General features: G+C 37.3%; 5 protein-coding genes, 4 non-coding genes and 1 pseudogene across 12 annotated transcripts; 3 read left to right on the top strand and 7 right to left on the bottom strand.

Annotated features, from left to right (window-relative positions):
• The first annotated feature begins 74064 nt into the window (after nt 1-74064).
• On the top strand, nt 74065-74691 carry LOC121996269. The gene is made up of 2 exons (XM_042550178.1): nt 74065-74408; nt 74515-74691. The coding sequence occupies exons 1-2, from the start codon at nt 74089-74091 to the stop codon at nt 74600-74602; spliced, it is 408 nt and encodes a 135-aa protein (XP_042406112.1). The 5' UTR covers nt 74065-74088; the 3' UTR covers nt 74603-74691.
• Nucleotides 74692-74719: 28 nt separating this feature from the next.
• Nucleotides 74720-77784, bottom strand: LOC121996268. Its single transcript, XM_042550177.1, has 3 exons — nt 77640-77784; nt 75253-77111; nt 74720-75179 (listed from the first exon to the last, which is right to left on the bottom strand). Exons 2-3 carry the CDS (start codon nt 77054-77056, stop codon nt 74836-74838), a joined length of 2148 nt encoding a protein of 715 aa, XP_042406111.1. The 5' UTR covers nt 77057-77111; nt 77640-77784; the 3' UTR covers nt 74720-74835.
• A 1722-nt stretch (nt 77785-79506) lies between these two features.
• LOC121996267 lies at nt 79507-84319 on the bottom strand. Of its 2 annotated transcripts, XR_006116005.1 has the most exons (3): nt 84056-84319; nt 79883-82094; nt 79507-79780 (listed from the first exon to the last, which is right to left on the bottom strand). XR_006116005.1 is itself a non-coding variant. In XM_042550176.1 (2 exons), exons 1-2 carry the CDS (start codon nt 84060-84062, stop codon nt 79987-79989), a joined length of 2115 nt encoding a protein of 704 aa, XP_042406110.1. In that variant the 5' UTR covers nt 84063-84319; the 3' UTR covers nt 79507-79986. The 2 variants fall into 2 exon arrangements, 1 of the variants encoding a protein (XP_042406110.1); XM_042550176.1 differs by having other exon boundaries at nt 79507-82094.
• Nucleotides 84320-94049: 9730 nt separating this feature from the next.
• On the top strand, nt 94050-98955 carry LOC121996264 (CBL-interacting protein kinase 32-like). 3 transcript variants are annotated; one of them, XM_042550174.1, is made up of 14 exons: nt 94050-95130; nt 95327-95389; nt 95852-95923; nt 96166-96273; nt 96364-96444; nt 96512-96565; nt 96656-96781; nt 96860-96949; nt 97094-97216; nt 97339-97449; nt 97541-97654; nt 97873-97929; nt 98008-98082; nt 98602-98955. In XM_042550174.1, the coding sequence occupies exons 1-14, from the start codon at nt 94960-94962 to the stop codon at nt 98674-98676; spliced, it is 1320 nt and encodes a 439-aa protein (XP_042406108.1). In that variant the 5' UTR covers nt 94050-94959; the 3' UTR covers nt 98677-98955. The 3 variants fall into 3 exon arrangements, with proteins under 3 accessions (XP_042406108.1, XP_042406107.1, XP_042406105.1); XM_042550173.1 differs by having other exon boundaries at nt 97541-97678; XM_042550171.1 differs by lacking the exon at nt 98602-98955 and having other exon boundaries at nt 97541-97678; nt 98008-98164.
• Nucleotides 98956-99105: 150 nt separating this feature from the next.
• On the bottom strand, nt 99106-102260 carry LOC121996265 (calmodulin-3-like). The gene is made up of 2 exons (XM_042550175.1): nt 102023-102260; nt 99106-99764 (listed from the first exon to the last, which is right to left on the bottom strand). The coding sequence occupies exons 1-2, from the start codon at nt 102096-102098 to the stop codon at nt 99391-99393; spliced, it is 450 nt and encodes a 149-aa protein (XP_042406109.1). The 5' UTR covers nt 102099-102260; the 3' UTR covers nt 99106-99390.
• A 273-nt stretch (nt 102261-102533) lies between these two features.
• On the top strand, nt 102534-112558 carry LOC121996266 (annotated as a pseudogene).
• A 1925-nt stretch (nt 112559-114483) lies between these two features.
• On the bottom strand, nt 114484-114557 carry TRNAN-GUU. The gene has a single exon. It is a non-coding gene; the product is annotated as a tRNA-Asn (tRNA).
• Nucleotides 114558-135841: 21284 nt separating this feature from the next.
• TRNAN-GUU lies at nt 135842-135915 on the bottom strand. Its single transcript has one exon. It is a non-coding gene; the product is annotated as a tRNA-Asn (tRNA).
• Nucleotides 135916-137737: 1822 nt separating this feature from the next.
• On the bottom strand, nt 137738-137811 carry TRNAN-GUU. Its single transcript has one exon. It is a non-coding gene; the product is annotated as a tRNA-Asn (tRNA).
• A 3129-nt stretch (nt 137812-140940) lies between these two features.
• Nucleotides 140941-141014, bottom strand: TRNAN-GUU. The gene has a single exon. It is a non-coding gene; the product is annotated as a tRNA-Asn (tRNA).
• Nucleotides 141015-144179: the final 3165 nt, after the last annotated feature.

Here is a 144179-nt window from a genome sequence, read left to right as displayed (position 1 = left end):
GCTAAGACGCCAAGCACATCCTAGATTTAGAAATTAAAAATGCATAGTTAACTAAACCGATATTTTTGAAAATATAATATTAAAATTAATAATTCATCAAAAATATTGTCCTTAATAATATATCTAACCATTTTTCTTGACTTCAATGATATCAATTAATCATTAAATCTAGTTAGGAGTTGTCACCATAATGATTAATTTTGGTTTATAACCTTTAGTTCATTTTGATGCACTAATCTACATCTGAACCAGGGATCTATCCTAACATCTCATGCTCATCTATGTGACTCAATACACAAAGAATTCATCCTAGGTGTTTATGAGATGCAAAGGCTACCTAAATCTATAGGGGCATGAAATCTAAGGTAAAACTTAGGCTAGTTCTATTTTACACATAATTAAATAAGTAAATAAAATATCACAAATAATAACAATAAAAAGAATCTCCTATTCTACTAAGCACATTTTTAGTTATCTTCTAAGAGTGCTAAATTTGGCTTCAGATAAGGGCTTTGTGAATATGTCAGCTAAAATTTAACTTATACTTAATATAGTCAAGTACAATATCTCCTCTAGTTACATGCTCACTAACAAAATCATGTTTTATTCTTGAATAATGTATAAGTTTTTTTGTTAAATTTATTGAACCTATATTGTCAACTAATACCTTAATATGTTTGTTGTTGAACTCAAAACCCTTTAATGTGTGCATCAATCATCCATAAGAATTGTGCTACACATTCTCTATTGCTATATATTTTACCTCGGCTGTTATAGAACAACGCAATATTGCTTTCCACTGCACTAGCTGACTAGAGATTATCTAAAAATTAGCAACTGCCACTTGTGATGTTTATATCTAGTTTATAGACAGCATAATCTAAGTCAGAATATCCTATTAGGTCAAAGTTATTTATGCTAGGATATTAAATTGCTACATTTATTATTTCTTTAATATATCTTAATATTCATTTACAATTGTTAGGTGAGATTCTCTAACACAATATTGGTATCTTACACACATACCCACTACAAATAAGATATTAGATCTATTTATTGTTAAATATAGTAGATTACCTAAAACACTTTTATAATATTTTATGTCTGCTGATTTTCCTTTAGGGTGGTTATCTAATTTTATATCTGTTGTCATAGGTGGATTTATTTCTTTAGTATTTTACATACCAAATTTTTTGATTAATTAGCACATTTATTTTGATATACATAATTTTCTTTTGTTGTTGTTGTTGTTTTATTTGTAGTCCTAAAATGAAAGTTATCTCTCTTACTAAGCTTATTTCAAACTCGCTTTCCATTAGAGTTATAAATTCTTTTAGAAATTTTATGTAAGTTGGCCCAAATATTATGTCATTTACATATATTTGAGCGATAAATATATCACATTCAAGGGTTTTAACAAATAAAGTATAGTCAATTTGTCCTTTTGTAAAGCCTTTTGAAATTAAGCAAGTTGATAATCTATTATACCAAGTCCTAGGTACTAGTTTTAAACTATAAAAAACTCCTTTAAACCAATGGTTGTAGTAGGCTAAGTGTTCGAAGCTTGATGGTTAACCTACATAAACTTCTTCTTTTATGAAACCATTTTAAAATGTAGATTTGATATATATATTTAATATAACTTGAATCTTGTATATGTTACATAATTTAATAACATCCTAATAGATTCAAGTTTTGCTACCGGTGCATATGTTTCATCGTAGTCTAGACCTTCTACCTGATTAAAACCTTTAGCTACTAAACACACTTTATTTCTTACAATATCCCCTTTATCGTCTAATTTATTTCGAAATACCTATTTACTAACTATGATGATTTTATCTTTGGGTGGAGGTACTAGGTCTCAGATATGGTTTCTATCAAATTGGGATAGTTTTTCTTACATTACTATCACCCAATTAGGATCAGATAGTGCTTCATCTATGATTTTAGATTCTGTAGGTCCCTTGGTGGTCGACTAGAAGGGGTGAATAACCCTATAAAAATAACATGAACCTTCCTCGAACGTTATATCTTAATTAAACTAACACTTGCATAAAATAAAATAACAAACTAGAAAGAAGAGGCACAACGAGATTTACTTAGTTACAACCGGGAAGGTTGTTCATCCAAGGAAGTTGAAGCTCACTATCAAAGTCTCTTTCAGGCGAAGAAGTCTCTTACAGCAGTTACAACACTCAAAATGCAAAGCTAGACAAAGGAAATGGTTTACAAGTGTTATGTCTGAACCATTTGGACTAGGGTTGTATTTATAGTGCTAGTCAAGGTGCCTGGAAAGGTTCCAAGCGTCTTCAGGGGGATTAAAATTTATCCCCATCACAATGGATCATGTTTGATGTGATCTGGTTAAATTTCATGGTCCGGGCGTCCGGACCAAAGTTAACCTTATATTAACTTGTATGATCTGGGTTCTTGCTCCGGCTCCGATTGCTTGGGCCCGGGTCTTCTGCTTCAACTATGGCTCAGCTTGCTTGGGTGATTTCGGTCATCCGAAATAGGGCTCACCCGAACCCATTTTATGGCCTTCAAGCAGTCTTCCGCTCTGGCTTCTCGTTCCTTGGAAAACGACGCGAGACTCCTTCTCGTCCGCCAACATACTCTTCCACAGCAACTCATCCCTTAGATGCACCGTGTCTGTTGCATCTCTCTCATGTCATCCTTCTCGTTAGCTGCATCTTTCGCTCAACTTTCTGTACTCCTAAGTTCCTGCACACTTAGACACAGGGGTTAAAAACTAATAGAATCTAACCTAATTTGGTTGATCACATCAAAACTACCATGGGTACTAACAATCTCCCCCTTTTTGATGTGAACAACCCAAGCTAAGTTAGGATAAACAAACATAAAGAAATAATAACAAGGTAATAAATTTACAACTCAATAATGTGCAAAAAAAATTAAATTACTCTCCCCCTAGACTTAATCTTCGCTTCTTCTCCTTTGATCACATTAAATAGGGTACTTTTAAAATAACTTAGGAAAAGCTAAAATTAAAGTCTAAGAAAAATCAGAATTTTTTTTAAAAATTTACATTTGGATAACTAATTCATAGAAAATTTTTAAACAGTTAAAAATTCTAAACACTTGTTTAGTTATAGAAAAATAAATTCATAAAATAACTCCAACAAATATGATTTTTGTTAAATGAATTTTAACGATCAAAATTTTTCTAACAAAAATTTTGACAAATAATTTAAAGCATTTAGATAAAATAATTAAATATTTTACAATTAGTCAATTAAATATTTATTTCAGTAATTGACTTCCAGGTTTTGGCGAGGCACTAGGCCTTCTTAGATACTAGAACAACAGCCACTTTCTAGACAAAGTCTTTTAAAAAAATTAAATATTTAACTTTCTTTCTGAAAGCTAAAAAAAATAATTTTTATGAACCCAATATAGGTTCCTTCCTACTGGGTTAATTAAAAATTTTCGAAAAATATATTTTCTAGATAATTTTTTAATTTTCCCCTTGTAATATCTAAATTACCAATTTATCCTTTATAGTTCTTGAAAGTTGAAGTAGACAAATTTAAACATGCAAAAAATTTTAAGTTTTCTATTTGATCCTTTAAATTTACATTCTCAATTTTTAATTTTTTATTTTTAGTTTTAATCTTGTCGAGATCTTTTAATTGACAAGATATAGGTAAGGTTGATTTTAACTCTTTATTTTTTTTTCTAATTTACAGTAATTTTTTGATAAGTGCTTGATAAACTGAAATGACTTGTCAGGAGGAAGAGACCGTACCTAACTTATCTTGTCTATCCTGCAATATGAAGCTCCCCCTGAAGTGCTGCTTTTTTCTTATGTCACTCCCTCTTCATCGATGCTCTCGATGCTCATTTCAGATGAGCTTGCTTCGTCTTCATCTTCTTAGTGACTTGTCACTGGTGCAAGTCCGGCGATTGCTTCGATCTCTTATTCGGACGATGTTTTATCCCACGTTGCCTTTAAATTATGCTTGGTCTAGGTTGGCTTCTTATTCTATTCTTTGTCCTTGCCCTTGTCGTTCCTCTTCAACTTAGGGCAGTTGTCTTTCATGTGCCCTTCATTGCAGTGATAACATATATCTTTCTTTTTCTTTGTGTACCCTGCACTTGATTAAATCTTTTAGATTTAAATAATTTTTTAAATCTAGTTACCATGAATGCCATTTCATCGTCCTCAAGAGAAGATTCAAAATCTCGTTCGTCCATCTTTGCCTTTAAGGCAATATTGTGCTTTGACTCCTTCAGATCTGTACATCTTGTTTCATGGACTTCAAAAGTTGAAAATATTTCTTCTAAAGTACTTGATTCTAGATTCTTAGATATATAATAAGCATGTACTAATGATGCTCATTCAATAGTTCTAAGAAATACGTTAAGTGTGTACCTTAGCGAATCTCAATTGCTTACCTGTTCTCCAAGATTTGTGAGTCCGACGATATGTTCCTTGATTCTTGAGTGGAGGTGGGCGACGTCTTCGCCTTCTTCTAACCGGAGGTTGCTGATCTGGTTCTGGAGCAGGTCTCATCTCGCTAGTTTTGCGTCTAAGGTCCCTTCATGTAGTTCTAGGAATTTCTCCAAGAGCTCCTTGGCTAACTTATAGGATCCGATACATTAACTTCTTGAGGTGATAAAACGCTAAGCAGATGAAACTCTGCTTTGTTGTTTGCCACGAAGTCGGCTTACTCCTTCTTCATCCATTGATATTCTTCTTAATCTTTCAGGACTACAAAATCATATTTCATAATTATTATTAATTCAAAATATATTTTAAAAAATACCTCCATCTTTTTCTTCTAGCTCGTGAATTCTCCCTCAAACTTCGGTGGGTTGATACTCAATCCGGTCATCTTGTGTGTTTCGTTCGGTGGTTAGTCCTCCTGAAGTGAACCTCGCTCTGATACCAATTGTAGGTCCCTTGGCAGTCGGCTAGAGGGGGTGAATAGCCCTGTAAAAATAACATGAACCTTCCTCGAACGTTATAGCTTAATTAAACTAACACTTGCATAAAATAAATAAGTAACTAGAAAGAAGAGGCACAACGAGGTTTACTTGGTTATAATAAGGGAGGTTGTTAATCCAAGGAAGTTGAAGCTCACTATCAAAATCTCCTTCATGCGGGAAATCCTCTTACAGTAGTTACAACACTAAAAATGTAAAGCTAGACAAAGAAAATTATTTACAAGTGTTCTGTCTGAACCATTTGGACTAGGGTTGTATTTATAGCCTTAATTGGGGTGCCTAGAAGGGTTCGAGGCACCTCCAGGGAGATAAAACTTTATCCCCATCACAATGGATCACGTTTGACATGATTTAGATAAATTTCATGTTCGGGCACCCGGATCCGGGTCTTCTGCTCCAACTCCGACTCCACTTACTTGGGTGATTTCGACTATCCAGAATAGGGCTCACTCGAACCCATTTTCCGACCTTCGAGTAGTCTTCCACTTTGGCTTCTCGTTCATCATAAAATGCCGCACACCACCTTCTCATCCATCATAATACTCTTCTGCAACATCTCGTCCCTCGGACGTATCGAGCCCGTCGGCTCAATCCCGTGCCGTGCTTCTTGCTAACTGCGTCTTTCGCTTGACTTCCTGTGCTCATAAGTTCCTGCACTTAGACACAGGGGTTAAATACTAACAGGACTTAAGTTCCTATACCCTTATGTTCATGGCCCGTCACTAGAGGTTACTAGACCTTAGGTGAAGTTATCATAGAATGATGGGTTATAAGACAGTGGTTAGTCGACTCAACTAACATTGTCTTCATCAAATAGCTCAAAATCTTGATCACATGATCATTTATTCAAGGTCTTGAAGCCTATATTTCTGATCAGAGTGTTCAACCTTTTGTTGACAGTTGTCCTGGGATATTTACGGGCATGACTATGAGAGATGTGGATACTCTCTTGATGGGCAGACTCTCAGTCAAGAGGTTAAGTGACCCTTTGGACTATGAATCGTCATTCCTTTATTTTGGATATTTGAGTATTTGGAAGGATGACATTTGACATACTCTTTGGACATTTTTGGATAAGATTAGTAGAAATTTTATATTTGTATCTCATGAATTGACCATTTTGAGAGTTGTTGATTATCAATCAGGAAGTTAAGGGATATCCCTTGGACTTCAGTAGTCATACACCTTTGGTAGGATGGTGATATATTTTTACATCTTGATAATACCCCATGATGAGAGTGGGTCATTGGGAGGTTAGATTTGTAAGCATATGACTGGTTTGTCTCATTAAAAATATACGACAATAAACTTCCCCACTAAATCCTTGTAGTGTACAACATAGACATGCAATGTTGAGCCAAGATAAATAACTTGGAATTTGTAGGAAGTGATTGTCAAATGTTGGATGCTTTCCTTTTTCTCTATCATTGTGTGGGATGCTATCAAGTTTGATTGATGTTGAGGATGATTTGGGATTGGTCGATATTGTGAGATTAGATGTGGTGATATATGAGTTTTTTTATTATGGATATTTGACTTGATGGTCTATTATTTGATATTTATTGTTGATAGTGACATGGAGAGTAGCATGTCTATGATATTTGTGGATTTAGTGATTTATAGTTGGTGATCAGATCTTAAACCCGTTGTGAGTGATCTTATGGTGGAGTGTGTCTATTGTACGAATATTATGAGTCCTTGATATTTCCATTTAGGCTTACTTGTGCCCTAGATATTTTCATAGACTCGATGAATCTGGTATTCTAAGAGAATTTAGATTAGTCGTAATTGTCTTCGTTGACAATATTGTAATATATTCCCAATCTAAGGTGGATCACGAACACCATCTTCGCATAGTTCTGGAGATGTTTCAATGAGAACATGGTTCGATATATGCACTTTTGACCATCTTCTGTGAGTGCTAGGATACATTATCTCTAGTAGAGGTATATCAGTGGACTCATAGAAGATAGAGGTTATTACTAGTTAGGAGCAGCCGAAATCTGTACAGGAGACTCATAGCTTCCTCGATATGGCTGAATATTACCAGAGATTAGTTTCGGGTTTCTCAAGCATTGTTATGTCATTCACTGGACTATCTAGGAAATGAATGAAATATTCTTGGATAGAGATTTGTGAGACTAGTTTCAGGAGTTGAAATGAAAAGCTGATAACTGCACCCGTCTTAGTTTTACCTTCTAATTTAGACGGATTTGTACTCTACATGGAGGTATCATACCAGGGGTTAGGTGCAGTTCTAATGTAGCATGAGCGGAGCAGTCTTATGCTAGTAGACAAAATTCTTGTGTGATGAGAATGAGATTCATTATTTCGGTGGGAGATTATGTGTATTCATAAGTCACATCCTGTCTGGGAGGGGTTACTCAGGGAAGCACACTGATCTAGATTTGTGATACATCCGAGTGGTACCGAATGTATAGAGACTTGAAGTGTTCTTATTGGTGGAACAACATGAAGAAAGTCATCACGGATTTTGTAGTTTGATGTCTAGAATGTCAGCAAGTGGAGGTTGAACATCAGAGATTTGTAGGGATGTTTTAGTAGGTTCAGATATTAGAATGGAAATGAGAGCATGTTACGATGGAGTTTATTGTGAGGCTGCCCAGGACATGGAGAAGATATGATAGGATTTGGGTAATCATTAATTGGTTGACTATATTTGCTTTATTTCTATCGATTTGTAGGATGGATTCTTTGGATCGATTAGTGTGGTTATACTGTAGAGAGATTACTAGACCTCATAATATATCTCTGAGTATTATATCGGTTGGAGATCCATGATTTATATTACTGTTCTAGCAGATTTTATAGCAGACCATGAGTATAAAGCTGTGTTTTAGTATATATTTTCACCCTCAGACTAATAGATAGTCTGAGCGCACTATACAGATGTTAGGGGATCTACAGATAGTGTGTGTTATGGATTTTATGATAGTAGATGTTTCTCATAGTTGACTAGGTAGCAGTGTAGGAGTAGCGAAAGCAAGGTGAGCTCATAACCCACAGAGTCATCTCTTATGGTTAGAGATTTGGTCATGATACTTGGATGGAGTAGTATATAAGTATATTACTTGGTGGTTCCCCTTGGATGAGGATCCCTGAGTTGAGTAGTAAATTTAGAGACCAAATTTTTATTAGTGGAGGAGAATGTAAGATACGGTAAATTTAATGATAAGTGTTATTGGAGAAATAACCTTATGGAATTTTCTAGAATTTTTTTGGGATTTAAATGAAATCCATATAAGATGTTTAAAGAGATGAATCGATTGAGCATAGGAAAAGTCTTTTTGGAATAACCAATTAAGTGGGAGTTGATTGAAGAGTTAACAAAGAGTTTAATAAAATTTAACCTACATATTTAAATCAAAACCTAACTCCTCTTTTCATACTCACCCGATCCTTTCTCCTCTTCATTCTTCCTGATTTCGTCAACCCTCCCTCATGCGATCCGCCGCTCACCCTTATTCGCCGCCAACCGCCACGACCGACATCGGCCGTAGTGAGCTCTGATGGCGAGACGCCAGTGTCTGGTGTTGTTGGTTGCCGCCTGATGCCTCGATCCAACCAGCCATTGTTGCCCCCTTCTTCTCGATCCTTAACATCGCCCTTGATCGTCGCCACGAGCGGCCGCTGCCCTCTGCCCTAATCTAAATTCTTCCCCATTCCTCTCTTGATCCATTGTACCGCTTCCCTTCTTCATTGTCGCGCACACCACCTGTATTTATCCATATGAAGCAACCAGAGGGATTCATTGCGAAGGGCAAAGAGCATCTTGTATGTAAGCTCAATCGGTCTATTTATGGACTAAAGCAAGCTTCAAGATCTTGGAACATCCGGTTTAATGAAGTTATCCAGTCTTATGGATTCATTCAGTGTCCGAATGAGTCTTGTGTATACAAGAAGAGTGACGGAAACATGGTGGTATTTCTTGTACTATACGTAGATGTTATTTTGATCATTGGCAATAATGTTAAAGTGTTGTCAGACGTAAGGGTATGGTTGTCCAAGCAGTTTGATATAAAGGACTTGGGAGAATATTGACATATTCTTGGGATCAAAGGATCGCAAGAAAAGAATGTTGTCATTATCCCAAGCTTCATACATCGATACTATCCTAACTCGTTTTAACATACAAAACTCCAAGAAAGGTTTCTTACCTTTTTCGGCATGGAGTACCTTTATCTGAAAGAGATGTCTCCTAACACATCAAAGGAAATAGAGGACATGAAGGCAGTTCCTTATGCTTCGGCTGTAGGGAGCCTAATGTATGTGATGCTATGTATGAGACCGGATATCTGTTTTGCAGTGGGCATGGTTAGCAGATATCAAAGTAACCCAGGATAAGGACATTGGACTGCCGTAAAGAATATATTAAAGTATCTGAGAAGGACTAGAGATTATATGTTGGTTTACCAGGCAGATGATTTGCACCCTATGGGTTACACAGATTCTGACTTCCAATCAGATAGGGGCAAAAGTAAGTCTACCTCGGGGTATGCGTTTACTTTGGGAGGTGGAGCCATAACATGGAGGAGTGTTAAGCAGAAATGTGTTTCGGACTCCACCATGGAAGCTAAGTGGCAACCTCTGAGACAGCCAAAGAAGCTGTATGGTTCAGAAACTTCATGATGGATTTAGATGTGATACCTAGTTTGCCCAAAATTATTACAATATATCGTGATAATAATGGTGCAGTAGCAAACTCGTAGGAACCACGAGCCCCTAAGGCAAGTAAACATATTGAGCGCAAGTACCACCCGATACGAGACATCGTAAAACAAAGAGAAGTTGTTATCGCCAAGATTACATCAGATGATAACCTGGCAAATCCTTTCACTAAGGCCTTTCTAGAGAGAGCTTTTGATGGGCATGTTGAGGGGATGGGAATCAGATGTATGACAGCATATATGACAACATAATCTTTTAGTATAAGTGGAAGATTATTAGGATGTATACTAAAAGCCTAGCTTTTTGTATAAACATTTATATTTTGAATAAGAATCACATTGGTCAAATATCTGTATTTATGTTAAATGTAGTTGTCCATTTAATTTATATTATAGATAATATGGTGTGTGGTGTCACACAGAAGATCATGTTATCAGTTCCTTATAAATTATAAATAGTAGCTCACAACCAAAATGGATTGGGACAAACCATTGGAATGGTTGTAGTGTAATTTGGTATTAGTTTGTCTTGACTATAAAAATACACTAATACACTATGAGTGTATTGAGCAGGACCATTTGAGGTTGTTCTTTTATACTGACTGCATAAAAGAACAAGACCTCTGTTATTATGAAAGTGTGTGCTCTTAATCCCGATATAATAACAAGCACATATACTTAGTATTTATTTCTTTAATTTATCAATGGGTGAGATTTATTCAGTTGGAACAATAGGTCCAATAAGTTAGGAAATAATATTATTTATATGGTGTGTTGTTGATTATAGAAGGAAACTGTGTCCTAGTAATCTATGTTGATAATGTCCCCTTGAGAAGCTCAAAAGGATTGTCATGTAAACCCTGTAGGTGGACCTAGTCCGGCATGACAATGAAGTTGAGTGGTACTATTTTTGGAGCTAGTTGTTAATTAAGTGAGTGACAGTAACTCATTTGATTAATGGACATTCGATATTTTTAACACAGGGAGATTAATGTACTCATAATAAGAATGAGCCCATAATGTAATATGGGATTGGTGCTGTAGTTCAATAATAACTCTTTAGTGGTATGAGTTATTATTGATAAACTTGAGTTGAGTATTCGGGGCGAACACAGGAAGCTCAAGCTTATCGGGAGACCAAAATCAATTCCTCCTCTCGGTCCCTGTTGTAGCCTCTATAAAGCCTTGTATCCACCAAGTCCACTTCTTACCCAAATAATGGGTTGGACATATCCTTGCTTGGAGCAATGGGGCTGGCCAAGCATCAACTTGGAGCCCAAGAGGTGGCCGGCCAAAACCATGCTTGGTGTCCAAGCATGGGGCCGGCCACACCACTAGGATTAAAGGGAGATTTTATTTTGTTAAAATCTTTCCTTTTGTAGCCATTCATGAAGGAATTTAAAAGAGAAATTTTAATTTTAAAATTTCCTTTTATAGTCATCCTCGTGGTTTTAAAAGAGAGTTTTAAAATTTTAAAATCTTTCTTTTTATGGCTATCTACAAAAGATTAAAGAGATATCTTAATTTTGTTAAAATCTTTCCTTATTTGTAGTTATCTATAATATTTAAAAAAGATAGTTTAATTTTTGATAAAACTTTTCTTTTTGTAACCATGATTTAAAAAGAGAAGTTTTAATTAATCTTTCCTTTTTGTAGTTGTCTACATGTTTTAAAAGAGAGAGATTAATTTTAAAACTTTCCTTTATTGCCATGTACAATAGGAAATTTAGAAAAGAGAGATTTCAATTGCTGTTAAAATTTTCTTTTTAATGGGAGGCCACAAATAAGGAAGTTTTAATTATGTTTAAAACTTTCCTTTTTTGTCATGACCAAGGATTATAAAAGAGAATGAGAGGTTGCCTCATGAGACACACAACCTAAGTCTTGCCTCCTCTCCTCTCTTTCTTGTGGCCGACCCTCACCTTTCTTCTTCTTTCTTTGTTTTCTTTCACATAAGGGCCGGTGGCACCTTTCTCCTTGTCTCCTCTTTTGCTTCCTTAGGGTCGGCGGCATCAAGGATTGGAAAATCCTTGTGGCCGGTTGCTTGGAGAGGAAGAAGAAGAAGAGGAGTAGCACTTGGTGGCCGGTTACTTGGAGGAGAATAAGAAGAGAAGGAGTTTCCTATTTTGACATCCCTTGGTGGCTTGAGAGTCTTGGAGGAGAAGAAGTGGTTCGGGTGGATTTCATCTTGGTAGATCGTTGTCCACACAACGTCCAAGAGGAGGAGAGGAATACAACAAAAGATCAAGAGATCTTTAGCTACAAAGAAAGGTATAACTAATTAATGGTTTCCTCTTCGAATTAATTAGTTAGTTTTCTTTGTATGGATTCTGAAACACCAACACAAGAGGCTAGCGATTTTGTGTATCGATTATGTGCTATCGATTTTATATTTTGATTTTACATTTCGATCTTGTGTTTCTATTATGGTCTCTATAGTTAAACCTTGGATTATTGTAAGAAGTTAAACATCGAATTTCTTTGAAAGGCTTTGTCTAAGAAGTGGTGGATGATCTCATACCCAAAAAGGCCTAGTGCCTCACCATATTTAACCTGGAAGCCGATCTTTGAAATATATGTTTAATCATCTTCTGTAATATGGTTTAACATAGGAAGATCATGTTGGTGCGGTTAGCACTAACGGTCTAACCCAGGTTTTGATGAATGACAAAATAGGCTAAGTTAGTTTTGTTGTTAATCTAACACTCTGACCGAGTGTGTAGGAGAAGCCCAGATAGGTCGACGGGCTGACCGGATGTCTGACACGAAGCCCAGCTAGGTCAACGGGCCGACCGGATAGCTGGCACGAAATCCAAACGGGTCGACGGGCTGACCGGATGTTTGGCACGAAGTCCAGCTAGGTCGACGAGCTGACTGGATAGCTGGCACGAAGTCCAGACGGGTCGAAGGGCTGATTGGACGTCTTTCAGGTAAGTAAAAGTAAATCACTGGAGGGGAGTGACTGTGAGGACGCCTTCCCGGGAAGGGAACTTAGGTGTCGATCCAACTTATATCCATTTCGAAAATCTAAGTTGAGATCGTGACTAGATTCCGGTCTTGGAAAGACGAAATCTAAGTCATACTCATTTCTGTTAAATAATGAATTATGCTAATAATCTGTTTTACAGGGTATAATTGCCTCGGACTAACGTGTTTCTTGCATGAAGGAGTCTACTGGAAAACTTGGGTCCGGGTGCCCGGGAGGTACCCAGGCGCCCGAAGGCAAGGTTTTATCCCCTTCGCGTTAACGCCACATGGAGGCTCCTGGTTGGGTCAGCTACGTCACACCAGGGTGCCCTAAAGGTTCCAGGCGCCCCCAAACCTCCTATATAAGGAGGGTCAAGGCGAAGGTCCAACACAACTCAAAATTCGCTCTCCTGTGCTCCTACGACGCTACGAAGCTCTCCGACGACGTGCTTTTCTTTTCAGTTCTTACTTTCTGTCGGCATTCTCTTTTTAAATAATTCCTGTACTCAATTCTTGTAATCACTTTCTGAATTATTAGTGAATTGCATATCGAAAGCACCCTAGTGTGCGGGCCTTGGAGTAGGAGTCGTCAAAGGCTCTGAACCAAGTAAATCGACTGTGTTAGCTATGTTCTCACTTTTACTTTTTCACCGCTTAACTCGCTTCAAAATTTTTGTTATCGATATTCACCCCCCCCCCCCTCTATCAATTCTTCACGGTCCAACAGATCACATTGGTTAAACTTGGAGTAAAAATGTTAAGTATCGTTTCCAATCCAAGTTTAACTTCTGAAAAGCAACTTGAATTAATAATGTTAAACATCGTTTGCAACCAAATCTAACTTTAGTAGAGCACATGGGTAACTAGGTTAAGTTCTGTGCTTGTACAAATTTTTGTACAGGGGAAACAAAACGGTATCCAGGTGTAGCAACCAACAATCTTATGGTGGAGTGTGCCTATTGTACGAATATTATGAGTCCTTAATATTTCCATTTAGGCTTACCAGTGCCCTAGATATTTCCATAGACTCGATGAATCTGGTATTCTAAGGGAATTTGGATTAGTTGTAATTGTCTTCGTTGACAATATTGTAATATATTCCCAATCTAAGGTGGATCACGAACACCATCTTCGCATAGTTCTGGAGATGTTTCGATGAGAACATCGTTCGACATATGCGCTTTTTGACTATCTTCTGTGAGTTCTAGGATACATTGTCTCTAGCAGAGGTATATCAGTGGACTCACAGAAGATAGAGGTTGTTACTAGTTGGGAGTAGCCGAAATCTGTACAGGAGACTCATAGCTTCCTCGATATGGCTGAATATTATCGGAGATTAGTTTTGGGGTTCTCCAGCATTGTTATGTCGTTGACTGGACTATCTAGGAAATGAATGAAATATTCTTGGATAGAGATTTGTGATGCTAGCTTCAGGAGATGAAATGAAAAGCTGATAACTGCACCCATCTTAGTTTTACCTTCTAATTTAGACAGATTTGTACTCTACATAGAAGTATCATACCAGGGGTTAGGTGCAATTCTGAAGTAGTATGGACGGAGCAGTCTTATGCTAGTAGACAAAATTCTTGTGTGATGAGAATGAGATTCATTATTTCGGTGGGAGATTATGTGTATTCTTAAGTCACATCCGATCCGAGAGGAGTTACTCCAGGAAGGACACCAATCTAGATTTGCGATATATCCGAGTGGTACCGAATGTATAGAGACTTGAAGCGTTCTTATTGGTGGAATAACATGAAGAAAGTCATCACTAATTTTATAGTTTGATGTATGGTATGCCAGCAAGTGGAGGTTGAACATTAGAGATTAGTAGAGATGTTTCAGTAGGTTCAAATATTAGAATGGAAATGAGAGCATGTTACGATGGAGTTTATTATGAGGCTGCCCAGGACATGGAAAAAGATATGATAGGATTTGGGTAATCATTAATTGGTTGACTATATTTGCTTCATTTTTATCGATTTGTAGGATGGATTCTTTGGATCGATTAGTGTGGTTATACTGTAGAGAGATTACTAGACCTCATAATATATCTCTGAGTGTTGTATCGGATGGAGATCCATGATTCATATTACGGTTCTAGCAGATTTTATAGTAGACCATGAGTATAGAGCTGTGTTTTAGTATATATTTTCACCCTCAAACTAGTAGATAGTCTGAGCGCACTATACAGATGTTAGGGGATCTATAGATAGTGTATGTTATGGATTTTGGGGTAGTAGATATTTCTCACAGTTGGCTAGGTCGTAGTGTGGGAGTAGCGAAAGTAGGGTGAGCTCATAACCCACAGAGTCATCTCTTATGGTTAGATATTTATGCATGATACTTGGATGGTGTGGTATATGAGTATATTACTTGGTGGTTACGCTTGGATGAGGATCCCTAAGTTGAATAGTAAATTTAGAGACCAAATTTTTATTAGTGGGGGAGAATGTAAGATACGACAAATTTAATGATAAATGTTATTGGAGAAATGACCTTATGGAATTTTCTAGAAATTTTTAGAAAGTTTTTAGGATTTAACGGAATCCATATAAGATGTTTAAAGAGATGAATCGATTGAGCTTAGGAAAAGTCTTTTTGGAATAACCAATTAAGTGGGAGTTGATTGAAGAGATATCAAAGAGTTTAAAAAAGTTTAACCTACATATTTAAATCAAAACCTAGCTCCACTTTTCATACTCACCCGATCCTTTCTCCTCTTCATTCTTCCTGATTTCATCGACCCCCCCCCTTACGCGATCCGTCGCTCACCCTTATTTGCCGCCAACCACCACGGCAGACACTGGCCGTATTGAGCTCCGATAGTGAGACGTTGGTGTCTGGTGTTGTTAGTTGCCGCCTGATGCCTCGATCCAGCTAGCTATTGTTGCCCCCTTCTTCCCGATCCTTACCATCGCCCTTAATCGTCGCCACGAGCAGCCGCTGCCCTCTGCCCTAATCTGAATTCTTCCCCATTCCTCTCTTGATCCATTGTACTACCGCCCTTCTTCATTGTCGTGCACACCACTTATATTTCTTCGATGGGATATTTGGCGGGGTCAGCGACACCTGTGCCAATGACAGCCTCGACAAGAGCACATGCTCCTTGTGCTTGTCGCCTGGCTCTCCATTGTTGGTGCAACCTTAGGTCAAGGTTGACCTGGGTGACCCGACTTGAGTTGACCTAACTCGAGGTATATTTTGATGTTTGACAAGAATGGAGAAGTTATATTTTGATGTTTGATAAGAATAGGAACTTGAGGGATTGTGGGTGCAACCTTTGGTCAAGGTTGACCTGGTTAACCCGACTTGAGTTGACCTGATTCGGGAAAAGTCCAAGTATGGAGACTTGGCACGGAAAAGTCCAAGCAGGGAGCTTGGCACGGGAAAAGTCCAAATATGGAGACTTGGCACGGAAAAGTCCAAGCAGGGAGCTTGGCACGGGAAAAGTCCAAGCAGGGAGCTGGGCACGGGGAAAAGTCCAAGTATGGAAGCTTGGCATGGGAGGTCGGAGAGGGCTCGGTAGCTCGTTCTCTGGACTGGATAGAGTCGGAGAGGGCTCGGTAGCTCGTTCTCCGGACTAGGTCAGAGAGGGCTCGGTAGCTCGTTCTCTGGACTGGATAGAGTCGGAGAGGGCTCAGTAGCTCGTTCTCCGGACTAGGTCAGAGAGGGCTCGGTAGCTCGTTCTCTGGACTGGATGGAGTCGGAGAGGGCTCAGTAGCTCGTTCTCCAGACTAGGTCAGAGAGGGCTCGGTAGCTCGGTCTCTGGACCAGACGAAGTTGGAGAGGGCTCGATAGCTCGTTCTCTAGACTAGGTCAGAGAGGGCATGGTAGCTCATTCTCTGGACCGGACGTGAAAGTCGGAGAGGGTTCGGTAGCTCGTTCTCCGGACTAGGTCAGAGAGGGCTCGATAGCTCGTTCTCTGGACCGGACGTGGAAGTCGGAGAGGGCTCGGTAGCTCGTTCTCTGGACTAGGTCAGAGAGGGCTCGGTAGCTCGTTCTCTGGACCGGACGTGGTAGTCGGAGAGGGCTCGGTAGCTCGTTCTCTGGACTAGGTCAGAGAGGGCTCGGTAGCTCGTTCTCTAGATCAGGAAGGCTTTAGGGTTTAAGGCTGGGAAATTGGATCGGTCTGCTGACCGATCTAGTGATACTATGGGTATCTGGATCGGTCTGCTAACCGATCCAGTGATACACTGATTCTCACTGTGGGTCATCTTTGGAGAAGGAATAGGAGGGATCGGTCGGTGGACTGATCCACGTATGGCCTGATCGGTCCACAGACCGATCAGGGCTCTGCGACTACTCTCTGTTAGAGTTGGGATCGGTCCCCTGACCGATCAGATCCGCCCTGGACCGATCAGGGTGGAGCCTGATCGGTCCAGGTCTAGCCGTTGAGTCACAACGGCTAGATTTCTGTGTCTATTCCTTCTTCTTCGCAGGTTCATATAAATCAAGAGGTGGAGGGCCTCTACGAGGTGCCGACTTCGGCTGACTTCTTCTTGCTCCTGCGATCTGAGCTTTGCTGAGCTCTCCATTGTTGAAGCTTCGTGTGAGCTTCCCTCGGCTGGGACTCCAACTGATCAGTTGCTGCTGTGGTTGGCATCCGTGAAGTTGCTGCTTCATTAACAGTCGACGAGAAGGCAAGCAAACTAGTGTTTTTTCATTCATATTGTTCTTGGCTTCTTGCTGTATTTCTTGTACTCTGATCTTGCTGTTGCAAGAGATTGTGGCGAGGTTTCTCCACCCAGAAGGAGTTTTTATTAGCCGGTTTTCCGGGGTCTCATCCACCGACGGATTGATAGGATTCGTCCACCTTACGGACACGCCGAGGAGCAGGAGTATCATCTCCAAACCTTGTTATATCGTCGCGTTTGAGGTTTGATATTCTCCTATTTTGTTTCTATCTTTTATTTCCGCTGTGCTAACTCAAATTGTAGGAAGAAACGAGAATTTGGGGTCGGCTATTCACACCCCCCCTCTCTAGCCATCTGAAGGTCCCATCAAGTGGTATCAGAGCCAGGTCGCTCTTCGTCGGATTAACACCCGGGGGAGCACTAGCTAGAGAATGGATCAACTTGGAGAAGACGTCACGATTCCACCCTTCTACGATCGCGATGACTTCGCGTATTGGAAGGTAAGAATGAAGTATTTTCTTATGACTAACCTAGTAAATTAGAATTGTGTACAAGTAGGTTTTATTCCTCCGGTGGATAAAGAAGGAGAACCTCTCGAGAAGAAGAAGTGGACGAAGGAACAAATCCACCAATCCATAATCAACGACGAGGTAACGAAAATATTTGAATTTTCATTACCTAATAATATCTTGTGTAAGATAGGTAAATACAACAATGCCAAGGAGTTGTGGAATAACTTGGCTAAGTTCCATGAGGAGAGCTCCAATTCAAGTCATGAAGAGGAGTCAAGTGATCCAAGTAGCTCACATCATGGAGGTATGGAATTAGAAGTTGAGGGCTACTCAACATCTAAGGAAGAAGAGGAGGAGAGTTCTTCTTCAAGACTGGAGCAAGAAGAAGAAGCCTCTACCTCCGGAAGGGATGAAGGAGAGAGCTTATATCCATCCTCAACCCTAGGTAACTCAAGCAACTTAATTTCAAGTAAATTACATATAATATGCTTTGAGTGTAGGGAATATGGGCATTACAAAAGTAAATGTCCAAAGAGGATTAGGAAGACTCCACCGGCACCAAAAGTCAAGGAAGCCGGAGTCCCGATACGCAAGGGCAAGGAGCACGTGGTGTGCTTCCAATGCAAGCAAAGGGGACATTATAGGAGTCAATGTCCAAGGGGGAGGCAACCTCCCAAGGACAAGAGACCAAGCACATCTCAAGTGAGAGCTAAGGCAAACCCTAAGGTATCCTTTAAGGCACATTCTTGCAATTCTAATAAGACACATGCTAGTAGTTTTATTGCAATTGTCAATAATGATAAGCATGATAACCATAGAAACCGATACATGTGCTTAGGTGCCAAACATGTTAGCCTAGATAAGGACAATGCTAGAAATGCCAACCCTAGAGTTAACTCATCTAAGGTTAAGGAAAACCTAGATAGGAATCCCAAAACAACTAGACATATGCCTAGGAATACCTCAAAGAAAAATGGAAAATTAAAGCTTGAGGTATTAAAGAAGGAAAATCAAGTCTTGAGGTCAAGACTTGACACTTTAGAAAAGGCTCTTAAGAATTTGGAGAAGTCAACTCTAGGGTCTAAGGGTCAAAAATCAAAGCCCAAGGACATGAGAGGTTCGGGTCACAAACCTAAGTCTCAAGTGGTCAAGCCCGCTTATCATAATGTTCCTTTCGATTATGGAACAAGACCTAGGGCTAAGAAGACCATCACCAAGGTCACAAGGAGAGTCACCCCTAGAGTTAATCTTGATGAGTCCCAAATGACCAAGGCTTTAAAGCCTAGGAGGGTCATTAGGAGGGTTGCTAGGGAAGTCATCCCTAGTGAATATTTAGTGAACCCAATGAGCTCAAATAGGTATTGGGTTCCTAGGAGCGTGATTCCTTCACGCTAGATGGTTTAGGGTGTGTCAACCTTAATTGGATAGGTAGTTAACCTACTCATGGCAAAAGGTGGCATTTTAGGAATTTTCAAGGTGTAATCAAGCCTTGAAAATGAAATTAAAAATTATTCCTAAGGTGATTAGGATGTGCCAACCACATTTGAGGAGTTTTCTAGGGTCAATCTAATTGGCACATAGTGATCTAAAAATCTTTAGTATATGATTTTGGGTCTATTGCACTTAGGAATATAGAATTTATGGTAAAATGATCAAAATTATCAAAAATGGCAACTAAGGCTAGAATTAGGTATTTTCTATACCTTTATATGTTATTTGCCATACATTGTTTGTCATATGCCATGTCATGACATCATATTTATTTTATTATCATTTGAAATGTCATGATAATGCTTAGGTTAGTTATATGTCATGCCTTATTTAAGTTTCATACTTGATGACATGACATCATGACATTGGCACATGTTTCCACTCATGATATTATTTTATGTCATGTCATCATCTCTTGCATTTATGATCAATTAAATTGATTTAAGGATAAAAATCACAATTTGATATGGAGATCTAATTGTTGTTTAGAAAATGAATTAGAACTTATCTTAAGATGACCTAAACCCATATCTCACATCAAAATTGACTTGGATGTGTTTGATACACCTTAGATGTGTGTGAGATATTAGGATTATGAGTTAGGATCAAGGTGCATAGTTCTTGTACCTAGATGAGCCTAATTCGAATTTGAGGATCATAGGGAAAACTTGTGTACAAGTCATGTACATTTAGCCCTGAGATTGTGGTCCTAAATTGAATGGTTTAAGATCATTTCAAAATTGATTTGAAAAACCTTGATGAAGCTTTTCTAGTGATAGCATTCATCATTGAGCAAGTTGATACAAAGATGGATTAACCTTGAGCTATTTCAAAGTCTTTCGAACTTTGTATCAAGATTAAAAAATGGGAGTTATTTTCATAGAAAACTATTTTTCCATGATAATATATGGTATGAGGAATGCATCCTCAAAATTTTACAATTTTTGGAATTTTCTGTAATTTTTTAGGGGTTTCTAAATTTCGGGAGAAAAATCAGAAATCCTTATCAGAGAGTCGTGGACCGATCAGAGGAGATCCTGATCGGTCCAGGGAAGTCTGGATCGGTCACTGGACCGATCTAGGGCAGTGTGGATCGGTCTGGTGACCGATCCAGTGGAGTCCTGATCGGTCTGGTGACCGATCAGAGCGTGTCATAATGCTGATTTTTGACTGTTGTTCTGACTAGGGTTTTCTTAATTGGATATGGGATTTAAGTTAGCTAATTATTGCATGAGAGAATTAGCTAAACTGTACATCATATGATTTGCAGGATTTTGATTTGAGATGAGTATCTCGACGTGGGATTACTTAGTACGATCGATAGTTAAGGCGAATATTTCTCTCTTGTCCTCTTTAATTCTTTGAACTTAGTGCATGGTTGTTTTGATTGAAGGATTAGGTTGCTTTACCTTAAATCTATCTATATTGTTATCTTGCTTGATACTTGTTCTTGACCTTTAAGATGATCTATTTATTTGATATACAGTTTTAGCTTTTATATATCTATACTCTATTTTATATATACATATAGAGTATGTATAGTAGGGAATATCTTGTTGACTTAATTAACATGCTAATTAAACATTTGATGTTGACTGTACACATGATTGGTATGTGTTGTAGGGGTTACCTGGTTGATTATCCATTTGAATGTTGTGTGTGTACACATGTCCAGTGTGGTTATTGGAGGTTTCTTGTTAATTATACCTATGTGGTTGTGTGCATGTATCTGGTGTGATATTAGAGGTATTATATTGATTATACCTACGTTATTGGTTGTGTACGTGTATGGTGTGTACATGTCTGGTGATACTACTTACTGTATTTGATATTTAGTAGACACCTGTTGGATCTACCCTTACCTATAGATATAGATGTTTGATGGATCATGTACTGGGGGTATTTAGGTTGTTGGTGTTGTTGTATTGATGATGACTATGTCTGTATCATGATTATTGCATCATACCCATCATTTGCACTGCATGTTGATAATCAAATGTCTCCCTTGTGGTTGAGCAGATTTTTAGTCATTTATAGCTATCCATTTGGCCATTGTGGGAGAGTGGTAGCTAGGAGTGGAGCTAGTCTTGTTGTGCTCACTTGGCCCTTAGTGTTACACTTTGTCAGCCTCGACTACTCATGAGTAGTGGTATCTAGAGGGTATATTAGTTAGGGGCTAGAGATGTGAGCAGTCAAGGACCCTGATGCTATGTAGTTAGATAGCTACTTAGCGAACTGTCCACCTCAACTACTCTATAATAGTATATCTGGAGGGTAGTACAGTTGTCACAGACCCAAGCCTCTCGGTCATACATGGGTCGTGGTGTCTTGAGAGGTGTAGGGGTGACCATGGAGCATGTATGTGCATTTGCATATGATGTGTGGTGCATCTGTGGAGATATATCTACATATATATCTTGTAGTTACTAGCTACATGTGATAGTGCTCCTATACCCTTATGTTCATGCCTCATCACTAAAGGTTACTAGACCTTAGGTGGAACCATCATATTATGATGGGTTATAAGACAGTGGTTAGTCGACTCAACTAACATTGTCTTCATCAAGTAGCTCAAGATCTTGACCAAATGATCATTTATTTAAGGTCTTGAAGTCTATATTTCTGATCAGAGGGTTTGACCTTTTGTTGTCAGTTGCCCTGGGATATTTACAGGCATGACTATGAGAGATGTGGAGATACTCTCTTGATGGGCAGACTCTCAGTCAGGAGGTTAAGTGACCCTTTGGACTATAAATCATCATTCCTTTACTTTGGATATTTGAGTATTTGGAATGATGACATTTGATATACTCTTTGGACATTTTTGGATAAGATTAGTAGAGATTTTATACTCATATCTCATGAATTGACCGTATCCCTATCATTTGGAGAGTTGTTGATTATCGATCAGGAAGTCAAGGGATATCCCTTGGACTTCAGTAGTCATACACCTATGGTTGGATGGTGATATATTTTTACATCTTGATAGTGCCCCATGATGAGAGTGGGTCATTGGGAGGTTAGATTTGTAAGCATATGACTGGTTTGTCTCATTAAGAATATACGACAATAAACTTCCCCACTAAATATAATCCTTGTAGTGGTACAGCATAGACATGCAATGTTGAGCCAAGATAAATAACTTGGAATTTGTAGGGAGTGATTATTAAATGTTAGATGCTTTCCTTTTTCTCTATCATTGTGTGGGATGCTATCAAGTTTGATTGATGTTGAGGATGATTTGGGATTGGTCGATATTGTGAGATCAGATGTGGTGATATATGATTTTTCTGATTATGGATATTTGACTTGATGGTCTTGTTAGGATGTATACTATGAGCCTAACTTTTTGTATGAACATCTATTTTGAAATGAGAATCACTTTGGTCAAATCTTACATTTTATATTTATTTATATGTTAATGCAGTTGTCCATTTAATTTATATTATAGATAACATGGTGTGTGGTGCCACACAGAAGATCATATTATCAGTTCCTTATAAATTATAAATAGTAGCTCACGACTGAGATGGATAAGGACAAACCATTAGAATGATTGTAGTGTAATTTGGTATTAATCTGTCTTGACTATAAAATTACACTAGTACACTATGTGTGTATTGAGCAGGACCATTTGAGGTTGTTCGATTTATACTGACTGCATAAAAGAACAGAACCTTTGTTATTATGAATGTGCGTTCTCTTAATCCCGTTATAATAACAAGCACGTATACTTAGTATTTATTTTTTTGACTTATCAATGGGTGAGATTTATTCATTAAATCAATAGGCCCGGTGAGTTGGGAGATAGTACCATTTATATGGTATGTTGTTGATTATAAAAGGAAACTATGCCCTATTTATTTAGGTTGGTGATGCCCCCTTGAGGAGTTCATAAGAATTATCATGTAAACCTTACAGGTGGACTTAGTCTGACATGATAATAAGGTTGAGTGATACTACTCTTGGAGTCAGATGTTAATTAAGTGAGTTGTCAATAACTCATTTAATTAACGGGCATATGATATCTTAAACACAAGGAGATTAACGTACTCATGAAAAGAATGAGCCCATATTGTAATATGGGATTGGTGTGGTAGTTCAATCATAACTCTTTAGTGGTATGAGTTATTATTGATGAACTTGAGTTGGGTATTCGGGTCGAACACAGGAAGCTCAAGTCCATCAGGAGGTCAAAATCAATTCCTCCTCTCTGTCCCTATTGTAGCCTCTACATAGCCTCACATTCACTCGTTTGATTTTTCTTCCTACCCAAGAAAGGGGTCGGCCAAGCCTTGCTTGGTGCCCAAGCAAGGGGTCGGCCAAACCAAAAGAAAAAGAAAAGAAAAAAGAAAGAAAGAAAGAAAGAAAAAAGGGAGATTTTTTCTCAACAGAATTAGAGATTTTTATAAAAAAGAATTATGTTAATTCTTTCTTAGAAATTTTCTAAAAAGAATTATATTAATTCTTTCCTAAGAAATTTTTCTAAAAAGAATTATGTTAATTCTTTTTTTAGAGATTTTTTCTAAACAAAAATTATGTTAATATTTCTCCTCTTTTATCTGGTGCCAAAGGTTATAAAAAGGGAAGAGGCCATGCCACCATAACCTAATCTCTCTTGAGTTGTTTTCCTTTGCTTGTGGCCGGCACCTCATCTCTTTTTTTCTCTCTTTTCTTTTCCCCTAGGGTCGGCGCCCACCTCATCTCTTCCTCCTAGGGCTGGCGCCCCACCTTCTCATCTCTTCCTCCCTTTCCTCCCTCTAGGGCCAGCGCATATCTCCCTTGGTGGCTGGAGCTTGGAGGAGAAGAAGAAGAAGAGAAGAACCACCCTAGGTGGTAGGCGGTTTGGAGGAGAAGAAGAAGAAGGAGGCACCTTTTTTCTTTGTATCTTTTGGTGGTAGGCGGCTTGGAAACAAAAGAAGGTTTGGGTGGTTTGTCTTGGTAGATTGCCGCCCACACGACGTCCAAGAAGAGGAGAGGAATACAGTAGAAGATCAAGAGGTCTTTGTTTACGAAGAAAGGTACAACTAGTTATTTATTCCACGGCGCAACTAGTTATGTTTTCTTTGTATGGATCTTGAACACCAACACAAGAGGCAAACGATCTTGTGCTTCGACCAAGGTGTGTTTTGGTAAATCAAGGACTTGCTTGATTGATCAAACCCATGTTTGATCGAGCATGTAGTTTGCTAGGAAAAGTTCTGTGCCTGTACAAATTTTTGTACAGGAGTTTTACACAGAATGGAATTCCGAGCGCCAACAATTGGTATCAGAGCAAGGTTTCTGCCTCTGTGTGTTTGGTTTTCGGTTAAATTATGCACTAGTCATATATAATTTAGGTAGGATAATAGTAGGATATGTAAAATAGATTAACTCTATGGTTGCAGGCATCCTAGTTCCAACTATTATGGCTTATTGTGTTTATATGTGATTTGGACCCTTGGGTATGTCAAGGGCACTTTGTGTGTGCATGATTGTAATTATTAAATACAGCAGGAGCTATATTAGTTTATTTTACATTTTGATCTAGATTACATGTATATTCGTTTGTGGAATATAGGATCGATAAATGTAAATTTTTATTTTTGTTCGATCTAGATTACATGTACATTCCTTCGTGGAATATAGGATCGATAAATGTAAAATTTTATTTTGTTTCATCTCGTCTCCTTGTTATGCATGGTGCTACCTTGAGCACCGGAGACGCGGCGGGAGAGGAAGCAAGAAGGACACAACGACATAAATCCTAGGGCTGGCAACTAGGGTTGGCGGCGGCTAGGGTTAGCGGCATACGGAGGACATCTATGGATGAGGTCATAATAGTTGAAAATTATTTTTTTTCATATTTATTGTCCTTATATGCTGTGATGTGTATGCTTTTTTGTGCATGTGTGATATGTGTGCATGTTAAAATTCCTCGTTTAAATAACTAAGTGGGAGAGGGTTTATTTATTTAAATTCCACAGTCTCCATTACTGGTTTGTAAGTGATGCATTCAAACTCGCGCGTTGGCTTTAAGTGTCTTCCTCCACATAGAATGAGTTTATTTGCAGATCACTAGATCAATCTTCCTCTATGGATGATTATAGGAAATTATTTAGTTTTGTGTGATCTTCTCTATCTGAAGGGACACAATCCTAATTAATGGACTAAGTATCAAGTAATGGTATACACTTAGGTGCATTTAATAGTATCCTCCCCATCGGAGTTACTACTATTATTTTGTGTGACCGAAGACAACCCAACTATTAATTTTATTTGTCATAAAGTTAGGTTGACAAGATAATAAAATTAATGGGTAAAACCTCTTCTTACAAATGTTTGAATTAGTATACGTCCACACTATCGTGGCATACTAAATTCACGGTGTTTTGAGGTGTTGGTGAATTTAAATTATATTGTTTGAAGGATCAATATTATTTTAAATTCTAAAGTTTTAACTAAATATTTTATTCTGTGATTCTCAGGATTTCAAAATGGCTTTCAATCCTCTTGCTGTTATTTTAAAAGAAAATAAACTTACTGGTCCCAATTATATTGATTGGAAATAAAACTTGGACATTATCTTAACTGCTGAAGAATACAAGTTCGTACTTCTTGAGGTCTGTCCTTGCATGTCTGATAGCAATTCTAGTGAAGAGGAGATTGACAGGCATAGGAAAGGGGTCAAGGCAGATGAGATGGCGTGATGTTACATTTTAGCTTCTATGTCAAATGTGCTGCAACATCAACATCAAGCCTTACCCACTGCCTATGATATGATGCTCAATCTCAAGGAACTCTTCGGACACCAGAATCGGGCTGCCAGGCAGGAGTCCATGAGAAACTTAATGATGACTACCATGACTGAGGGGACACCCGTGAGGGATCATATCCTCAAGATGATGGCTCATTTGACGAACTGTCCTCACAGAAACGAGAACAATAAAGGTATATCTTATTCATTAGTCATCAAAACATGTTTAGCGGTGTTTTCTACCGATATCTGGTGCAGATACGGGAACCACTGATCATGTCTGCAATTCATTGCAAGGGTTCCAGGAAACTCGACGACTACATGAAGGAGAGATCACCATCTACATAGGCAATGCTATGAAAGTGGTGGCTGCTGTAGTGGGAGATGTTTATTTATCTTTTGATAGGAATAAAACATTGATTTTGAGAAATTATCTTTACGTGCCATGTTTTAGAAAGAACTTGATTTCAGTTTCTAAATTATTTATGGATGGATATTCTGTTTCTTTTGATGACAAAGTAGTTGTCAAGAAAAATAGGGAAGTTATCTATTCTGGTACATTGGTTGACAATTTGTATACTCTTAATCCAATAACTCTCATGATGCAACAAATGGAAATTAATAACACATCTTCTAATTCTAATAAGAGAAAGCAGCCTTCAAAAATGAACCAAACATATCTTTGGCATCTAAGGCTAGGTCATATTAACTTGAGTACGATTTAAAGGTTAATAGCTGATGGACCTTTATGTTCATTGGTGGTGGAAAACTTTCCAACCTGCGAATCTTACTTGGAAGGAAAAATGACCAAGAGACCTTTTAAGGCACAGGGGTATAGAGCCAAAGAAGTGTTTGAATTGGTTCATTTTGATTTATGTGGACCTATGACTATCCAAGTGAGAGGTGGTTTCGAATATTTTGTTTCTTTTATAGATGATTATTAGAAATATGGGTACATTTACTTGATGCGCCGCAAGTCTGAGTGCTTTGATAAGTTCAAAGAGTACAAGGTTGATGTGGAGAGATGTCATGGTAAAAGTATCAAGACACTACGGTCTGATCGTGGTGGAGAGTACCTCTTAGGAGAGTTTAGGAATTACTTATCAGAGGTCGGGATTCAATCACAACTGTCTGCACCTGGTACATCCCAACAGAATGGTGTGGCGGAATGAAGGAATAGGACTCTTATGGAAATGGTTAGATCGATGATGAGTTATTCAGAATTACCAAATTCATTTTGAGGATATGCTCTGGAAACGGCGGCGTACATTCTGAACTTGGTATGTTCTAAGTCAGTACCCTCTACTCCCACAGAATTATGGAATGGGCGTAAGCCTAGTCTAAAACACATTCGATTTAGGGTAGTCTAACACATGTGCTGAAGGGAGACGCTGATAAGTTGGAAACACGTACAGAAGTTTGCTTGTTTGTGGCTTATCCTAGAGGAACAAAAGGTGGTTTGTTTTATAGTCCTAAAGATCAGAAGGTCATTGTTAGCACCAATGCCCAATTTTTAGAAGATGACTATGTAATGAACCATAAGCCCATGAGTAAAATTGTTCTTGAGGAAATAAGAGAGGACACGTCTAATTTAGTACCAACGGTACAAGATGAGATATCACAAGAAACTGCATCACGTGTCACAAATAATGTACAATTATAGATAGTACCTCGTTGTAGTGGGAGGGTAGTTCGGCAACCTGATATATTCATGTTTTTGGGAGAGTCTTCGGACTTGATCCTTGGTGAACATAAACCTGATCCCTGGACATATGATGAAGCACTCCAAGATAAAGATGCAGCATCTTGGCAAAGTGCAATGAACTCTGAAATAGAATCCATATATTCTAATCAAGTCTGGGAGCTTGTAGAATCACCCAATGGTGTAAAAGCCATTAGATGTAAATGAGTCTACAAAAGGAAAAGAGGAGAAGATAGAAAGGTGGAAACCTTTAAAGCAAGGCTTGTTGCGAAGGGGTATACTCAGAAAGAGGGAATCGATTATGAGAAAATCTTTTCGTCGGTAGCCATGCTTAAATTTATCCGGATTCTTTTATCTATTGTTGCTCATATGGATTATGAGATTTGACAAATGGATGTCAAGGCATCTTTCCTTAACAGAAGTCTTGAAGAAAACATCCATATGAAGCAACCAGAGGGGTTCATTGCAAAGGGCAAAGAGCATCTTGTTTGTAAGCTCAATCGATCCATTTATGGACTGAAGCAAGCTTCGAGATCTTGGAACATCCGATTTGATGAAGTGATATAGTCTTATGGATTCATTCAGTGTCCAGATGAGTCTTGTGTATACAATAAAAGTGACGGAAACGTGGTGATATTTCTTGTACTATACGTAGATGATATTTTGCTCATTGACAACAATGTCAAAGTGTTGTCAGACGTAAGGGTATGGTTATCCAAGCAATTTGATATAAAGGACTTGGGGGAATGTGGACATATTCTTGAGATCAAAGTAATAAGGGATCGTAAGAAAAGGATGTTGTGCTTATTCCAAGCTTCATACATTGATACTATCCTAGCTCATTTTAGCATGCAAAACTCCAAGAAAGGTTGTCTACCTTTTCGGCATGGAGTACCTTTATCTAAAGATATGGTCTACCTTTTAGAGGACATGAAGGCAGTTCCTTATGCTTCGGCTGTAGGGAGCCTAATGTATGTGATGCTATATACGAGACCGGATATCTTTTTTGTAGTGGGCATGATTAGCAGATATCAAAGTAACCCAAGATAAGGACATTGGATTGTCGTAAAGCATATATTGAAGTACCTGAGAAGGACTAGAGATTATATGCTGGTATACCAGGCAGATGATTTGCTCTCTGTGGGTTACACGGATTCTGACTTCCAATCAAATAGGTACAATAGTAAGTCAACCTCAGGGTATGTGTTTACTTTGGGAGGTGGAGCCATAACATGGAGGAGTGTTAAACAGAAGTGCATTTCGGACTCCACCATGGAAGCAGAGTATGTGGCAGTCTCTAAGGCAGCCAAAGAAGCAGTATGTCTCAGAAACTTCTTGATGGACTTAGATGTGATTCTTGGTTTGCCTAAAATTATCACAATTTATTGTGATAATAGTGGTGCAGTAGCAAACTCGAATGAACCACGAACTCATAAGGCAAGTAAACACATTGAGCGCAAGTACCACCTGATACAAGACATCGTAAAGCGAGGAGAAGTTGTTGTCGCCAAGATTGCATCGGCAGATAACCTGGCAGATCCTTTCACTAAGGCCCTTCTGGCGAGAACTTTTGATGGACATGTTGATGGGATGGGAATCAGATGTATGACAGCATATATGACAGCATAGTCTTTAAGTATAAGTGGGAGATTATTGGGATGTATACTATAAGCCTAGTTTTTTGTATGAACATCTATTTTGAAATGAGAATCACTTTATTCAAATGTTGTATTTTATATTTATTTATATGTTAATGCAGTTGTCCATTTAATTTATATTGTAGATAACATGGTGTGTGGTGCCACATAAAAGATCATGTTATTAGTTCCTTATAAATTATAAATAGTAGCTCACGATTAAGATGGATAGGGACAAACCATTGGAACGGTTGTAGTGTAATTTGGTATTAGTCTATCTTGACTATAAAATTACACTAGTACACTATGTGTGTATTGAGCAGGACCATTTGAGGTTGTTCGATTTATACTGGCTGCATAAAAGAACATAACCTCTGTTATTATGGATGTGCGTTCTCTTAATCCCGATATAACAAGCACGTATACTTAGTATTTATTTCTTTAACTTATCAATGGGTGAGATTTATTCGTTAAATCAATAGGCCCGATGAGTTGGGAGATGGTACCATTTATATGGTGTGTTGTTGATTATAAAAAGAAATTATATCCTATTTATTTAAATTGATGATATCCCCTTGAGAAGCTCATAAGGATTATCATGTAATCCCTGCAGGTGGACTTAGTCCGACATGATAATAAGGTTGAGTGGTACTACTCTTGGAGTTAGATGTTAATTAAGTGAGTTATCAGTAACTCATTTAATTAATGAACATACGATATCTTAAACACAGGGAGATTAATACACTCATGATAAGAAGGAGCCCATATTGTAATATGGGATTGGTGCGGTAGTTTAATAATAACTCTTTAGCAGCATGAGTTATTATTGATGAAGTTGAGTTGGGTGTTCGAGTCGAACACAGGAAGCTCAAGTCCATTAGGAGGCCAAAACCAATTCCTCCTCTCGGTCCCTGTTGTAGCCTCTACATAGCCTCACATTCATTCATTTGATTTTGTTTCCTACCCAAGAAAGGGGTCGGTCAAGCCTTGCTTGGTGCCGAAGCAAGGGATCGGCCAAACCAAAAGAAAAAGAAATGAAAAGGAAAATTAAAAAAGAAAGAAAGAAAAAAAAATGAGAGATTTTTTCTCAACAGAATTAGAGATTTTTCTAAAAAATAATTATGTTAAATCTTTCTTAGAAATTTTATAAAAAGAATTATATTAATTCTTTCCTAAGAAATTTTTCTAAAAAGAATTATGTTAATTCATTTCTAGGGATTTTTTCTAAACAAAAATTCTGTTAATATTTCTCCTCTTTTATCTGGTGCCAAAGGTTATAAAAAGGGAAGAGGCCATGTCACTATAACCTAATCTCTCTTGAGTTGTTTTCCCTTGCTTGTGGCCGGCACCTCATCTATTCTTTTCCCCTATGGCTGGCACCCACCTCCTCTCTTCCTCCTAGGGCTGGCGCCCCACCTTCTCATCTCTTCCTCCCTTTCCTCCCTTTAGGGCCGGCGTATATCTCCCTTGGTGGTCGGAGCTTGGAGGAGAAGAAGAAGAAGGGAAGAACCACCCTAGGTGGTAGAACGTTTGGAGGAGAAGAAGAAGGAGGCACCCTTTTTCTTTGCATCTTTTGGTGGTAGGCGGCTTGGAAACAAAAGAAGGTTCGAGTGTTTTGTCTTGGTATATCATCGCCCACACGACGTCCAAGAAGAGGAGAGGAATACAACATAAGATCAAGAGGTCTTTGCCTACGAAGAAAGGTACAACTAGTTACTTATTTCGTAGCGCAACTAGTTATGTTTTCTTTGTATGGATCCTGAACACCAACACAAGAGGCAAGCGATCTTGTACTTTGATCAAGGTGTGTTTTGGTTAATCAAGGACTTGATTGATTGATCAAACACATGTCTGATCGAGCATGTAGGTTGCTAGAAAAAGTTATGTGTCTGTACAAATTTTTATACAGGGGTTTTACACAGAATAAAATTCCGAGCGCCAACAAGTCTATTATTTGATATTTATTGTTGATAGTGACATGGAGAGTAGCATGTCTATGGTATTTGTGGATTTAGTGATTTATAGTTGGTGATCAGATCTTAAACCCGTTGTAATGATCTTATGGTGGAGTGTGCCTATTGTACGAATATTATGAGACCTTGATATTTCCATTTAGGCTTACCAGTGCCCTAGATATTTTCATAGACTTGATGAATCTGGTATTCTAAGGGAATTTGGATTAGTCGTAATTGTCTTCATTGACAATATTGTAATATATTCCCAATCTAAGGTGGATCACGAACACCATCTTCGCATAGTTCTGGAGATGTTTCGAAGAGAACATCGTTCGACATATGCGCTTTTTGACCATCTTCTGTGAGTTCTAGGATACATTGTCTCTGGTAGAGGTATATCAGTGGACTCACAGAAGATAGAGGTTGTTACTAGTTGGGAGTAGCCGAAATCTGTACAGGAGACTCATAGCTTCCTCGATATGGCTGAATATTATCGGAGATTAGTTTCGGGTTTCTCCAGCATTGTTATGTCATTGTCTGGACTATCTAGGAAATGAATGAAATATTCTTGGATAGACATTTGTGATGCTATCTTCAGGAGATGAAATGAAAAGCTGATAACTGCACCCATCTTAGTTTTACCTTCTAATTTAGACAGATTTGTACTCTACATAGAGGTATCATACCAGGGGTTAGGTGCAATTTTGATGTAGTATGGACGGAGCAGTCTTATGCCGGTAGACAAAATTCTTGTGTGATCAGAATGAGATTCATTATTTTTGTGGGAGATTATGTGTATTCTTAAGTCACATCCGATCTGAGAGGAGTTACTCCAGGAAGCACACTGATCTAGATTTGCAATACATCCGAGTGGTACCGAATGTATAGAGACTTGAAGTGTTCTTATTAGTGGAACAACATGAAGAAAGTCATCATTGATTTTGTAGTTTAATGTATAGTATGTCAGCAAGTGGAGGTTAAGCATCAGAGATTAACATAGATGTTTCAGTAGGTTCATATATTAGAATGGAAATGAGAGCATGTTACGATGGAGTTTATTGTGAGGCTGCCCAGGACATGGAAAAGATATGATAGGATTTGGGTAATCATTAATTGGTTGACTATATTTGCTTCCTTTCTATCGATCTGTAGGATGGATTCTTTGGATCGATTAGTGCGGTTATACTGTAGAGAGATTACTAAACCTCATAATATATCTCTGAGTATTGTATCGGATGGAGATCCGTGATTCATATTATGGTTCTGGCATATTTTATAGCAGACCATGAGTATAGAGCTGTGTTTTAGTATATATTTTCATCCTCAGACTAATAGATAGTCTGAGCGCACTATACAGATGTTGGGGGATATACAGATAGTGTGTGTTATGGATTTTGGGGTAGTAGATGTTTCTCACAGTTGGCTAGGTCGCAGTGTGGGAGTAGCGAAAGTAGGGTGAGCTCATAACCCACAGAGTCATCTCTTATGGTTATAGATTTGTTCATGATACTTGGATGGTGTGGTATATGAGTATATTACTTGGTGGTTACCCTTGGATGAGGATCCCTAAGTTGAGCAGTAAATTTAGAGACCAAATTTTTATTAGTGGGGGAGAATGTAAGATATGGCAAATTTAATGATAAGTGTTATTGGAGAAATGCCATTATGGAATTTTCTAGAAATTTTTAGAATTTTTTTAGGATTTAAACGGAATCCATATAAGATGTTTAAAGAGATGAATCGATTGAGCTTAGGAAAAGTCTTTTTGGAATAACCAATAAAGTGGGAGTTGATTGAAGAGTTATCAAAGAGTTTTAAAAAATTTAACCTATATATGTAAATCAAAACCTAGCTCCTCTTTTCATACTCACCCGATCCTTTCTCCTCTTCATTCTTCCTGATTTCGTCGACTCTCCCTCACGCGATCCGTCGCTCGCCCTTATTCGCCGCCAACCACCACAGCCGACACTGGCCGTAGTGAGCTCCGACAGTGAGACGCTGGTGTCTGGTGTTGATAGTTGCCGCCTGATGCCTCGATCCAGCCAACCATTGTTGCCCCTTCTTCCCGATCCTTACCATCACCCTTAATCGTCGCCATGAGCGGCCGCTGCCCTCTACCCTAATCTGAATTCTTCCCCATTCCTCTCTTTATCCATTGTACTACTGCCCTTCTTCATTGTCGTGCACACCACTTATATTTCTTCGATGGGATATTTGGTGGGGTCAGCGACGCCTGTGCAAACGATAGCCTCGACCAGAGAAGATGCTCCTTGTGCTTGTCGCCTGGCTCTCCATTACCAGCCTCTTCTTGGGTGCCAGACACTTTTGCTAGAAGGTTATCTCATCACCACCGTCATGATTCCTTTATGCCGAAGTGGTGTACCATCATTGTGGCATGTCGTCTTCGACCAACTCATTTCACTGACCTTGCGGCTGCTTTGAGTCGTTGTCAGAGAAGGAGAGACACCAAGCGATTGAAGGGTAATGATTTTCTTGAGCTAGGCTTGGTTAACTTATTTTTAGTTCTGATTGTAAATTAGAATTTGTATGTGATTATTGGTTTGGGGATGGTGAAATGGAATTGAATACAGATTTATTAAAAGATGTCGAATGGTAATTGGAAGTATAGTTTTCTCCACGGTTATTCTGTGTATGGTTGTAATGATAAGGTTGAGGATAAGTGGAGAGTTAGGTGAAGAATAAATCTAGTATCTGATTTATTCTATAGGTTGTTCTGACCAGGGTTTTCTTAATTGGATATGGGATTTAAGTTAGCTAATTATTGCATGAGAGAATTAGCTAAACTGTACATCATATGATTTGCAGGATTTTGATTTGAGATGAGTATCTCGACGTGGGATTACTTAGTACGATCGATAGTTAAGGCGAATATTTCTCTCTTGTCCTCTTTAATTCTTTGAACTTAGTGCATGGTTGTTTTGATTGAAGGATTAGGTTGCTTTACCTTAAATCTATCTATATTGTTATCTTGCTTGATACTTGTTCTTGACCTTTAAGATGATCTATTTATTTGATATACAGTTTTAGCTTTTATATATCTATACTCTATTTTATATATACATATAGAGTATGTATAGTAGGGAATATCTTGTTGACTTAATTAACATGCTAATTAAACATTTGATGTTGACTGTACACATGATTGGTATGTGTTGTAGGGGTTACCTGGTTGATTATCCATTTGAATGTTGTGTGTGTACACATGTCCAGTGTGGTTATTGGAGGTTTCTTGTTAATTATACCTATGTGGTTGTGTGCATGTATCTGGTGTGATATTAGAGGTATTATATTGATTATACCTACGTTATTGGTTGTGTACGTGTATGGTGTGTACATGTCTGGTGATACTACTTACTGTATTTGATATTTAGTAGACACCTGTTGGATCTACCCTTACCTATAGATATAGATGTTTGATGGATCATGTACTGGGGGTATTTAGGTTGTTGGTGTTGTTGTATTGATGATGACTATGTCTGTATCATGATTATTGCATCATACCCATCATTTGCACTGCATGCTGATAATCAAATGTCTCCCTTGTGGTTGAGTAGATTTTTAGTCATTTATAGCTATCCATTTGGCCACTGTGGGAGAGTGGTAGCTAGGAGTGGAGCTAGTCCTGTTGTGCTCACTTGGCCCTTAGTGTTACACTTTGTCAGCCTCGACTACTCATGAGTAGTGGTATCTAGAGGGTATATTAGTTAGGGGCTAGAGATGTGAGCAGTCAAGGACCCTGATGCTATGTAGTTAGATAGCTACTTAGCGAACTGTCCACCTCAACTACTCTATAATAGTATATCTGGAGGGTAGTACAGTTGTCACAGACCCAAGCCTCTCGGTCATACATGGGTCGTGGTGTCTTGAGAGGTGTAGGGGTGACCATGGAGCATGTATGTGCATTTGCATATGATGTGTGGTGCATCTGTGGAGATATATCTACATATATATCTTGTAGTTACTAGCTACATGTGATAGTGCTCCTATACCCTTATGTTCATGCCTCATCACTAAAGGTTACTAGACCTTAGGTGGAACCATCATATTATGATGGGTTATAAGACAGTGGTTAGTCGACTCAACTAACATTGTCTTCATCAAGTAGCTCAAGATCTTGACCAAATGATCATTTATTTAAGGTCTTGAAGTCTATATTTCTGATCAGAGGGTTTGACCTTTTGTTGTCAGTTGCCCTGGGATATTTACAGGCATGACTATGAGAGATGTGGAGATACTCTCTTGATGGGCAGACTCTCAGTCAGGAGGTTAAGTGACCCTTTGGACTATAAATCATCATTCCTTTACTTTGGATATTTGAGTATTTGGAAGGATGACATTTGATATACTCTTTGGACATTTTTGGATAAGATTAGTAGAGATTTTATACTCATATCTCATGAATTGACCGTATCCCTATCATTTGGAGAGTTGTTGATTATCGATCAGGAAGTCAAGGGATATCCCTTGGACTTCAGTAGTCATACACCTATGGTTGGATGGTGATATATTTTTACATCTTGATAGTGCCCCATGATGAGAGTGGGTCATTGGGAGGTTAGATTTGTAAGCATATGACTGGTTTGTCTCATTAAGAATATACGACAATAAACTTCCCCACTAAATATAATCCTTGTAGTGGTACAGCATAGACATGCAATGTTGAGCCAAGATAAATAACTTGGAATTTGTAGGGAGTGATTATTAAATGTTAGATGCTTTCCTTTTTCTCTATCATTGTGTGGGATGCTATCAAGTTTGATTGATGTTGAGGATGATTTGGGATTGGCCGATATTGTGAGATCAGATGTGGTGATATATGATTTTTCTGATTATGGATATTTGACTTGATGGTCTTGTTGGGATGTATACTATGAGCCTAACTTTTTGTATGAACATCTATTTTGAAATGAGAATCACTTTGGTCAAATCTTACATTTTATATTTATTTATATGTTAATGCAGTTGTCCATTTAATTTATATTATAGATAACATGGTGTGTGGTGCCACACAGAAGATCATATTATCAGTTCCTTATAAATTATAAATAGTAGCTCACGACCGAGATGGATAAGGACAAACCATTAGAATGATTGTAGTGTAATTTGGTATTAATCTGTCTTGACTATAAAATTACACTAGTACACTATGTGTGTATTGAGCAGGACCATTTGAGGTTGTTCGATTTATACTGACTGCATAAAAGAACAGAACCTTTGTTATTATGAATGTGCGTTCTCTTAATCCCGTTATAATAACAAGCACGTATACTTAGTATTTATTTTTTTGACTTATCAATGGGTGAGATTTATTCATTAAATCAATAGGCCCGGTGATTTGGGAGATAGTACCATTTATATGGTATGTTGTTGATTATAAAAGGAAACTATGCCCTATTTATTTAGGTTGGTGATGCCCCCTTGAGGAGTTCATAAGAATTATCATGTAAACCTTACAGGTGGACTTAGTCTGACATGATAATAAGGTTGAGTGATACTACTCTTGGAGTCAGATGTTAATTAAGTGAGTTGTCAATAACTCATTTAATTAACGGGCATATGATATCTTAAACACAAGGAGATTAACGTACTCATGAAAAGAATGAGCCCATATTGTAATATGGGATTGGTGTGGTAGTTCAATCATAACTCTTTAGTGGTATGAGTTATTATTGATGAACTTGAGTTGGGTATTCGGGTCGAACACAGGAAGCTCAAGTCCATCAGGAGGTCAAAATCAATTCCTCCTCTCTGTCCCTATTGTAGCCTCTACATAGCCTCACATTCACTCGTTTGATTTTTCTTCCTACCCAAGAAAGGGGTCGGCCAAGCCTTGCTTGGTGCCCAAGCAAGGGGTCGGCCAAACCAAAAGAAAAAGAAAAGAAAAAAGAAAGAAAGAAAGAAAGAAAAAAGGGAGATTTTTTCTCAACAGAATTAGAGATTTTTATAAAAAAGAATTATGTTAATTCTTTCTTAGAAATTTTCTAAAAAGAATTATATTAATTCTTTCCTAAGAAATTTTTCTAAAAAGAATTATGTTAATTCTTTTTTTAGAGATTTTTTCTAAACAAAAATTATGTTAATATTTCTCCTCTTTTATCTGGTGCCAAAGGTTATAAAAAGGGAAGAGGCCATGCCACCATAACCTAATCTCTCTTGAGTTGTTTTCCTTTGCTTGTGGCCGGCACCTCATCTCTTTTTTTCTTTTCCCCTAGGGTCGGCGCCCACCTCATCTCTTCCTCCTAGGGCTGGCGCCCCACCTTCTCATCTCTTCCTCCCTTTCCTCCCTCTAGGGCCGGCGCATATCTCCCTTGGTGGCCGGAGCTTGGAGGAGAAAAAGAAGAAGAGAAGAACCACCCTAAGTGGTAGGCGGTTTGGAGGAGAAAAAGAAGAAGGAGGTGCCCTTTTCTTTGCATCTTTTGGTGGTAGGAGGCTTGGAAACAAAAGAAGGTTCGGGTGGTTTGTCTTGGTAGATCGTCACCCACACGACATCCAAGAAGAGGAGAGGAATACAGCAGAAGATCAAGAGGTCTTTATCTACGAAGAAAAGTATAACTAGTTCTTTATTCCGCAGCGCAATTAGTTTATTTTTCTTTGTATAGATCCTGAAATACCAACACAAGATGTTACGATCTTGTGCTTCGATCAAGGTGTGTTTTGGTAAATCAAGGACTTGCTTGATTGATCAAACCCATGTTTGATCGAGCATGTAGTTTGCTAGGAAAAGTTCTGTGCCTGTACAAATTTTTGTACAGGAGTTTTACACAGAATGGAATTCCGAGCGCCAACAATTGGTATCAGAGCAAGGTTTCTGCCTCTGTGTGTTTGGTTTTCGGTTAAATTATGCACTAGTCATATATAATTTAGGTAGGATAATAGTAGGATATGTAAAATAGATTAACTCTATGGTTGCAGGCATCCTAGTTCCAACTATTATGGCTTATTGTGTTTATATGTGATTTGGACCCTTGGGTATGTCAAGGGCACTTTGTGTGTGCATGATTGTAATTATTAAATACAACAGGAGCTATATTAGTTTATTTTACATTTTGATCTAGATTACATGTATATTCGTTTGTGGAATATAGGATCGATAAATGTAAATTTTTATTTTTGTTCGATCTAGATTACATGTACATTCCTTCGTGGAATATAGGATCGATAAATGTAAAATTTTATTTTGTTTCATCTCGTCTCCTTGTTATGCATGGTGCTACCTTGAGCACCGGAGACGCGGCGGGAGAGGAAGCAAGAAGGACACAACGACATAAATCCTAGGGCTGGCGGCTAGGGTTGGCGACGGCTAGGGTTAGCGGCATACGGAGGACATCTATGGATGAGGTCATAATAGTTGAAAATTATTTTTTTTCATATTTATTGTCCTTATATGCTGTGATGTGTATGCTTTTTTGTGCATGTGTGATATGTGTGCATGTTAAAATTCCTCGTTTAAATAACTAAGTGGGAGAGGGTTTATTTATTTAAATTCCACAGTCTCCATTACTGGTTTGTAAGTGATGCATTCAAACTCGCGCGTTGGCTTTAAGTGTCTTCCTCCACATAGAATGAGTTTATTTGCAGATCACTAGATCAATCTTCCTCTATGGATGATTATAGGAAATTATTTAGTTTTGTGTGATCTTCTCTATCTGAAGGGACACAATCCTAATTAATGGACTAAGTATCAAGTAATGGTATACACTTAGGTGCATTTAATAGTATCCTCCCCATCGGAGTTACTACTATTATTTTGTGTGACCGAAGACAACCCAACTATTAATTTTATTTGTCATAAAGTTAGGTTGACAAGATAATAAAATTAATGGGTAAAACCTCTTCTTACAAATGTTTGAATTAGTATACGTCCACACTATCGTGGCATACTAAATTCACGGTGTTTTGAGGTGTTGGTGAATTTAAATTATATTGTTTGAAGGATCAATATTATTTTAAATTCTAAAGTTTTAACTAAATATTTTATTCTGTGATTCTCAGGATTTCAAAATGGCTTTCAATCCTCTTGCTGTTATTTTAAAAGAAAATAAACTTACTGGTCCCAATTATATTGATTGGAAATAAAACTTGGACATTATCTTAACTGCTGAAGAATACAAGTTCGTACTTCTTGAGGTCTGTCCTTGCATGTCTGATAGCAATTCTAGTGAAGAGGAGATTGACAGGCATAGGAAAGGGGTCAAGGCAGATGAGATGGCGTGATGTTACATTTTAGCTTCTATGTCAAATGTGCTGCAACATCAACATCAAGCCTTACCCACTGCCTATGATATGATGCTCAATCTCAAGGAACTCTTCGGACACCAGAATCGGGCTGCCAGGCAGGAGTCCATGAGAAACTTAATGATGACTACCATGACTGAGGGGACACCCGTGAGGGATCATATCCTCAAGATGATGGCTCATTTGACGAACTGTCCTCACAGAAACGAGAACAATAAAGGTATATCTTATTCATTAGTCATCAAAACATGTTTAGCGGTGTTTTCTACCGATATCTGGTGCAGATACGGGAACCACTGATCATGTCTGCAATTCATTGCAAGGGTTCCAGGAAACTCGACGACTACATGAAGGAGAGATCACCATCTACATAGGCAATGCTATGAAAGTGGTGGATGCTGTAGTGGGAGATGTTTATTTATCTTTTGATAGGAATAAAACATTGATTTTGAGAAATTATCTTTACGTGCCATGTTTTAGAAAGAACTTGATTTCAGTTTCTAAATTATTTATGGATGGATATTCTGTTTCTTTTGATGACAAAGTAGTTGTCAAGAAAAATAGGGAAGTTATCTATTCGGTACATTGGTTGACAATTTGTATACTCTTAATCCAATAACTCTCATGATGCAACAAATGGAAATTAATAACACATCTTCTAATTCTAATAAGAGAAAGCAGCCTTCAAAAATGAACCAAACATATCTTTGGCATCTAAGGCTAGGTCATATTAACTTGAGTACGATTCAAAGGTTAATAGCTGATGGACCTTTATGTTCATTGGTGGTGGAAAACTTTCCAACCTGCGAATCTTACTTGGAAGGAAAAATGACCAAGAGACCTTTTAAGGCACAGGGGTATAGAGCCAAAGAAGTGTTTGAATTGGTTCATTTTGATTTATGTGGACCTATGACTATCCAAGTGAGAGGTGGTTTCGAATATTTTGTTTCTTTTATAGATGATTATTAGAAATATGGGTACATTTACTTGATGCGCCGCAAGTCTGAGTGCTTTGATAAGTTCAAAGAGTACAAGGTTGATGTGGAGAGATGTCATGGTAAAAGTATCAAGACACTACGGTCTGATCGTGGTGGAGAGTACCTCTTAGGAGAGTTTAGGAATTACTTATCAGAGGTCGGGATTCAATCACAACTGTCTGCACCTGGTACATCCCAACAGAATGGTGTGGCGGAATGAAGGAATAGGACTCTTATGGAAATGGTTAGATCGATGATGAGTTATTCAGAATTACCAAATTCATTTTGAGGATATGCTCTGGAAACGGCGGCGTACATTCTGAACTTGGTATGTTCTAAGTCAGTACCCTCTACTCCCACAGAATTATGGAATGGGCGTAAGCCTAGTCTAAAACACATTCGATTTAGGGTAGTCTAACACATGTGCTGAAGGGAGACGCTGATAAGTTGGAAACACGTACAGAAGTTTGCTTGTTTGTGGCTTATCCTAGAGGAACAAAAGGTGGTTTGTTTTATAGTCCTAAAGATCAGAAGGTCATTGTTAGCACCAATGCCCAATTTTTAGAAGATGACTATGTAATGAACCATAAGCCCATGAGTAAAATTGTTCTTGAGGAAATAAGAGAGGACACGTCTAATTTAGTACCAACGGTACAAGATGAGATATCACAAGAAACTGCATCACGTGTCACAAATAATGTACAATTATAGATAGTACCTCGTTGTAGTGGGAGGGTAGTTCGGCAACCTGATATATTCATGTTTTTGGGAGAGTCTTCGGACTTGATCCTTGGTGAACATAAACCTGATCCCTGGACATATGATGAAGCACTCCAAGATAAAGATGCAGCATCTTGGCAAAGTGCAATGAACTCTGAAATAGAATCCATATATTCTAATCAAGTCTGGGAGCTTGTAGAATCACCCAATGGTGTAAAAGCCATTAGATGTAAATGAGTCTACAAAAGGAAAAGAGGAGAAGATAGAAAGGTGGAAACCTTTAAAGCAAGGCTTGTTGCGAAGGGGTATACTCAGAAAGAGGGAATCGATTATGAGAAAATCTTTTCGTCGGTAGCCATGCTTAAATTTATCCGGATTCTTTTATCTATTGTTGCTCATATGGATTATGAGATTTGACAAATGGATGTCAAGGCATCTTTCCTTAACAGAAGTCTTGAAGAAAACATCCATATGAAGCAACCAGAGGGGTTCATTGCAAAGGGCAAAGAGCATCTTGTTTGTAAGCTCAATCGATCCATTTATGGACTGAAGCAAGCTTCGAGATCTTGGAACATCCGGTTTGATGAAGTGATATAGTCTTATGGATTCATTCAGTGTCCAGATGAGTCTTGTGTATACAATAAAAGTGACGGAAACGTGGTGATATTTCTTGTACTATACGTAGATGATATTTTGCTCATTGACAACAATGTCAAAGTGTTGTCAGACGTAAGGGTATGGTTATCCAAGCAATTTGATATAAAGGACTTGGGGGAATGTGGACATATTCTTGAGATCAAAGTAATAAGGGATCGTAAGAAAAGGATGTTGTGCTTATTCCAAGCTTCATACATTGATACTATCCTAGCTCATTTTAGCATGCAAAACTCCAAGAAAGGTTGTCTACCTTTTCGGCATGGAGTACCTTTATCTAAAGATATGGTCTACCTTTTAGAGGACATGAAGGCAGTTCCTTATGCTTCGGCTGTAGGGAGCCTAATGTATGTGATGCTATATACGAGACCGGATATCTTTTTTGTAGTGGGCATGATTAGCAGATATCAAAGTAACCCAAGATAAGGACATTGGATTGTCGTAAAGCATATATTGAAGTACCTGAGAAGGACTAGAGATTATATGCTGGTATACCAGGCAGATGATTTGCTCTCTGTGGGTTACACGGATTCTGACTTCCAATCAAATAGGTACAATAGTAAGTCAACCTCAGGGTATGTGTTTACTTTGGGAGGTGGAGCCATAACATGGAGGAGTGTTAAACAGAAGTGCATTTCGGACTCCACCATGGAAGCAGAGTATGTGGCAGTCTCTAAGGCAGCCAAAGAAGCAGTATGTCTCAGAAACTTCTTGATGGACTTAGATGTGATTCTTGGTTTGCCTAAAATTATCACAATTTATTGTGATAATAGTGGTGCAGTAGCAAACTCGAATGAACCACGAACTCATAAGGCAAGTAAACACATTGAGCGCAAGTACCACCTGATACAAGACATCGTAAAGCGAGGAGAAGTTGTTGTCGCCAAGATTGCATCGACAGATAACCTGGCAGATCCTTTCACTAAGGCCCTTCTGGCGAGAACTTTTGATGGACATGTTGATGGGATGGGAATCAGATGTATGACAGCATATATGACAGCATAGTCTTTAAGTATAAGTGGGAGATTATTGGGATGTATACTATAAGCCTAGTTTTTTATATGAACATCTATTTTGAAATGAGAATCACTTTATTCAAATGTTGTATTTTATATTTATTTATATGTTAATGCAGTTGTCCATTTAATTTATATTGTAGATAACATGGTGTGTGGTGCCACATAAAAGATCATGTTATTAGTTCCTTATAAATTATAAATAGTAGCTCACGATTAAGATGGATAGGGACAAACCATTGGAACGGTTGTAGTGTAATTTGGTATTAGTCTATCTTGACTATAAAATTACACTAGTACACTATGTGTGTATTGAGCAGGACCATTTGAGGTTGTTCGATTTATACTGGCTGCATAAAAGAACATAACCTCTGTTATTATGGATGTGCGTTCTCTTAATCCCGATATAACAAACACGTATACTTAGTATTTATTTCTTTAACTTATCAATGGGTGAGATTTATTCGTTAAATCAATAGGCCCGATGAGTTGGGAGATGGTACCATTTATATGGTGTGTTGTTGATTATAAAAAGAAATTATATCCTATTTATTTAAATTGATGATGTCCCCTTGAGAAGCTCATAAGGATTATCATGTAATCCCTGCAGGTGGACTTAGTCCGACATGATAATAAGGTTGAGTGGTACTACTCTTGGAGTTAGATGTTAATTAAGTGAGTTATCAGTAACTCATTTAATTAATGAACATACGATATCTTAAACACAGGGAGATTAATACACTCATGATAAGAAGGAGCCCATATTGTAATATGGGATTGGTGCGGTAGTTTAATAATAACTCTTTAGCAGCATGAGTTATTATTGATGAAGTTGAGTTGGGTGTTCGAGTCGAACACAGGAAGCTCAAGTCCATTAGGAGGCCAAAACCAATTCCTCCTCTCGGTCCCTGTTGTAGCCTCTACATAGCCTCACATTCATTCATTTGATTTTGTTTCCTACCCAAGAAAGGGGTCGGTCAAGCCTTGCTTGGTGCCGAAGCAAGGGATCGGCCAAACCAAAAGAAAAAGAAATGAAAAGGAAAATTAAAAAAGAAAGAAAAAAAATGAGATTTTTTCTCAACAGAATTAGAGATTTTTCTAAAAATAATTATGTTAAATCTTTCTTAGAAATTTTATAAAAAGAATTATATTAATTCTTTCCTAAGAAATTTTTCTAAAAAGAATTATGTTAATTCATTTCTAGGGATTTTTTCTAAACAAAAATTCTGTTAATATTTCTCCTCTTTTATCTGGTGCCAAAGGTTATAAAAAGGGAAGAGGCCATGTCACTATAACCTAATCTCTCTTGAGTTGTTTTCCCTTGCTTGTGGCCGGCACCTCATCTATTCTTTTCCCCTATGGCTGGCGCCCACCTCCTCTCTTCCTCCTAGGGCTGGCGCCCCACCTTCTCATCTCTTCCTCCCTTTCCTCCCTTTAGGGCCGGCGTATATCTCCCTTGGTGGTCGGAGCTTGGAGGAGAAGAAGAAGAAGGGAAGAACCACCCTAGGTGGTAGACGGTTTGGAGGAGAAGAAGAAGGAGGCACCCTTTTTCTTTGCATCTTTTGGTGGTAGGCGGCTTGGAAACAAAAGAAGGTTCGAGTGTTTTGTCTTGGTATATCATCGCCCACACGACGTCCAAGAAGAGGAGAGGAATACAACATAAGATCAAGAGGTCTTTGCCTACGAAGAAAGGTACAACTAGTTACTTATTTCGTAGCGCAACTAGTTATGTTTTCTTTGTATGGATCCTGAACACCAACACAAGAGGCAAGCGATCTTGTACTTTGATCAAGGTGTGTTTTGGTTAATCAAGGACTTGATTGATTGATCAAACACATGTCTGATCGAGCATGTAGGTTGCTAGAAAAAGTTATGTGTCTGTACAAATTTTTATACAGGGGTTTTACACAGAATAAAATTCCGAGCGCCAACAAGTCTATTATTTGATATTTATTGTTGATAGTGACATGGAGAGTAGCATGTCTATGGTATTTGTGGATTTAGTGATTTATAGTTGGTGATCAGATCTTAAACCCGTTGTAATGATCTTATGGTGGAGTGTGCCTATTGTACGAATATTATGAGACCTTGATATTTCCATTTAGGCTTACCAGTGCCCTAGATATTTTCATAGACTTGATGAATCTGGTATTCTAAGGGAATTTGGATTAGTCGTAATTGTCTTCATTGACAATATTGTAATATATTCCCAATCTAAGGTGGATCACGAACACCATCTTCCCATAGTTCTGGAGATGTTTCGATGAGAACATCGTTCGACATATGCGCTTTTTGACCATCTTCTGTGAGTTCTAAGATACATTGTCTCTGGTAGAGGTATATCAGTGGACTCACAGAAGATAGAGGTTGTTACTAGTTGGGAGTAGCCGAAATCTGTACAGGAGACTCATAGCTTCTTCGATATGGCTGAATATTATCGGAGATTAGTTTCGGGTTTCTCCAGCATTGTTATGTCATTGTCTGGACTATCTAGGAAATGAATGAAATATTCTTGGATAGACATTTGTGATGCTATCTTCAGGAGATGAAATGAAAAGCTGATAACTGCACCCATCTTAGTTTTACCTTCTAATTTAGACAGATTTGTACTCTACATAGAGGTATCATACCAGGGGTTAGGTGCAATTTTGATGTAGTATGGACGGAGCAGTCTTATGCCGGTAGACAAAATTCTTGTGTGATCAGAATGAGATTCATTATTTTTGTGGGAGATTATGTGTATTCTTAAGTCACATCCGATCTGAGAGGAGTTACTCCAGGAAGCACACTGATCTAGATTTGCGATACATCCGAGTGGTACCGAATGTATAGAGACTTGAAGTGTTCTTATTAGTGGAACAACATGAAGAAAGTCATCATTGATTTTGTAGTTTAATGTATAGTATGTCAGCAAGTGGAGGTTAAGCATCAGAGATTAACATAGATGTTTCAGTAGGTTCATATATTAGAATGGAAATGAGAGCATGTTACGATGGAGTTTATTGTGAGGCTGCCCAGGACATGGAAAAGATATGATAGGATTTGGGTAATCATTAATTGGTTGACTATATTTGCTTCCTTTCTATCGATCTGTAGGATGGATTCTTTGGATCGATTAGTGCGGTTATACTGTAGAGAGATTACTAAACCTCATAATATATCTCTGAGTATTGTATCGGATGGAGATCCGTGATTCATATTATGGTTCTGGCATATTTTATAGCAGACCATGAGTATAGAGCTGTGTTTTAGTATATATTTTCATCCTCAGACTAATAGATAGTCTGAGCGCACTATACAGATGTTGGGGGATATACAGATAGTGTGTGTTATGGATTTTGGGGTAGTAGATGTTTCTCACAGTTGGCTAGGTCGCAGTGTGGGAGTAGCGAAAGTAGGGTGAGCTCATAACCCACAGAGTCATCTCTTATGGTTATAGATTTGTTCATGATACTTGGATGGTGTGGTATATGAGTATATTACTTGGTGGTTACCCTTGGATGAGGATCCCTAAGTTGAGCAGTAAATTTAGAGACCAAATTTTTATTAGTGGGGGAGAATGTAAGATATGGCAAATTTAATGATAAGTGTTATTGGAGAAATGCCATTATGGAATTTTCTAGAAATTTTTAGAATTTTTTTAGGATTTAAACGGAATCCATATAAGATGTTTAAAGAGATGAATCGATTGAGCTTAGGAAAAGTCTTTTTGGAATAACCAATAAAGTGGGAGTTGATTGAAGAGTTATCAAAGAGTTTTAAAAAATTTAACCTATATATGTAAATCAAAACCTAGCTCCTCTTTTCATACTCACCCGATCCTTTCTCCTCTTCATTCTTCCTGATTTCGTCGACTCTCCCTCACGCGATCCGTCGCTCGCCCTTATTCGCCGCCAACCACCACAGCCGACACTGGCCGTAGTGAGCTCCGACAGTGAGACGCTGGTGTCTGGTGTTGATAGTTGCCACCTGATGCCTCGATCCAGCCAACCATTGTTGCCCCTTCTTCCCGATCCTTACCATCACCCTTAATCGTCGCCATGAGCGGCCGCTGCCCTCTACCCTAATCTGAATTCTTCCCCATTCCTCTCTTGATCCATTGTACTACCGCCCTTCTTCATTGTCGTGCACACCACTTATATTTCTTCGATGGGATATTTGGTGGGGTCAGCGACGCCTGTGCAAACGATAGCCTTGACCAGAGAAGATGCTCCTTGTGCTTGTCGCCTGGCTCTCCATTACCAGCCTCTTCTTGGGTGCCAGACACTTTTGCTAGAAGGTTATCTCATCACCGCCGTCATGATTCCTTTATGCCGAAGTGGTGTACCATCATTGTGGCATGTCGTCTTCGACCAACTCATTTCACTGACCTTGCGGCTGCTTTGAGTCGTTGTCAGAGAAGGAGAGACACCAAGCGATTGAAGGGTAATGATTTTCTTGAGCTAGGCTTGGTTAACTTATTTTTAGTTCTGATTGTAAATTAGAATTTGTATGTGATTATTGGTTTGGGGATGGTGAAATGGAATTGAATACAGATTTATTAAAAGATGTCGAATGGTAATTGGAAGTATAGTTTTCTCCACGGTTATTCTGTGTATGGTTGTAATGATAAGGTTGAGGATAAGTGGAGAGTTAGGTGAAGAATAAATCTAGTATCTGATTTATTCTATAGGTTGTTCTGACTAGGGTTTTCTTAATTGGATATGGGATTTCAGTTAGCTAATTAATGCATGAGAGAATTAGCTAAACTATACATCATATGATTTGCAGGATTTTGATTTAAGATGAGTATCTCGACGTGGGATTACTTAGTACGATTGATAATTAAAGGCGGGTATTTCTCTCTTGTCCTCTTTAGTTCTTTGAACTTAGTGCATGGTTGTTTTGATTGAAGGATTAGGTTGCTTTACCTTAAATCTATCTGTATTGTTATCCTGCTTGATACTTGTTCTTGACCTTTAAGATGATCTATTTATTTGATATACAGTTTTATCTTTTATGTATCTATACTCTGTTGTGTATATACATATAGAGTATGTATAGTAGGGAATATCTTGTTGACTGAGTTAACATGCTAATTAAACATTTGATGTTGACTGTACACATGATTGGTATGTGTTGTAGGAGTCACCTAGTTGATTATCCATTTGAATGTTGTGTGTGTACACATGTCTAGTGTGATTATTGGAGGTTTCTTGTTAATTATATCTATGTGGTTATGTGCATGTGTCTGGTGTGATATTAGAGGTATTATGTTGATTATACTTATGTTGTAGGTTGCGTATGTATATGGTATGTGTGTGCCTGGTGATGCTACTTACTATATTTGATATTTAGTAGACACCTGTTGGATCTACCTTTACCTATAGATATAGGTATTTGATGAATCATGTGCTGGGGGTATTTATGTTGTTGGTGTTGTTGCATTGATGATGACTATGTCTGTATCATGATTATTACATCTTGTCCATCATTTGCACTGCATGCTAACAATCAAATGTCTCCCTTGTGGTTGAGCGGGTTATTAGTCATTTATAGCTCTCTATTTAGCCATTGTGGGAGAGTGGTAACTAAGAGTGGAGCTAGTCCTGTCGTGCTCACATATCCCCTCAGTGTTATACTCTGTCAGCATTGACCAATCATGAGTAGTGGTATCTGGAGGGTATAGTAGTCAAGGGGCTAGAGATGTGAGTAGTCAAGGACCTTGATGCTATATAGTTAGATAGCTACTTAGTGAACTGTTTGCCTCAACCACTCTATAGTGGTATCTGGAGGGTAGTACAGTTGTCATGGACCCAAGCTTCTCGGTCATACAAGGATCGTGGTGTCTTGAGAGGTGGTAGGGGTGACCATGGAGCATGCATGCACATTTGCATATGATGCACGGTGCATCTGTGAAGATATATCTGCATACATATCTTGTAGTTATTAGTTACATGTGATCGTGATATGTTGCACTTGTTTGAGTTATAATTGTCGTATATGGTTGTCATGCTGCATACATGTCATTTATTATACATGTATATGCTGTTAGTTATATTGCTCAGGTGTCGCGAGCAGATCTATTGCTGATCCCCGATAAGTTTATTGATCATTATACCATATGTGTCGATTCCAGATTAGGCATGTGCATTTATTATGTCATTTTTTATCTTGACTTTATGTGTTAGATCCAGATTGGGTATGTATGTTTATTATGTCATTGGTGATCATGATCTTATGCGTTAGATCCAGATTGGGTATGTGTATTCATTATGTCAGACATTGATTATGTCAGTATGATCATGCTCTTATTTCTCTACTGAGACTATATACTTTGATCTCCATGTTTTATATAGACCATGCACTATCTTGTATATTACCCGTTGAGTGACCCGCACTCACCACCGCATTTGTGTATTGTCTTTTTCCTCAAGTAGTAGGTAGATGATTGTGAAGTCGCTTGGAGTATCTTGTCTACCGGTCCCACGTCACATTCAAGGATAGATTCTGATTTTGTTTCCTATTTTACTCGCATTACGATTTATGGATTTGGCATTGTATAACTCGACTTTATTTTGGAGTGTTGTTATGTGGTGTCTTGTAGTCATTTTATTGTGGTTGTGTAAGTCTAGCCGGCTAGTAGTTTGTTGTTCTTGATTTATGGCCTTTCCGTTCATTTTTCACTATATTTTTAGTACAGCCGTGTGAGCTATTTATTATACAACTACGTGGTTGTAATCATTTTGTTCCAGCCGAGTGGGTTGTGTATATAACTGCGTGGTTGTGTATGTTCCAGCCGTGTGGTCTGTTGATTATAGCTTGTGAGTAGCCTTGTGGCATTGTATACATGCTTCAATTATCACTGTTACAGGAGGGATGTTGTCCGTTTGTTGGGTAGAGACTCCTCTGGGGGTGTGACACAATCCTTTTGGTAATCAAAGTACCCCTTATTCATGTTGTTTACTGTAGAAAAATCCTATAGGAATTTTTGTTTATTATTTACTACAATTCTCTTTTGTTGAAATATTTTGCTAAATTTTGTTTGCTAAAATTTTTATTTATGTGATGCAAGATGCTAAATAGAGGGATCAAGGATATTGATTCCAACAAAGGAATATCAAGGGGTACAGGATGACAAAGATGATAATCTCTTACAATACAAGATGAGTATATATATTTAATTCTTATTAATGGTATAGAATTTGAAGAAGTCATTGAGTTACATAATATTTACTTTAATAATGATGTATGTAGGGAACATGATACAATGCCTTGACTTGACAATATACCAAATGAAATACAGGTGTGCAAATTTTTTCTTGATATTGTATTTATTATATTGCATACATTATATGTATTCATTTGTCATCGGATGAGGAGGGAAGACAAATTTCAGAAAATGATGTGATCAATGATGCTTGATCTGAAGAATGTAATTCATTAGTAGTTTGACGAACAGGACCTAATCAAGAGTCTCAGATTCCATCAAATATTGATGAACAAACTAAAATTAATATAACTATGAATAAGTAAATCATATTGACCTTTAAATTTAATAAATTTTGTGTCTATATTTTGTAATAAATTATTTTTCTTGTTAGATTCTTAATTTTGTTATATTAAGATTTGTTTAAATTGACATTTATCGTGAAATTACAAATGATATTGAAGGAATAATTAAAGGAATGTGATCAAAAAAGGTGCCTAATGATATTTAGGATTTACTTTGAGAAAATTTTAAGATAAGTAATATATTTTAATTTCTAAAAAAATTATCTCATTTTGTATGAATTAATTCACCTATGATATTATTTATAATCATTGATTGTCTATTAGATTTAATGCGGATGAGATATAAATGGGATAATTTTACAAAAAGAGAAATGAAAAAAGGTATGGAATGAAAATGAAAGTGAGAGATATAGGGCAATAATTCATTTAGCTAAAAAAGTAGCATTTTCATATATAGAAGAAGATTTAGGAAGGGAACCAAACATATTAGGTATGATAGACCTGAATGGATGGAGGCTAATATATGCAATGACCTAGTTAAAAATCATTGAAATAAAGATCACAATGGTAGCAAAAGGTGGAATCTGCCACCCCAGTGACCTCACATGGTTAGTCCCACAACCATCTGTGAGAAGGTAAATAGGGAAGTTGTAGTTGGTCATTGCGAGGGAGGACTTTTTTTCCTCAACTTTGTCAAGATAGGGAAGTTGTAGCAACTCTGCCCAATACAAGCCAACTTAACTCTGCTCCGAGGCAAAATGAAGATCACAAGATCAAATGTGATATTGCAATTAAGAATAAAATGATAATGAAGGATGAGTCTATTATGAAACATACTGTGAGTTCAATTTCTGTTGCAGCACACCATGAAAGGTTAGCAAACGTCTTTTCTAAGTGTTTATTTCAATAATTTACATATCTTATTTATTAAATTTTTATTTAGATTTAAATTTAATGTATCTTGTATGATCTGTTATATATTGACATATATTATATATGATGGTAGAAAAAAGATTTAGGATGATAAATGGATGAATTTGAGATTTTTGAATGAATGCATAAAAGGAGGGAAGGTATTAGAGAGTTTATGGATAACAAATCAGCCCAAGTTAGTGTAAGTTAACATACACTACAACAAAAACTGCAAACGACAACGGATATTATCCGTTGTCGTATGGTCAAAAAACCGTTGTAACTGAGGGCATTGTAGAATGTATTGCCCTACGACAACGGTTTTGAATCCGTTGTCTTTGTAAACATTTGACAACGGTTTTTATCCGTTGTTGTTTATATGCTCAAAATTTGTTTACGAAGGATACGACAACGTTTTAAAACCGTTGTGGTAGATAATTTCAACAACAGAAATAAACTGTTGTGGTAAACTCTTTTTACAACAGATTAATTTTAAAACTGTTGTGGTAGATAATTTTAATATGTTTTACAACAGATAAAACCGTTGTCTTTTATCACTTTTTATAAAAAAAAAATCCGTTGAGGTTACATACTTTTTATAATATTTCTAACCGTTGTCTTTAATGTTCATGTTGTAACATGATAATAATAAACAACCAATCTTTATTTAATATAAACAAACCACCAATACAAAACTAAATATTTACTACATTCAATCCATGAAAATGTTATCTTCAAATTTCAAAAATTAACTACATAAGAAAATTAACAAACAACCAAGCTTTAAGCTTCTGCTTCCATTTCAAGGGGGTCTCTTTATGATCCAAAATTCTCTTCTTCTTCTCTTTAATGAATTGCAGGAACTTCTTGTAGTCCATTTGATACTATACAAGAACAACTTTAAACCTGCATATCCATGAAATGATGTAAGGAAGTTCATCTCACAAAGAGAAAAAATTAATGTTAACTCTTCTAGGATATCATGAGTCAAAACACCAGGGATTCAATGCATCATAAAGCATAATCTTAGTATTTCTCAAATGTAACTACCATAGAGTGCTCAATTTTGCTACCATCTATGTTATACGTCATGTATAAGTGAGAAAACATTTCTAGACAATCATATTCCTAATATTGAAATTTCAGGCAGATACTATATCAATTTTTATCTATAACCACGATAATGACTTTTTGACAAGTACCCTAAGATTATAGTTGGAAAAATAATAGATCCCTGAAGTAAATACCCAGCATTGGAAACAGTAAATTCTATACATTTTTCATCTATAAACTAACTTTTGGAAAAATAGCAAAGAATCAGACAGATATGTATGTGTTTGAGAGGTATTGAATACTAAAGAATTCATTAGAAAGAAAATACACTAAGGAAGAAATATAGGGTCAAATTTTTACCTTATGTAGATGTGAGAAGGCACACTTGAACAAACAACCAATTCATTTCTTGGAACAGATCAATAGGAATCTCTGTCACACAGATACAAAACATGCTTAGAGCCTGTAGACTTTTAACACTATCAAGTGCAAACTAAATGGCTGAAGAAAAGGCATGTAAATGTAACAGAATCCAGCAAATTTGCAAGTGTATTTAAAGGAAAGAACTGTTATGTATCTGCAAATAAAAATTTGAAAGAACTTCCAGAGTCAAATATAGAGCAGAATAAGACTAAGGCACCTAGCTATTATAATAGTGGATCTCCCCAACATGAGAATATCCAGAGCCTCTTGAACAACCTTTTCGGCCTCAAAATCAAGTCCACTTGTGACCTCATCCAGTAGAAGAATAGAAGGATTTGAAAGCACAACACGAGCTATTGAGATTTTTATTTTCTGTTCTTCAGTCAATGATAAACCAGTCCTACCAACCTATATTGCATCATGTTCAATAAGTGTAATGCAAAATAGAATATCAAATGAGACTCAACCCAAAATTAAACATGATCAAAAGACAAGCTCAAAATTAAACATGTGCAAGATCAACCTGAGTTTCGTATCCCATTTCAAGAGAAGTTATGAAATCATGTGCATGAATTGTTTTAGCAGCTTCTTCAATCTAATCAGATGTAGCAGATCTTCCATAAGCTATATTATCCTTGATGCTCAAACTTAACAAAGTTGGTTCCTGGGTAACTAGTCCAATTTGGCTTCTCAACCATTCCAACTTTAGATGTTTTATATCTCCCCATCCAATAGAACTTCACCTGCATCAAGAAATCAAGACGAAACTGTCAAGCATCAATGAAACATACATTAGTGTATGATAGGAAAACATAGTCAAAGAAGACAAACCTAAGGTAAGATCATAGAAACGCTCCATAAGTGGAATTATACTACTTTTTCTAGAATCATTCCTACCAACAAGGGACACAGTTTTTCTAGCAGGTACATTTTGGTAAAAGCCACTCAGTATGAGAATTTCTGGACGTGAAAGATAGCTGAAGTAAACATTCCTGGACTCAATATTTCCTTGCATTGTAGCTAAGGTACTTCCATCCTGATTAAGAGAAGAATTTGAACAGCTTATCATCTCAAAAAGTTTGTAAGCAGCAATTCTCCCTTGCTCAAATGAATTGAAATTGATAGCCACTTGATTAAGTCCACTGAAAATGACAGACTTAATGAGAACAAAAGATATCCTAGAGAGAAAATGAAAAGATATACTGGAGATGAATGTAGGTTTCATAACAAAACTTACTTACAGGCTACTCAAAATTACAACAAACAAAGTTGTAATAATTTCTCCACCATTAGCCTTTCCATTCGAAATCAGGAACCTCCCAACCCAAAGTTGTAAAGCACAACAACATATAGTAAGACCAAATGTGAAGTCAAGACCAAGGCCTTGCACTAGACTAATCGGTATTCGATACCTTACTGTAGCTTGAAGTGAGGTTGCATAAGAATACTTAGCAAGAGTATCATTTGTAAAGGCATACAATATTCTAATGTATGAAATCACCTGCAAAATCAAAAAGTGTGTAAAAAGAACCAAATTGTACGGCTGAACTACAAAATAGAGATCATTGTTCACCATTGAAATTATATTGCTATAAATAGGACAAAGCACTGTTAGATTGATAATTTTGAAGATAAATCAACAAACTTTTTCGAATCAGTTTAGGTTTTATCATCATAGTTAAAAGGTCTAAGGATGGGTATAAATATTTTTACATGTTCAATTGCACTAGTAGCAGTATCTCCATTTTCAAGGCCTAGTGCTAGAGAATACCCATCAATATGACATCAGTTAAAGGACTTCATCAAATGGGATGCTGGAAAATAGTTGATAATTTAATTAAAATATCTTCTTCCAATGAAATGAAATGAAATTGGAGAATGATTTTTCACCATAAACAGACCTCACCACCTTCTCCAGAATTTGACTTCCCTCCTAATAGGTCCATTGCAATTGCAATTGCTTCATGTGTTTCCCTTGAAATATCTCTGAGAGGCATTCCACCAGTGGAGAAATGCTAAGCAATGGATGATGCAAATTCAACTTGTCCAAGTGGTATATGCTCTCTATCACCCTCTGTCACCCTTAAGCTCAAGAAGATCATGGAGAACCTAAGAAAGTGAAGTCATTGTCACTGACACACAAACAAAGAGTTGATCGACAAACTTTATAAAGCTTCAAATATGCCATGCTTTTATAAACGCAGTTTTAATTCTGAACAATAGATATATATAGGTTTTCTATGTAGTATGAACCATTGTGTTTGGAAGGCATAGATTAGTATACTACTCAATGCACACATCAAGTCTAGTCTAGAAACAATACTAGAACTAGAAGATAAACCATGGATACAACTATTTAATTAACGCCAATCACAATTAATCCACCTATAATACCACAAGATGATATTAAGATAACAAGTCTTATTTTGGCATGTACACCTGAATATTTGATCTTATTTCATGAAACAACGAATGTAGTATGGCATGCAGTGCATAGGTGTATGCTCTAATTTTCAATGCAGATTTATGCATTTTTGCTCTTTTCCAACCAAAATCAAGTCTAATAGCATTAAGTACAACCAATAAAAAGCCTATTTTATTACCATCAAACATGTTCATGCTGCTTGCTAATGTCAACTAAAGCAAAGAATTCACAACCATATGCAAAGCGAGAAAAAAGAAATATAGATTAACTTAATACCTGTAATACGAACCAGTGTTTCCCTCCCAGACAAATCTGTAACATGCTGCAAGCCCAAAACAGGTGAGAAAAATCAAAGCTTTAATTCCCCTTCTAAACCAACAGATCAGAAAGTGGACTTGTTTGACTCACAATGAAAGTATCATTAAAAGAAGAAAAGATGTGGGCAACACCGAACACTTGCTCCCCCTCCCGTACAGTTGGCCCAAGCATCACATTCTCCTCCTTGGGCTCCCTAGTCTTCTTTCTTCCCGACTACAAAACCAACAGGCAATAAGCAAAAAGAGAGAGATGAGAGAGCAGTAACAACGAAGAGGAAGACGGCGACGGCGACGGCGAGAGGCGGATCGAGCTTCGGCTGCGACAGGTCGAAGGGAGGATCCCATGGCTTGGGGTCGTGCTTCAGAAGGCTGTCGCAATGGCAGAGGAGGAAGTTGACTAGGGTTTTGAGGCACTTGCAGATCTCGCGCAAGTGCTCCATTTGGTGTCATGGCGTGAAGAGATAGTCGAGGAGAGGAAAGAAAAATGGCTTAGGGTTCGGAAATGCTAAGGGGAAAACACGGCGCGAAAAGATTTTTGCAGAGAGAGAAAGCAAAACTGCGAGGGGAAATGACGAAACAAATAAAGTCAAAGACAACGGTTTTATTAAAACTGTTGTCGTAGCCCATAAAAAAGCGCTTAAAGACAACGGTTTTAGAAAACCGTTGTAAAAAGTGTTGTTAATTCAAAAAGAAATCGCTTAATAACAACAATTTTCCCAAAACCGTTGTCTTTTATATTTAATGGGGAGTTCAAAGACAACGGTTTTGGCAAAAACCATTGTCTTTGAGCAAATACGCAACGCTTTCTCTTAAAACCATTGTCGTAGGGGTGTTGTCTTTTAAGATTTTTGTTGTAGTGATAGTTAATTTTTTATTAATATTTTATTATATCATATTTGTTGGGAGATTGTTGGTGCAATATTCCCCAGGTCAAGATTGACCTAGTTTAACTGAGCTTGAATTGGGTCAAGCTCGAGTCTTAATGTTTATGTTTTGATGGTTTGACAATACATGTTGAAAATACATGTTTGACAATGCATGTAGATAACACATGGAGATTGCAGGTGCAATTGTTCATGTGTGGAGATTGTGATGGAGAGTCAAGTAGGTCAAAGTTGACTGGATACTTGACTGGAAATCCTAGTGAGCGAAGCTAGGTGAAAGTCCTGATGAGTGAAGTCTGGCAAATGGAAAGTCCTAACTGGGAAGTCAGGCAGAGGAAAGTCCTGGTGAGTGAAGCTAGGCAAATGGAAAGTCCAAACTGAGAAGTTAAGCAGAGGAAAGTCCTAGTGAGTGAAGCTAGGCAGAAGGGAAGTCCTAGTGAGTGAAGTCAGGCACAAGAAAATACAGATGGGTCAAGGTTGACTAGACATCTGGTGAAAGTCCAAGTAGGTCAAAGGAATTGACTGGATACTTGGCACAAGGAGAAAAGTCCAAGTGGGTCAAAAGGATTGACCGGACACTTGGTGAGGGAGTCCTAGCAGGTCAAGGGTGACCGGATGCTAGGCACGATGAACCAACAGGTCATAGTTGACCAGATGTTGGTTTAAGAGGCTTTAGACTTGATTTTGGGAGAAAATCATGAGCTGGATCGATCAGCCGATCGATTGGCTCATGCCCAATCGATCGGCCGATCAATTGGGCGAGTCTTCGCGACAAGCCTCTTTCCAATCGATCAGTGGATTGATTGGGACGAGTGCGTGATCGCACAGAACAACGCTGGATCAATCAGACGATCGATCCAGAGTCCCCAATCGATCAGTGGATCGATTGGGAAGTGCGATCTTCACACGATAAGCCTTGGATCGATCAGTCGATCGATCCAAGCAATTCCTGAGAGCACAAAGGCGCTCTAGATCGATCGGTTGATCGATCCAAAGCCTCCCCGATCGATTGGGAGCAATCCAATCGATCGGGATCCGACCGTTGGCATCGTATTTAGTTGCAGGCGTTCGATTCCTTCGGCAGAACTTCACTGATTCATCTCAGATCTTCACTGTGCTCCCAGAGCTTCTCCACAAAGTTTAGATCGTCAGTTCTTGAAGGTTCTTGGAGGTCTTCCAAGTCAAGAGGCGGATCTACAGCTGAAGAAGAAAGCTAGGGTTAGGGTTTTCAGTTGTAAAACCTGTAAGTTGTTGCTTGTATTTGTTTTCCTTTCTTTCTTCTTGTACTGTGAGCTTGTAGGGCTTCTCTTCCTACGGTAGTTACCGAAAAGGAGTGATTTGTTAGTGGAGGGTGCATGAGTGAGTGTCGATCCTTGGACTAGTCACCTCTTGTGAGGTGGATACAAAGTAAACCCTCCTTGTTAGCGTTGTATGTTTTTATTTCTTATATTTCCGCTGCATACCATCAAAGAAACAAGCAACGACAAGCACCTAGCACTCGACGAGCTATTCACCCCCCCCCCCTCTAGCTATATAATCGGTCCCAACAAGTGGTATCAGAGCAAGGTTGCTCTTCACCGGAATCATCGCAGGAAGGGGCAAAGAGCTAGAGGGTGAAGAAGTTGGAGCAAATTCTACAAGTCAAAGACTTCATCACAAGAAGCTCAACTTCAAATGGAATTCCAAGATGTTCTTGGATTCAACACAAGGGTACCTCCATCATTCATTTCAATAAGCTTCGATCTTTGGAAATCAAGGATCGAGAATCTCTTGATGATGGAGATAGAGCAATGGTTTGCTCTAATGGAAGGATTTGAAGCTCCAACAAACTCCAAGGGCAAGCCTCTCAAGAAAAGCAAATGGAGCAAAGAACAAATCCAAAGATGTGAGGCCAATGACAAAGTGACCAAGCTTTTGGTCAATTTATTGCCAAGCAACATCTTGGAGCAAATTGGAGATTTTGAAGATGTCAAAGAACTATGGAGCAAATTTGCCAAGATTCATGAGATCCCCTCCACTGTACCAAATCATGAAGAATCCAAAGAGGGTGACTCACTGGATCAAGACCAAGAGGAAGAGGACTCCGAAGTTGAGAGATGCTCAACTTCCAAAGAAGAAGTCCAACAAGCTTCATCTTCAAAGGAATTAAATGAAAAGGGCAAAAAGGTAGAATACTCTTTGTTTCACATACAAGATGAAGATGATGAAGCCTCCACCTCTAGTACTGAGGGGGAGTGTAGATTATTGACACCGGAGCAAGAAGAAGTCTCCACATCCGGGTCAAGAGAAGAAGAGGATGAAGAAGCTTCCACCTCCACAAGTCAAGTTAAATCTATTGGAGGAAAATCATTTTCAAATCAAGAGGAAGCCTCTACCTCCGGATCCAAAGGAGAATATGCCACCCCTACAAGAAAAGGTATAACAATTTCAATAGAGAATAACAAAAATCATATCATTTACTTTGAGTGTAGGGAAAAAGGGCATTACAAAAGTAAATGTCCTAAATTGGCCAAGAAGAAGGGCCAAGTGGCACAAAAGGGTAAGGAGAAGCCCAAGGAGACCGCTCCCGGAACAAAAAGGAGCAAGGAGCACATTGTGTGCTTTTTGTGCAATCAAAAGGGACATTACCGGAGTCAATGTCCCAAGGGGAAGAAGGCGGTCAAGGCTCAAGGAGGAAGCACACCTCAAGGGGGAGTCTCCAAGGTAAAAAGAAAGGTATCATTTATTGAGCCTACTCCCTTGAACAATGATAAAAAAGCATGCTAAGTCAAGTCTTTATCATTTTAATGCTATTTACCATAAGAATAAAGAGCATGATAGCATTAAGGAAAAACACATGGCTCTCCATGCTAAAAATACCACACCTAGGGTTAGGAAGGTAGAAGGAATTTTAGGCAAGAACTCTAAGGATTTTAGCTACAAGCCTAGAAACGAAAATGCTCATGGACTTAATGGAAACCCAAAAACTAAGGACTTAGTGATGGAAAATCAAGTCTTGAGGTCAAGACTTGACAAACTAGAAAAGACCCTAAAAAGGATGGAAAATATCCTTAAAGGGCAAAATGAGCAAAATCTAGGTTTAGGACAACAAGGGTCATCCAAGGGCCATAGAGGTTTGGGATACAAACCTAAAATCAAAAGGGATGTACCTACTTACTATAGAATTCCATATAGTTATGGAACAAACCCTAGGTCTAGTGGTCAAGTCAAGAATAATATGGAGGTTATTCCTAAGAGTATTTTTGCAACAAATGTGACTAAGACTTCTAAGAAGTCCAAGAAAGTCACAAAGAATGTCACAAGGGAAGCAATCCCTAGGGTTGACCTAGAAAATGTGACCAAGGCTTCTAAGAAGCCAAACAAGGTCACTAGGAAGGTATCTAGGGAAGTTATCCCTAGTGAGTACCTAGAGCATCCAAGGAGCACTAATAGGTTTTGGGTTCCTAGGAGCATCTTCTCTACCCCATAGATGGGTTAGAGAGTGTCAACTCTAAGTGGAAGGGTAGTTAACCCAATCATGATGAAGTTGACACTCAAGGAGTATTTTCAAGGTTATTATTAACCTTTGAAAAATGAAAAGGATAAAGGGTTTACTCTTGGAAAGAATAAAATGTGTCATATTTTGAGAAATTGGATGAAATTTTAAATGACACAATTTGAGAAAATCATAAGAACTACCAAGTTGGAATTTTGGTATGTTCTTAGGAAGTTAAAGGCAAACTTAAGCCTTAACTCAATTGATTACTCTTTAAAAGAGTAAATTGTGCCAAAATTTGAGGAATATGCTTAATTTAAATTGGCACAAATTAGGAAAAGCAAAAGAAATGTCAAATTTGGTTTTTGACATTTTCTTGGGAAATAGTGGGCAATCTAGGGTTTAAATTTTTAAGTTAGCTAAGAATTAAGGATACTTAGGTAGGTGATCTAGGTATTTTATCTATGCTAACTTGCCATGCTTTGCTTACCCATCAAATGTCATGACATCATATTTATTTATTTGTGTTTGCACTCATGCCTTATTATGAAAAACACAAAAATACCATGTCATGTCATACATACATCATATAGTTATAGGAAATTTTCTTTTGAAAATCATTTCTTTTTGATGTATGCCATAACATTATCATGCATTATTTTTATTTCCTTGTAATTTAAGGAGTAATGGCATTTATTAACAAATAACGTCCTTGGTGGATGTTCACAACTCAAAATGCCTAGATAGATGTGCATGATCCTTAGATTAGGGCAAAACTAAAAGTTTACATCTCACTAAGAACTATAAGGTGACTTGTATGTGTTTTCGTGCACATTAAATACAAGTGAGATATTAGGATGATGAACAAAACTCAAGATGTTGATTTAGTGCATTCTTTTGAGTTTTAGGTTCATCAAAACACATAGTTATGTGTTTTCCAATCATTGGGAAAGCTAATGTACAAGTCATGTGCATTGAGCCCAAAGAACATGGTTGGATATTGGTTTTGAAAATGTTTTAAAATGCTTTTGGAAAACCTTGATGAAAACTATCTTTTGATAGTAATCATCATTGAATAGTTGAGCACAAACTTGAAGAAAACACTAAACTTTTTACAAGTTTTCAAGTTTGTGTCAATCTTTGAAAATATGAAGTATTTTCTTATACAACTATTTTTCCATGATAATATATGCCCCAAATAGTGTCTACACAAATTTTCATGATTTTTAGAATTTTAGGAAATTTTTGGGGAGTTTTTAAAATTCACCGCAAATGAATTTCAGAACTATCAGACATTCAATCGATCACCCGATCGATTGAAGGGTCTCAATCGATTGGGCGATCGATTGAGAGCAAGCTTCTTGTGAACAGAAGCTTCCTGGATCGATCCACCGATCGATCCAGCTCTCCTAAATCGATCAGTGGATCGATTCAAGCTGGTTCAATCGATTGGGACCCAACTCCAATCGATTGAGGAAGCTGATTTTGGCTGGGAAAGCCTGATTTTAGCATTCCAAACCAAGTTTAGTCTAGGAAATCATTCCTAACCCCTCAAAATACATTTGTATACATAAAAAGGGTGTTTTCATGTTGAAAATAAGGATGGATTGGTTGAGGAAGACTAAATTGAAGTTTAGGTTGAGGTTTGGTTTCAATATTGAATTTTTGAACCTCAAACTTCTAAATTTGGGTTTCCTAAAGGTTTAGGGATTCCAAGTCATTTTTGGTGCAATGATAGAAGTTCACGACCATGTCTTTAAGAGGAGTTACTCTTTAAGGACATGAAAAATATTTTTCATACACCTTGGAAGGTGATTAACCTTCTTTAGTAAAAATGCTCAAGGTTGAGCATTTGTTTGCAATGGAGAGTGGATATTTTCATTGTTTAAGTTAAAAATGCTCAATGATGGGCATTTGTCTACTTTGGGGAAGAATGTAGGGTTAAAGGAAAATGAAAGGTATGGAACTTCCATTATCGAATTGATCACAACGAGTGAAGTTGTGAACAACGTTGACTAACTCTTCAGGGGGAGAGTTCTATTTTGATGTGTGCCAATAGGGGGAGAAATGTAGGGTTTAAGTTAGGACATCATTATCTAAGAGGGAGTCTGCCCTCTTAGGAGGAGAATGAAAGGTTTAACTTATGCCTTCATTACCTAGTGGCATGAAGGAGGTTTAGACTATGGGATTAGCCTAACTTAAAGAAGGTATTGTCAAACATCAAAAAGGGGGAGATTGTTGGGAGATTGTTAGTGCAATATTCCCCAGGTCAAAATTGACCTAGTTTGACTGAGCTTGAATTGGGTCAAGCTCGAGTCTCAATGTTTATGTTTTGATGGTTTGACAATACATGTTGAAAATACATATTTGACAATGCATGTAGATAACACATGGAGATTGTAGGTGAAATTGTTCATGTGTGGAGATTGTGATGGAGAGTCAAGTAGGTCAAAGTTGACTGGATACTTGACTGGAAATCCTAGTGAGTGAAGCTAGGTGAAAGTCCTGGTGAGTGAAGCCAGGCAAATGGAAAGTCCTAACTGGGTGAGTGAAGCCAGGCAAATAGAAAGTCCTAACTGGGAAGTTAGGCAAAGGAAAGTCCTAGTGAGTGAAGCTAGGCAGAAGGGAAGTCCCGGTGAGTGAAGCCAGACACAAGAAAATACAGATGGGTCAAGGTTGACCAGACATCTGGTGAAAGTCCAAGTAGGTCAAAGGGATTGACTGGATACTTGGCACAAGGAGAAAAGTCCAAGTGGGTCAAAGGGATTGATCGGACACTTGGTGAGGGAGTCCTAGCAGGTCAAGGGTGACCGGATGCTAGGCACGATGAACCAACAGGTCATAGTTGACCAGATGTTGGTTTACGAGGCTTTAGACTTGATTTTGGGAGAAAATCATGAGCTGGATCGATCAGCCGATCGATTGGCTCATGCCCAATCGATCGGTCGATCGATTGGGCGAGTCTTCGCAACAATCCTCTTTCTAATCGATCAGTGGATCGATTGGGACGAGTGCGCGATTGCACAGAACAGCGCTGGATCGATCAGACGATCGATCCAGAGTCCCCAATCGATCAGTGGATCGATTGGGAAGTGCGATCTTCGCACGATAAGCCTTGGATCGATCAGCCGATCGATCCAAGCAATTCCTGAGAGCACAGAGGCGCTCTGGATCGATCGGTTGATCGATCCAAAGCCTCCCCGATCGATTGGGAGTAATTCAATCGATCGGGATCCAACCGTTGGCATCGTATTTAGCTGCAGGCGTTCGATTCCTTCAGCAGAACTTCACCGATTCATCTCAGATCTTCACTGTGCTCCCAGAGCTTCTCCACAAAGTTTAGATCGCCAGTTCTTGAAGGTTCTTGGAGTTCTTCCAAGTTAAGAGGCGGATCCACAGCTGAAGAAGAAAGCAGGGGTTAGGGTTTTCAGTTGTAAAACCTGTAAACTGTTGCTTGTATTTGTTTTCCTTTCTTTCTTCTTGTACTGTGAGCTTGTAGGGCTTCTCCGCTTGCGGTAGTTACCGAAAAGGAGTGATTTCTTAGTGGAGGGTGCGTGAGTGGGTGTGGATCCTTGGACTAGTCCCCTCTTGTGAGGTGGATACCAAGTAAACCCTCCTTGTTAGCGTTGTATGTTTTTGTTTCTTGTATTTATGCTGCATACCATCAAAGAAACAAGCAACGACAAGCACCTAGCACCCAACGAGCTATTCACCCCCCCCCCCCCCCTCTAGCTACATAATCGGTCCCAATAATATTGGCATCTCACTTGTCTATTTTTATATTTACTAAACATTATAAGTTATTGTAATATGGACATTGTAACAAAAAAAGGTGATTGAGTTCACTCAGGCAACCCTCACAATCCGTCCCTAGGTTATCTAAATGAAGATAAATTATGGGGTCAACTTATAGTTGACTGCTAAGTTAGGGGTGGAAGAAGTTTTTCCTCGAGGGCATATGCCCGCAGGGATTTCATTCATGCCCCATTTAGTAAATCTATCACCCTCTAAACAACTGGGCACCCCCGTGGAGACTATTGTAATATGGACATGAACAATATAAAACAGACAAAATGTTGATGATCACTCTACTCATCTTCCATTCAATCTCAAATCATGGTGTGATGTTATGGGTGACCAATGTAAGGGGAGGGTATATGGATTTGAACGTAATCAACACTTTGGAAGATCATGCATTAAAAGTTCCAATAAAATGTGTTACAATGAGAAGAACAAAGAACTTTCAAAAGAAATTGAAGACATGCATGCTACTAGCAAGAGAATGGAGAAAGGAATTATTGAAGCACAAAAAAAACGAAACTAGTTATCACATAAAATAGGCAGAGGGAAGAAAAACTTATTGAGAAAGGTAGAAGAAAATCTCAAGGAGATGGTTTGTAAAATAATTCAAGAGGTGGGATATACAAATCATTTGTATCTAGTAGGATCTGATCCTTGTGAGCGTCGTGATAAACAAAATAAAGATGAAAATTAAACTAGTTGGATGATATGAATATTTGGATGATGTGAGTATTTATTTATCTTAATGTTAATCATATGATACTTTTAGATTAAAAATTTATTTTTTAAAAATATTTTTAACTATTTGAAATGTGTGGTTGTTTTTGGTAAAATAATATGTAGATGAGAAATATAGAAATAAAATATAATAAAAATTAGTGATAAATTTAAATATGAATTTTGTAAATGGATTTATAAACAAGTTAAAATTATTTTTGATACCTTATTTGAGACAGACTAATGATAGAATTAAAATAAAATTAGAGAAAAAATTTATATATGAATTTATAAACAAGATTGTAAATATATTTATAAATAGATTAAAATTATATTTATTATATAATTTGAAACACACCAATGACGGATTTAAAATAAAATTAGAGATGAAATTTATATACAGATTTATAAACAAGATTGTAAATGAATTTATAAACAGATTAAAATTATATTTATTATGTAATTTGAGATAAACTAATAACAGATTTAAGAAAAAAATAGAAATAGAATTTGTATTCAAAATTATTTTTATTTGGTTAAATTAAAAACTTATTTATAAATAATTTCCCAATCTATTTATGAAATTAGAGATGGAATATTTTTGCCTCAAAATTAGCTATGGGGTTTTCAATAATGAAATTTTGAGATATTCCGTTTCAAACATTCTTTAGAAACAAAAAAATGGCTTTAAGAGATAATTTTTCATCTCTAAAGTCCTATTTTCTTGTAGTGTATATTATATTAGTTGTTTTTTCAACTTTTATGATATTTTTGTTATACACCTATAAGTCGTACTAGTTGTTGAATATTCAAGAAATACGCCACTTACTGATTTAGCTATAAATTTTTTCAGGTAATCTTTAGTATTCAAGATATATAATTAACATTCAAATACTTGTAAATATTTTATTGTAATAAATTTTATAAAGGGTTTTATTGTAAGGCTTATTAATTATTATTCTATTTTGAATATAACATATCGTGCTTATGACTTCAGCCCCAAAATGATTAGGTATATTATATTCATTTAACATTATTTTTTTACAGTAAAAGATTATTATGCTCACCCCAGACACCCCTCACAGTTCGTCCCTAGGTTATGTAAAGGGAGGTAAATCACAGGGTCAGCTTATAACCGATTGCCAAGTAGTTAGGGGTGGGAGAAATTTTTTCCCAAGGGGGGTCGTTTAACATTGTTCTTGCTGCATCTTGTAATGTCCTATTTTTATTTTATACAGTTCCATTTTGTTGGGGGACTTTAGGACATAAAAATTAGTGATGATATCCATTTTCTAGACAAAATTTAGTGAACTTATAATTTTTAAATTCGCCTCCATGATCACACTTCTAATTTTTTAATTTGTATATCTTTTCATTTTCTATTCATTTATAAAAATTAATAAATTATTCAAATGTTTCATCTATATGTTTTAAAATTTTTATTGAAGTGAATATTAAAAAATTATTAATTATAACTGAGAAATTTTGATTACCACTTAGTGATTTAGCTCCATGTGAATCAAATAAGTCTAAGTATAGTAATTTAAGAATAGAGTTTGTTCAATGTTGATTAGTTAGTTTATGTGAGGATTTAATATTTTCTTTGTTGAGAAATATTACAAATTTTGTTTTCTAGATTCTTTAATTTGGATAATCCTCTAACTGGTCCATTATTATTTATTCTTGAAATATGTCTAAGTGGGTATGAGCTCGTTTCTTGTGCCACAACTATAATTTGTTTTGTTATGTCAAAATACACTTGAGTAAGGAGTTAGATAGATTGATTGAGTTGCTTCATTAGTCAAGGGTCGATTCCCGCCAGGTTCATTCCCCTAAGAATTAAATGTCTTCCCACCTAGGAGGCGTCTTGGTACATAATTTACCTCCCTTCATTTCGCAGTGGAGCCAGTGATGAGTGGTTCTTAGGGTGAGCAAAATCACCTTTTTGCTTCATAAATAGGTTGATTGAGTAAATATTATTTTGTATAATTCTCTTAAGAGTTATAAGAGAGCATTTAATATGTCTAATTAAACATTTGGAGGATTGAAATTTTACTATATATCCAGCAACACATAATTGACTAACACTAAATAAATTAAATTCAAATTTGTCAACAAGTAAAACTTTTTGAACCATAAAATCAAACTTAAGTTCAATGTTATCTATCCCAATTACCTTAAGCTTCTCATTGTTCCCAAAGACTACTAATCTAGGTTCTTGAGTTTTAATTTGGTAAATTTTTGACGATCTCCGGTCATATGTTTAGAGTATCCATTGGTCTAAATTTTAGCTTTCCTGCACATTAAGTATATGTTTTGGTCCCCACTAATTTCTTTAGTTCCTATAGGATTGACTTAGCTAGATATATTGGTTTAGTCCGAACTATGAATAAGACATTCGAATTGATAATTGTATTATCCTAACATCTAGCCCATTCTAAATTTTCAATATATGGTAGCCTCATGAGTTTTGTGAGATAAGTTTTCAAAATTTTCTTGATTAAGTTAATTTTATAGAACCAGGGTTGTATTTATAGCCCTAGTCGGGGAGCCTGGCAGTGTTCAAAGCGCCTAGAAAGGGATAAACTTTTATCCCCGTCTCACCGGAACGCGCCACGTTGCGTTCCAGATAAAAGCTTGCTTCGAGCGCCCGAACCCAAGTTAACATCATCTTAAGTATTTGGTCCAAATTTTTTCCACTCCGACTCCGTTTGCTTGGGTATGGGTCTTCCGCTTGGACCCCGATTGCTTGGGTCCGGGTCTTCGGCTCCATCTCCGCTTGGGTGATCTCAGTCATCCGGAATAGGGCTCACCCGAACCCAACTTCCGGCCTTCAAGTAAACTTCTGCTCCGGCTTCTCGTCCCTCGGAAACGTCGTGCGTCTTCTTATCCGCCGGCGTACTCTTCCGCAGCACCTCATACCTCGGACACACCGAGCTCATCGGCTCTCTCCCGTGTCGTCCTTCTCGCTAGGTACGTCTTTCGTTCGACTTTATGTGCTCTTAAGTTTCTGCACACTTAGACAGGAGTTTAAATAGTAATAAGACTTAATTTTACTTGATTAATCGTATCAAAATTATCATGAAGTACTTACAAAAAAAATACATAAGATTCTACTCCCTTATTATAAATTGATAAAAAGGCTCATCCTTTATAAAATAAAAATAAGTTCATCCAATAAAAATTTTAATTGACTTTTCTAAATCTGTGCAACCTTTTGAAATTCTCTCACTATTTTATAAGAAATATAACAAACTGTACAAATTTAACAACTTCAAATCTCACTATTTAAATTTATAATTGCATTTAAATTGTGAAGGAAGAAAACATATTGTTCAAGTCATCACTAGCTCTTCAAGAGGCACAAATACAATTGGCAAACAAGACAAGAAGTTGATTTCTATAGGAAGAGAAGTTAGGGAAGGAAGATAGCCTTGCCTAATTAGATTAATGAAAATGCTTGTTAGAAAAAAGTTAGTGGGAAGAAGCAATCAAAGGTTGTTGTTAATTAGATTGATAGCGAGGGAATTCGATGAAACAAATTCTCAAAGATTGACATCTGATTGGACTTAAATATTGATGAAAAGAGAAGTAGCAAAAGTCATTTGGAAGAGAATATATGAGATTAAGAGAAAGGTATTTGTATAGAAAAATTAACATTGAAATTCCACAGTCCTCACTGCAAATTCCACTAACTCTTTTCTTTCCGACCTCAGCTAAAAATAGATATAAATTTAAGCACAAAAACTGATAATAAATCAAAATACTTTATACGGATTCGTAGAAAAGTGATCAGTATATCCTCTAGGTCTGTTAAAATTGTTTTCTTTTTCTCATTGTAGATTGTGAAGAAGAACGACTTTGTATTAAGATCAAGATCTCTCCTACAAAGATCTTCAACAGAGAACAACAGAGTAGAAAATTTTCAACGGCTTTCCTTTTTGTTTTTCTTTTGTTGTGCATCTTTGTTTTTGTGTGTGCAAATTCGGCAATATTTTTTTATGATTTTTACCATCAATTGATTGATTGAACGTGATCTTATTGTATTTTTTTTCCATTTTAGGGTATGTCAAGATCTTCAATCAAATGTGTGCTTCTACAATCGACTATGTTGCTGGTTAGTCAATTCCTTGAACCCACTATTCATCCTTCTGTTTCTTCTCTAGTACCTCGACTATTTAACCTTCTATTTCTTTTCTGAGTTCATCAGTTGACTAACCAATTGATTGTTCATCCTTCTATTTATTTTTTGAGTTCATTGGTACTGTTCATCCTTCGAATTCAAATATATTGAGGTTTTTATCAATTGATTGTACATATACAACAGACATACAAACCACATTCTTCAATGACCATTCTATAGGATAGAAGCAATAAACAAAAACAATAATAACACAATTTCTTTTTTAATTGGTTCACAACATGTGATGCTAGTTCAAGATTCGTGAGTATTGATTGCTTTCGTTAGACAATTCACTAAATATTCGACAAGTACAAGAATTTGAATGCTTATAAAAAGAATAATAATACCGACAACACAACAAAGTAGAAGCTTGAGTTTTGTTGTCGAAGCAGCACTTTAGCATCATGGCAAAGTTTCAAAGCAACACTAGAGTTGTTCAGGGTAGAAGATTGTTGTATTTGAGCTCCTAGTCGAGGGTCCTTTTTATAGCCTTTTCCAGGTGCCTAAACAGATCCAAGGCATCTCAACTTAAGCCTATCCCATTCACTTCATCACTGAGTTATCTAACTTCAGACGCCTGAACCATTCTGGGCATCTAGACTGTTGACATGACTGCACCAGGGTGAAACTCTAACCATGTTGTCTTTATCCCTTCTTGGGTGCATAGATCCCTTTTGAGCACCTGGAAGATGACGTGCTCTAGCCAACCAGAATCTGCCACCTCACATGTTGGACAACAACCATTCCAGGCACCTGAATCAGCTGGGTTTTGGGTGTCTAGAATCATTCCAAGCGCTTGGATCAGCTTATCCAGAAGCTTCTCCTACATCACAAAATTAGCATAACAAGTATAATAATAAAGATAAGTATAAAACATTTTGACAGTCTTGACACTGTCTGATCTTGACTTTTATATTTTAAATGAAACCCTAGGTTTAACCGATACTTACTATTCCCTTCAAGGGAACGTGTCCTCACTTATTCCTTTCAAGAGAAGTTACCTAGCTTAACAAATATTCGGTCCTCCAGACCTATTTGGACTCTCTGCTCAGCATTGGATCCTCTGACCCCTGGCTTCCTCTCGATGTTTAGTCCTCGAAACGCATCAAACTGCTAGACGTCCAGTCCTCTAGACTCGTTTAGACTTTCACCTGGTATACTCGATCTGCCAAGTTTTTTTAGCTAGTCCCACTGACCAGGACTTCCTTGTCTAGCCCCATAGACCAGAACTTCCTTGTCTAGCCACAACTAGGCCTTTCCCTTTTTTTAGGATCCACTACGACTTTTGTCTTGCCTAGTATCTAGTCAACTTGACCTACTAGAACCTTCAGGTTGAACTACTTACACACTTAGTCAACCTTGTTAGATCATAACACAACTTAACTTTAAACCCCTTGCCAATATCAAAATCAAATTTGATTATCTGGTACTTTCAGTACCAATTACATTCATGGTATCTGTCAATCAGCTCCAATAGCGCATGCAATAAATTGATCTCATACAACAAGTCTTGACTTGTTTGAATTCAAAAATTGCAAACTCTCATGCCACAATCAATTAAGTATTAGCCGAATGAGACACCACCACTCAACCCATTTATAAGTTGATTCCACTTAGCTCCAAAAGTTTTATTTTGGGCTAATTAAGCAAGAGTTTCTGAAGTTAGATTCTAGGTTATGGTGAGACATAGATGTCTTCTTGAATATTAGAACAATAACCACTTCCTTAGATAAAGTTAATTTAAGAATCTAAAAGTAAATCAACTTTAATAGAATGTTTTAGTTTAATTGATTTAAAGTGAGGTGAGTTAGCTTCTTCTAATTCCACTCGACTAGATTTTACCATGTCGATTGTACAATAACATATAACGAGCATAAAATTCTTATGCATAATACAACCTAAGCAAGCATGAATTTCAACAAAGGGCCTATAGGAAAAATTTTATGCACAAACCAGATCTACTAAAAATCATGACTGAATATACAAAGAAGGATTCCCTTATGCTTTTGTGAATGTCATAAATAAAGCAAAATGTCTAAATTTTGTATACAAACCACAAATAGCAAGCTAAATTAAGTATTGTCAGCTTCAAGCTGAATTTTATTAAACTCCTGTACCACAGTCGACTAAGTATTAAAGTGCATGAACCACTTGACTTAGAAATAGAAGACCTCTATGCCAACTGGACTTTCATGCTTGGAGTCTCACCAGCCGGGTCTTCCTCGCCAAAATTTTTCTTGGACTTTCTTCACCTAGTACTCGACACTCTTTGTCTGCTAAATCTTCTAGCTCTCAGCTCAACCTCTGACATTCCATGTCTGCTAGGACTTTCATCATATCCATATGCTTAACTTTCAGCATCTCATGCCTACTAATTAAGACTTCTCTATCTGCCCAATATTTGACATTCCATGTCTGCTAGAACTTCCATCGTATCGATCTGTCTAGCTCCTAATATCTCATGCTTGTTAGGATTTCTATGAAATTTGTCTAATCATCTGGCATACTTGACACACAATATTAGTTACAACATTAGTTCACAATAAGTACTTAATTTAAACTTGATCCAAACATTAAAATTATACAACACAGCAATGTAATGTCATCATGCATGCACCCATCAGGTAGGTTTCTTTCCCTTTCCTTATCATCTTGATTAATTAATGGTCTCTTTCTTTCAATTGTCAAACATCGTTGTGTGTGTGTATATATATATCAATTGCCAAGCATGTCTATGAGTTTGGCATGGCAAGTTAAGCTATTGGACAGTGGGATTAGTGGTAGAGCTTGTCTGTTTGCCATCATCAAGCCACTTTAAGAATATAGCTAAAGAGTTGAGTTAGAAGAGTATACGGTTTATCTAAAAAGAAAGTTTAATTTATGGGAATAATTATTTGTTCATGACTAATTTTTATGAAATAATTGTTTCTGTGTTTTTTTATTATGAAATAGTTTTTTTTTATTATGAAATTTTTATGATTTACTTTCTCCGTGTTGGTCCTAGGACGGACTAACGGAGGTGCTAAGGATGAGCGTATTCACCTTTTGCCGCATGAACAAGTATGAAATTGGAGAAAAAAAATCCCTTCAACCCCTACCTAATTTGACAGTCTAACTATAAGTTGATTCAATAATTTTTCCTCTTTCATATAATCTAGGGACGAACTATGAGGTGTTTGAGATGAGCATAATTACCTTTTACTATAATGAACCAAGTACAAAAACAAAATGTCTCCTAAGCATGGCGCAATGGTAAGAAGTACGATGGGTTCTCATGTAATGAGGGTTCGAAATTCATGCAGGATACTTCATACATCCGCGGTGTTTGAACCGCTCATCATATTGGGTCATTCGACAAGACTCATATATATTTCTTGGATTTATTTTGATAACTAATGGAAAACTTTTATATGATTAAATTAGTCATCTTTAAAATTAATTGAATTGAAGAATTTGATACGTTGATTAAAATAAGGTAAGAAAACAAAAACTTATTTTTTATTCTTTACCTATTTTATTCCTCATAAATAACAATATCTCCTTGCCTATGATTCTATCCTGAGAACCAATGTGTTTCCTAGAGTGGAATGAAACGAATGAGAAAATTAAAAAATGCTCCATTCTTTCCCTGTCAATTCAATTAAAATTTAAATGTTCAAATAGACAACCAATGACAATTGACTCTCTGAAAAATACAGCCATTGAAGTCTCTCCCTCTCCATTCCAAGACATTAATGCTCTGATTTTTTTTTAAAAAAAAAAATAGTTGGTATTACACTGTTTAATTTTGAAAATGGTTGATTTAGTCTCACGGAAGTTTTTTATTAACTATCATATTAAATTAAAAAGTGCCCGTAGTAGTAGTCCATCAACCTAACGTTCTTAGGTTAACCGTCTATTAAAAAAAATTATTCATTAATTTATTAAAATTGAGATTCAATCCTTAGATATATGAGAAATTGAAAAAGTGTTAAATCATTGTACCATTATACCGAGAGTAATATTAATGATTACTTTGACGTGAGAGAGGAGAGAAAGAATCAATTATATAAAAATTGAGATATTTTTCTTTATTTACCCCCATAAAAACAATAGAGATCATTTAAAAATTCATATATATGAAGTATTTTGAACAAAAATTAAAAAGATGTCCCAAGTAAATGTCTCTTTAAAAATCAAATGGGTACCCACAAGATATAATTTTGAGAATATCTTTATTTTCAGTGTGATTGTAACACCTACAACTAACTGTTACAATATATAAAAGCTATTAGATAGTTGTTATAATATATTAATATACTATTATTATAATATTATAATAGTTATTTAGTATCTTCTACACATTATAGCAGCTACCTAGTTAGCTACTATAATTATTTTCAAGTGATTTTAATCAATTTAAAATGATTTTAATTAAGTTAAATAATTTTGAATAAGTTGATAAATAATATTATAATATAATAGTATTCCAAGTTTATGATTTAAGATATAAGATATCAGTGAAACAATTGATTTTTTGTAATAACTTCTAGTAGTTTATATACGATGTAACAGCTATCGAATAGTTTCTACATATTGTGATTAAATCTTAAATTTTAAAATTTTGAACCCTAAATCTTAAACTCTGAAATAGTTTATTTTTCACTTTGTTACAACTAACAAGTATTTTTTACACACTATAGTAACTATCGAGTAACTTCTACATACTATGACTAAACCTTAAATCTTAAAAATTTTGAATCCTAAACCTAAAGTCTGAATACTATTATATCAAAATACTCATTAACAAGTTACTTAAAATTATTTAAACTTCATCAAAATTATTTTAAATTAATCAAAAAAAAATTAAAACATTTTTAACAGTTACCTAATAGCTTCTAGTAACTACTATAAGATATGTTAGATAGGCGGTATTTTGGGATGAAATATCTGATGAGGCCTTCTTTTGATTAATTTATTTTTTTAAAGGGATTATCATTGATATAATTTAGGATGCTCCTTTAACTTTTACCCAATTATTTTTTAAAATATAAGAAAATAAATTTTCCTTCCTTGGCCTCACTCAGCAGTGAATTTCTTATGGCCGATTCAGGCCACAATCTCTCGCAGCCACCATGAACTCACGGCTAAGTTATCACAAATTTAGTAAAGTTGCAATTATTGAATCTAACAATCTCCTTTGCTTTCTTCTTTCTATCTTTGTTTTTTAAACGCGCTTTGTGTATAAACATCAATAGCATTTATTTAATTTTGGGCCTACATTAAAATTAAAAAAAAAAATCCATTGTTTGGCAATGGTGGCGGCTCACCTGGCCACTCCACCACCAGATTGTTTGTTGTTAGCATGTCAAATCAAAGTCATGTCACTTCCCTCTCGCCATGAATTACCAGCCCTGCTTATATTTTGTCGTGAAGCCAACAATACTGGGTCCTTGGGATAAACTTGCTTCGTTACTAATCATTCACAGCGATTAATGAATGAATGGTGTTCCTCATAATGGATCCTATAAATCAATGGTCTCGCCACAAATCTAGCACTTCTTCTTCCACATGCATGCGATCAAGAAGTGGCGAGGTAGTAATGTCTGCGCAACACCATCCATCCACAAACTTATCGAGAACAAGAAGCCAAAGGGACATACAATTCCCCAAACTTGATCCCCCAACCAAAGTAGTTTCTTCTTCTTCTCCTTCTTCGGAACAACTCAGCACAAGAAGCACAACTCCCACTCTCCACTTCTTGAAAACTTGTGGAGTGTGCCGACGATCACTTGGAACTGGACATGACATTTATATTTACAGGTAATTAACATCTTTCATAGTTGATGAAACTTTATTTTATTTGATGATCCAAACTTATTTATGCAAATTCCCTGACTCTATTCCTTTTTTTTTATTTGTTTTACAGGGGAGAGATTGCATTTTGCAGCAATGAGTGCCGTGAGCTACACATGAAACATGAAATCAACAAGGGAACTTACCATCTGCACCATTGACAGAGCTTTGCAGTCATAAATTAAGCTACAAGTATATGTAACATCTGATTGTAAATTCTTAATATTAAGCATTGAAGTTTGTTTTCTTCTGATGGATTCAAAAAGTTCAATGCCATGACAAGAAACAGTGTGTGGTTCTAATCTTTGGGTATGAGCAAATGGCTCAATGAAAATGCCATAAATGATGAACAAGTGTAACACAAAGTTAAGCAACACAATCTATTGGACTAAGACTACAAGTCAGATTCAGCTATCTTCTCTTCTTTTGCTTCATTCTCCACAGCAGCTGACGAATTTGAGTGCAGCATTCTCTCCATTTCTGCTTGATCTGGTAAAGGTGTCAAAGCTGGACCATCAAAATCATCATGAACTCTGGTTAGCTCATCGCCGATCACATCGCGTTCATTGATCATCGATACCTCCTTTGACACCGACTCATTCTGGTCTACATACGCCAGGCTTGTGGGTGCAACCCATGGAATTTCATGCTCAGGTTCCTGTGCACTTTCTTCTGTTCTTGTTGTGATCGATGAGGCATCTGTTTCATCTGTTTCCCGAGGGGGACTTCCTCCTTTATCTGCAAAAGATGAGGTATAATCGTTGAGGTGCTGAAGGGGAATAAGAATTCAAAACTGAGAGATGTGAATCACCGGAATTGTGGAAAGCTTCATCGAGTGCTAAATTGGAGTGTGATCGCTCAGTTGCTGTTGGACTCGAATCATAAACAGGTTCAACATGGTTCTCGTGATTGCGATTGGCTTCCACCTCCATGAAATTTGATCCGGATGCACCATCCATTGGGTCTGTCTCTTGCTTCTCTGCGTCTGATGTGTTGAAGGAATTCGACTCATTGTCTTCATCAACCATTCCAACTCGTTCTGAATATGAAGTGGGTGAATTTAGCACTGAAGCTTCACTGGTATCGCCTTCCATTTCGGTATCTCGGTCAGTATGCTCTGTCGTGACAACGGCACCATTTGAAGGAACTGCATGGTCTTTGTTCATGGTTTGGCTGGCTTTCTCGGTTGTTGCTGGATCATGTTTAACAGGAGTTGCATTGTCTTGATTGGCAACTGAAGAAACTGAATTGAATTGTTGCATTGAATTAAGTTTGCTAGGACCTTCATAGTCCTTTTTCTCTGATCCAATCTTTTCTGCACCGAAGTAAGGCTTGAATGCCATCGGTTGTCGAAACTCGAAAATCGAACCGACGCTGAAGCTTTCATGCCTTCTGAAGAAAGAATCACGCGGTGGAACTGCAACAAACTCTTTTTGGTTCGAGTTATCTTCACCCACTGCTGGCTCAAATGGAATATCGAACGGGTTTTGCCTCAGCAGAGGCATAGAAGGAGCTGAGCCTGGAACTTCATCTAGCTCAGGGATGTCAAATGGATTCCTTCTAGCTGCATTGATCGAGAGAAGTCGGCCATGAGCTTGCAACCTCTCCTCCATGTCATCGTCCAAGTCGATTAGATTCTTCTCAAGGATCTTCCTCGCCTTTCGCTTTTCGAGCAAGTTCTCCAAACGTTGATTCCTTTCGAGTTCAGAATTGCCAAGCTCCACAAGGCTCCTCTGGTCATCTGCAGTCCATGTTACTGCTACTGGGTTTCCTCCTTTCTCCTCCTCCTCCTCCTCCTCCTGTGCCTCATCATCATCTTCATCATCTTGGTTTTCAGCTTCCTCTTCCACACTACCATCTTCGGTTTCATGATCGCCGGAGAATACAGTCGATCCGCCATCGGAATTCTTCCCGGAGACAAGCGGGTCAAGCTCATCGAGCAGCGGTAAGCCAGTTGCTGCCGAGTTATCGGAGCTCAAAGCTTCATCCGATTCACTCTCCTCCAAAGAAACACCCTTGCGATCGAGATGACATGAAGGAGAACCAACACAAGAATCATAACCACTCTCCACTTTTGTTTCATCCTCCACTTGTTTCTTCTCCACAGAATCTTCATCACCTGTAACAGAGTTCCTCTTGCTCACCGGATCTTCTTCCTCGCCGCAGCAACTCGATGAAACTGAAGTGGCAGCAGCATCTATCTGATCGACTTTGCATTGTTCTACTTCTTTTCCATCTGCATTGTGCTGCCTCTCATTGCCCAGCACAATTGTCCTGACTCCTGTTCTTCTTGTCTCCTTTCTGCTTCCACCATGAGCTTTGCCTTTGAACTTTCTATCACTCTTGGTGCCGAGGCCATTTGCAACCAAAGAAAGCTTCACCGACGTCTCTGCTGCTGCACAGATACCGTCTTGATCGTGGCCAGGGATGTTCAGTTCGCTGTAGCTCAAAAGGATTCCAAGGAGAAGAATCGTGCAGACGATTACGGGGACACAATTCAGAACTAGAGAGAATAGAGAAGGGAGGAACTTGTGCAGCAAGAACAGGAAGCATGCCAAACCAAGAGTAAGAAGATGGCATATTACAGATATCCAACTTGTCTTCCTGAAGCACATCACAAATATTTCATCAATTGTTGTATCCTACTTCTTTTCTCTTTTCGATTTCCTTCTGCGAGGTCAATGTGAAGGTAAGAACAAACCAACAGCATCAAGAATGGCTAGAGAAATGATAAAATTGCATACATATAACTGAAGAGGATGATGAACCGAATCCATATGAATCGTTTGTCGTAAATAGAAACTTACTATTCACTGAGGCATACAATCAAACACTTGAAGTGCACGATCCTTTTACCTTCCTTCAAATCGTCATAAAGTTCATATTCATCTAAAAATTTCTCATGAACAATACCGTAAACATGATCTTATGAGATGATCAGTAGATCTCACAATACATTATTTAATTTCCAGAAACAATGTGATCATTTAGAAGACAAAACATTAGACATGGATATAGATTTCTAACATCAGTGATCATTTCTATTACATACCAAATTAACCAGGCAAATGATTGCAAAAAATATTTTTTTAAAAAAAATCATATCGTCTATTAAATAAACACCATTGAACACGATAGAATAATAAACACTTTTTCGTGAAAAAAAAAATGAAAATTGGATTTGGTTTAAGCACTTACTTTTGTGGAAAAGAGATCTCTTTGGTGTAGAATGAAGAGGAAAAAATTGAAGGGAGTGAAGAGAGAGGAGAACTAATTAAGTCGAGCTCATCTAATTGAAATAGTGGTTGAGAGACGAAGAGAATTAAACCATGATTCTTCCACCAACCATGTGTCACTAGATTAATGCGCCATATTTATTGTTTACCATGAGATTTGGATTTACTAAATTATATGATAAAACAATTTGATATCTTAAAAAAAAAAAAATCATGGGAACGATAAACTTATGATAAAATTTTTAACTAGGTTATTCAAGTGCTAGTTGTATTTTACATTTAGCACATGAATGATAAATAGAGAATTAATTATGATCTTGTTTTAACCATAAAAGAATAATTTGTTTCAATGGTTTATGAAAAAAAAGGTTAGAGAGTTGAGCAAAATATCCATTTACCGATCAATCCGTTCTAAATCGAAAGTCCGATTAATTTAATTTTTCTAAAAAAAATATTGATTAATTTAATTAGTTCAGTTCCTTTCTAGATTTAAGATTTAAAATATCAATTTAACCAATTAAATCGAACTCGAGGTCATCAGTCCTAACCACGACTACAATATTTTAACAGTCAATTATTTTAATTTTTAGTCAAATTAATTAATTTTTTATATGTTCCATTTTCATAAGAGAATTAATTAATTTGTTTATATGTTCAATCTTCTCAATTCAGTTACTTTAAAAAAAAACGATCTATCCAATTTTGATTTAATTAGTTCGGTTATTAACAGGTAACTTATCCCATAACAAAAGATACACTGTCGAGATGAGCCTAGCACGGAGGTGGCCTATGTTCACGTTGGGCACGAACTCGTCGTCTGTTGGCTTCACCTGAACCTAGCTGAGTTTGGACATGAGCCATCGGTCGGCCAGGCCAGCCTGCACGCTAGGTTTGGCACAAGCCCGCGCTTTAAAGTAACTTTTTATTCAGAATCTTTAAACATTTAAAACAATAAAGATATTCCTGTTGCGCCCAAAGGATATCTACATATCTTTATAATGATATCCCAAAAGATCTCATACTAATGGAGATATCATGCATCCTTTTTAACCCCATGATCTTTATCAAATCTTTCCAATGTGGGACTTTGATTGAAACCCAACAATTCTCCCCTCAAACGAAGGACCACAATTACTCTCATAGTCCGGGCCTCCCCACGAGCATCCAATCATCCTGACCTGCTCTGGACCTCCCCGCAAGCATCCGCGCGCGGTCACCTTGACCTACTTTGGGCCTACCTGCGAGCATCCGACCACCTTGACCGACTCGCCTCACCGCAAGTACCCGATCACTCTGACCTACTCCTCCGCAAATACTCGATCACCCTGACCTGCTTCGGACCTACCTGCGAGCATCCGACCACCCTGACCTGCTCCAGGCCTCCCTGCGAGCATCTGGTCACCCTGACCTGATCCGGGCCTCCCACAAACATCCGGTCACCCTGACCTACTTCTGACCTACTCCGAGCCCACCCTCAACTTCGTTCAAGGCCACCCCACATGGTATTTGGTTCGTACCATGGCTCTGATACCATTTGTTGTGCCCAAAGGATGTCTACATATATCCATAATGATATGATATTGTCCACTTTGGGCCTAGACCCTCATGGCTTTGCTCTTGGACTCTCCCCAAAATGTCTCATGCCAATAGAGATATCATGCATCCTTTTAACCCTATAATCTTTATCAAATCTTTCCAACGTGGAACTTTGATTGAACTCAACAATTCCTAAGAATCAACACTAAAGATATCATTTTATCTTAAAAAGAAATTCTAATTAACCTAGCCAAATTAAGATAAATTTATATGTTCCAGTGAAGAAAAAGTCATGGGAGAGAGAACTCGCAACCTGACGTTTGAATCACTTGGCATGGAGAATACAATCTTGCTAGTATTCGTTAGAAAATGAAACCCCGCACATTTACTTACAGGAAGGTCAAGGTGCTGTTGAAACTGGAGACGACAGTCGTTGGGACTAAGTCACTACAAATATTACAGTGTAAAAACAATGAGAAACAGATGAAATCACTACAAGAGGTTGTTTCCGAAACCACGCAGAGATCGCGCTGGTCTGATGACAGGGCATTGAGCTGGTGGTAGTGACTGGAACACAACAATTCGAGCAAATATGTGAAGCAAATCAAACTAACTAAATCGTGTGCAAAAAATGACGACAAGGCAGAGCTTTGTTTTGGTGGAAAATACCTATTGGCTCGATAAAGAAGCTAGCCACGAGCAACACTTGGACAGTACATGTCGCCACTACCGTGAGAGAGATGGGTCACCTACCAATTGGTTGCTTTGAAAATTTAGTTTGACGTGCTGATTTCTTTACCATGATCTTCGTCAATGCTTCTTAGCAACCTCCTCAACCATATGTCGTGATTGAGGGTATAAGGAGTTCTACATAGTGTATCGACATAATCAGCAAAAGCTTTCAGGACGGCTGAGATATCCCCAAGCTTCTGTTGTATGACCCTTTTTGACAAAGATTGTTCTCTCCAGTAGAGTGCAGATTCAACCGAATCCAGGTCTGGAAATTCTCCACCACATGAGTAGTATAGCAAGTAGATGAGACTTTCTGCATCCGATGAAGGATACAGCTTTCCTTCTTGTAGAGCGTATGTGGAGGAAAAGAAAAGATTCAACGATGGGCGATCCCTATCTTCAAGAACAGCATGACCCCAACCAATCAGGCAAAAGAATGGATGCCTCCTGCCATTGTTCACAAGGATCACATTCTCTGGACGGATGTCACCATGTTTTATTCCGGCTGACGATGCAATTGCCAAAGCAGATAAGCAATCATGACAACATCTGAGAGCTTTTTCAGGTCCAAATAAGCCATTTCTTGTCAAATTAGAAACAGTCTCGCCAACAGGAGAGATCACAAGGATTGGGGTACCACACCAAGGGTGACTGCAAATTCCACCTGAAGCTGATTTGTTACACTGGCCAGAGTGAATCATTCTTCCAGATGCAACAATTTGAGAAAGATATTGACTGGCTAAACCTCTTTGTTTCATTAGAGTCAACACCTTAGTTTGTCTTTGAACCAGGTACCACAGATCCATGTCCTCCCAAGCAGATTCTAAATTAGAAGTAACTGAACCAACATAAAGCATAAATTTCTCCCCCGGTTCTTCTACAGGAGTGACGATATAGATTCGAACATCACTATCTCTTATTATTTCAACAATCTCAAAACCCTTCTGACCCCCTGAGTCTTCCATCCATACAACTGATCCTTTTTCTAGCTTCAGAGATTCTTCAGAATTAAGTTTTACAGATTCTTCCTGGATTTCTACAATTTCAGGGGAATGGCTTCGTTTCTGGAAATGGAACAAACCAGTACCATTAGCATGCACATCAACTAATTGCCTTTCACTTCTACGATTCTGGAGACGAGAACTATGTTCTGTGGCCAAATCCTCAAGTAGATGTTTTGGCATTCCACAAAACTGAATCATACAATGAAAGGTTGCAAGAAGAACCTGTAGAGTTCCAATATCACCCCAGTTGGCATTCCCAAGCTTGTTCCAGATGCGATCAACTGTTGAAACTGAGACTTTTGCATGCTTCTCAATCCATTTCGTAGCAGATTCATAGACATCACTGCCATCAAAATCTAACCTACTAACATCACCTTCGACTTTTACTACCCCACCATATTGTGAATCAACAAGAAGCAAAAATACACAGTTTGCGTTATGGGACACAGTAGATGACTTGCTAAGGCTTCTGGCTAACAACACACGGAGGGCAAAGAAAAGTGCTTCTCCAAGAATCGATGAAGAAGGCCGTTGATCATTCTGCACTAAGATACCAACATCAGGCCTCAATAAAGCCAACTCAACAATTTGATCCCATTTCCCATGGTAATCCCTACTGCTTTGTTGCAAAATAGCAGTCGCACAAATACCTTCAAGTTTTCCTCTAGCAATAGCCTTTTCAGCAGGATAAAATTTCGAACTTGTGCTGTGTATACAGGCCACTGAGAAAGGCACTGGTTCATCATGACTCCAAAAAATCTCCCACAATCCCTTCACACTAGCATGTAAGAAATCTTCAACGGCAAGATGTGCTGTAGCTTCCACCACATCAGATGTTGATGCATAGACAGTGCTAGGCATTCGTATCAACTGCTGAAATGAAACACCTTCAAGTGCATAATCAAAATTTTGGAGTTCTCCAAGTTTGAATGGAACATCAAAAGTTGGCTTCCTGAATTCTGATTCGTCAGACATTCCTGAAAGCCAATCTTCAAGGTTTGCTGTCAAAATTTCACTATCCACAAATTTCCGAAGAAAATCCTTATAAATGGAAGATGATGAACCCCATTGTCTAGCTCTTGATGAAACACTAGATCTTTTCAGCCCAGACTCAACTGAGTTACGGTCTGGATCTGGGGGTCGACCTGGCAACAATAATGGGTAGGAACTTGAGCTTCGGAATGAAAGAGTAAACTTTCCGCTAACAAATAAAAACTAACTTAATGCAGGCAGCAACTTGTAGCTAACAGTACCATAATAGACATCTAGGAATCCCTTAGCATCAAAAGATTGGGTTAAAACACAAGAAATTCTTAGGAGTTGTTAAAAGTCAATATGCAGATAAAACATTGAATACCAGATAAGGGAACAGTTCAATTTTCCATCCACTCGTGTAATAACACAAATTTCATGAAGGTTAACATTCTTGAATTCAAATGTACCAAATCGAAAAATTATGTATTTTTCTTTGTTTCTTAGCTAATTAGGGTGGCAAACGAACACCCTGATACTACACAATAAAAGAGGAAGCTATTCTAATGTGTTTCCTTTCAGGTATTCTGATAAAGAAAGCTCTTGAGACCAGTTATATTCACTTTTTGTGCTTCAATAATTTCTTAATTGTTATTTTATATAAAAGAGAAAGGCATTGCTAACATAGAATGAAATTGTTCTGCTCATTTCTTTCTTTTAGAGAAACCATGGGCTTAAAATTGGATGTATGAAGAAATTTTCACCAAGAAAGTTTCTTGGTCTAGGTGGGAACTATCTAATCAATTGGAGACAGGGTAGATCATAAAGGTTTAGTCCAATTTCACTTTCATTACAAATACCTATAATAGATTAGATGGCCACAAGAAGAACTTGGAGAGGAACATAATTATGGAAAAATTATAATATTTAAAATATGTGTTTTGCGCGGCACTAACTTCTCATATGTAAAGCCTCAAGAATGGGTCCCCACTATGTAACCAAAGGTTCAAGTTTATTAATGCAAATAATGGAACCGTGGTTATTATGGTGTATTGAACAAGAAGACATTAATGGCGTCATGCAAAGATAGAGTGATTAAAATGAAGAAAAGATTCAAGAGTACTGTGCAACCTCTCTGTATCCCTTATGGAAAATCAAATTTTAATTAATTAATATATATAATATTTTTCAACAATTTGCCAATTAACTACCATTCCCATCAAGAAAGTATTTTGAAACAGACAATATATAAATATCCATTTATATACTTAAACCTTATACATAGGTTATGTGGGTGTCGTGGATGAATAGAGAAGAGTATATCCGTCTAAGAAAACTAGAATACTACATCTATTACCCTGAAAGGGAAAGATGCCTCCTAATTGAATATTGCAAGAATAGTATGAATATCCATGATATTCCAACACGAATAGTCATATCAATACCAGAAGTATAAAGAATAAGGATGTCAAACCCCTATTCAAATGCCCACTCCATAGAGAGATGTGTTAGCGAAAATGGACACAACAACTTACAATTTTTTTTTCCATTTGCCATCACTAGTAATTTTTATTTTAAATACAAAGGGATTTGTTCACTAGCATTTATAAGTTTATCGAGATTGCAGGATCTCAAATTCATTGGCATATCATTTTAAGTATACTTTATTATGGTCAATTTCCATATTAAATAGTGAACTTCCTAATATCTTTATTAATCTAGTTAGTTCAGGTTTACATTGATGGAGAACTTTGAATCTTGTTGGTTAACTGGGACTATTGATTGGTTTTTGAACAAAGGGATTATTGTTAGGCCAGCTTTACCTGCGTCTCACGATGCCAAGGTTCTCGGTAGGCCTGGGTATGCCAATAGTGATATCATAGTGTGGGCACAAACTCGCAAGGAAAATAAGTTACACTGACGTCAAACGAAAAAGTAAAGTGCGGGCGAAGCAAGAAACAAGCCCTAACTTTCCGATCCCAGCAAGCTCAATGTAACCACCAATTCGGTCACGGATTCTTCAAATTTCCATAGCGGATGGACCATTACAGGGGCAGTACAAATCGGCAGATCTAAAATACCCACAATTTCCCAAAAGCAAAGTCCGAGAATTGAACGAAAAACGACGTCTAACCTTCCATTTAAAAGAAGCAACGGATCAGAAACGGAAATGGTGATTAGGGATTCTTCCACGGCAAAAAGGGAGAGGAGAAGGAGAGCAACCCTTGCCGTCGTCGCAGTCAAAGAAGTAAAACCCGAAGTAACAGTCGTTGGAGTTCGTCCTCCTCCTCCTCTTCGTCTTCCTCCAGGTCCTCCTCCTCCTCCTCTCTCTCTCTCTCCTTCCTCTTGCTTCGCCGTCGCTCGTCACTCGTCGCTCACAGTTCGGTTGTACTTGTGACGCTTCAGAAAAAGGAAAAGAAAAATTAAATTAATAATCCATTTTTCATTCTCTAAATAAATTATTCGAAATTAATCCTCTCCTGCTCTGGTTCAATTACCGTCTCAAGTTACTCCACAGGCTACCTGCCTTTTAATTGGGTAAAATCTCTGGGTTCCACGGTGACTGAAATCACATTCCCACTCACAATCGTGCAGGCCCACCAACACCTTCCATTAATAAAGCAGGTAATTTTCGTGTGACAGAGTTGTTCGGCAAGGCAGCCAGTTTCTACTAAATCTGTTGAACACGTGAAGTACTTAACCCATTCCAAGACCCACAAATCACCTCCCCATGCTATCCGGACCCAACTGGCCCACCCGTCCAAAGCTCGGCCAAACCGACAAGTAAAAAAGAACCATTTTGACTTCTTCATCATTTCCACCTCTACTTCTTTTTGTTAAAAAGAAACGAAAATTTTGTTTTAAAAAAACTCAAATCATTGTGAGCGAAGGTAAGCAATAATTTATGGAAAAAATTTAAATGGCCTCTCTGAATTTTCTATTATTTTTTCACCGTAGAATATCTAAATTGTCACTAAATATTCATAATTTAATTTGTAACTATAACTTGTTTATAAAAAAAATTCAAATAAGACGTGTAACTAAAAAAATACTAAATTTATTATTATTTTTAATATTAATTTATTATTACAAAGATATTTCATCTCCTTATAAAATGATAGCGCTCTCTAATTTATTCTTATTATTATTTTTCTCATATTTTTTATTTAAATTTATTGTAGCTAATAGTTACCGTTATGCAATCGTAGCTACTATAACTGAGGATAGTTAGTTAAGATGTTTATGAAGAATTTTCATATCTATTCTCATTGTCTTTTATTAATTAGATTAACAGATTATTAATCAAACATTTCTAATATCTATAGTATATTTATAGAAAGTTTTTCTCTAAATGAGATGAAAGGACGCTGGACCTCTGAGATATCCATCGCGTGCGTTTCCTGATTTATCCTATTAACCCATGAGAAAATTCCATAGGACAGAGTCGATCACCCAAGGCTAACTAAATGCTAATTGGTTTTATCATTTTTTTTTATATATTAATTTATTATTAAAAAGATATTCCATCTCTTATAAAATGAGACCACCCTCCTCCAATAGTAATCTAGTCTTATTATTATTTTTCTCCTTTTTCATTTAAATTGACATGTTATTGCAGTTATAAACATGTATCTGTTACACACTTATAATAGCTATAATATTGTAGTCACTACAATTAAACTTGTCGCACATTTGTAATAGCTACAAATCGTAGCTACTACGACTGAGGGTGGTCAGTTAAGGTGTTGATAAAGAATTTTCATATTTATTCTCTGTCTTTTATTAATTAGATTGTCCTTTCATCACCTCCGGGATAGAGTTGAGTTGGTTAGTGCTGGGCAAAGTTATTATCATAAAATAAGGGTTCGAATATCAATAAAATCAAAGAAAAAAAGTTCTCTCCACATCAGCCAACTATAATTTCTCAATTTACTTCCTCATAAATGATCATGAAATCGACCGTACAGAGCCAATGAGATGATAGATTCCACAATTTACTACTATAAATATCCTTTCCTCAAACTTTGATGTAAAGAACTTTTAACAAAGTCATAATTTTCAGTTAAAAGAGATAGAAAAAAAATCAAATAAACTTTATGAGAGAATTTAAAAAGACTCTGACAATGTAAAAACTTACATCAAATTAGTTTTTAATCAGGACTCAGATTAATTTATCAGAAATTAACCACACATTGGATTAGTTTCTCGATCGGACTCTCAGATTAGTTTATTAGAAACAAACTCAAAATGTATATATCAAATTAGTTTCTTGATCGATCCGTAATAATTTTAGATTAAAAAAAATGTTCTTTTCAAGGATTATAAAAAAACTTGGTCCTTAACTTTTTTTTCAACTACAATAATAATTGTCGTAATTATGAACCCGTAATTGCCTATAATATTACGACACATATGAAATTGCAACTACTACAATTACAACGTCGCAACAGCTGCAAACCAACAACTACTACCATTACAATCCATGCATGATTTTTTTTAATTGAGAGAAGAGTGACAATTCCAAAGATAACTTGCTTGCTCATAAATCCTAAAATCTAAATCCTAAAATGAATGAATCAATAAATTTTTATTTTGGGTATGCTATATGTCCTAAGTGATTTGATGAGTAATTAAATAATTATGATATATCTTTCTCTAACTTGATAAGATAATTAAGAAATGTTTATATGTGAGATATATTTTCCACAACAAACATCTCTAACAGTACTAAAAGAATGAAAATATTAAAAGAAAAATTTGTTGGTGCAACCTTAGGTCAAGGTTGACCTGGTTGACCCGACTCGAGGTGACTTGACTCGAGTTGTATTTTGATATTTGACTTGGAAGAGTGTCGGTGCAACCTTAGGTCAAGGTTGACCTAGTTGAGTTGCATGTTGATGTTTGACACTCGTGAGAGAGTTCTATTCTTGATGTGAGACAAGAATAGATGGTTGGGAGATTATTGATGCAACCCTAGGTCAAGGTTGACCTGGTTGACCTGAAAAGTCCAAGTATGGAGACTTGACACTGAAAAAGTCCAAGCAGGGAGCTTGGCACGCGAAAAGTCCAAGTATGGAGACTTGGCACTGGAGAAGTCCAAGCAGGGAGCTTGGCACGGAAAAAGTCCTGGTGAGTGAAGCCAGGCAGTGGGAAAGTCCTAACTGGGATGTTAGGCAGTTGGAAAGTCCTGGTGAGTGAAGCCAGGCAGTGAGAAAGTCCTAACTGGGAGGTTAGGCAGTGTGAAAATCCTAGTGAGTGAAGCTAGGTGAAAGTCCTGGTGAGTGAACCCAGGCAAGGGAAAATCCAGATGGATCAGGGATGATTGGACATCTGGTGTGGAAAAGTCTAAGTGGGTCAAAGGGATTGACCGGACACTTAGCGGAGAGTGCTAGCAGGTCAAGGGAGTGACCGGATGCTAGGCATGATGTACCAACAGGTCAAGGTTGACCGGATGTTGGTGTGGAAGCCTTAGGTTTAGGGCTGAGAAGTTTGGATCGGTGCCGATCCAATGATATGGGTCATCCGATCGGTGCGGTGACCGATCGGGACCGATCGATGCTGCGATGGTTATCTGATCGGTCCGAGACCGATCGAGGAGATCGATGGCAAACCAGCGGAAAGCTGATCGGTCCACGGACCGATCGGGAGGTTCCCTGGCTTCTTCCCTGATCGGTCTGCAGACCGATCAGGATGTTGCCTGATCGGTCCACAGACCGATCAGGGTTCTAGCCGTTGTGACGCAACGGCTAGTTTCTTCGCTGTCTTCTTCACAGGTATAAAGGGGTCGAGGGCTGCTGCTGCACGAAGACTTCTTCTTTTCTTCTAGAACTTCTGTTCTTCTGCTGAAGCTTCTGCTTCAACTGAGCTTTGATTGAGCTCGCCTCCGAAGCTTCGCGTGAGCTTCCAGTCGTCGACCAGCTGCTGCGTTTGGGTTGTGAAGTTGCTGCTTCACCTCCAGTCGACAAGAAAGCAAGCAATTGGTAGAGTGCTATTGTATTCATATTGTATTGCTTTTCTTACTGTTCTTGTACTCTTTGTTTGCTGTTGCAAACGTTTGTGGCGAGGTTTCTCCACCCACAAGGAGTATATTGTATTAGCCGGTTCTCCGGGGGCTCATCCACCGACGGATTGACTGGACTCGTCCACCTTACGGACACGCCGAGGAGTAGGAGCCCTAATCTCCGAACCTCGTTACATCCTTGTGTTAAGGTTTGGTTTTCTTCTCTTTCGTTTCTTTGTATTTTCCGCTGCGCTAACAAGTTTTGTAGAAAGAAACGTCGATTTGGGGTCGGCTATTCACACCCCCCTCTCTAGCCTCCGTACGAAGGATCCTAACAAGTGGTATCAGAGCTGAGGTCGCTCTTCGCCGGATTAACACCCGAGGGAGCACAAGCTAGAGATGGATCAACTCGGAGATGACATCACCATTCCACCCTTCTACGATCGCGACGACTTCGCGTTTTGGAAGGTAAGAATGAAATATTTTCTTATGACTAATCTTGAGAATTGGAGTTGTGTCCAATTAGGTTTCAAGCCTCCGACGGACAAGAAAGGAGAAACCCTAGAGAAGAAGGAGTGGACCAAGGAACAAGTCCACCAATCCCTAGTCAACGATGAGGTATTGAAGATTTTTGAATTTTCTTTACCTAATGATGTTTTGTGTAGGATAGGTGGATACAACAATGCCAAGGAGTTGTGGAACAACTTGGCTAAGTTCCATGAGGGGAACTCCACTTCAAGCCATGAAGAGGAGTCAAGTGAGCCAAGTAGCTCACATCATGGAGGAGAGGAATTAGAAGTTGAGGGCTACTCAACATCTAAGGAAGAAGAGAAGGAGAGTTCTTCTTCAAGAATGGAGCAAGAGGAAGAAGCTTCTACCTCCGGAAGGGATGAAGAAGAAAGTCTTCATCCATCCTCAACCCTAGGTAACTCAAGCATTTCAATTTCAAATAAATTACACATAATATGCTTTGAGTGTAGGGATTATGGACATTACAAGAGTAAGTGTCCAAGGAGGATTAGGAAGACTCCACCGGCACCAAAAGTCAAGGAAGCCGGAGTCCCAACACGTAAGGGCAAGGAGCACGTGGTGTGCTTCCAATGCAAGCGAAGGGGACATTATCGGAGCCAATGTCCAAGGGGGAGGCAATCTCACAAGGACAAGAGACCAAGCACATCGATAGGGGGAGCTAAGGCAAACCCTAAGGTAATCTCTAAGGCACATTATTGCAATACTAGTAAGATGCATGCTAGTAGTTTGATTGCAATTGACAATAATGATAAGCATGATAATTATAGAAATCGATACACATGCTTAGGTGCCAAACATATGAGCCTAGATAAGGATAACACTAGGAAAGCCAACCCTAGAATTAACCCATCTAAGGCTAAGGGAAACCTAGATAGAAATCCCAAATCATCTAGACATATGCCTAGGAATACCTCAAAGAAAAATGACAAATTAAAACTTGAGGTATTAGAGAAAGAGAATCAAGTCTTGAGGTCAAGACTTGATACTTTGGAAAAGACTCTTAAGAACTTGGAGAAGTCATCTCTAGGGTTTAAGGATCAAAAACCAATATCCAAGGACAAGAAAGGTTTGGGTCACAAACCTAAGTCCCAAGTGGTCAAGCCCACTTATCATAATGTTCCATTCGATTATGGAACAAAATCTAGGGCTAGGAAGACCATCACCAAGGTCACAAGGGGAGTCACCCCTAGAGTTGATCTTGATGAGTCCCAAATGACCAAGGCTTTAAAGCCTAAGAGGGTCATTAGGAGGGTTGCTAGGGAAGTTATCCCTAGTGAATATTTAGTGAACCCAATGAGCTCTAATAGGTATTGGGTTCCTAGGAGCATCTTCTCTACCTCATAAATGGGTTAGAGAGTGTCAACTCCGATTAGAAGGGTAGTTAACCCAACTTTGAGGAAATAGACACTCAAGGAGCATTTTCAAGGTGTTGAGAACTTTTGAAAATGAAATGGAATTATCATTTACTCCTTTGAAGAGTTAAATGTGCCTAAAGATTGGAAATTTCATTTTTAATATCAATTGGCACAATTTGGGAAAATCTAGAGAACTCTCGAGGAAAAATGAAACATGCCAAGTTTTGAGGATAAATTTGATCTTTAAGTGACATGAATTAATCTAGAGTTCAAGAAGTGTCAAAATTAGGATTTTGGCATTTTGGGGCAATCTAGGATTAAATTTGAAGTTAGCCAAGTGGTTAAGGATACTTAGATAGGTAATCTAGGTATATTTATTTATGCTAAATCTTGCCATGATTGTTTGCCCCCACATGTCATGACATCATGTTTAGTTTCATTATCATTTGAAATGTCATGATAATGTTTAGGCTAGTTTTTATGTCATGTTTATTTAAGTTTCAAACTTTATGCCATGACATCATGACATTGGCACATGTTTTCATTTATGATATCATTTTATACCATGTCATCATCTCTTGCATTAATAATCAATTGAATTGATTTAAGGATGAAAAACACATCTTGATATTGAGATCAAATTTGTGTTTTGAAAATGCATGAGACCTTAGTCTAAGATACCTAAACCCATATCTCACATCAAAATTGCCATGGATGTGTTTGATACACTTTAGATGTGTGTGAGATATTAGGATCATGAATTAGGATCAAGGTGCATAGTCCTTGTACCTAGATGAGCCTAATTCAAGAAATGGAGGATCATAGGGAAAGCTTGTGTACAAGTCATGTACATTTAGCCCTAAGATTATGGTCCTAAATTAAAAGGATTAAAATCATTTTAAAATTGATTTGGAAAACCTTGATGAAGCCATCTTAGTGATTGCATTCATCATTGAACATTGTGATACAAAGTTGAGTTAAACTTGAACTATTTCAAAGTTTTTGAACTTTGTATCAAGATTGAAAAATAGAAGTTATTTTCATAGAAAATTATTTTTCCATGATAGTATATGTTATGAGGAATGTATCCTCAAAATTTTATAATTTTTGAAAATTTCTGAAATTTTTAAAGGGTTTCTGAATTTCGGAAGAGGAAAATCAGAAATCTGTGTTTAGAGCCTTGATCGGTCTGCGGACCGATCCAAGGAAGCATGGATCGGTCTGCAGACCGATCCAGTGAGATCCAGTGCGATCAGTGAGGTGTGGATCGGTCACTGGACCGGTCCAGATGGACTCTGATCTGTCTGGGGACCGATCAGGGCGTGCCAACTTGCCTGATTTCAGTCTGTTGTCTGAAAGTTCAGCTAGAAGTTGGGTTCTGTGGATTTCTAAAGGTTTGGAACTCACAAAGACATTGTTGGTGCAATGGTCAAGGGGGAGTTGACCTTTAGGGGGAGTTTTACCTAATTGTCAAGGGGGAGTTGACTTTTAGGGGGAGTTTTTACTCCTTAAGATTTTTGAGGATTAGTGATATGGGATTATCACTAAGTTGATTGTTGAGTTTAGTATCAAGGGGGAAATTAAGAGTTTCAATGAAAGGTATGGGACTTTCATTAGGAAGAAACTCTTGACCTTGATACTCTCCTTTCTCTTTTTGATGTGTGTCAAAAAGGGGAGAGTGTTCATTGGAGAATTATTGGAGAATCCAAGTTAGGTTATCGGGTTAACCTAAACTAGGGGAAGAATGTCAAGGAATGTTCGAGGAAGAACATTGGAATTCTTTTTGATGTGTGTCAAAAAGGGGAGGAGAATTATTGAGAACCCAAGTTAGGTTATCGGGTTAACCGAGAATGTTCAAGGAAAGAACATTGGACATTGGAAGATGGTTGGAAAACCTAAGTTAGGTTATCGGGTTAACCTAACTTGATTATGGGTTTTGTCAAACATCAAAAAGGGGGAGATTGTTGGTGCAACCTTAGGTCAAGGTTGACCTGGTTGACCCGACTCGAGGTGACTTGACTCGAGTTGTATTTTGATGTTTGACTTGGAAGAGTGTCGGTGCAACCTTAGGTCAAGGTTGACCTAGTTGAGTTGCATGTTGATGTTTGACACTCGTGAGAGAGTTCTATTCTTGATGTGAGACAAGAATAGATGGTTGGGAGATTATTGGTGCAACCCTAGGTCAAGGTTGACCTGGTTGACCTGAAAAGTCCAAGTATGGAGACTTGGCACTGGAAAAGTCCAAGCAGGGAGCTTGGCACGCGAAAAGTCCAAGTATGGAGACTTGGCACTGGAGAAGTCCAAGCAGGGAGCTTGGCACCGGAAAAGTCCTGGTGAGTGAAGCCAGGCAGTGGGAAAGTCCTAACTGGGATGTTAGGCAGTTGGAAAGTCTTGGTGAGTGAAGCCAGGCAGTGAGAAAGTCCTAACTGGGATGTTAGGCAGTGTGAAAATCCTAGTGAGTGAAGCTAGGTGAAAGTCCTGGTGAGTGAACCCAGGCAAGGGAAAATCCAGATGGATCAGGGATGATCGGACATCTGGTGTGGAAAAGTCTAAGTGGGTCAAAGGGATTGACCGGACACTTAGCGGGGAGTGCTAGCAGGTCAAGGGAGTGACCGGATGCTAGGCATGATGTACCAACAGGTCAAGGTTGACCTGGTGTGGAAGCCTTAGGTTTAGGGCTGAGAAGTTTGGATCGGGCTGCAGACCGATCCAATGATACATGGGTCATCTGATCGGTCTGGTGACCGATCAGGGACCGATCAGTATGCTACTGATGGTTATCTGATCGGTCTGGAGACCGATCAGAAGGAGATCAGTGGTAAACTAGCAGAGAAGAGAAGCCTGATCGGTCTACGGACCGATCAGAAGGTTCCCTGATCGGTCTGTGGACCGATCAGGATGTTTCCTGATCGGTCTGTGGACCGATCAGGATGTTTCCTGATCGGTCCATGGACCGATCAGGGACGGAACAGAAGCGAACCGATCAGGATGTTGCCTGATCGATCCACAGACCGATCAGGGTTCTAGCCGTTGTGACGTAACGGCTAGTTTCTTGGCTGTCTTCTTCGCAGGTATAAAGGGGTCGAGGGCAGCTGCCGCTGTAACTTCTTCTTCTCTTCTAGAACTTCTGTTCTTCTGCTGCTCAAGCTTCTGCTTCAACTGAGCTTTGATTGAGCTCGCCTCCGAAGCTTCGCGTGAGCTTCCAGTCGTCGACCAGCTGCTGCGTTTGGGTTGTGAAGTTGCTGCTTCACCTCCAATCGACAAGAAAGCAAGCAATTGGTAGAGTGCTATTGTATTCATATTGTATTGCTTTTCTTACTGTTCTTGTACTCTTTGTTTGCTGTTGCAAACGTTTGTGGCGAGGTTTCTCCACCCACAAGGAGTATATTGTATTAGCCGGTTCTCCGGGGGCTCATCCACCGACGGATTGATTGGACTCGTCCACCTTACGGACACGCCGAGGAGTAGGAGCCCTAATCTCCGAACCTCGTTACATCCTTGTGTTAAGGTTTGGTTTTCTTCTCTTTCGTTTCTTTGTATTTTCCGCTGCGCTAACAAGTTTTGTAGAAAGAAACGTCGATTTGGGGTCGGCTATTCACACCCCCCTCTCTAGCCTCCGTACGAAGGATCCTAACAAAACTCATATGTTCCAAGTGATTCACCGCTCTCAGCTGTAGTAGTTATAAAATTATAGCTACTATAATTTTATAATTATTACAATACAATTTGTTGTTCAGTTATAATAGCTACAATTTATTATTGCTACAATACAGTTTTCTATTTAATTGTAATAATTATGATTTCATATATACTATAAAATAATTTGTTATTTAATTATAATAATTATAATTTCGTAGTTGTTATAACGTGAACGAATTTAGTAGGAAAAATAGGTGGAAGTAAACATGTACATTTTATGGGGATGAGATGCCCTTTTAATGAAAAATTAAAGTGGAGCTCGACTCTAACGATTCTGGAAAAATGGGACGTTTTTGCCCATAATTTATTATTTCAAATTTATCATAATTCAACGTAAAAGATATCTGCTTTAAGAATAGATTGGGCCCTGATAGAATTAATTACAAGCTTATATAAGAGAATACTTTATATGGTTAATTGCTTGTTTCAGGAAATCTTTTCATAGCAAGCAAACAATATATCGATCGGTTGGTGGAACAACCATAGCTCCATTAAATCGATAAAAATGTTTAATTGCAACACAAACTTCGACAATTCAATCTTCTTCAACTAGTCTTTGATATCTGTTTGCGCTGAGTGATGAACTAATGAAGATTGCATCAGATGATAAATAAGCAAAACATGTGATTGGCAGCTTTTTTCTTCACCGTGCTGTGATTCCTTGTAAAGCTGTAAAACAGTAGTGAGTGAGATCAAGAAAAAGTGCTGCACTGAAGAGCGAAGGCAGGAACTATATAAATGGCCACCACATGCTTCTCTTCCTCCTTGGCCTTTGCCAGATCCTTCTCATTTCTGCTGTTTTTTTTCTTTCTTTGCTTCTCTCCTTTTCTTTTCACTTTGAGGAATCCTCTGTGACTATCCACAGCCACACTGCTCGCTGTTCTGCTGGCTTAGAGTTGTTGTCGTTCTGTGGATTTGTTTTCTTTCTTTCAGGGAAGGTAAGAAGGTAGGTTCCAGTCCTCTCTCTATTTCCCTTTTTCCTTGATGAATCAAAGGTTGTTTGGCTGCTTCTTCTTCCTGCCAAGACTGGAAATTTCTGGTATTGTCATTACGTTGCTTGGTGATTTTGAAAACTTGTGTGCAACATTATTTCTTCTTCCTTGTTGAATCTATGGTAGCGAGCTCAAAGATCAAACTTTCTTCCTCTATTTGACAAGATCTTACTGTTTTTTTTCTCTGTTATTTGTATAATTGCCTTCAGCTCAAATGCCAGTTTATCAGGTTCTTGTTGTTTCACAGTGACATCCTCTTCATTCACTATCAATCTGTTGCTTTAACTACTTTTTTTTTTCTGGAATTTGTGCTATCAATCATGCTTGGTATTTTGCAAAATCTTCTTGTCTTCTTTCTAGCTTCTGTGTGTTTTCTGATATTAGGAAATTTGGGACATTGGGCATTGGCATAGTGTTCATAGCTCCATACCTCTTAAGAGCACTCCTAAAGATATAAGGGATGAATACAACCAAAGTCAAGCGACGAGTCAGTAAATATGAGCTGGGGCGCACGATCGGAGAAGGAACCTTTGCCAAGGTCAAGTTTGCAAGGAATATCGAAACTAAAGAGCCTGTTGCAATCAAGATTCTCGACAAGGAGAAAGTTCTCAAACACAAATTAGTAGAACAGGTGGCTAAATTTTTCAAAAAGTTTACAGTTTCTTATGTGTTAGCCATATTAGATTTCAGACAGTTGAGCTTGCATTGATGTGGTTGAAAACTTCTAAATGTATTTCTGAATATTGTCACCATAGAAGTAGCTTTCTAAGTATTCCTTGATTGCATCCTGCGAATTTTGACGTTACTAACCTACAAGCTCTGTGCAGATCAAGCGAGAAGTAGCCACTATGAAGTTAATAAAGCATCCTAATGTCGTTCGCATCTATGAGGTTGCCTTCAAAAGCCTTTTCCATGTCATCTATTTTTCCTTAGGTTCCTACACTGTGATACTCTTTTTGGATCCTCATGCCATCTATTTCATGATACATTTTACTTATCATCTAGTGACTTGTCGCTGTAGTTTGATAGTTAATCATCAACTATGGTCCTGTGGTCCATTCATTCATCTCTTAAGTGATTGAAACTTATTTAAAGATGATGTTCAAAGGATCAATTGTGCCACAAAACAAAGTTTTGATCCAAAAAACAATTCTATGGTCTCATTTTGGTTCCATTTTTTTTCCCATCAACCTAAACATTTAATGGTTGGTTCTTGAACCTTTCTATCTAAGACTGGAACTAGGCAATAAACACACACGGTTGCCGCTGGAATATAAAGTTTCTGTCGATGTCTTTACGAGTGTGTGCGTGTGTGTGTTAATCTAGCTAATAAATGGTTTTACCTATTTCAGGTGATGGGAAGCAAATCAAAGATTTTTATTGTACTTGAATTTGCTACAGGAGGAGAGCTTTTCGACAAAATAGTAAGATCAAATTTCCAGAAAGAAAATATATACTTTCTGAAATAGACCATGAATTTGGTTAGCTAACAAAAGCTTTAGCTATCAAGAAAGAGAGTACTAATTTATGTTTTAATGAGATTCAAGTGATCGAAGCCCGACATAAGAATCAATAGTGAACATATTGCTAAGGCCATGGAATTCAAAGATAGGACCTTTCTTTTCTTCATTTTACACTAATGTTGTCTAACAATTGTATCATGCAGGTAAACCATGGTCGGATGAGGGAAGACAAAGCACGAAGATATTTCCAACAACTTATCAATGCGGTTGATTATTGCCATAGCAGGGGAGTTTACCATCGCGATCTAAAAGTAAACTCACTAACCTCATACACTTGTTATGATGAGTGGTTCAAGTCATCAAGCAACAATAATCAGATTGTGTAAAATGCATTTCCGCAGCCGGAAAACTTATTACTCGATGCCTGCGGTAACCTGAAAGTTTCAGACTTTGGATTAAGTGCATTGTCGCAGCAAGTCAGGGTAACTTCATCCTTATCTTCATCTAACTTATTATCGAAATTCTGAACCTATTCGGTGTTTCTTCCAGGATGATGGCTTGCTTCATACTACTTGTGGCACTCCAAATTATGTTGCTCCTGAGGTTGAGATAATTGTCTCGTAACGAATGTTTTGTTCCTAATTCAAAGATCAAAAGTGTAATTGACTAGAACAATTCTGCTCGAGTTATTAGGTTCTCAACGACAGAGGCTACGATGGAGCAACTGCAGATTTATGGTCATGTGGAGTCATCCTATTTGTGTTGCTTGCAGGTTACTTGCCCTTTGAGGATTCTAATATTAAGACCTTGTACAAGAAAGTGAGCATTATATTGTAGACAGGATTTCTACATCGCATTGCTTTTTCGAAAAGTTGTACTCATCCATTTTACATGCAGATCTCATCTGCTGAATTCAAATGCCCATCTTGGCTTTCCTTTGGTGCCATGAGATTGTTGGCAAGAATCCTCCACCCAAATCCATCAACTGTAAGGACTTTGTTCATTCAACTGGTTAAACTCACTACATTTGATTCCTTTGGTTTCTTTTTGATTGATTTTGGACCATACTGTTTCGAAGTTTCGATTACTTTGAGTTGTAAAAATCAGTTACTTCTTTCAAACTTATTGCAGCGTGTTACTATTCCGGAGATATTGGAGGATGAATGGTTCAAGAAAGATTACGAGCCTCCTGTTTTTGAGGAGAACTATGCTGCAAATTCAGATGATGTGGGAGCTGTTTTCAAGGATTCGGAAGTGAGTCAAAGACAACTTCCGCCGCCATTTCTAGAATACATTTCAAACTTGTGATTTCGTGAAAGAGGACGCAACAAACATGGTCTTATATAGTGTGAAGTTTATTGGTGTTGCTGTTACAGGAACATCATGTAACCGAGAAGAAAGAGGAGCAACCAACACCCATGAATGCCTTTGAACTGATCTCGATGTCGAAAGGGCTAGATCTTGGCAATTTGTTCAGCCAAGAGCAGGTTCAGATGCCGAACCAAATTTCGATTATTCATGAACTGCAAAGAGTTTCTTATTTAGTAGCTTCTCATTTGAAATGCCTCTTTGAAACAGGAATTTAAAAGAGAAACAAGATTCACATCCACTTGTTCAGCCAAAGAGATTATTACTAAGATCGAAGAGGTTGCAAAGCCACTTGGATTCGATATTCAGAAGAAGAACTACAAGGTCCGTCTTATAAAAAGAAAAATGGTATGAGAGATCTGTGTATAAGTAGTAATATAGCATAGCATTAAGCATAAATGATGGATAGGAAATGTGCAACTGAATCCAAACAATTGGGACTAATGTGGTTCGATATCATGATGATTCAAGAAATATAGTGAAGTACATCATAAGAAGTACACTTTGTTTGCAATTTCTCATTGTTAACTATGCTTATTCAGATGAGGCTGGAAAATGTAAAAGCTGGAAGGAAGGGAAATCTCAAAGTTGCTACTGAGGTACCGAAAGATGCATCACTTTTTGCCAAGACACTGCAAGATTCCATTTCACTAATGTTTGTTCCAACAAACTTGTAGGTATTTCAAGTCGCCCCATCTCTACATATGGTTGAGTTACGGAAAGCTAAAGGCGACACTTTGGAATTCCACAAGGTACAAACTGAAACTTCATCTATGTTCTTCGCATTTTTCTGGACTTGCAGGAAGTTGTCAGTGCATCATTCTTCATAGCTAACACAAGAAAAATCTCTATAAAAGCAAACTCGAATTATCATGAAAAGCTAAAGAAGATGTTCTAGGATTATTAAGACAAACCTACTCCTTCTTCTTAGCATCGGTCAAAGGTTGTCGTAAGGTGGTGGTGGTGGAGGATCGACATAGAGTGATGATGAAATCTGAATGTTTCTTCACACGATCTATCGACTAAGTATAAACAAGTATATACATTGTGCATCAAGTAAAACCTACAGAAACGAACCAAACCTGACTTGACTAAAGCAGTTGTGCCTTCTAAAATCTTAGAATCATGAATCTGAAAATGAGCATCCTATCATGACTCCTAAATGTCAATAAACTTGATTTTTGCAGTTATCTTTTCCTTTGGCACGAATGTGTTTCGGTTGTTCCTTTTGGCAGATTGGTTATCTCTACCATCACTTCTCTACTATGCAGTTTTACAAGAATCTCTCTAGCAGCCTCAAGGATGTTGTATGGATATCCGAGGACAGGCAGGAGCAAGCTAAGTAGGATCACAACTTACAGGCAGCTAAGGAATATACTGTGGCTATATACAAAAGAGTATGATTTCTTCATTGTTTATTATTTTGCCCTTTTTTGGAGCAGACCAAGATGAACTTGTCCTTTTCTTGAACACCATGCACATTTCTCCTCTAATTTCCTTTTCCCTCTACTAAAATGATGCTTCCCTGTATCCACTAAACGAAAGAATAGGATCTTTTCTGCATCCGTTTGACGATTCGGATGTGTCACTGTCACAGAACAGAGAAGAGAGCACTTATCTTGTTATTGTCAAGTGTCCCATTTGTTTTCTTTCTCCTATTTTCTCCAAGTGAACAGGCCACAATGGATGATGATGATCCAGAATCCAAGTGGGATAAATTTTTAGCACGCCAATATTAATGCTAGAAACTGACATTCTGTAACAAGTACTCTGGATAGAGCAAGCAATGCTATCCACTGAAACTATATCAAATCCAACTTCGTACGTTACAGAAAAGTCAAAGACAACGAAGGGCAGATAAACATAAAAAGTTCTATAAAATTTCACGGGCATAATAAGACAGCCAACAACAGAATGCAAGAAGAAATTAAGCATCGTCTATCCTGGCGCCTAGGGATAAAGATAACCAAACTAGTACAAACATTACAAATTGAGAAATGCCACACGCACAACGTACATATCTGCCATGAAAGTTGCGGACGGTTTATATGGAAGTCACGTTACTTGGCCATCATGACTTTAACAAACTCGTCGTAGTTGATTTGGCCATCACCATCCACATCTGCTTCACGAATCATCTCGTCGACCTCCTCATCAGTCAACTTTTCCCCCAGGTTGGTCATGACATGACGGAGCTCAGCTGCAGAAATAAAACCATTCTGGTCCTTGTCGAACACTCTAAAGGCCTCCCTGAGTTCTTCCTCAGAGTCAGTGTCTTTCATCTTGCGCGCCATCAGGTTAAGGAACTCTGGGAAATCAATAGTTCCATTGCCATCAGCATCAACCTCGTTGATCATGTCTTGCAGTTCTGCTTCTGTAGGATTCTGCCCCAAGGATCGCATCACAGTCCCAAGCTCCTTGGTTGTGATACAACCTGATAAGTTTCAACAATATCATGAAATTATTGAAATAGTTTGCTGAAGAGCATACATTATGGGCTCTAGTTGAACAAAATGAATGTCATGACTATTCTATCCAATAAATGAAAAGGGAGTTATAGAATTACAGGATGATGACAAGCAATATGTGGTTTACAAAAGCTAGCAACTCAATAAAAAATAAAAAGGATGGTGAACTTGAGAAATTACAAGTGTTACTGTGAGTATTTTGTGCAATTTTTTTAAAATGACCACAAATACTGAATATAAGTGAACTTTCACTACATCGACACTCAAACTAAAAATAAAGTAGAAAAAAAAAGAGGCACAAAACAAAGATAAAGACGCTTCATATTTAAGGTGATCCATCTTCTAAGAGAGCTACTAAGCATGCTGAAAGGTGATGAGCTTGGGTGGAAAGCTTTTTCTCATTTCCAATATTTGTCCCGATGTAAAATCATAGTAGAGCTTTTCAGAGGAAAACAAATTCCGCTTAACCTGGCTACTTCTCTCACATGCAGGCCTCCCGAGCAGTAGGAAAGAGGAAACAAACAATTTGTTGCAGTGATATTGTGATATCTCTAATGCTCTAATGGACCTTTGACATCGATTTTAAACTTTCAGTGGCTTTATGATTCCTTGCAGGAATGCAGAAACAGGATACAAATTGAAATTGGAGATGCCCTAAAGTCAAAAAATATGACCAAATCTTTTTTATCTTTAGCTCTATGTACTCTGATACTACCATCAAAATGACCAAGTAACTTGGGGGTTACAAATTTTAAATAAGAACATTAAAGCCAACCATGCAGTCAGTATAGTTATTTGATATTTTGTTATAGATTATCTTATTATTATGTAAAACTTGAATTTTGTACTCGTTCTTTAAACATGCACAATATCATGTTGTACCCCTTTATGTTTTGTGTGTTGTATTAATATTATAGAGATCAATGATGCCTAAATTGAGCCCTACAACTTTTTTATCTCTTTAGTTATGTTAGTAGAAAAAATTTTGTGATTGCACTTTCTTTATATCCATAGTACACTACTTCAAGGTTTAAATTGTATTGACTATTGAAGAACAAGATGTTCATTACTTGTATCACGCTAAGTTTTATTTATGTTTACAATTGTCCAGGTATCAAGCCATACTTTCATCTGTTATAAATTCAAATTCATTGATACTAATATGACACAGTATGATGTAATATTCAACTTTATGTTATCCTTATTAACTAACCGTTTATTATTTTACAGAAACAAGAGAAACGAAATGTGAAATTGTAAGTAGGAAAACTCCAGTGAGATTCCAGATTCTTACATATAGTGCTATGGAATTGAAAAGGGAATAGAACATTATTATTATTCAAATATGGGCATCCAATCACTGATTCTAATATTCACTCCCTCATTTTCTATGCTAAAAATAAATTATTAGTTGAATCAGACTAAACAAAGGAAGTTCACTATCCCTTGCGTCTGGAACTGATGGAGAAGCCCAAACTTTCAGTCACTCTCGAACAGACTAAAGTGGAGGAATTTACAAAGTGCAAGGCACGGAGAATCAATCTAATTTTAGGACCCACCTTAGCATAAAGGAATTCAAAACAAGCTCGAGCAGACATGCTAGTCAACAGAATATAGCACAGTGATGACTACGAAAGGTTAAATGGACTAAACAAGATTAAGACAGGGTTATGATCGTTCATTATTCAAACACTCAACTGAGATCCTTTCTTGTCAAAGGAACATAAATCATGATGGAACTCCTACTGACACTCTATGCTGAATAGTATAATAAAAAAAATGTGTGTATCTTATCGAATTCGGGAGGCTTGTTTTGCTTCAACTAATCGAACAGCATAAAAGGATTACTAACAGCGCCAAATAATAACTAACCCGAGTCAATTCATGGTGTAGGAAACGGACACGACTATGTAAAGATCGAAACAGAAAACTGGTCACGAGCCGATCTGTCTATCACAGATCGATTAGAAAGAGCAAGCGAAACCTAAGCAACCCAGTCCGGGTAATGCATCAGCGAGATCCATCGAGCACCATCAAGACAGATCCCTTAAGCGAGGTTCATCTAGCAAAAAACAAAAAAAAAAAAAAAAACTAATCCACAGCACGGCTGGCGAAAGATAGAGGAAGAAGGCCACCGATCGGGGGATAAGTGAACTGCGAAGAAACAAAAGAAGGAGGTCCAAGAAAATGAAAGAAAAAGGGGGAAAGGAGAGGGAGATCTTACCATCTCCGTCCTTGTCGAAGAGGCTGAAAGCCTCCTTGAACTCGGCGATCTGGTCATCCGTCAACTGCTCCGCCATCGGCGACTTTCGATTCCAGCAGTAGCGACGGCAGGGCGGAGGAGAAGGAGAAGAGATTTTGTGGCAGATCGGAAGCGGAACGGTGCAGAGAACCTTTTAAGTAGAAAAGGGTTAAAAAAAACCCGCAGTGGCGACCACGACGGCGAGGAGACAAGTCTTGGAAGACAAGTTTCATTTTGCCTCTCAATATTTATCTTTTTTTCACATATTTAAAATTATTAATTTACCAATTTGTTTTATTTGAATCAAGTCAATTACCTTTTCAGCAATTTTCGCCTGTATTTTTTATTTTCTTTTTTGGAAACAATAATTAATATACTATGCGTAAAAAAATTGATTTAATTTTCGATAATTGTTAAATTTTATTTCTGAGAAGCCAAAATGGAAACAGAAAATTGGACACGTGGTCCCAAACCAGTTAACTCGAATTTGAATCGGGTTAGTTCGACCGATCCGAGCCGGTTCTCTCGGGGAAAAAGGGATCTCATCCCAGCTTCCGCATTCTCGATCTCCTTCTTCCTCCTGAACGGCGGTCGACGACAACAACCCTCCGGCGAGATCCCTTTGTGGCTTCAGTCTTCATGTTGTAATTGAGGTATGTTTGATCTCCAGGTTTTAGGTTGTTTTGGGGTTTCGATTTGTATGCCCTTACTTCGAATTTGTTTCTGTTTGGGCGGATGGTTTAGCTGTACTCATCCACTGGAGTTGTTTTCCTCCGAAGTATCTGATTTTGTTTAGGCCTTGCATTGTCTATTTGGTTATGTTTACATCTTCATGTATGCTTGTTTAAGCAGATTTTACTTCCTCGCGTGAAATTTTATTATTAAGGAGTCTATAAAATTGAAGGAAAGCTTTTTCAGTAGAGAATGATCTCGAAACTACTTTATTTTACAGGTTTCGGAGTACAGCTTCTTGTTATGGCCGGTACAGCATGCTTCATTATCGTCAGTAAAAATGACATTCCCATTTACGAAGCTGAAGTTGGCTCTGCAGCGAAGGTATTAACTTTCACTTTGATCGTTCATTTCATATTCCCCTTTTTCACTACTCCACTGTTCTTTGATAACAATGGTACTACTTGGACAAATAATTTTCCTCATGGCGCTACTGATAGAAAAGCCTATTACTTCATAGCATATTCATTTTTTAATGACTGAAAGTTGCATGATACATAGTCCCTACCACATTTCTGAATGTTCACTTATAGAGAACTTTGATAATGCTCTGTAGCATTCAGAAAAGATGCTGCTGCCTTCTGGGTTGTGTGTGCATGATATAAAATATGTATTCGAGCATTCGCCTTATCACTTCAGATTGTGTATATATATATTTATATTGTAGTTTTTTCTTTGGATGATCTCATCCAGGTCTGTACTTCTGTACATATTCTGTTTCTTTTGCTTATTTATGTAGGTATTAGTGGACATTTCTCTTCAAGCCCTTCCATTCATAAAAGAAAATTGGAAATTTAGTTGTTCGGATTAACTAGTTCATTACATGTTCCTCATTTACTCTGGATAAAATTTCACCAAAAATTTCCCTGAGTCATCTTAAGGTTTAGTATAAATCCAATTTTAGCTGGGCAGGAGTGATTGATGACAATGATCCTTATCAATCCAACACTTCCTGTGTATCATTATGCAAGACTTCCATTTTGACACTTGAAGTGCATCTGTTTCTCTTTTATGCTGGTCCTTTTCTCACACAAAGAATCTGTTTTACTGTCATATCAAAAAAAAAAAATATTAATTTTTTGATAATATTTGTATAAGTTGGCTCATGTTGGTGCTAATTATAGGCACAGTGGACATAATTTTCTTCCCTGTCATGATTTTTTCTTGGGAATTTAATGATTTTGGAGTTGGAAGTGGTATAATAATTATTATTATTATTATAATTTGTCTATGACAGAAAGAAGAAGCTTCTCAGCAGCATCAGTTTATTTTACATGCAGCCTTGGATATTGTCGAAGATCTTGCATGGACCACAAATGCTATGTGAGTCTCTGTAATGATGCATTCTACTTGCTGTTTATGTATTGATTGAACTGATGATTACTCTCTTCCATAATTGCCTAAGCTTCATGCTTCTCTTATATGACTGCAGGTTCTTGAAGGCAGTTGATAAGTTCAATGATCTTAGTGTGTCTGTATATGTTACAGCTGGTCATATCCTAGTGACAGTTCTTTGAAATTATATTATTAATAGACAATTTGATAGAAATCTTAAATGCACTTCTTTGTGCCACCTTGTTTTATAAATGACAAAGCAAAATGCATAAAGTTTCTTAATTCAATTGTCTTGGCTAATATCAGTATTGTTCAAAATTTGTTTTTCCATTTATCACAATTGCAAATGTTGAAGACATTATTCTGCAAAATCAAGATCAGGAAGTTTTTTTATTGGGAATATGTGCCCTATAGACCATATTATCGATATATTAGGGTTTTCTGTTCATTTTGTGTCCTTTAACCAACTTCATACACACTAGATTTATGTAACTACATGATTCTCGTAATGAGGATGGAATAAAGAGCTTCTTCCAAGAGGTCCAAGAGCTCTACATAAAGGTTAGATTTTTGTTGGGTATATATTTTTAGTGTATCTTTCTGCTTAAATTAATGTTGCTCTTTTTAAGATGGACACACTATAGATAATTCATATCAGTTAATCATCATTAGGAACAGTTTATTTTCGTAAAATTGCCAGTAGGAAGCCCTAGCTGTGATATATGCTCATATGCCAATTCAGGGAAAAAAAGGACTGACCAGTACAACTACACTGCCATGTATAGTTTAGGTGAATGCAGAATGTTTTTTAGTGTGTTCATTTTGTTTAAAAGAATTTTTTTCTGTTTGTCTACTTGCTGCATAGTTCTATCAAAGCTAAGCATGCTGCTCACAGCCTTGTATCCATTATTTTAAGCTTTGACCAATATTACATGGAACCTCATAATTTGTGACGATGTGGCTAGAATTAATTAAACCTGACTTGTAGATGAATTTGGCCAGTCTACTTATATGCTGCAATGAATAATAGATCAATAATATTCAGAAAACGTATATGGTTGTCTTCATAATCACCCATTTCACATTATCACTACTAAATTTCATGTATTCAATTCAACAAAGAAAATACTACTCATGGCAATCAATGTAATTAGCTATTCAGTGTTATAAAACTTATCAATTAGTGCCAAATACAACATTTCATTGAACTGATCCGGCACTGCAAAGGAAGAGAATAAGCTGTTTAGTGATATAACAGGTCAATTTATGACCTTGGTCTTAATGTGGACTTTTGGTAGCACTTGATAATTATACACACAGTAACCATTAAATGTTGTCCCAATGCCTGGATGAAAATGTCCGAAGTGTTGTGTTAGGCAGGACAATCACTTTTAGTTGTATCGTGTGATGGGTAGAGCAAAAAAAATTAGTTAACATAATCATAAGTGTTTAAGAGAGTTAAATATTACTTGCAATAAGAAATAATGATATAACATTGATCAGGAGGGATAATGTTCATATATCCAGTTCCAAATAGTTGTTTAACAGTACTTGTATTATGCATTACATAGGTAAAGCCTATATATAATTCTTGTTTAGCAAGATGAGAGACAGACTTCACACAATAGTATAGATGATCATCATGATCTTATGTTGTTGACTAGCAATACTTTTTAAGTAAAAGTTGCCTTGACTTTGCTCAATGACTATGGACTGAAGCATTTGAAGCCTCTAAATGAGATAGACACTACAAGAAAACCAACTATTAGTGACCGAAATTATTGGCAAGATTTTTGGTCGTTAATGTAATTAGCGATGGAATTAAATATCTTCTCTAATTTAACCACGGAATTTTAATTTCATGGCTAAATACAGCGATGGAATTACATTTTTGTCACTAATTTTAGCAACGGAATTAAATTGGTGTGGTTAAATATAGCGACAGCCATGGAATTTTAATTCTGTCATTAATTTTATTATGAATTTCATCACATATATATACACCTTAATATATTTTTTTAAAAAACTGTATATCATTACAATATCAATACAATTAATATCAACACTAATCAAAATAATATCAACACCAATAATCAATATCAACATCAATCAAAATTTAATTTACTAATAACATCCAAGTGTGTATGCATATCTTCACTACAAAAAATTTACCCTACCTTAGTTTTTAACAATTGAGCTAGAGGTATTCTGGATATGACGTTGTTATCCGTTGACTGAGGTGTCGGGTTCGAGCCCTCTTATCAACTCTTTATCCGTTGGATACGTGGTACTGAGTCTCCCCAAAAAATCCCTTCGGGGGTTTTTGGGATGTGGGGCCGCGAAGCGGTGGCCCAGTCACGTTAAAAAGTTTACCCTACCTTAGTTTTGTCCCCTCAGGACGGTCTAGTGGCTAGCACATGAAGTGTTGCCACCATGAGGTCTGGGGTTCGAATCTCGGCAAAGTCGAGGTAAATACCTCCCTTATGTGCTAGTCAGTATTCCAAAGGCTAGTAGCCGCTCGTGATTTACCTCCTCCGTTGGCCCTGGGACGGGTTGGCGGGGGCGCTGGGGGCGAATGTATTTGTCTTTTGCCACCATATCTTACAAAATGAAGAGTAAGAGCATCTCCAATGCGAGCTCCTTCGAAGTTCCCACTAGTGACGTGGAGTGAGGGATGGACCTCCCTCCTTCTCTCAAACAATAGAGCAATGATTTTTTTAAATTAATTTTTTATATATTTGTTATTAAAAATTTTATAAATTCCATAAAATATGAAAATTGTTGAGATAAAATATATAAATATTTTAAAATATTTTTCAATGTTTAGATTCTATAAAAATTTAATTATATATAAGGTAAAATATGAAGGAGAGATAAGAAATATATATAATGAAAAAATGTGAGACCCATAAAGAAGTTGTTGAGAAGTTTTTTTTTGATAGTGGAGAGATATGTAGGGTTTTTTACTTTTGACATGACGTTGACGTGGCATTAAAGGAGCTCTTGAGGGTGTCCACTACGGGGGATGTTCTAAGGGCATAAATCTAGTTTTGACAATTATTGTCGACGATAACAGCTCCTGGATATACTCTAAACCTGTAAAGGGATGGAAAACAACCATAAATAGGATATATGCCTAAATCTATATCTCTGAACTCTAAGGACAGTAAGATAAATAGCTAACTTCGCAAACCAAAGCAATGTGGCTTTATCTACACAAGCTGTAAGATTGGTCATATGAGCAAATGACAATGAGATTTTGCCTAAATCTATATCAATGAGCAGATCCTCCAAATTTACACAATAAGATCTAAATTATTTTACTCCGTGCATATAACTATGAAACTGAAGGATCGATAGAAAGCGATAAGGGAGGGGGGTTAAATATCGCTCTTTAAAAACTGTTTCTTTTGGAACGTTTAAAGCACGAGTAGTGCAACGGAAAGAAAAAAACATGTTTCAGTTACTTGGTTGAGAGCATAGGTCGACTCCTACTCCAAGGCCTGCGATCCTTGACCGCATCGTTGGGCAATCCACTAAAACTCTTTTTTTCGAAACCTTCAGAAAGAAGCAATTCATACAAATGAGAGTATAAGATAGTAACATCCTGCTATATAATATGAAATTAAATACAGTGCAATCTAAAATAAAATATACTGAAAAAGTATGTAGATGAAGATTGTCGGCGTCTTTTCAGAGCAGTAGCTTGCTTGAAGATGTGTTGTAGAACAGTAGCACGAACAGAACTTTTACACTATGTGGATAGAAAACTTGTTGACTTGATTCATCTTTTCTGCCTCGGGACTTCGAACTCCTTTTTATAAGAATCGTCAACGATTGGTCGACCAAACCCGCTCCCTTCTTTCTTTGCTGAGATTCGATCTTCGGGCATTGATGACATTTAATGGTTCGGTCGACCGACCAGTGAATTTCCTTCTTCACTAAGATTCGCACTTAATGCTTCATTAATGCAGCGATCCTTCGGTCGACCGATCAACCTGACTTCCTTCTTTGCTTTCGGTCGAGTCTGCTCTCTGTCATGTCATCATGGTTCGGTCGACCAATCTACTGTTTCAGTCGACCGATCAGGCTTTGATCGGACTTTGCTTTGTTCTGCTCTGGTCTGATTTCTAGTCTGAGTCAGCCTGGTTCGGTCAACTGTTCCCTACGTTCGATGGACCGATCATGCCGAACCTGCAACACAGAGTTAAACAGAATATTCCTGCAGAACAAAGGTTAGCATATATGATGCATGAATAGTATAAGACAGTAGAATGCTCTTGATCTCAACTTGAAAACCTTCTTGATTTTTTCAGTTGGATCAACGACCTAGAGTTTGTTCCTTTCCGGAACACAACCTCACTGTCACTCCTCCAGTTGCTTACCTCAACCTACTTGCTAAACATTGGTTCTAGAGGCCTGTTTGGACTTTTCGCTTAGCCTTGGATCGGCTCGCCAGGACTTTCTCTCGATCTTTGGTCCTCCAGATCTCTCGATCTCCTTGCCAATTGTCGGGTCCTCTCTACCCACTTGGACTTTCTGCCGGGGTTCCACGATCTGCTAAGTCTTTCCTGCCTAGTCGCGATTAGCACTTTCCCTATTGAGTAAACAGTCTGCACACTCAGTCAATTTGTTAAATCACAACAAGACTTAACTTGAATCGTTAATAACATCAAAATTCAGGTTTGATTCTGGTGCACCCTGTACCAACAGAAACAACTCATTTTGTTTCTTCACCCTTTGCACAAAGCGCCTAGGGGAGACAACACCAGTTTTCTTCTTTTGAGAACTAATCTGCACAAAGTGGAATGCAACTTGACAGGATTATATGCTTTACCTGGTTATATAAACTTTCTAAAATCACTATCATTTGGATAAAATAAGAAGCTTTTAAGAGAGAAATGACAAGTTCAATTGGTTGAGTACAGAAGGATATAGCCATATTGAAAGATCTGATCACATACTCTGAACAGAATAAGTTGCTGTGCAGAAGAAGCTATTGGCAATTTTCCACAAATTTCAAGAGAAGCAGAAGGAACAAATTCCAGAGTTCAGGCAGATTTAATATATTAGATGAGGACCAACACACTTAAAACAGAAACATGCAAGCAAAACAAACCTTCTAGAAACTAAAAAAAGGGATGAACATGGCATTAAACTAGATCTTGGAATATTTTTAAGAACTTCAGCACTGGAAAAAGAATTATAATAGACTCCAGTTTGTGAGTTAAATGAACATTAGCAATAATTTAACTTTTCTAATACTTTGACAGTCATATCCAATAATACGACAAGATTGCAAGAAATTTTAACATTTACAGAAGTCATGTATTGTCTAACAAGTTTGAGAACCAATTATTCTGCAGCTTTAGAAAATGTTAATCAAGTCAGAAAGAAGATGATAGTTTATCAATCCAGCTAACAAGAAAGCAGAAACATTATTAGGCCACAAGATTTTTTTATTACTTTTAAATCTATAACAAACAGCAATATCTTTAAAATTTTAATTTACAAGGAGCCATCTTCAAGAAATTACCCACCTGAGAAAATAGGTCAGCAAGACATGTCAAAAGATTCTCCTCTGCATCACCATTATTTTTATTCTTTTCATGATACTCCAGCAATGGCTCCCTCCCAGAAAGGGGCACATAAAAAACGAGCCAGTCTTTAATGTCAATTTCAAGAAGGAGAAGAGAGTTTACCAATGGTGAAAACACTGAACATCTTTCAAGTTCCAGAGGAAGTTCTTTGTAGTCACTATAGTTTATCAAGTCAACTTTCCTGAGATAAACATAAAGGGACTTTCCTAAAGCATACTCAAATAATGTTCCATTACGTTTTACGTTTAGTAGATTTACATCAATTAACAGCCCTTTCTTTAATTCAGAAGGAATCAAGACAGATTGAGAGGCAAAGAAAGAACAACTTGCAAAATAACTTGCGATATGGCTATGGATTCGAAATCTATTGAGACCAAAGGAATTGACATATCTCCACAATAACATGATATTGTTCACTTTGGGTCTAAACTCCCATGACTTTGTTTTTGGGCTCTATCTAAAAGGTCTAATGTCAATAGAGATATCTTATATTCTTTTAAACTCATGATTTTTTTTTTTCATATTTTTGCAATGTGCCTTTGATTGTATTTCAACAATTCTCTCCTCAAACGAAGGATCACCGTTACTCTTATGCTCCGGGCCTTCCCACGAGTATCTAGTTACTCTTGATCTGTTTTGGACCTCCCCGCGAGCATTCGGTCACCCTGATCTGCTCCGAGTGTTCCCCGCAAGCATCTGATCACTTTTGATCTACTCTAGATCTCCCCGCGAGCATCTGGTCATCCTGACTTATTTCGAGTTTCCCTGCAAGTATCCGCATCCGGTCACTCTTGACTTGTTCCAGACCTCCTCACAAGCATCCGGTCATCTTGACTTATTTTAAGCCTCCTTGCAAGCATCTGATCATCCTGACCTGCTCCGGGTCTCCTCGCTAGCCTTCGTATCCAGCCACTCTGGACCTACTCTGGGCCTCCCCGCGAGCATCTAGTCACTCTGACATGCTCCGTACCTCCCTCAATTTCGTTTAAAGTCACCTCATATGACATCTGGTCTGGACCATGACTTTGATGCCATTTGTTGTATTCAAAAGGAATTCACATATCTCTACACTGACATGATATTGTCTACTTTGGATTTAAATCCTCATGGTTTTGTTTTGGGTTCTACCCGAAAGACCTTATGCTAATGAAGATATCTTACATCCTTTTAAACTCATGATTTTTTTTTATATCTTTTCAATGTGTGACTTTGATGGTATCCCTAACAGAATCCTTAAGCTGCAATTGTTTATTTGCATTTATTGTAAAACTTTTATTACCTCTCGTGCTTGTCGATACCGTTACATCCACCCTTAGCGAAGTGGAGGAGAAAGACCAGGTGGCAAACGAGGTTGGAGCCGGTGAGCACCACTTGGCAGGCGAGCATGAGAATGACCTTGCTACGAGAGGTCGCTAGGAGGCCGATGTCGACCCAGAAGTGGTAGATGAAGATGATGGTTTTGCCGATATTGTTACATCCGCCCTTGGCGAAGTGGAGGAGAAAACCTAGGTGGCAAACGAGGTTGGAGCCAGTGAGCGCCACCTGGCAGGCGAGCATGAGAATGGCCCCGCTATGAGAGGCCGTCAGGAGGCCGATGTCAACCCAGAAGCGGTAGCCGAAGACGATGGTTTGGGCAAGCGTGACAGAGAGGATGGCGATGACATGGAAGGACCGAGAGAATTTGAGACCGAGGAAGGACATGCAGACGAAAGCGGAGTGGCGGAATACAGTCGCGAGGGTGCAGCGGCGACGACTGAGGCGTCTTCACCACCGCAAGGTTGTAGGCAACTGAGGCACGACCTCGCGGTGCGACCGTAGATGGCCAGGGCGTGACCTTGCCTGTGTGTCCGGCGACTCCTTGGAGAAAGAGGAGAGGGAAGATGTGGGAGAGAAAAGACGGGAGAGAAGAAAGTAAGCAGAAGAAATTTGAAAATGTAAGAGAGAGAATTAGCGACCCAAAATTAATTGGATTGTTAATTTAGCGACTGAATACAATTTGGTCACTATTTCAGCGACATAAAAAATATTCTGTAACTAATTCGGTCAATATTTACTGGTTTTCTTGTAGTCAGACGTCACTTTGGCATAGTTGATATGGATGAGTGTTTTGTTAGTATATTGGATGGTTGAGTGCCTCTTGATAAAGCATATCTTCCAGAGGAGGTGCAGCATCTGGCAGCCTATGAGGATCTCGTAGAGTGCCTCAGCAGGTTTGCAATTCTGCAAATGATCTTAATTAGCTGGAAATGAATCATCAGTTCACTTTACGAACATGAACATGCTGGATTCATATAATTAGGATCGGTTTCTTTTGCTCGTCTTGTATTATGCTTCACAATTTGTGCAGTCTATGTGTGAATTATACAAGATTTAAGAAAGTACTAATCAGCTTTCTTTCAACTGCACATGAACAGATCCTACTGAACCCGCTTTACCTTCCTGGCGCGCGCATTGCATCGTCGCACTTTGATACCAAAGTTCGTGCTCTTGCAAGAAAGTATCTATGAGCATGGTGAAATTCCTGGTCACGAATGTTTGCTCCTCAAATACAGGATCATAGGGAGTGTTTGATCTGTCTTAATTCCTTCTTTCCCTTTGCTGTTAGAATACACGGGAGATGGCATTTTATTCTGCATTTCTTACACAGAATTGAGCGCCGCTGCTTATAGTGCCTGAAGCAGTTCTCTGGACTTCTAGTGTTGATGTTTAATCACGAAGGAAATGATTGTTGAGAAATGGCAAGTAGTTTCGATCAAATTTTGTGACTCTCTTTTTCGGCATGTATATAAGAGTTTAATATTGTGCAGAACTCGTTGTGGGATTGAATATTAATGACAATGGTTTCAGATAATTTTCAGTCTTTTAAGAAAGGAAAATTCGTAGCATGAGCTAGGAAATTTTCGCGGAATGAGAATAGTGATGCAAAAGCTCACGCCCCTTCACTACCGTTTCAATTTCGTCAAGTATAAGATAAGTAGTAGAAAAATCGAATAGATTTCAAAGTCTTAACTGGGAGCTGGAAAAAAAAGAAAAGAAACGTAGTAGAAAAATATGACATAATTTTAGAAAATAAAAAAACATACATACTTGCAAAGTCTCACACTGGTAAATCAAGAAATCGAATAGATTTCAAAGTGTTAAGTGGTAGCTGGAAAAATAATGTAAGTAGTAGAAAAATAAGACATAATTTTAGAAAATAAAAAAATATAGATACCTTTGACCTTGTGGTTAACAACCACACACCCTAACCAACTGAGCTACTCCACCAAAATGTTAATTATTTGCCAATAACATATATATATCTATATATATAAAAGTCAAATATATAGCCATTTATGATTCATTAAAAAATCGATCACCTAGACATTCAAACTACTATCAAATCACCTAACACAACACATTCACAAGTTATTAATCCAAAATGTCACTGATACTTAAAAACGGAAGAGGAACATTTGAAATTCATAAGGATTTAGGACTTAAAAGCAATCTAAAAATCATGAATACTACGACATTTCAACATTTCGTAGAGTCATAACTAACAAAACATTACCCTGGGTAGGATTGAGTTAATTAGTACGGGGCCGAGTTGCTACTATAGGATAAGAGTTTAAATTTTGGCAAAGTCGAAAAAAAAGTCTTCCCCTGCACTGGCCAACTACAGTTCCTGATTTACCAACTCATATGTGGTTGTGGGGTTGACCGTGTGACGCTGTTGGGGTGGCGGATTCCACTTTTTGCTATCATGAATGCCATAACATTTTAGAAAAAACTTCTCTCACCCCTTAGTCATTTGGCAATCGGCTATAAACTGATCTTGTGATTTACCTCCATTCATATAATATGGGGACGAGTTATGAGGGGCGTCTAGGATAGTGAACGTAATCACATTTTTGCTACAATGAATGTCATAACAATTTTTTCAATTGACACCAAATATCTAACTTTTTGAACCAATTAATCCTAGAGGTAACCGGTCCGATTCCACGAAAATTTTCCACCGGCTATCAAGGAAATCGTGAAGTACTCAAAGAGACTCATTCAGATAGAGAATATTCTTAGGCCTATTTTTCACTCGAGGAAAAATTCTATCCAATATGCTATGATTGAAATTTGTTTATTAGATAATTGGAGGGATAAAAAAAAATGAATGTCATAACATTTGTTATATATGCTTATAACAATTCATCTTATTATCAACATAAAATATATTTTCAAAAATATATTCAAATCACACATTTTGGATCACATGACATCAATATGCTCCATCCAAATAGGAGCATATTTCTTTAATAGAGCATGACACACTCTTTTTAATTTATTTTTAAAGTTGAGAGTAAACAAATAAATATATGGGCTAGCAATGTTAGTTGTATGTAGATCGTCAGAAAATGAGGTCAAATTTTGCTTGGTTTCTCCATCACTATTGGAGAAGAGTTTAGTGAGTATTGAGAACTTTTTTATACTAAGGACACTAACTTAAACAGATTGGTGTGTGGAAAGTAACTTAGACCAGATTGGTGTGTCCCCTTTGTTGTCATATTGTATAGATTTAGAATATTCCCACAGTGGGCTAAACTTAAAAGGAATTACGTTATATGATACAACGAGTAAGGTGAGATATATAAGATGAGGCCTTTAAAGTGTGATTCGATATCAACAAAGTCGGTTGATATGTTGATCAAAGTCAAGAAAATGTCTCACACTGGTAAATCAAGAAATCGAATAGAAACAAGACATAATTTTAGAAAATAAAAAAAATACATACTTGCAAAACGCTAAAAGAAGGGCTTGAACCTTCGACCTTGTGGTTAACAGCCACACGCTCTAACCAACTGAGCTATTCCAGCAATGCGTGAATTATTTGCCATATATATATATATATATATATATATATATATATATATATATATTTATATATTTAAATTAAAGTCAAATATATAGCCATTCATAATTAATAAAAAATGAATCACCTAGGCATTCAAACTACTATCAAATCGCCTAATACAACACATTCACAAGTTATTGATCAAAAATGTCACTGCTACTTAAAAAATAGAAAAGGAACATTTCAAATTCATAAGGGTTTAGGACTTAAGCAATCTAAAAATCATGAATACTACGACATTTCAACATTTTGTAGAGCCATAACTATCAAAACATTACCTTGGGTAAGATTGAGTTAATTAGTGCGGGGCCGAGTTGCTACTATAGGATAAGAGTTTAAATTTTGGCAAAGTCGAGGAAAAAAAGTCCTCCCCTGCACCGGCCAACTACAGTTTCCTGATTTACCTCCTCATATATAGTCGTGGGGCCGACCGTGTGACGCCGTTGGGGTGGCGGATTCCACCTTTTGCTACCATGAATGTCATAACATTTTAGAAAAAACTTCTCTTGTAACGCCTGACCTTCTGACCTTACCTTACAGGGCAGACGTTACTCTTTTATTTCTATATTTTTATATTTACATTATACACTGCTTAGTTTAGAGATCTACTCTGAACATGTTTCAACTGATAGGACGTGATTTGGAGCAATGCAGAGCTTCTAGAGGTTTTGGGTCGTGTGGCTCTGACCGACCGTGTAGCCTTACTCGAGAAGGAGCATGGCATGTCCGTGTGGTGGTGACCGACCGAGTAGTCTTACCTGAGTAGGAGCATGACCTGACCGTGTGGTGATGACCGACCTGTAGTCTTACCCGAGAAAGAGCATGACATGGCCGTGTGATGATGACCGTCCGTGTAGCCTTGCCGAGGCCAACATTGGGCACGACCGTGTGTGACACACGACCGTGTAAGGCATTCGCAGGGCACGGTAGTGTGAGGTTCACACGACCGTGTCACCTTGGCCGAGAGGAAGAGGTTCGAGGTCGTGTGAATCCACACGGCCGTGACACCTCGACTGAGAGGAACGGGTCCGAGGTCGTGTGAATCCACACGACCGTGTCACAGGCCATGTGGAGGTCACACCCTGCTTTACACAAGGGTTTGTTCTCCCCTTTGTACTCATCCTTGGGTTAGGGTTCTCTTCCATTGCCTGAAGAGGGGTCCTCCCCTTTTGGGAAGACCCTAGATCCTCCTTCTTTGCCACTTTAATTATTGTCAAACTAATAAATTTATCATAAACAACTCTTGGTAGTATTGTTTTATTGCAGAGCGAAGATAAGAAAATACATCCTCCAAGACCTAACACGTTCCATGCATTAGCAAGTTCCAAGATCTTCTTCCACTGTTCCGTCACATACACACACACAAAACACTGCTCCTGCTGCCTTCTCTGACTCGAGTTTTCCTTTACTTTTATCTGCGGTATAAGGAAATACAAATCTATAAGCGAATGCTTAGTAAGTATCATCTACTCACAAAACAAGTATTAAAAAGGGAAAATACTTTTCAAAACTGCTTGGGGAAAACACAAAACTTGCACTTGACAGTAATTCACGCTAAAATGCCTAAATCGGGAATATGTACATGACATGCATTTTTAAATAGATTTGTCATGTAAAACATCCACTTAAAACCATGCTAACAATGTAAACATGAAATGGAAACATAAGTCTTGTCATTCTATAGAGTTCATCAATGCTACACTTTATACCTCAAGTTCTCAAACTTAGGAAGTTTACACTAAGACAAATAATGAATGTTGAAAACTTTATATTACATAACTAGTGAAAATAATAATAAACTTGCTTGGGCCTGACATTGTACCACTTTGCGTGCATCTTTAATAAGATCCGGGGTAGCTAATCCCGAACCGATTAAGGTACTACTCACAGTTTCTATTTTTGTCGGGTCCACCATAACCCTATCCTTGGAAATAATATGACCTAGGAAGGACACTTATAAATCCAGAACTTGCACTTGGAGAACTTTACATACAACTGGCTTTGCTGAAGAATCTGTACTACTGTCCTCAGATGTTCAACATGTTCTTCTTGAGTTCTGGAGTATATAAAGATATCGTCTATGAAGACGATTACAAACTTGTTTAAATATGCTTTGAATACTCTGTTCATCAGATCCATAAATGTAGCAAGAGCACTCGTCACTCCAAAAGGCATAACTACAAACTCGTAGTGCCCATACCTCATTCAGAATGTTGTCTTTGGTACATCATCCGCTTTCATTTTCACTTGATGATATCCAGACTGCAAATCTATTTTGGAAAAGATTGTGGCTCCCTTTAACTAGTCAAACCGATCATCAATTCTCAGCAGGAGATACCTATTCTTGATTGTTACTTTGTTCAGCGCTCGGTAGTCCACACACATTTGCATGGACCCGTCCTTCTTCTTTACGAATAACATCGGAGCTCCCCATGGTGAGTAACTAGGGCGAATAAAACCCTTGTCGAGTAACTCATGTAGCTATCCCTGAAGTTCTTTCAATTCTGTCGGAACCATGCGGTAGGGTGCCTTTGAGATTGGATGGGTACCAGGGATGAGTTCAATCTCAAATTCAATTTCCCTATCCAGAGCTAAGCCTAGTAACTCATCCGGAAACACTTCTGGGTAGTCATATACGACTCTAACTTCCTCTAGCTTTTGGTCTCTTTCTTGCTGGGTATTAATCACATGAGCTAGAAACCCAGCACATCCATCGGCTAACATTTTCTGAGCTTTTATGGCCGATAAGAATTTCTGGGTTCTCTTCTTTGATTCTCCGATGAACTCAAACTCAGGTTCTACCTCGGGTTGGAATAGGACTCGTCGCTTACGACAATCGATGGAAGCACCATACTTGCTCAGAAAGTCCATCCCAAAAATAACATCATAATCAGACATGTTCAGTATTATCAGATCACTGTACAGTTCTTTGTCTGAATTTTTGACTGGTAGCCAGTGTGTAGATGTCATTATCTCTCTCGAGGGTAATGTCATCAAAAATTATCCGCGTAGGATCTCCGGGGGTATACATATTCTTTCAGCAAATGCTATGGAGACAAATGAATGAGTTGCCCCAGTATCAAATAGCATAGTTGCATATTGACTAAAAATGCGTATCTGACTTGTGATAACAATGGAGACGTTTGCTACCTCCTCTCTGGTAAGGGAGAAAACTCGAGCATTTGTAGAACTTGGTGGAGCCTCCAGTCTACCTTGGCTAATATGAAGACCCTCCAACACGACCTGCATCTGGTGTAGCTGTGCCTGCTTGCCTCCATACTAAACAGGTTGTATTGGAAGTAGGCTACTCTTGGTCGGGCAATACTTGGCCATATGCCCCTCTTGACCACACGTATAACAACCACTAGTGCCCTTGCGATAGATTCTAGGATGCATCTTTTCACACGTGGGACACGTAGCATACTTAGGCTTCTTATTTACGAATCCTCCCTTTTTATTACTCCACTACTTTCTCTTGGAGCTCCCCTTCCAAGTTGAACCATGGCTCTGGGGTTTCTGAGTGCCAGAACTCTCTTGACTTTTATTCTCAATCAATACTGGCTTCTGCTGCTTGATACTGTTCAAGTAATGCTCCATGATCAGGGCACTACTAATCAGCTCTTCTACAGTCTGTGGTCTATTAATTTCGCCAGCTACATTCAGAGCTATCTCTGGCCTCAACATCTTGAGCATTAGCCTTACCCTTTCTCGTTCTGTGCTGACCAACTCGGGGCATAGGCGAGCCAGCCTATTGAATTTCTTCACAGCTTCGTCAACTGATAAACTTTCTTGTCGGAATTCTGTGAACTCATTGTAATGTTTGTTCATGACTCACATATGAAAGAACTCTTTGAAGAACTCAGTCTCAAAGTTAGACCAGGTCATTTGATTCACTACTCTTTTTGCCTTGACCCGTACCCACCACATTCTTGCATTACCAGTGAGGCAGAAGGAAGCACACTTTATCTTTTCTACCTTCGACCAGTCCAGTAGCTCCATTATGCTCTCCAGAGTTTTGAACCATGCCTGAGCATCCCATGGTTCGTTGGTGCCAGAGAAGTTCTCTGGTTTCAGTTTCTGCCACTAGATAAGGCATGCTTCCTGCCTCACTACCCTTGCAGGGCTTGCAGGTGTAACTGCTGGAACCTCGACCGCAATTAGTGCTGGCTTCTGGTGGGACTACAAGAGAAGCTCACTGGTTAGCAGTCAGGGTGGCTATAACCTCCTGCTGCTCTGCCAATTATCTCTACAGCCGAGTTACTACTTCTAAAAGGTTGGGCAGTGGTGTAGACTCATTTGTCTCTGGTTGAGGTTCATTAACTCTCGGCTGTCTAGTCAGCGTCCTCTGGCCATCTACATATTCATAACCAAACCAGTGAGACATATGTCAGTCCATCATCATTCTTACTTACTGCCCTTAATAATTTCATGTATAAGCATGCTTAATCTTAATAAACAGTTCTTACTAATCATAACAGAAATAAAAATGCATAAAAGTTGTGAAAAGGTATACTTTCTTACTTGGAAGTTACAAGATCAATACTTGATGTGTGTGTGGCGAAAGGGTGGAACTTGCTCTGATACCAAGCTGTAATGCTCGTCCTTCTGACCTTATCTTACAGGGCAGACATTACTCTTTTATTTCTAAATTTTTATATTTACATTATACACTGCTTAGTTTAGAGATCTACTCTGAACCTGTTTCAACTGATAGGACGTGATTTGGAGCAATGCAGAGCTTCTAGAGGATTTGGGTCGTGTGGCTCTGACCGATCATGTAGCCTTACTCGAGAAGGAGCATGGCATGTCCGTGTGGTGATGACCGACCATGTAGTCTTACCTGAGTAGGAGCATGACCTGACCGTGTGGTGATGACCGACCGTGTAGTCTTACCCGAGAAAGAGCATGACATGGCCGTGTGATGATGACCGACCGTGTAGCCTTGCCGAGGCCAACATTGGGCACGACCGTGTGTGACACACGACCGTGTAATGTATTCCCTGTTGTGCAGGGCACGGTCGTGTGAGGTTCACACGGCCGTGTCACCTTGGCCGAGAGGAAGAGGTCCGAGGTCGTGTGAATCCACACGGCCGTGACACCTCGGCTGAGAGGAAGGGGTCCGAGGCTGTGTGAATCCACACGACCGTGTCATAGGCCGTGTGGGGGTCACACCCTGCTTTACACAAGGGGTTGTTCTCCCCTTTGTACTCATCCTTGGGTTAGGGTTCTCTTCCATTGCCTGAAGAGGGGTCCTCCCCTTTTGGGAAGACCCTAGATCCTCCCTCTTTGCCACTTTAATTACTGTCAAACTAATAAATTCATCATAAACAACTCTTGGTAGTATTGTTTTATTGCAGAGCGAAGATAAGAAAATACATCCACCAAGACCTAACACGTTCCATGCATTAGCAAGTTCCAAGATCTTCTTCCACTGTTCCGTCACATACACACACACAAAACACTGCTCCTGCTGCCTTCTCTGACTCGAGTTTTCCTTTACTTTTAATACAAATCTATAAGAGAATGCTTAGTAAGTATCATCTACTCACAAAACAAGTATTAAAAAGGGAAAATACTTTTCAAAACTGCTTGGGGAAAACATAAAACTTGCACTTGACAATAATTCACGCTAAAATGCCTAAATCGGGGATATGTACATGACATGCATTGTTAAATAGATTTGTCATGTAAAACATCCACTTAAAACCATGCTAACAATGTAAACATGAAATGGAAACATAAGTCTTGCCATTCTATAAAGTTCATCAATGATACACTTTATACCTCAAGTTCTCAAACTTAGGAAGTTTCCACTAAGACAAACAATGAATGTTGAAAACTTTATATTACATAACTAGTGAAAATAATAATAAACTTGCTTGGGTCCGACATTGTACCACTTTGCGCACATCCTTAATAAGATCCAGGGTAGCTAATTGATAACCATGATTTAGCTATATTATTTTGATTCATAATGCATATTTTTGATGGTCTATTCATAGCTTAAACTCATATATACATTACATTTTGTAATTACATTTGATTTTGGACTTAATTGTAAATTAGCTTATTTTCATGGTATTTGGTGCTAATATTTGATTCTTATTTTGTAGGCATCAAAAGGGTTATGGACCCGATCAGATTGTACCACAATTGGGCTCAAATCAAGGGCTAAACGAGGCGATCAAACCTTGGAACATTATGGACCGTTCGTTGAAGATCAGAGAGATCTGAGCCATCCGTTGAGAATCTGGTCCATCCGACCTAATGAGGAGTAGATCTCGTCCATTGATGAATATCCAGAAGTTTTGATCCAGATCTAACCTCATCCAGCCGTTGATCAAGACCCGGATTGTTCTGGACCGTCCGATCAGTTTTGAAGAGGTTTAAAAGCTTCGTGAGAAGCTACAGTGCACCTGGACTCGGCTCGCGATTTTCTCTACAGTAGCGTCTTCTTCTTCGCGCGACAGCCGCAGTTCCCTTCCACAATTCAGATCCGAGAGCAGATTTTCTTCATCGCCGGCGATTCCTGAGCTCCGGCGATCTTCGTCCGAGTTCACAGAAAGTGGTCGAGGGTGTTTCCCAGTCCGCATTGCTTGTTCTGTCCGCCGCAATCCAGCATCGAGGGTGTTTCCCAGATCTGGGGTTCCATCAGCATCGGAGCTCTCGAGGGTGCTTCTGATCGCATTTCCGATCGCCTTTCCATCAGCGACTCCAGCCGATCTGATCATTCGGTTGAGTGTAGCAAATTCCAGAATTCAGCACTGTTCCTTTGTGCGTTGAGGATTTCAGCCGGTTGTGAGCCCGAAGGATGTTTTCCGGAGGCTATGAACATTCATCTGGATGAGTAGGAAGCTCTAGATTCAAAGGTGGTTGCCCGAAGGATGTTTTCCAGAGGCATCTCTGTTTTTGCAGCAGAATGAAGAAGCTGCCGAAGGGTTTGGTTTGTGGATGTTTAGGGTTTTTGTTTTGTCTTTGATTTGTTTCAAACTTGCTCAGATCGTCAGATCTGATTCACTGTCTTTACAATTTCTCCTTGTTTCAGTTTTGATTTGAATTTACTTTGCAAACCCGTATCTGATGTTATGATTTTGCAATTCTGATTTGTTTGAATCACTAATTAGTTAACCACTAATCTTGTTTAACTACTAATTAGTCAGCTAACTAGTTTGAGTTCTGAATTAGAAGTTCTGGTTAACCTTAGTTTGATTAGTTTAGGTTATTTAGTTAGCTAGTCTTTGTTCTTTACATTGGATCTATTGGGCTGCAATTGAGTGTAATTCGTGAATGCTTAATTGAAGGTTTTTGTTTGTGTTCCTCTGTTGAAGGTTACTGTGGTTGAGCATTTAAGTTTAATGGTTGAATTAAGTGTAATTGAGAATTGGATGATACTTAGGTTTTACAAGTTGTTTGAGATTTCAAGTTCACTTATTACTTGATACATTTGTTCTGTGAATTGGATTGTTAAGGATGACCATGAGTTAAATTGTAAAAGAATAACTAGAGTCTTTCATTGTTTACCTCTATTTCACATTGTTGAATGAAGTTGAGAATGGAAGAGCTTAATAGAACTTGTTGACGTAAGAATTTGATTGGAACCAATTCTAGGATACACACACACTCACTAGTTAACCTTGGAAAAATACGACTTGGGACTCCTTACTACACGTGTTATTTTAGTTAATGTGAGTTTCTAATCTTTATCAATTTGGGGTGCCACGTGACATGCAAAATGGCTTACACCAAATTTTGGCGCCGTTGCCGGGGAACTAACTAGCAATGTGTGTTGATTTTAGATTGAACATTGTGTGATTTTAATTGGTTAGCATTTTTCTTGGTTGATTTGATTGCTTATTCTTTTTGTATTTTCATGTTGGTTAATTCTTGAATTTTTAAGTGCTTTTATTGTTCATATTTTCATGTGATTGAAACTTTATGTTTTTGAGTCTTCTAATCTTGATTTTTAGTGTTGTAGTGAAGAACAGGATATTTCTTTAGCATGGATCCGTATTTTCAGAATTTTGGAGGTGGAATGGAGAGTAATCAGTATTTTCAGCCTGAGTATCAAATTTACCCAAATTTGGATCAACAAAATAGGTATGAGTCATTTTCAAATGGTTTTAATGCTAATTGGGTGGATAGTTCATGTTTCAGGTGTGAAAGTGCACAAGGACCATTTATAGAGCCATATCTTACCTACCAGAGTTCATATGGATTTCAAGAAGTTTCAACATCATTTGAACCACCTCCTTATCAACAAAATGATTTTCAGATGAATGAATCAACATGGAAACTCAAGGAGATTATGCAACAGACGAGTGAGTATCAAGAGCAACAGTTTTTAAGGATACAGAACATACAGATTCAGTTAGATCAGATTGCATCATCAATAAATCAGCTTCAAACACAACGTGCCAGTGAAGAGATGGAAAGTAGCGAATCTGTCAGGCCTGACCCTACTTCCATTAATTCATATGATTTTTCTAATATTTTTTGTGATGATTATGTAATTATGCAAATGTCTGATCCTAATGATTTTATTGTTGAAGATGTTGTTAGTGATTCAGGTTCTGAATATGTTGTTGAAGATTATTTAAGTGTAGGGGAATGCTTACTGGAAGCATTACCTCAAGAATCACCAAGAGTTGAAGATGTAAGTGTAGGGACTTGTGCTCTAGAGCCAAGTACCCAAGGATCACCACATGAAGATGTACAGTCACTAGAACCAGAGCTTGAGCATTCATTTGATGAAAAGGAGTAATAATCACCACTCCAGGTACCTTTCAAAATGACAAGGTGAGTATTTCTTGTGATTTATCAGAAAATTCAATAGAGGTACCATTTGTTTATTTCATTAGGTGTGATTCGTTTCTTGATAAATTTTCTACCCACACTAATATTCTCCTATCTTCTTTTTACCTCACATGCGTGTGGGGGACGTTTTCTTTGATTGATATTGTAGGAGAACATAAGCTTCCGGAGTGGATGCTTGAACTGAACCGCCTCCGTCCTCCAGAAAAAGCTTTGAAAGGAAAAATGAAGAATAAAAAGGAATTGAGTGGAATCAAAAGTACTCCATTTCCGACGTGGATTCTTTTGCTAAATCTTCTTCGACCACCGGAATGAAAGGGGAGTTGGTTCTAATTTCATTTTATCTTGCATTTTAATTCATGTTTTGTTATTAAATTCTTTTTGAGAGACTTTCTTTAGTTTCATACTTTGCATTTTGCATTTTGCTTCCATACTTTACATTTTGTTTAGTATATAGCATGCTATTTTGAATAAAATCCTTCATGGGAATTTTCTAAGTAATATTTTAAGATGGTAAATGTTTCTTAAATTTGATCATCAATTTTAAGTCATTTGACATGATTGGATGCTTTTCTCACATGATATTGGTTAGTGTGTTGGAGGATTCCATTTTGATCAATTGAGCTTGATTGCATGAAAATACCTAGAGAGGACCACTTTAAGCCTAAACTCTATTATATTTTTGTGTGGCATGCACTCATAGCAATTGAAACTCTAGAACTTGCTCAGTTTCTTTTCAAAGTCACAATAGCATTTGTGTGCATGGAAATTGAGGATTTTGTCAATTTTGTTTCCCTTCACACCTTCTAATTCCTTTCCTCACAATTTTCTTTAAGCAATCTCATCAAGTACTTAACTTTTGATCACCTTTGCTTGTAATTCTTTTATTGGGAATTTTGGATGAATTCTTGATGAGTTGGACAATCCAGGTGGACAAAGATTTAAGTGTGGGAGAGGATTGTATATGCTTGAAAGTTATGAGTGATTGAAATCTGAAAAGGGTGACTGATACTTGGTACAAATAGTTTAAACTAATGCATTTACAGCAGTATTTCTCAGATTTGAATGCAAAGAATTTCTATGATACGAATGGAACAAGTGAAGTTGGTGGAGAATCTGCTATGAACAGAATTAAACAGAACAATGTTTAGTGCCAAATCTATAAATTATTTGACATTGCTTTTGGTCTTGGTTTCTGAATTATATGAAATATGAATTCCTTGGCAATTCATTAAGTGTATGCTGAAGAATTTTTGAATGTTGAAATACAGTAAACTTTGGTTATCAAGGATTAAATGCAAATTCTGGAAATGAAGCTCCTGTCATTTTACTGCTAATTGGCATTTTCATCTTTGGATGTTAATTGTTGAGATTCTTCTACTGTCAAGTGATTGGTTGCAGGGTAGCAGTTGTGTATTAATTTGGATTAGTTATGTGCCAAACTCTTTGTGCAGCTCCCTGGTTATTGGAGTGGATCTGAAGTTGGAAAAATTAGAAATTACAGCAAAGTTTTTTGAGGCTGCCAATGAATTCAGAAACTAACTTATCATGCTATTCCTGACTTAAATACAAACTGAACTCAAGCTTTGACAATTTACTGTTAAAGGGTGTTTTCTTCCAAGCTGAAACCTCTATTACTTGAGCTTAATTACCTTGGAATACCAATTCTGAAACCAAAGCTTTTAACAAATGAGGTTTTCTTTTAAAGGAAGCTTTGTCCTCTCATTAACAATTAGAGGTGATGAAGTGCAGGAATGCAATGGTGAAAAATTTTCAATGCAGGTGATCAGGAGCAACGAATTGAAACTGTAACACAAATGAAAGGCTATGGGAATTGAATTGCACATTGCTACTGCATGGAATCAGAAGCTGATCACATTGTATCAAAGTTGTATCACAATTCATGAGTAGAATTCAAATCAAAACTAGAAGCATCAAGAACTGTTACTGGATTTCAGGATTCTGAAACTTTATTCAAGAAGGGCTTGAGGAATGAGTTCAAACCATGAATTTATGCAAATCTAGAATTCTGAAATTGCACTTAACCTTTTGATTGTTGTTATGAAGCCAGAACAATAACAGAAAAAAAACTGAATCTGATTTGTGAATTTGGAATTACTGGAAATGTAAATCAGTGTAGGGTTTAAAATGGGATTTTGATCTGCTGGTAATCTGTAATGGGGAGCAGGATTCGAAATTGATTGGGTGAGCATCATTTCACTTATGAGACATTGGAAGGAAGTATCATTTGATCTGAAAAGAAGGAAGGAAAGGTTTGGAATTAATAATACAAGCAGTATGAAATGGAGGCATGGAAACAGATTGGTGTAAATCTGTGTGGAATCAAATTGTAGAAGATTAATCACAACTAAATGTCGTTTTGGTTTAATAAGTAATGAGTTCCATCTACAGGTGAAGAAATGAGTTTTAGAAGCTATAGTTGGGAGTTAGTTCAATAATAAAAAAAAAAAAAAAAACAGCAGCTGGAGAACAGAATTCAAATTGGAGAATTGTATTTGGTTTATTGTGTGCCAATTTGATCTACAGATGTCTGCAGAAATTGTAACTCATTTACAAGGAAGATCATTTCTGATATTGAAGTATTAACTTAGCTTATAGTGTGCAAAACTTCAAAGCTGCTAGGTATCAAAATTCTGATACTAATTCTGGAAATGTCCTGCTATTTCTGAAGCTGAAAACTTTCTGAAGATGAAATTTTTGAAGTAACTTTGTTGCTGCTATGAAGAATTCTAAGATGCAACAATTGTGAGAGAAATCTTGAGAAATAAGCTTTATAAAAGTTGCAGGAATTGGCAAGATGAGGAGTATATTGCTAACCTATATTCCTGAATTTTCCACTACCAGTCAATGAAAAGGAAGAAGATCTGCAGGAGTTGAGATATGAAGTTTGAGAAATGAAGCTTGTTATAGCAGTTTAAATTGTTTAAGAGTTTGACAACCAAATGCTAGATGGCTGCTGTTGTTTAGACTGAGAAAAGAAGTTGCTATAAAGTGCCAAAAACTGATTATGTAAACTTGAATTGCAGAAGTTAAGATGTTTAATTTCAGAATTATTTTCCTGTTGCTATTTTTCAGATTGAAGAATATGCAAACTGCAGAAATGGGAAGAAATTTTACAGGAATGAAGGATTCTGTAAAGTAAAGAAAGTTGTTGCTGTGAAGAGTTCCCTTGGTGTGTTCTACTGGAAATGTAGCTCCTGCCATTTCATTGCTATTTGGCACCCTTACCTTTGAATTCCTGATTCTGAACTGAGTCACAGATTTTAGAATTCAACAATGTATGTTGGAATTGATCCTTTGAATGCTGATTCTTTTGTCTAAGTTTCTGATTAATGGGATTTCAAGTGGAATTCTGTTAAGATATGTTCCTTACTCCATGCTAATACTTCCATGATTTGAATTGAGATCACAACAAATGAAAACTAAAGAGGATAACTGCTACAAAAACAGAAATGAATAAAGAGCAGAAATTCAGAGTGCAGAATTCTGCAGAATAAGGAATGAAGCATTTCTGTACCCATTTGGAAATGAATTTTAAGGAGCTAGAGTTGTTGAAACTTGGAATTCTTTCGAGTATGCATTGATAGAGATCTTAAGAAGTAAGATGAAGGAGTATCAAGATTTTTGGCAGCTAAACAATGCAAAGTTGATAAAAAGTAAATTGATGTTGCTGTATTTCCAGAAATGATTTCTGAAATTCAGTCCAGCAGCAGAATGTTTCTGTTGTAATTCTGCATTTGTTGGAAGTTACATCACTTTTAGTTGGTGTGGAGTAACCATAAACCTAAAAGAGAATTTAAGCTGATGCTATAAGTTGCTGATTTCAGATGTTGTTGGAAGTAGAAAGCTGATTTCTGCAATTTGTTACTGGAATTTTGGCACAAGAGCAATAGATTAGGAACTGTAACTTTCTTATTTGAGTGTGCCAGTTTTGTATTAATCTCCACAGCATTGGTCCCTTTTGTTTTCAGTGACAACAACATAGACAACCTGGTTTCTGATATTGATGTTGCTGTTAGAAATTCAGGAATGCAGAATTTAAAAGGGTTTGCAGAATCTGTTGTGGATCCATGTAATTGTATAAATCAGAAAATTCTGATTTTGAATTCAGAATTGTGCTGTGTTGCAAAAACTATCAAGAAAAGAAAAAGGGAGCTGTTTATGTTCTAGAACTTTGCTGAGGTTCATAAGTGATACAAGCCCAACTTTCTCATAGCTCAAGTTGTGAAGTTTATTTTGATGAATCTGAATTATGAAAACTGATTGGTGGAGCTGAGTTCAGTAGCATAAATGTTGAGTATCAAATGGGACTTTAGAATGACATGTTTCAGTTGTTAGCTACAAAAGATTGAGGAAGAATTTGAAGAAGGCTGGAAATGGTAGCTGTTGGACAGGAAATTAATTCTGAATCTGAGAATGAGTTACAGATTTCAGTGAAGCTGTGATTTCAGGAGCATTGTGTGCCAATTCTAATCTATGGAGTATCATTTCTTTGTGTAGAACTCTGAACATAAAAAACTCAAGTTAACTTCTTATCTTCTCATTGGCATTGGTTTCTCAGAATTCAGATTCAGTTTTAAATCTGCTTTCAGTTCCGAATTTTGTGCTGTTAATGCAAATGTTGCACTTGAGTTTTTGGATCAGAAATGGCACGGCAGGACTATTGATATTTGTATGTTATTGCTGATAAAGCTTTGGTGATTTAGTTGAGTGCTTAGTATTTGTGATGATAGCATCTAATGAAGATTTGCTTGAGCAACATTGGAGCCAGCTGATGTTTGAAAAGGGAACTGCACTATAGAAAACAGAAAAACCATAGACTGTTTTGCAAAGGGAATAATCTTGTGCCTAGTCTTAGTCTGCGCTTTACCAGAAAAACCACAGGAAAATACTAGAAACAGAGGTTTGTGGAATTTGATCAGCAGTAACTGAAATTTAATTCCTTATTCATGTTATGCTATATGGAAATCTTTGTTAAGCTGAATCCTCCATTACACAAGTTGGAATTACTTCTCTAGGCTGATGCTGCTTAGATCAGTTCTGTTTCCGAGTTGCTGAATTTTAAGCAGAGTAGAACCTGCAGCCCTGTTAGTAGCAGAATTTCAGCAGAATTTCAGAAGCTAAAGTCAATTTATGCTATTTAGTTTTTGTGAATTCATTGGTTGTAAATCTGAGAGAAGACATCTTGAACTAAACATCTATACTTATACTTCACATCCCTCTAAATTCAAACTCTGAATTTAAGTCTGAAAACCCAGGATTTCTGATTCATATTAAAAATTTAAATTCTTCTTGTTTATCTTGATCAGTAGTCAAGATATTTTCATCTAGAGCTCTTCAAGGTTAGAAGTTGTAACATCTGGGAATCAGAGCTCAGAAATTGATCAAATGTTAGTCATTTTTGGTATTGGTGTGGCTGCTGGGATGTTGAATGAATGATAACTCTTGACAATATGACAAATTTCCATTGAAGCTCGATTTCTGCATAATTCAAAGTCTACAACTTCCTAGCTGTGATTCTGAAATATGTTGTATTCTGGATTTATGGAATTTGTAGAGGCAGATTACAGCAACACCTTAAAACAGTTGATTGTTTTGCTTGATTCTATGATGTGTTTCATTGTCCGAGACGGACAATGTTTTAAGTGTGGGGGAGGGATTACTTATCCATTAGATGATTTGAGGTTATTTTTGAGTTTCAAATGCTGGAATTTAAGTGGAAAAATGGAAAACAGTGAGAGAAAAAAATTGAAAAATGGCACATCAAGAGAGTATCAAGTGGAAGATAGAGTATCAAGATTCTTTGTTTGCCATCAAATTGAAGGAGAGGTTAGCTTGATACTTTAAATTGGTATTGACAAATGGTATACAACTCTTTATACATCAAATTGGTCAACTCATCAAGTATATTCCTCCAATACTCTTATCTTCTCATTTTCTTCATTAAATACTTTTCTTTTGCCATTTTCATTCACTTTCATTGTTCTTTTTGTTTCCATTTCAATTCTTCATGATTAAATCCTTTTGATTCATGTATGCTATGTTATATAGTGGTGGAGAAGTAGAATATAAGCAAGCTTATGGTAGTGAAATGTTGTGAGTTGCATTGAGTGAGCTCCACTAATATGCATTTTTGAGTGTGAGGGCTAGAATAGGTGAATACCTTGTGAGATTGTAACTTGCTTAATTTTTCAATTGGATTGAAACTACCATACCTACTGATTATTGTTTGAATTGTATTCATGATTGTTTGTGATCTTTAAAATGATCGTAGTTAAATTCTTTTTACCATCTTCTAGGTATTGCTAGAAAATTTGTGTGGAGATGATTTTTAGTTTCTTGACTTGAATGGGACGTCCAAGACTAAGTGTGGGGGATTTGATAACCATGATTTAGCTATATTATTTTGATTCATAATGCATATTTTTGATGGTCTATTCATAGCTTAAACTCATATATACATTACATTTTGTAATTACATTTGATTTTGGACTTAATTATAAATTAGCTTATTTTCATGGTATTTGGTGCTAATATTTGATTCTTATTTTGTAGGCATCAAAAGGGTTATGGACCCGATCAGATTGTACCACAATTGGGCTCAAATCAAGGGCTAAACGAGGCGATCAAACCTTGGAACATTATGGACCGTTCGTTGAAGATCAGAGAGATCTGAGCCATCCGTTGAGAATCTGGTCCATCCGACCTAATGAGGAGCAGATCTCGTCCATTGATGAATATCCAGAAGTTTTGATCCAGATCTGACCTCATCCAGCCGTTGATCAAGACCCGGATTGTTCTGGACCGTCCGATCAGTTTTGAAGAGGTTTAAAAGCTTCGTGAGAAGCTACAGTGCACCTGGACTCGGCTCGCAATTTTCTCTACAGTAGCGTCTTCTTCTTCGCGCGACAGCCGCAGTTCCCTTCCACAATTCAGATCCGAGAGCAGATTTTCTTCATCGCCGGCGATTCCTGAGCTCTGGCGATCTTCGTCCGAGTTCACAGAAAGTGGTCGAGGGTGTTTCCCAGTCCGCATTGCTTGTTCTGTCCGCCGCAATCCAGCATCGAGGGTGTTTCCCAGATCTGGGGTTCCATCAGCATCGGAGCTCTCGAGGGTGTTTCCCAGAAGCTTCTGATCGCATTTCCGATCGCCTTTCCATCAGCGACTCCATCCGATCTGATCATTCGGTTGAGTGTAGCAAATTCCAGAATTCAGCACTGTTCCTTTGTGCGTTGAGGATTTCAGCCGGTTGTGAGCCCGAAGGATGTTTTCCGGAGGCTATGAACATTCATCTGGATGAGTAGGAAGCTCTAGATTCAAAGGTGGTTGCCCGAAGGATGTTTTCCAGAGGCATCTCTATTTTTGCAGCAGAATGAAGAAGCTGCCGAAGGGTTTGGTTTGTGGATGTTTAGGGTTTTTGTTTTGTCTTTGATTTGTTTCAAACTTGCTCAGATCGTCAGATCTGATTCACTGTCTTTACAATTTCTCCTTGTTTCAGTTTTGATTTGAATTTACTTTGCAAACCCGTATCTGATGTTATGATTTTGCAATTCTGATTTGTTTGAATCACTAATTAGTTAACCACTAATCTTGTTTAACTACTAATTAGTCAGCTAACTAGTTTGAGTTCTGAATTAGAAGTTCTGGTTAACCTTAGTTTGATTAGTTTAGGTTATTTAGTTAGCTAGTCTTTGTTCTTTACATTGGATCTATTGGGCTGCGATTGAGTGTAATTCGTGAATGCTTAATTGAAGGTTTTTGTTTGTGTTCCTCTGTTGAAGGTTACTGTGGTTGAGCATTTAAGTTTAATGGTTGAATTAAGTGTAATTGAGAATTGGATGATACTTAGGTTTTACAAGTTGTTTGAGATTTCAAGTTCACTTATTACTTGATACATTTGTTCTGTGAATTGGATTGTTAAGGATGACCATGAGTTAAATTGTAAAAGAATAACTAGAGTCTTTCATTGTTTACCTCTATTTCACATTGTTGAATGAAGTTGAGAATGGAAGAGCTTAATAGAACTTGTTGACGTAAGAATTTGATTGGAACCAATTCTAGGATACACACACACTCACTAGTTAACCTTGGAAAAATACGACTTGGGACTCCTTACTACACGTGTTATTTTAGTTAATGTGAGTTTCTAATCTTTATCAATTTAGGGTGCCACGTGACATGCAAAATGGCTTACACCACTAATCTCGAACCTATTAAGGTACTACAAGGCGATCTAGGGCCTAGGGGCGATCTAGGAGCCCGCCCATGGACCTTGTGTCCAGTACATGTCACTTTAAAGTAAAATACTTTCTTTTAAACTTTGCTTTTTTATACTTGCACTTACTTGTCATTTAAACAAGCACCGTATGTGCGCTTAATCCCCCATACTTATAGGGAAGCACTTTAGGACACTTGAATATGCTTCTTATCCCCAAAACTAAATGGAAAGCAAATCAAGATACTCCAAACATGCTTTTAATCCCAAAACTTTAGAGGGTCTCTTACAATCATAACATGTATCTTCTTTAACATGCATAAAACATATCACAACATGTATCTTCTTTAACATACATAAAACATATCACACATGTATCTTCTTTAACATGCATAAAGTATATCACAACATGCATCATCGAAGCAACTCATACTGTAAGTGAGTAGTACTTATATCCTTTCGCTATATCTTACTATTATAGGGTGCAAGAAAACAATCCTCTCTTATATGCCTTAATCTCCAAGTCACCCTTCCCACACGTACTAATCCTTGTGAAAACTCTCCTCTTAGATTCTCCTCTTGAAGAACTTAAAACCTTGGAACCCTAGGGTTCTTGGCCGAAAACTAAAAAGAGGGAAGAGGAGGTTTCGGCTAGGGAGGAGAAGAGGAAATGAAAAGTTAGGTTTTCTTCTCTTCCCTTCCCCTTTTATACTAAGTGGAAGTTGAAGCATCTCTTCACACATAATCAACATATAATGGATAGTTTTCTATTTTCAATGTGATGCTTTACCATCACCCTAATGGCTACTTAAATCAATCTTAAATAAATGGTCTAGGGTTCAAATCCTAGCATGGGTCATTTATATATATATTTTTATTTATTTTCTCTTCTTCTTTTTCTTTTTGCTCTTTTAGAAGAGAGGAAATTTAAGGGTGTTACATTTCTCACCTCTTAGTCATTTGGCAATCGGCTATAAATTGATCTTGTGATTTACCTCCATTCATATAATATGGGGATGAGTTATGAGGGCGTCTAGGATAGTGAACGTAATCACATTTTTGTTACAATGAATGCCATAACATTTTTTTTTTCAATTGACACCAGATATCTAACTTTTCAAACCGATTAATCCTAGAGGTAACCGGTCCGATTCTATGAAAGTTTTCCACCGGCTATTAAGGAAAATCGTGAAGTACTCATAGAGACTCATTCAGATAGACAATATTCTTAGGCCAATTTTTCACTCGAGGAAAAATTCTATCCAATATGCTATGATTGAAATTTGATTATTAGATAATTGGAGGGATAAAAAAAACATGAATGTCATAACATTTGTTATATATGCTTATAACAATTCATCTTATTATCAACATAAAATATATTTTCAAAAATATATTCAAATCACACATTTTGGATCACATGACTTCAATATGCTCCATCCAAATAGGAGCATATTTCTTTAATAGAGCATGTCGCGTTCTTTTTAATTTATTTTTCCCTTTACAAAATTTGAGAGTAAACAAATAAATATATGAACTAGCTAATGTTAGTTGTATGTAGATCGTCAGAAAATGAGGTCAAATTTTGCTTGGTTTCTCCATCACTATTGGAGAAGAGTTTAGTGAGTATCAAGAACTTTTTTATACTATGGATACTAACTTGAATAGATTGGTGTGTGGAAAGTAACTTAGACCAGATTGGTGTGTCCCCTTTGTTGTCATATTGTATAGGTTTAGAATATTCTCACAGTGGGCTAAACTTAAAAGGAATTACATTATATGATACAACGAGGTGAGATATATAAGATAAGGCCTTTAAAGTGAGATTCGATATCAACAAAGTCGGTTGATATGGTGATCAAAGTCAAGAAAAGGTCTCACATTGGTAAATCAAGAAATCGAATAGATTTCAAAGTCTTAAGTGAGCTGGAAAAATAAGGTAAGTACTAGAAAAACAAGACATAATTTTAGACAATAAAAAAACATAAATACTTGCAAAACGTAAACTTAAAAGGAATTACATTATAAGATACAACGAGTAAAGTGAGATATATAAGATAAGGCCTTTAAAGTGAGCTTGTCATTTAAACAAGCACCGTATGTGCGCTTAATCCCCCATACTTATAGGGAAGCACTTTAGGACACTTGAATATGCTTCTTATCCCCAAAACTAAATGGAAAGCAAATCAAGATACTCCAAACATGCTTTTAATCCCAAAACTTTAGAGGGTCTCTTACAATCATAACATGTATCTTCTTTAACATGCATAAAACATATCACAACATGTATCTTCTTTAACATACATAAAACATATCACACATGTATCTTCTTTAACATGCATAAAGTATATCACAACATGCATCATCGAAGCAACTCATACTGTAAGTGAGTAGTACTTATATCCTTTCGCTATATCTTACTATTATAGGGTGCAAGAAAACAATCCTCTCTTATATGCCTTAATCTCCAAGTCACCCTTCCCACACGTACTAATCCTTGTGAAAACTCTCCTCTTAGATTCTCCTCTTGAAGAACTTAAAACCTTGGAACCCTAGGGTTCTTGGCCGAAAACTAAAAAGAGGGAAGAGGAGGTTTCGGCTAGGGAGGAGAAGAGGAAATGAAAAGTTAGGTTTTCTTCTCTTCCCTTCCCCTTTTATACTAAGTGGAAGTTGAAGCATCTCTTCACACATAATCAACATATAATGGATAGTTTTCTATTTTCAATGTGATGCTTTACCATCACCCTAATGGCTACTTAAATCAATCTTAAATAAATGGTCTAGGGTTCAAATCCTAGCATGGGTCATTTATATATATATATTTATTTATTTTCTCTTCTTCTTTTTCTTTTTGCTCTTTTAGAAGAGAGGAAATTTAAGGGTGTTACATTTCTCACCTCTTAGTCATTTGGCAATCGGCTATAAATTGATCTTGTGATTTACCTCCATTCATATAATATGGGGATGAGTTATGAGGGCGTCTAGGATAGTGAACGTAATCACATTTTTGTTACAATGAATGCCATAACATTTTTTTTTTCAATTGACACCAGATATCTAACTTTTCAAACCGATTAATCCTAGAGGTAACCGGTCCGATTCTATGAAAGTTTTCCACCGGCTATTAAGGAAAATCGTGATGTACTCATAGAGACTCATTCAGATAGACAATATTCTTAGGCCAATTTTTCACTCGAGGAAAAATTCTATCCAATATGCTATGATTGAAATTTGATTATTAGATAATTGGAGGGATAAAAAAAACATGAATGTCATAACATTTGTTATATATGCTTATAACAATTCATCTTATTATCAACATAAAATATATTTTCAAAAATATATTCAAATCACACATTTTGGATCACATGACTTCAATATGCTCCATCCAAATAGGAGCATATTTCTTTAATAGAGCATGTCGCGCTCTTTTTAATTTATTTTTCCCTTTACAAAATTTGAGAGTAAACAAATAAATATATGAACTAGCTAATGTTAGTTGTATGTAGATCGTCAGAAAATGAGGTCAAATTTTGCTTGGTTTCTCCATCACTATTGGAGAAGAGTTTAGTGAGTATCAAGAACTTTTTTATACTATGGATACTAACTTGAATAGATTGGTGTGTGGAAAGTAACTTAGACCAGATTGGTGTGTCCCCTTTGTTGTCATATTGTATAGGTTTAGAATATTCTCACAGTGGGCTAAACTTAAAAGGAATTACATTATATGATACAACGAGGTGAGATATATAAGATAAGGCCTTTAAAGTGAGATTCGATATCAACAAAGTCGGTTGATATGGTGATCAAAGTCAAGAAAAGGTCTCACATTGGTAAATCAAGAAATCGAATAGATTTCAAAGTCTTAAGTGAGCTGGAAAAATAAGGTAAGTACTAGAAAAACAAGACATAATTTTAGACAATAAAAAAACATAAATACTTGCAAAACGTAAACTTAAAAGGAATTACATTATATGATACAACGAGTAAAGTGAGATATATAAGATAAGGCCTTTAAAGTGAGATTCGATATCAACAAAGTCGGTTGATATGGTGATCAAAGTCAAGAAAAGGTCTCACATTGATAAATCAAGAAATCGAATAGATTTCAAAGTCTTAAGTGAGCTGGAAAAATAAGGTAAGTACTAGAAAAACAAGACATAATTCTAGAAAATAAAAAAACATAAATACTTGCAAAACGCTAGAAGAAGGGCTTGAACCTTCGACCTTGTGGTTAACAGCCACACGCTCTAACCAACTGAGCTATTCCAGCAATGTATGAATTAATTGCCAATAACTTATATATATATTTAAATTAAAGTCAAATATATAGCCATTTATAATTCATAAAAAAATGGATCACCTAGGCATTCAAACTACTATCAAATCACCTAATACAATATATTCACAAGTTATTGATCCAAAATGTCACTGCTACTTAAAAAATAGAAGAGGAACATTTGAAATTCCTAAGGGGTTAGGCCTTAAAAGCAATTTAAAAATCATGAATACTATGACATTTCAACATTTCGTAGAGTCATAACTATCAAAACATTACCTTGGGTAAGATTGAGTTAATTAGTGTGGGGCCGAGTTGCTACTATAGGATAAGAGTTTAAATTTTGGCAAAGTCGAGGAAAAAAACTCCTCCCATGCACTGGCCAACTACAGTTTCCTGATTTACCTCCTCATATATGGTTGTGGGGGTGACCGTGTGACGCCGTTGGGGTGGCGGATTCCACCTTTTGCTACCATGAATGTCATAACATTTTAGAAAAAAACTTCTCTCACCCCTTAGTCATTTGGCAATCGGCTAAAAACTAATTTTGTGATTTACCTCCATTCATATAATATGGGGATGAGTTATGAGGGGCGTCTAGGATAGTGAACGTAATCACATTTTTGCTACAATGAATGCTATAACATTTTTTTCAATTGACACCAGATATCTAACTTTTCAAACCGATTAATCCTAGAGGTAACCGGTCCGATTCTATGAAAGTTTTCCACCGGCTATTAAGGAAAATCGTGAAGTACTCATAGAGACTCATTCAGATAGACAATATTCTTAGGCCTATTTTTCACCCGAGGAAAAATTCTATCCAATATGCTATGATTGAAATTTGATTATTAGATAATTGGAGGGATAAAAAAAACATGAATGTCATAACATTTGTTATATATGCTTATAACAATTCATCTTATTATCAACATAAAATATATTTTCAAAAATATATTCAAATCACACATTTTGGATCACATGACTTCAATATGCTCCATCCAAATAGGAGCATAGTTCTTTAATAGAGCATGTCGCGCTCTTTTTAATTTATTTTTCCCTTTACAAAATTTGAGAGTAAACAAATAAATATATGAACTAGCTAATGTTAGTTGTATGTAGATCGTCAGAAAATGAGGTCAAATTTTGCTTGGTTTCTCCATCACTATTGGAGAAGAGTTTAGTGAGTATCAAGAACTTTTTTATACTATGGATACTAACTTGAATAGATTGGTGTGTGGAAAGTAACTTAGACCAGATTGGTGTGTCCCCTTTGTTGTCATATTGTATAGGTTTAGAATATTCTCACAGTGGGCTAAACTTAAAAGGAATTACATTATATGATACAACGAGGAAGGTGAGATATATAAGATAAGGCCTTTAAAGTGAGATTCGATATCAACAAAGTCGGTTGATATGGTGATCAAAGTCAAGAAAAGGTCTCACATTGGTAAATCAAGAAATCGAATAGATTTCAAAGTCTTAAGTGAGCTGGAAAAATAAGGTAAGTACTAGAAAAACAAGACATAATTTTAGAAAATAAAAAAACATAAATACTTGCAAAACGTAAACTTAAAAGGAATTACATTATATGATACAACGAGTAAGGTGAGATATATAAGATAAGGCCTTTAAAGTGAGATTCGATATCAACAAAGTCGGTTGATATGGTGATCAATGTCAAGAAAAGGTCTCACATTGATAAATCAAGAAATCGAATAGATTTCAAAGTCTTAAGTGAGCTGGAAAAATAAGGTAAGTACTAGAAAAACAAGACATAATTCTAGAAAATAAAAAAACATAAATACTTGCAAAACGCTAGAAGAAGGGCTTGAACCTTCGACCTTGTGGTTAACAGCCACACGCTCTAACCAACTGAGCTATTCCAGCAATGTATGAATTAATTGCCAATAACTTATATATATATTTAAATTAAAGTCAAATATATAGCCATTTATAATTCATAAAAAAATGGATCACCTTGGCATTCAAACTACTATCAAATCACCTAATACAATATATTCACAAGTTATTGATCCAAAATGTCACTGCTACTTAAAAAATAGAAGAGGAACATTTGAAATTCCTAAGGGGTTAGGCCTTAAAAGCAATTTAAAAATCATGAATACTATGACATTTCAACATTTCGTAGAGTCATAACTATCAAAACATTACCCTGGGTAAGATTGAGTTAATTAGTGTGGGGCCGAGTTGCTACTATAGGATAAGAGTTTAAATTTTGGCAAAGTCGAGGAAAAAAACTCCTCCCATGCACTGGCCAACTACAGTTTCCTGATTTACCTCCTCATATATGGTTGTGGGGGTGACCGTGTGACGCCGTTGGGGTGGCGGATTCCACCTTTTGCTACCATGAATGTCATAACATTTTAGAAAAAAACTTCTCTCACCCCTTAGTCATTTGGCAATCGGCTAAAAACTAATTTTGTGATTTACCTCCATTCATATAATATGGGGATGAGTTATGAGGGGCGTCTAGGATAGTGAACGTAATCACATTTTTGCTACAATGAATGCTATAACATTCTTTTCAATTGACACCAGATATCTAACTTTTCGAACCAATTAATCCTAGAGGTAATCGGTCCGATTCCACGAAAGTTTTCCACTAGCTATCAAGGAAAATCCTGAAGTACTCATAGAGACTCATTCAGATAGACAATATTCTTAGGCCTATTTTTCACCGGAGGAAAAATTCTATCCAATATACTATGATTGAAATTTGATTATTAGATAATTGGAGGGATAAAAAAACATGAATGTCATAACATTTGTTATATATGCTTATAACAATTCATCTTATTATCAACATAAAATATATTTTCAAAAATATATTCAAATCACACATTTTGGATCACATGACTTCAATATGCTCTATCCAAATAGGAGCATATATTTCTTTAATAGAGCATGCCTCACTCTTTTTAATTTATTTTTCCCTTTATAAAAGTTGAGAGTAAACAAATAAATATATGGACTAGCTAATGTTAGTTGTATGTAGATCGTCAGAAAATGAGGTCAAATTTTGCTTGGTTTCTCCATCACTATTGGAGAAGAGTTTAGTGAGTATTGAGAACTTTTTTATACTATGGATACTAACTTGAACATATTGGTGTGTGGAAAGTAACTTTGACCAGATTGGTGTTCCCCCATTGTTGTCATATTGTATAGGTTTAGAATATTCCCACAGTGGTTTAAACTTAAAAGGAATTATGTTATATGATACAACGAGTAAGGTGAGATATATAAGATGAGGCCTTTAAAGTGGGATTCAATATCAACAAAGTCGGTTGATATCATGATCAAAGTCAAGGAAAGGTCTCACATTGGTAAATCAAGAAATCCAATAGATTTCAAAGTCTTAAGTGGGAGCTGGAAAAATAAGGTAAGTACTAGAAAAACAAGACATAATTTTAGAAAATAAAAAAACATAAATACTTGCAAAACGCAAGAAGAAGGGCTTGAACCTTCGACCTTTTGGTTAACAGCAACATACTCTAACCGACTGAGCTATTCCAACAATGTATGAATTAATTGCCAATAACTTATATATATATTTAAATTAAAGTCAAATATATAGCCATTTATAATTCGTAAAAAAATGGATCACCTTGGCATTCAAACTACTATCAAATCACCTAATACAATATATTCACAAGTTATTGATCCAAAATGTCACTGCTACTTAAAAAATAGAAGAGGAACATTTGAAATTCCTAAGGGGTTAGGCCTTAAAAGCAATCTAAAAATCATGAATACTAGGACATTTCGTAGAGTCATAACTATCAAAACATTACCTTGGGTAGGATTGAGTTAATTAGTGCCGGGCCGAGTTGCTATTATAGGATAAGAGCTTAAATTTTGGCAAAGTCGATGAAAAAAAGTCCTCCCCTGCACTGGCCAACTACAGTTTCCTGATTTATCTCCTCATATATGGTCGTTGGGCCGACCGTGTGACGCCGTTGGGGTGGTGGATTCCACCTTTTGCTACCATGAATGTCATAACATTTTAGAAAAAACTTCTCTCACCCCTTAGTCATTTGAAACTCGACTATAAACTAATCTTGTGATTTACCTCCATTCATATAATATGGGGACGAGTTATGAGGGGGCGTCTAGGATAGTGAATGTAATCACATTTTTGCTACAATGAATGTCATAACATTTTTTTCAATTGATACTCGATATCTAATTTTTCGAACCGATTAATCCTAGAGGTAACCAGTCCGATTCCGCAAAAGTTTCCACCGGCTATCAAAGAAAATCGTGAAGTACTCATAGAGACTCATTCAGATAGACAATATTCTTAGGCCTATTTTTCACCCGAGGAAAAATTTATTCAATATGCTATGATTGAAATTTGATTATTAGATAATTGGAGGGATAAAAAAAACATGACTGTCATAACATTTGTTATATATGCTTATAACAATTCATCTTATTATCAACATAAAATATATTTTCAAAAATATATTCAAATCACACATTTTGGATCACATGAGTTTAATATGCTCCATCCAAATAGGAGCATATTTCTTTAATAGAGCATGTCACGCTCTTTTTAATTTATTTTTCCCTTTTCAAAAGTTGAGAGTGAACAAATAAATATATGGACTAGCTAATGTTAGTTGTATGTAGATCGTCAGAAAATGAGGTCAAATTTTGCTTGGTTTCTCCATCACTATTGGAGAAGAGTTTATTGAGTATTGAGAACTTTTTTATACTAAGGATACTAACTTAAACAGATTGGTATGTGGAAAGTAACTTAGACCAGATTGGTGTGCCCCCTTTGTTGTCATATTGTATAGGTTTAGAATATTCACACAGTGGGCTAAACTTAAAAGGAATTACGTTATATGATACAACGAGTAAGGTGAGATATATAAGATAAGGCCTTTAAATTGTGATTCGATGTCAACAAAGTCGGTTGATATGGTGATCAAAGTCAAGAAAAGGTCTCACATAATTTTGGAAAATAAAAAAAAATACATACTTGCAAAACGCTAGAAGAAGGGTTTGAACCTTCGACCTTGTGGTTAACAGCCACACGCTCTAACCAACTGAGCTATTCCAGCAATGCATGAATTATTTGCCAATAACTTATATATATATATATATTTAAATTAAAGTCAAATATATAGCCATTCATAATTAATAAAAAAATGGATCACCTTGGCATTCAAACTACTATCAAATCGCCTAATACAACACATTCACAAGTTATTGATCCAAAATGTCACTGCTACTTAAAAAACAGAAGAGGAACATTTCAAATTCATAAGAGTTTAGGACTTAAAAGAAATCTAAAAATCATGAATACTATGACATTTCAACATTTCGTAGAGTCATAACTATCAAAACATTACCCTGGGTAAGATTGAGTTAATTAGTGCGGGGCCGAGTTGCTACTATAGGATAAGAGTTTAAATTTTGGCAAAGTCGAGGAAAAAAAGTCCTCCCCTGCACTGGCCAACTACAGTTTCTTGATTTACCTCCTCATATATGGTCGTGGGGCCGACCGTGTGACGCCGTTGGGGTGGCAGATTCCACCTTTTGCTACCATGAATGTCATAACATTTTAGAAAAAACTTCTCTCACCCCTTAGTCATTTGGCAATCAGCTAAAAACAAATTTTGTGATTTACCTCCATTCATATAATATGGGGACGAGTTATGAGGGGCGTCTAGGGTAGTGAACGTAATCACATTTTTGCTACAATGAATGTCATAACATTTTTTTTCAATCGACACCAGATATCTAACTTTTCGAACCAATTAATCCTAGAGGTAATCGGTTCGATTCCACGAAAATTTTCCACCAGCTATCAAGGAAAATCCTGAAGTACTCATAGAGACTCATTTAGATAGACAATATTCTTAGGCCTATTTTTCACCTGATGAAAAATTTATTCAATATGCTATGATTGAAATTTGATTATTAGATAATTGGAGGGATATAAAAAACATGAATGTCATAATATTTGTTATATATGCTTATAACAATTCATCTTATTATCAACATAAAATATATTTTCAAAAATATATTCAAATCACACATTTTGGATCACATGACTTCAATATGCTCTATCCAAATAGGAGCATATATTTCTTTAATAAGCATGTCTCACTCTTTTTAATTTATTTTTCCCTTTATAAAAGTTGAGAGTAAACAAATAAATATATGGACTAGCTAATGTTAGTTGTATGTAGATCGTCAAAAAATGAGGTCAAATTTTACTTGGTTTCTCCATCACTATTGGAGAAGAGTTTAGTGAGTATTGAGAACTTTTTTATACTATGGATACTAACTTGAACATATTGGTGTGTGGAAATTAACTTTGACCAGATTGGTGTGTCCCCTTTGTTGTCATATTGTATAGGTTTAGAATATTCCCACAGTGGGTTAAACTTAAAAGGAATTACGCTATATGATACAACGAGTAAGGTGAGATATATAAGATGAGGCCTTTAAAGTGGGATTCAATATCAACAAAGTGGGTTGATATGATGATCAAAGTCAAGGAAAGGTCTCACATTGGTAAATCATGAAATCCAATAGATTTCAAAGTCTTAAGTGGGTGCTGGAAAAATAAGGTAAGTAGTAGAAAAATAAGACATAATTTTAGAAAATAAAAAAACATACATACCTACAAAACGCTAGAAGAAGGGAGCCTTCGACCTTGTGGTTAACAGCCACACGCTCTAACCAACTGAGCTATTTCAGCAATGAGTTAATTATTTGCCAAAAGCCTATATATATATATATATATATATATATATATATAGGCTTTTGGCAATTAAAGTCAAATATATAGTCATTTATAATTCATAAAAAAATGGATCAAGTAGGCATTCAAACTACTATCAAATCACTTAATATAACACATTCACAAGTTATTGATCCAAAATGTCACTGCTACTTAAAAAACAAAAGAGGAACATTTCAAATTCATAAGGGTTTAGGACTTAAAAGCAATCTAAAAATCATGAATACTGGACATTTCAACATTTCGTAGAGTCATAACTGTCAAAACATTACCCTGGGTAGGATTGAGTTAATTAGTGCGGGGCCGAGTTGCTATTATAGGATAAGAGTTTAAATTTTGGCAAAGTCGAGGAAAACAAGTCCTCCCTTGCACTGGCCAACTACAGTTTCCTGATTTATCTCCTCATATATGATCGTGGGGTCGACCGTGTGACGCCGTTGGGGTGGTGGATTCAACCTTTTGCTACCATGAATGTCATAACATTTTAGAAAAATCTTCTCTCACCCCTTAGTCATTTGACAATCGACTATAAACTGATCTTGTGATTTACTTCCATTCATATAATATAGGGACGAGTTATGAGGGGGCGTCTAGGATAGTAAACGTAATCACATTTTTGCTACAATGAATGTCATAACATTTTTTTCAATTGACACCAGATATCTAACTTTTCGAACCAATTAATCCTAGAGGTAACCGGTCCGATTCCACGAAAGTTTTCCACCGGCTATCAAGAAAAATCGTGAAGTACTCATAGAGACTCATTCAGATAGACAATATTCTTAGGCCTATTTTTCACCCGAGGAAAAATTTATTCAATATGCTATGATTGAAATTTGATTATTAGATAATTGGAGGGATAAAAAAAACATGACTGTCATAACATTTGTTATATATGCTTATAACAATTCATCTTATTATCAACATAAAATATCTTTTCAAAAATATATTCAAATCACACATTTTGGATCACATGAGTTTAATATGCTCCATCAAAATAGGAGCATATTTCTTTAATAGAGCATGTCGCGCTCTTTTTAATTTATTTTTCCCTTTTCAAAAGTTGAGAGTGAACAAATAAATATATGGACTAGCTAATGTTAGTTGTATGTAGATCGTCAGAAAATGAGGTCAAATTTTGCTTGGTTTCTCCATCACTATTGGAGAAGAGTTTAGTGAGTATTGAGAACGTTTTTATACTTTGGATACTAACTTGAACAGATTGGTGTGTGGAAAGTAACTTAGACCAGATTGGTGTGTCCTCTTTGTTGTCATATTGTATAGGTTTATAATATTCCCACAGTGGACTAAACTTGAAAGGAATTACGTTATATGATACAACGAGTAAGGTGAGATATATAAGATGAGGCCTTTAAAGTGGGACTCGATATTAATAAAGTCGGTTGCTATGGTGATGAAAGTCAAGAAATGGTCTCACACTGGTAAATCAAGAAATACAGTAGATTTCAATGTC

Source organism: Zingiber officinale, chromosome 6A, assembly GCF_018446385.1.
Source record: "Zingiber officinale cultivar Zhangliang chromosome 6A, Zo_v1.1, whole genome shotgun sequence".
Lineage (NCBI taxonomy): Eukaryota > Viridiplantae > Streptophyta > Magnoliopsida > Zingiberales > Zingiberaceae > Zingiber > Zingiber officinale.
The sequence above is the reverse complement of the archived record's forward strand: the minus strand, read 5'-3'. Positions and strand labels throughout refer to the sequence as shown.

Bases quoted from the DNA above. Each gene is read 5' to 3' on its own strand.
- LOC121996269 (XM_042550178.1), top strand. From the start codon at position 74,089: ATGGTGTTCCTCATAATGGATCCTATAAATCAATGGTCTCGCCACAAA. The intron at 74,409-74,514 runs GTAATTAACATC...TTTGTTTTACAG, and splicing joins CATGACATTTATATTTACAG to GGGAGAGATTGCATTTTGCA.
- LOC121996268 (XM_042550177.1), bottom strand. From the start codon at position 77,056: ATGTGCTTCAGGAAGACAAGTTGGATATCTGTAATATGCCATCTTCTT. The intron at 75,180-75,252 runs GTGATTCACATC...CATCTTTTGCAG, and splicing joins TGAAGCTTTCCACAATTCCG to ATAAAGGAGGAAGTCCCCCT.
- LOC121996264 (XM_042550171.1), top strand. From the start codon at position 94,960: ATGAATACAACCAAAGTCAAGCGACGAGTCAGTAAATATGAGCTGGGG. The intron at 95,131-95,326 runs GTGGCTAAATTT...AGCTCTGTGCAG, and splicing joins AACACAAATTAGTAGAACAG to ATCAAGCGAGAAGTAGCCAC. The intron at 95,390-95,851 runs GTTGCCTTCAAA...TACCTATTTCAG, and splicing joins ATGTCGTTCGCATCTATGAG to GTGATGGGAAGCAAATCAAA.
- LOC121996265 (XM_042550175.1), bottom strand. From the start codon at position 102,098: ATGGCGGAGCAGTTGACGGATGACCAGATCGCCGAGTTCAAGGAGGCT. The intron at 99,765-102,022 runs GTAAGATCTCCC...GAAACTTATCAG, and splicing joins CTTCGACAAGGACGGAGATG to GTTGTATCACAACCAAGGAG.